The 144,179-nt window shown below is 37.9% G+C and overlaps 4 protein-coding genes, 1 long non-coding RNA gene and 1 pseudogene across 7 annotated transcripts in view; 4 read left to right on the forward strand and 2 right to left on the reverse strand.

Moving 5' to 3' along the window:
- The first annotated feature begins 16,976 nt into the window (after positions 1–16,976).
- LOC113057747 (teneurin-2-like) lies at positions 16,977–62,716 on the forward strand. Of its 2 annotated transcripts, XM_026225246.1 has the most exons (25): positions 16,977–17,106; positions 22,999–23,204; positions 23,471–23,666; positions 29,570–29,671; positions 32,232–32,426; positions 35,329–35,529; positions 35,646–35,831; positions 37,778–37,801; positions 43,565–43,711; positions 44,471–44,681; positions 45,033–45,152; positions 45,634–45,895; positions 46,270–46,537; positions 48,862–49,005; positions 49,533–49,782; positions 51,166–51,186; positions 51,318–51,547; positions 53,447–53,601; positions 53,866–54,755; positions 55,747–55,922; positions 56,913–57,148; positions 57,305–57,601; positions 58,339–59,956; positions 60,466–60,596; positions 60,739–62,716. In XM_026225246.1, exons 1-25 carry the CDS (start codon positions 16,986–16,988, stop codon positions 61,474–61,476), a joined length of 7,125 nt encoding a protein of 2,374 aa, XP_026081031.1. In that variant the 5' UTR covers positions 16,977–16,985; the 3' UTR covers positions 61,477–62,716. The 2 variants fall into 2 exon arrangements, with proteins under 2 accessions (XP_026081031.1, XP_026081033.1); XM_026225248.1 differs by lacking the exon at positions 37,778–37,801.
- Positions 62,717–63,708: 992 nt separating this feature from the next.
- LOC113058141 (thiosulfate:glutathione sulfurtransferase-like) lies at positions 63,709–65,368 on the forward strand. Its single transcript, XM_026225823.1, has 4 exons — positions 63,709–63,842; positions 64,642–64,764; positions 64,934–65,096; positions 65,177–65,368. Exons 1-4 carry the CDS (start codon positions 63,830–63,832, stop codon positions 65,229–65,231), a joined length of 354 nt encoding a protein of 117 aa, XP_026081608.1. The 5' UTR covers positions 63,709–63,829; the 3' UTR covers positions 65,232–65,368.
- Positions 65,369–71,292: 5,924 nt separating this feature from the next.
- Positions 71,293–73,403, forward strand: LOC113058023 (UPF0602 protein C4orf47 homolog; annotated as a pseudogene).
- On the reverse strand, positions 73,213–85,197 carry LOC113057794 (PDZ and LIM domain protein 3-like). Its single transcript, XM_026225311.1, has 7 exons — positions 84,638–85,197; positions 78,884–79,035; positions 78,406–78,490; positions 77,223–77,410; positions 75,385–75,512; positions 75,062–75,173; positions 73,213–74,911 (listed from the first exon to the last, which is right to left on the reverse strand). Exons 1-7 carry the CDS (start codon positions 84,728–84,730, stop codon positions 74,722–74,724), a joined length of 948 nt encoding a protein of 315 aa, XP_026081096.1. The 5' UTR covers positions 84,731–85,197; the 3' UTR covers positions 73,213–74,721.
- Positions 85,198–91,015: 5,818 nt separating this feature from the next.
- On the reverse strand, positions 91,016–138,438 carry LOC113057795 (sorbin and SH3 domain-containing protein 2-like). The gene is made up of 29 exons (XM_026225312.1): positions 137,864–138,438; positions 135,288–135,416; positions 125,694–125,747; positions 123,894–123,989; positions 123,010–123,036; positions 122,670–122,797; positions 120,039–120,365; positions 119,043–119,184; positions 117,744–117,892; positions 115,190–115,256; positions 114,562–114,627; positions 113,789–113,990; positions 113,575–113,689; positions 112,683–112,766; positions 112,119–112,175; positions 110,115–110,164; positions 109,348–109,523; positions 107,477–109,006; positions 100,100–100,185; positions 99,902–99,948; positions 99,650–99,764; positions 98,781–98,909; positions 98,242–98,433; positions 95,524–96,363; positions 93,983–94,183; positions 93,047–93,160; positions 91,981–92,030; positions 91,708–91,814; positions 91,016–91,470 (listed from the first exon to the last, which is right to left on the reverse strand). Exons 2-29 carry the CDS (start codon positions 135,292–135,294, stop codon positions 91,409–91,411), a joined length of 5,220 nt encoding a protein of 1,739 aa, XP_026081097.1. The 5' UTR covers positions 135,295–135,416; positions 137,864–138,438; the 3' UTR covers positions 91,016–91,408.
- Positions 137,246–144,179, forward strand: part of LOC113057796 (uncharacterized) — a 12,111-nt gene continuing 5,177 nt past the window's right edge. For both annotated transcript variants that reach the window (XR_003277885.1, XR_003277884.1), the window contains exons 1-2: positions 137,246–137,630; positions 143,957–144,000. This is a non-coding gene — a long non-coding RNA (uncharacterized LOC113057796). The remainder of the gene's footprint in view (positions 137,631–143,956; positions 144,001–144,179) is intronic.

Genomic DNA, 144,179 nt, shown 5'->3' on the forward strand with positions numbered 1-144,179 from the left:
TCGTCATTTAGAAGATAACTCTTCATCGAAGAGGAATTTTAACGGCTTTTGTGTTTTCAATGTTATACACTCGGGGGTGCTATTACACATCTTATGAATGAGTACAAAACCTCCCAAATAAAAACAAACATGAAAAGGATGGAGAAACAAGCGATCTCTCATGTAAACATGCATATTTAAATGAATGTGATCATCAGGAATAGACAGCATATAAGTGAAAACTGCATAATGTTACAGAGTAAAATGATGATCCAGGAAGAGGTATATGTCAAGCTTTTGAGCTATTGATGGAAGCGATTTACTGAATTTATACTTTGATGATCATACTGAATATTATCTAGATGTAGCTTTTGATAAAAATGCGATTTTCTCAACTTTTTGCTCAAAACTATGATTTTTTTTAAATGAAACCTACCTATATTCAAGTGTTGATAAAAAAAAAGAAAAGAATGCTAAAATAGATTTTTTTGTTTTGTTTAAAAGAAGAGGCTCTGATCTTTATGATCTGATCTGGAGGCCATCAAATCATCAAAATCGCTGGCGGTGGCTGGCAACTTTTTTCAAAAATGCTGACAGGGAAAGATTTAATATAAAATTATTAAATGTATTATGAATTATTAAATTATACAAATATGGATATATATATATATGGATATGTATATATATATGTGTGTGTGTGTGTGTGTGTGTGTGTGTGTGTGTGTATATGTATATATATATATATATATATATATATATATATATATATATATATATATGTGTGTGTGTGTGTGTGTATATGTATATTTGTATATGTATGTATGTTTATATATATATATATATATATATATATATATATATATATATATATATATATATATATATATATATATAATAAATTACATGATCATACAAATGTATTAATTACATCATATTATATCATATTTTTATTGCGGTGTTATTAGTATTTATTTATTTATTAATTCATTAGAAATTTTTTATATACATTATTATTAATATTTATGTATCGAATTATTATAACTTTTCATATAAATAAATAAATTACTTTTTTAAATTACAAATGTATTCAGTGCAAAATGTATAAAAATGATTAATTAGTTTTAAGTTGTATTTATTTTATAAAAATATATTTTTATATTTTTAAGATTTCACATTATTAAATGTAAATATTAAATCATCATACATTTCAATAACAGATGTCTCCAAAAGGGTCTGGCTGCAGACTTGCACTTGCACTCTCAGACTTGCACTCTCAGACACTTGCACTTCCGCTAGTGGCGTCACTTGCAGTCTTTATTTATTTATTTTTTATTTTTATTTTTTTTACTTTTTGTTTGAATTTCCCAACATTTTATAACAGTAGCCAGGTGGCGAAGACAAGAAAAAAAAATAAACAAAATTACAATGTCACTTGCAATCGCTACTTGCACTCTCTGCTACCTTGCAATTGACACAAATCGTGCTTGTTGCCAATGGAGACAAGAAGCTGTGGTGGTAAATAAACGCAACGCGCAAAGTTTCACGTTAAGCATATTTCCATATAGAATAAACTGTCTACAACTTGTTTATATCACTGTCTTTGTCCATTAAGCTACATTGTGTGTTTTATTTATAATGATTTTCTATCGGAGGAAAACGTTTAACGTACAATTTAACGCACTGCGCTCTGTACTCGTCTACTTGCCTGTACGGAGCTGATCCTTTTAAAATCAATTAATGCATTTCATAATGCACGTTCATATTTCCTGGTCTGTATATACGTTGAGTCAACAACAAGACATATAGGCTATGCATGCTGAATTGTCTTTATCATCTTAGTCTGTTATTAGGCCACATTAAGCATTCGCATTGTAGTACATTAAATAATAACTATATATCGAATTTGGTCTTTTAATTGGACTTAACGTATCCTAATACATTATACCATATTAAGTGTTTGTTTTTTTCTACAGGAGGAAAACGCTTAAGGAAAGACTTTGTGTATAGTAGTAGGCATACTAATTTAGTTTTAATCGTTTAATCACCTCGACAGCGTCTTGTCTCCATTGGCAACATGCACGAACGTGTTGATTGCAAGTGACGTCACAGGTAGCGGAGAGTGCAAGTAGCGATTGCAAGTGACATTGCAATTTAGTTTATTTTTTCTTTTCTTTACCACCTGGCTACTGTTGTAAAATGTTGAAAGATTCAAACAAAAAGTTATCAATAAATAGAAAAAAATAAATAATAAAGACTGCAAGTGACGTCGCTAGCGGAAGCACAAGTGTCTGAGAGTGCAAGTCTGAGAATGCAAGTCTGAGAGTGCAAGTGCAAGTCTGCAGCCAGACCCTTCTCGATGTATTGGTAATTATTATATTTATTTATTTATTTTAATTATTGAAATTAGAAATTAATTTATTGGAAAAATATATCATTCATTACTAAGTAGGTTTTTGTTGATGAATATGTTGCTCTAGTAACATGTCCTATAAAAAAAAAATAGCATGCAGAGGGCTATATATTGCTAGATCTCTGTGCATTTTCTGAGCACATCAGTGTCCTTGAGCTGGGAAATTTGTGTGTGGGTGTGGGGTGTATGCGAGTTTCGTGTCACCTCTGTGTTGTGTGGATACAGAGGCGGCTCATACATCAGTGAAGACAGGCCGTGTGGTGAGTGTCATGGAAGTAGACAGAAGACAAATTTGCTCTCGCTCTCTCTGTACCCATCTCTCTGTATTTTTAGCAGCATCATCACTTCCCTACATTGCCCACCAATGACTCAAATGCTCATCGCCACTCTGGGCCGCTGACCTTCATGCTAGCCGACGCGTGCACCTCCATCCATAAAGCAGCGCTGTCTGGAGCGTTATTGAGTAATCACAGCCGCTTACTCTAACCGCACGCTGCAGTGTTGGGGCGGTCTGTGAAGTCAGGCAGCCTCCATAAACATCACTCCACTACCACTGAAAAGACATCGATTGCAGTTTTAACTTCATTCTTCCTGATGTGGCTTCGGGGTCTTAAAGAAAACATAACACAGCATTAATTTCCATAATGTGATGCATTTTGTAGTGGAACAGAATGTTCAATAGGGCATGATGTAGGGCAGGTCTTTGTTGTATACATCACGATTCTTTATTGGATTGTGATTGTCTAGCTATTATATTATTGTTTGTTATTTGCTCTAGCCACTTTTTATCAGCAGAAACAAAAAGTCATTTCAGATGCAAGGATATTACATTTTGATGCAGTGTTTTATAGAATAATGTAAACTCATGTAAAATGCACAATAACATCATGGATATTTTTTTAAGTAATGCAACTATTTTTTTAAGCTGTTTATGAAGCAGTCGTTCACCCTAATACACCCCTCATGTCACTTAAAAACTATAATAATAAATAAATATATAAATTCTTCAGTAGAACAAAAAAATTTACATTTTGAAGAATGTGCAGGTTGATCTTTTTGATTCATTTACAGCAAATGGGTTCTGGATCTTTCAAGCTTCAAAAAAAGTGTGAAAGCATCAGAAAACCATAAAAGATATTTTTAGCTTCTAATTTTTTTTTTATTAATTAATTTGATTTTCTAAACTTTTCTTATACAAACCAAGGATGCATTTAATTTGATCAAATAAGAGGTTGAAATAGTAATATTGTGAAATATTATAACAATTTAAAATGTTTCTGTTTTATTGTATTTTAAAATGAAATTTTATTCCTGTGATGGCAAAGCTGAATTTTCAGTCTTCATGGTCACATTTTTTTTTCATACATACATATATATATATATATGAAAAATCTTACTGACCCCAAACTAATGAATTAAAAAGTCATTATTCACTTTTCATTAGGAGCACTTTTATGATAATACCTGCATACAGGTCACAGAAGAGACCTGCTGTGTGTGTGAGCAGGAGTGTGTTAGACAAGCAGCTTTCCTCCACATTGTCACTGTGGCTCCTGGGTGACCTCAGCATGTCATCTCACGGCAGTCATGAGGGACACAAAGACAGTGAGCGAAACAGGACACTGGACTTTGACACTGCACCAACATATGCTACATAGGGACCGTGAAGCATATGGCGTGTACGGTGTATTCCTGGTTTGGGAGCAGCAGGAGATGTAGACTGGAAGCTGGTGACTCTCAACAGACTGTTGTAGGTCAAGAGAAGTCATATCAAGGGCAAAGGGACGCAAGTTTGCTTCGGTTCGGCCGGCTGGTTGGGCGGGAGAGAGAGAGAATAGAGATCCTGTGTTGGCACACATTAGAGCAGGATCTCTCTAAAGAGGAGGAGAGAGTGCGTGTGAAGGACGGCTTTCAACTCCTATCTTCTTCGATGTTCATCTTTGTCCTTGTCGCTTTTGATTGATGTGTTTCATTTCTGGCACAGTGGTCAGCCGATCGCATGCACACGAACTCCCACTCCAGTGCTAATGTTAGCAGCAGTCTTTGGTCTGTCAGCAGACGTCCACCGCTGCTCTGGTTGACCCATACTGTCCATCTGCAGCTGGCCTTCCCTTCTTTTCATGTCTGTCTCTCCCTGTCAAACAAAGGTCCTTCTCTGAACCTCTAACCTCTATCACTGACTGTTTGGTGGCATCCAGCAGATCAAGGGCTGTCACTAAAAAGACAAACCGGACAGTCGTCAGCGTTGACCCCACAATGAATGAGCCTCTTGAAGGTATTAGATTGATTTCGGCTCACAAACTGTTTAGAATCACCCATGAGATTTCGCTGATATCTCTAATCAATGATGCCTCATGTGGCGAGTCTGTGAGTCAGACATGAGGATGTGTGCCGATTTAAACTGGAGCGAATGAGTCAGGCAAGCTCGCATATGGAAAACAAGGCTAAATATTTCATAACTTCGAAGACAATGATGCAGTACTAGCATACAAATAAACAATCGCAGATACCATGAGTTTGCTGGTCTCCCAGGAAAAGAAAGGGAAATGTGGGAAAAGGAGGATTTAAAATATAAACCGTATGAAAATATATCAAGAAAAGGTTCTGATATAATCTCACCTGGGACGTGCGAGAGGGTTGGATCCCTGAGTGCTGGAGACAGACTTGAGATATGTCAGAATGTCTTATACTGACAGCAGAGAGAGAGAGAGACAGAGATGGAGGGAAGGAGGCGGCCATAATGAAGACGGAGATATAGGGCGAGTGTGTCTATCTCGGTGTACCACTGATCTAGCTCGTGATTTCAGCTCCCTCTCATTTCCTGTTGCTAATGTGAATGGATGAGCCTGGCACAACACACACATGAACACACTCCATACCACAGACTCATCTCTTTGCGTCTTGATAAGGGGGTCTGCAGAGGACCTGCCATTCCTGCACTTTATTCAGCTCTGCAATGACAGACTCTTTCTCATATAAACTCCACATTGTTCTGTATATCTTTATACCTATATGTGTACTCTATATTTTCATTAATACTAAGGAAATGAGTAATTCTAATGAAAACAGTCAAGAATGTTCAGTTTCCTTTTTTTGGAATTATATTTGCGTTTTTGTTTTTTTTTTTTTGTTTTTTTTTTTATACTTACTGTATTTTTAAAATAATTTAATACTGAATAAAAATGCTGTTACATATAAATAATTAAAATTAATACTATATTATTACTAATTCTTCTTCTTATTATTATTATTATTACAAAAATGCACTATATTTCTCAAATTACTCATTATTTAAAATTAAAATTATAATAATAATATTATATTATAATATTATTTTATTATTGTTTACACACCATGACTTATATTTGTATTATATTATAATATTTGCTTACTGTAATTTTTACTATAATACAGTGCCAAAAATACTGTTACAATAATCCAACAGACATCTGCAATCAGAATAATTGCATATTTTGGAAATAGTGGGAATTAAATAATAATAATAATTATTATTATTATTATTATTATTATTATTATTATTATTATAATAATGTTACAAATTACAAATCTGGACACATTAAGGTAATGAGGAGCTGGGGGGAAATAATTGTCATGAAAATTATATCACAATGCAAAACAAATATCAATAGACCTGAAAATAGTTTATTTTACATTATACTTTATACTAATACTTCATTTGTATAGCTTTATTTTCTTTAGCTTTTGGGGTGACTAGTCTTTTATGAGAGTTACCCAACATATTTTCACACAGTGTATTTTACTGTGTGTATGCATGATAGAGACGAGTGATGAAGTAGGTTTGGAGTGCAGGCAATGAGCTTTAGGTTGCATCATTTTGTTGGGTTGGGCCCCTGGAGAAAGTGTGTGTGTGTGTGTGTGTGTGTGTGTGTGTGTGTGTGTGTGTGTGTGTGTGTGTGTGTGTGAGTATAGTGCTCCTCTGATGGATTAGGATGCTACTGATGGCTACTTCACTCATTAACTGTGTATTTGAACTTGCCCCTCCCCCAAGAGACAGAAGCCATGACTCTAATGAAACACACATATATATTCGCAGAGCCCATGGGAATCTCCTGGTGCTTTGTAGTTCAACTTCAAAGCCCTTTGACCAGGCTTCTCATTTACTGTGGCTGTACCCTGCAGCCTCACCCTTTTCCATGTCCCACTCCATAAACATGCCATTTCACATAAACACACACACATTTATACACCTTTCTGATGCAGTCCAAGTCATTTACTCACCCTCATGTTATTTTCAAACATGTATGGGTTACTTCTGTGAAACACAATAGAAGATCTTTTGAAGAACTAAGTAACCACATTTTTACTTTCATTTAAAAAAAAGAAATTGCCCATAAAGTGGAAGTCAAAGGGAACTGAAATTGTTCATTTTGGGGTCAACTATCTCTTTAAGTTATTTTCTTAAATGAAGCCTTCAACAAGAAATGGCAAACATGTTATTTTTAACAGGTTTGATTCATGACCAGAATTTTATGATTTTTTTTTTTTACAGCAGGTTTTGTAAACCAATTACAAATGCCGTCCAGGATAGTCTCATCTTACAATTAGCGTCCTAATTGAGGTCATTCTTGTTAAATTAGTGGTAAATTAGAACAGTTAATACGCATTTATTATGGAAGCCAAGGGAGGACCGCAGAAATAAGGTAAGGGAAAATTACCTTTTAAGTAATATGAGGTCTCTTGTGCACTAATTATGGCTGTGTAACTGTGTGATATGTTGAGTGGAGGTGTGTGTGGATGGAGGGATAGGATGTCCTGGTTTCTTCCGTGTGTTGTAGTCTGTTAGAGAAGTGACCTGAGAGTGTGTTCCTCAGCTTAATGACACACACACAATGCCTCCAGTGTTTTTCTGAGATTGTGAGATTCTCTGTCGAAAATTGCTAAGTGAGCTAAGAGGCATTTTCCCACATTCATTGTTTGCTGATTGGACACATTTGAGCAAGGGAAGATTCCACAAAACACACAACTCTGAATTCTCAAGTGCCTGTCAGAGGAACCGTGTGGAAGAATTGCACAAGGCATGAAAGGTAAATAATAGAATTTAGCTGCATGGAACTTGTATATGTGGACGCTAGATGATGTCAGTGTCTGTGCGTGTATGTTGAAAGTAGGAAGTGAGAGGGGAAAAAGACAAGCAGGAGAAGGGATGTAGACATGCTGCTTCTTTATGAAAATGTATTTGCTTGCCTACAGATAAATTCATGCAAGGGATCTGTAGGGAAATAAGTGCATGTATTCATTATGATGAACAGATATGAAGACATCTCATGTTTACTTCATATTTAACATGCAGTAGTATTTATAAAAGTGTGGCTGAGTAATTGTGTTTATTTTGGTTTCCAGCAGACCCGCACAGACTCTGTGAGAGCAGAACCTGGCAGAAACTTCAGCAGATTTCCTTGTATGTTCAGTGTTTTTTGCTAATTTGATTATACTTTCTGCCATCACACGTTAGCTCCATTTAACCCAGATTTTTCCATAAAAATTAAAATGGTTGCAGATTGTGATTGTTCACTCAAAAATTACAAAAATTATTTTGGACCCCACTGACCTATTAACTAAAACATCTTTGGTGAAATAAGTGTTACAAGTTTGACATAACATGAGGGTGAGTATAGATGATGTTTATATCATGAAGTTCCCACTAGGAGCCACAAAAGTATGTATAATGTATAAAATGTATAAAAACATGAAGAAATGTCTTTTTGACTGCACTGCACCTGCTGTGAACCAAAGATTGCTGAAAATTCGAACACACGTATATGTGTTTGTGTGTGTGTTGTGTATCTGCTGTCCATTTTGTGTTATTTATAGCCCTGTCTCGGGGTGAGTTTGGACCTGGATCTGTTCTAGCAGAGAGAAACCTGCCACCTGCTTATGACTATATGTGTGTCTGTGTGGTCACAGAGGTCTAATCGGTGATGACAGGTGCGGCTGAATCATAGAGGGACGTCCTGCCAGCCCTACTTTGATATGCACATACCTTACATCCGCTCCTTCTCCTTTTCACTGCGTCTCCCGCTCATGCACACAAATAACCAGAGGAACTGCCAAGAGCTTCCTCCAGATCTCTCTCACACGTAACTGTACCTTAAGGACAACCTTAAACCTTCAGCTAAGGGCCCGTCTTCACTTGTCTTGTTCTTTCTCTCTTCTTCTCAGTTGTTCTCATGCACACGTATAGCATCCCTTTCTCTCTCTTTCTTTCCATTGCTCCCTTGGTGCATTATCTTGCTCACTTTTCTTTGCTCTATCCATCCCTCCTTTCTCACTGTCCAAGGTAACCTTGTAGCAGGGCTGCTGGCATGTCAAGCCGAACAGCATTTTGAATTCAGGAATATTCCTATTGTCAACATATGCCACTGTATAATTATGGTACAGACAAAACTATACTCAGGCATGCTTACGGTTATTCACGTTTTCTGGCAAATTCACAAATTTTGTATTTCAATTTTACACACCCATAAGCACACTTGTGCTAGACATTTATAAATGGAATTACAGTCATATATATATATTTCTATATCTGTCTGTCTTTCTATCTATGCTCTGTCATCGGTAAATTAAGAGAAAGCCCAACCCCAAACTAATGTCTTTGGCTGAGCTGTTGCTGTGTGGTTGAAAGCACGAACGGAAATATTCTGATACGTTTACAATAGTGATTACAATATTTGACATAAAAATTACTTATGTTTACAAATTACTTAAATTACATATGGTTGTCTCTGCCTGTTAATCTGGGATAGGATTAAAAAAAGCAATGCTTTAAATGTATTCTCAAGTAAGTGACATTCATATGTGCAGGTGAATTATACATCAACCAATCCTCATTATTCATTAATTTATACATTTTTAATAAAACACATTCCCTTACAAAGCTGAGACCTTCAGTGAATATTCATCAGGAGACTGAGAATAAAGCTGTTATCTATAGCCTGATCTGCACACATGCAAGAACAGAAGACAGCTTAATGTTGTGCACAATTTTCATGATGGCTGAAAGTATATCATGTCTTGTGCTAAAACAACCGTTCATATTGGGTGCCAACATCGAGCAAGCCATCAGCTTTGGTTTTGATTTTCTTCTCACCCTCTTTAGATTAGTCTCATTCCCTTGCTGTTGCATTGAACACCTATATTGTATTCAGGTTTTAACTCAACAATGCCACCTACTGGTGGAGAATACATTATGGTTCCTCTGCACACATATGTGTGCAGGGCAGAAATCCAGAGTGTCTGAGCTGCAGTTAATCTGTCTGAGTCATGTCTCTTGATGCTTTCATTTATTGTAGTTCGCTGATTCATTTGTTAATCATTTAATCGATTACAAAATTAGCATTAGGCACTATCGGCTTGTGCAATCAGAACACAGAGACAGATGGAGAGATAAGGAGATAAATAATCAAGCACAGGAGGTTGAGGAAGATGAAAAGATTGGAGACAAGTTAGAGGTGAAAGAGCAGATTGAAAAGCATGGAGAGAGGACTGGAGAAGGAGAAAAGGGGAGAAAAGCTATCTCAGTGTTTCCTCCAGACCATCTGAAACAAATAAAAGAGCTGACAGAGACAGCAGAGACACACTTAGAGTGTCAGCGCTTTCCTTTAACTGAGAAAGAGACCGAGTGAGAAAGGGAGAGATACAGAGAGAGAGAAAGAGAGGGGGACCATGTCTGGGCACAGGCGGAAGGGGAGATGGAATTTGACAGAAGAGAAAATTGATTTTCTGAGATGAGATTTAGGTGTGATAGGCAAGCAGAGGGGAGGTGAGGAGAAGGGAGGAGTCTCTAACACACACAGACAGTAGTGTCCTGTAAATCTCCACCTGCTGGATCAAAACCAAAAGATACAAAGATAAAGAGACAGGCCGAGAGAACGTTTACAATGACAGCAATTTGCAGCAACCAGATCAAATTTATTTTCAAATAGAGTTTCCAGTGACCAAAACAGTTGGCAATGTGATGTGCAAATGAGCAATGAAGAGTGCTGCTACCAATGGGAGTGCAGAGATGAATACTGAAATTAAGTTGGAACAACTGCTAGAAGCCAACAGCACAGCAACTTGTTAAGTTCCAGAAATTAAATTGCTGTTTGTGTGAACACAGCTTTAAAGAGCAAAATGGGAATAGATATTGTGAGGTGTAGAGTAAGACGGGCAAAGGGGAGAGGTTTGTGAGGTCCTGTCGTGATAGGATGAGGGTGAGAGGTGGAGACAGTTAGAGACGGTGAGACACTTGGAGAGAAAGAGATTTGGAGAGCTAGATTTAGGAAGAGAGCCAGACAGGCAATTAGTGAAATAAATTGATATTCAAATTGAAAATACAGTAGAGAATTAAGATAAGGATAGAGTGAGACAGTTGGAGATGGACTGAGATACTGAGGTGGAAAGTAAGACAGCAAAAGTGATAGTAAAGTAGATACTGAAACAAGTAGAGAGAGAGTGAGGCAGCCAAAACAGACTGAAATACTGAGGTAGAGAGTGAGACAGGTAGTGAAATTGTGAGGTAGAGATTGAGACAGGCAGATACTTAGGTAGAGAATGAGATGGGCAGAAAGATTGTGAAGCAATACGTAAAACAGGCACATAGAGTGAGACAGGCATAAATATTGTGAGGTAGAGAGAGAGACAGGCAAATAGATTGTGAGACAGGCAGAGAGTGTGAGACGGGCAGAGAGATTGTGAGGTAGAGAGTGAGGCAGAAGGAATATTGCAAAGTAGAATGTGAGACAGGCAGAGAGAGTGAGGTAGAGAGTAAGACCGGCAGAGAGAAATTGTGAGTTGAAGAGTGAGAGACAGGGAGATTATGAGGTAGGGAGTGAGACAGGCAGAGAGATTGTGAGGTAGAGAATGAGACAGGCAGAGATATTGTGAGGTAAAGAGTGAGACATGCAGAAATATTGCAAATTAGAGAGTGAGAGAGGCAGAGAGAGTGAGGTAGAGAGTGAGACAGGCAGAGAGATTGTGAGGTAAAGAGTGAGACACGCAGAAATATTGCAAATTAGAGAGTGAGAAAAGCTGAGAGAGTGAGGTAGAGAATGAGACCGGCAGAGATATTGTGAGGTAAAGAGTGAGACATGCAGAAATATTGCAAATTAGAGAGTGAGAAAGGCAGAGAGAGTGAGGTAGAGAGTGAGACAGGCAGAGAGATTGTGAGGTTAATAATGAGAGGTAGAGAGCTGAGATGGGCAGATAGATTGTGAGGTAGAGAGCAGTGGTGGACGAAGTACACAAATCAAGTACTTGAGTAAAAGTACAGATACGAATAATAAAATATTACTCCAGTAAAAGTAAAAGTACTCCTTTTTCAATTGTACTCAAGTGAAAGTACAAAAGTAATCAATTTTGTATGTACTTAAGTAAAAAAGTACTGAAAGATAGATGTTTGCAATTTTATATAGGCTAATTTAATTTTATATTAGCACTTTTTTTTTTTATATAATCCTACTGCTCAAAATACCTGGGATTTTTTTACAAAATAACCACTATATGGAGTCAAGATATATTTTTGTTGTTGATATGGACTGCGCTTATGAGAGTAATGTTCACTGTGAAGCTTACACTGTGATGTACCTGAGAGAAAACAGAGATGATAATCTGATCTTCACCCGTAAGAAAAAAGTATTTTAAAGTTTGTGGTTTTACAGAACACCACAGTTATATATGACAAGATAATAAGGCCTGAAGTTAGGAAGAACATCTTAAGGAAAATATAATTATAATTATTATAATTATTCTTAATGATTTTTTTCCTTCTCAAACCTTGTCTGCGGTGTAAGAACACCCCTGGCCAAACGGGGTGCATCTCTTCCCCTCTTTAATAATTACTGTAGTTACCATGTTCTGAACATCACATCCTTTCTTTTCTCCCCAGATGTAATCTATATATCTATATCTATCTATCTATCTATATATATATATATATATATATATATATATATATAGGTGGTTGAATAAAAATATTTGGACATTATTTATAAAAATTACCTCAAGTTAGCACCAGCAAGCCTGCTAGACATTTAGCATCAGCTACAATATTTACTTATTTTCAGTACCGTTCTGAATAAACATTCATGTCTGTCTAACGTTACTCGTCTAAAAAAAAAAAGCCTCAAGTTCAAATATTCATTTATCACCAATTAACTGTTTGACAAACACTTCCTGCTTCGAGATCTGAATTAAAAAAAAAAATATCAAACATGCTCCGAAGTCCCAATCTGAATCAACCGAGTCGCCAACAGGCTCCGAAGTGCCGATCTGAATCAACGGAGTCGCGAACATGCTCCGAAGTGCCGATCGGTATCAACCGAGTCGCGAACATGCTCCGAAGTGCCGATCTGAATCACCCGAGTCGCGAACAGGCTCCGAAGTCCTGATCTGAATCAACCGAGTCGCGAACATGCTCCAAAGTGCCGATCTGAATCAACCGAGTCGGGAACATGCTCCGAAGTGCCGATCTGAATCAACCGAGTCGCGAACAGGCTCCGAAGTCCTGATCTGAATCAACCTAGTCGCGAACATGCTCCGAAGTGCCGATCTGAATCAACCGAGTCGCGAACATGCTCCGAAGTCCCGATCTGAATCAACCGAGTCGCGAAAATGCTCCGAAGTGCCGATCTGAATCAACAGAGTCGCGAACATTCTCCGAAGTGCCGATCTGAATCAACAGAGTCGCGAACAGGCTCCGAATTGCCGATCTGAAAACTTCGACCAAAGAATGTAAAAAATAATTATATTTCTCTAATAACTTTAACTCTACAACTCTATGAAAGACTCAGATCACGTATCTAAAAATAAATCGCTATAGTAAAAGAGAGAGGAGTGAAGTTTCCTACCGCTCTGCTGTGTTTGGTCCTCAAGCGCGTCTGATCGCTCCGCAGCGCGTCTCCGCCCCTCACACGCGCGTTTACAGCGCTAAATTAATCATCTTTGCTAATTATTATACATTTACTTCATTGTCAGCTTCAGGTACTTCATTTATTATTGTTCAATGAACTGTTTGAAACAAAAAAAGGTTGTATTTCAGTAATAATTCTAAATTATCAAAATAAAAAATATATAATAAATAATAAAAAATATGATTTTCAGTTACAATAATTAATCCTAAATTCCGACATTAATAACTTACTTTTAGCAACATCAGACGCACGCGCTCACAATATCTCACGGTTCTTACTTCTGTAGACTCACACTAAACGGTTCATTTGAATCAGTGAGTGGTCGACTCCAGAACAGCTGCAATCGGATCATTCTAATTCGTAAACGAATCGTTTGGTGCGATTCGTGATCCGATTTAAAGGTTTATTTTGAAAAGACTCAGTTCGTTCATGATGAATCAGACACCGCTTCTGCGTGTCGGAGCACGTGATATATTATAGGGAGTAACGATATGTTTTATGAAATGTAGTGAAGTTAAAAGTACGATCTTATGCTTTGGAATGTAGTGAAGTAAAAGTAAAAGTTACTCAAAATAAAACTACTTCAGTAAAGTACAGATACTTGAAAAATGTACTTAAGTACAGTAACGAAGTAAAGCTACTCCGTTACTGTCCACCACTGGTAGAGAGTGAGACAGGCAGAGAGTGTGAGTCAGGCAGATAGATTTTGAGGTAGAGAGTGAGACAGGCAGAGAGTGTGAGTCAGGCAGATAGATTTTGAGGTAGAGAGTGAGACAGGCAGAAAGATTGCATAGGGTGAAACAGGCAGAGAGAGTGGGGTAGAGAGTGAGCCAGGTAGGGGATTGTGAGGTAGAGAGTGAGACAGACAGAGCAATTGTGAGGTTTAGAGTAACACAGGCAGAGAGAGAGAGAGAGTGAGGTAGAGAGTGAGACAGGTAGAAAGATTGTGAGGTAAAGAATGAGACAGGCAGAGAGATAAAGAGTGAGCCAGGCAGAGAGATTCTGAGGTAGAGAATGAGACAGGAAGAGTAAGATAGGCAGAGAGGTTTGGTAAGATCTGCCATTATAGGAAGAACATGAGAGGTTGTGATAGTTGCGGAGAGGGTGAGACAGCCAGAGAAAGATTGAGATTGTGAGCATGGAGGGACATTTAGTGAGTGTGTGATGTATTCAGAGATATTCTAAGAAAGTGAAGAACTGAATTGAGATACCAAACAGAGAGTAAGAAAGCATTAAAAGAATAAGAAAATTAGACTTGAAGAGACAGTGATATGGCCAAAGAGAGGTTTGTGAAGGTCTATGATAGGATGAAGGTGAGAGACTGTGATACTTAGAGGGTGAGGAAAGGAGAGAGATTGAGACAGTTGAATAGATAGTGAGACAAACAGAAAGAATGGTATATAGTAAGAGAGATAGAAAGGCTGAGTGAGTGAGACAGAAAGAATTAGAGATAAAAGGTGAGACCGGTAGAAAGATGGAGGCATGCAGAGAGAATAAGACAGACAGAAAGAATATGAGACTGGGGGAGATAGTAAGGGAGAGTGTCAGAAAGGGTGAGAAAGAAGGTTAGAGTGAGAAAGAGAGAGAATGAGACAGTGAGAGAGAAAGAGTTAGACAGGCAGACCAATTAAGACAGACAAAAGAATGAGACAGAGAGAGGGAAACAGAAAGAGTTAAGACAAGCATCAGAAAGAGACCGATTATATCCAATTGAGTGGAATAATGTTTTAGCAAGTTAGTATAAGAAGAATGAAGCAGTAAAGGAATGCACAATGTAAGTCATACATGAGAGTAACATTGCCCCTCCATATGAACCTCCTCCTGTGGTTGCTGTCTCTGATGACTCACAATCTTAGCCCATCTTTAACGCCACTGTGAAGAACAGATGACGCAGACACACAGGGGCAAGAGATAAAGCACAAGATCCTGCAATCAGCCTGAGACTGCGCGTTACAAAGAGCTTCCGCTCCCGCGTTTCCTGCGGCACCTCTGGAGTTCAGCAGACTAAGCGCTCCTCTCTCTTCTGTTTGCGAAAAAAGTTGGCATAACTAGAAAGGACGCGGATCGGGAAGAGATTCAGCTGACAAACTGCACACAGGCCTTGGAGCGAACAGACCAAAATAAGCTCCACAGGCACGAAAAAGAAACGACAGCCGCTCAATGCAAACAGGAAAGACAGAGAGAGATCTGCTTTCTTTCAGCCGTCAATCAGATTGTCGCTGAATCATGCCAGCTCAACATGAAAGCTCTGAATGCTGTCTGGATTCTGCTGCTTTTCTGCCTGCGCAACTTTTTTAACCTGTTGAGGTGCGAGTAATTCCTACAGACGTGGGTCTCACCGTTTGCTTCTCTTTCTGTCTCAGTCTTTAGAAGTGCATCAACATCATTTCCTCAGGGCTCCAGTGATTAAATGACTGGAATAAAACACACACACACACACACAGTTAAACTGATTTTGTTAAAGTACCAATTAGATCAGTCACCCAGTTCCTTTAATCTACTCACAGAAAATCATTTTGTGGCACTTTCTATGATGGCTGTATATATTACATTACAAACTCTATTATATTATCACAAATAAATATTATTTATGAAAAGTTATAACTATGTGTGGCTATGCCTGTAAAAAACTACAGTTAATTAACACATAAAACAGTGCAGCACATTTGTTGTAGGCCATTACACTATTTAAAAATGTGACCTGAAATAGGTAAATATTAAAATGCATTATAATTGACAATTATTATAATACTGCAATTATTTACAATAACATGAAATGGATTAGTATGTCCATTATAATGTATTGTAATTATTATATGTATTATATTGCAGAAGGCAGTAAACAATAGAAATGGAATCCTTTTTGTGGGTTAAATAAAGATTATGGGAGTATGTTTTACAAGAAAAAAAAAAAAAGATTTTATCTTCAAAATTTCACATTCAGGGCAATCTGCTATTTGATGTTTCTTTGTAAACACAAACAGTTGTAAAATAAAATAAAATATGTAGTATGTTGCTAAAAGCAATATTACATTATTTCATATTTGAAATATTTAGTAACTAAACATGCAAGCAGCAGGTCATATGTTGGATTTTCAAATGATGACTTCAAAATTGGTGTACAAAGTAAATGGAGCTTGAATAATGTTGTGAAGGTATGCTGTAGTCAGGGAACATTATTATTATAATTTTTTTTTTTTTACATTTCTGATATAGGGAGGATTGCATGAGAATTTCAGAGACACTGAGACTAGTTTTATACATGCACACTTGCTGCTGTGACATATATTAGACTGACGATCAAGTGTAAGCGTCCCATGAGTGACAGATGGCATCTCAGCCAGTCAACATCAATCAGTCATGCAATCAATAAAAATGACTATAGTCTGTCTGTGCTTTTTTTTTCAAGCACAAAATAAATTACTTTATCTTCTCTGTCTCTCCCTGACTGCACCAGGTTTAACAGATCAATATTATACATTTTAGTTGTAGCATTTGGTTTCATTTTAAATCATTTGTGCTCTTACCATGAAACAACAGTACAGAGTCGTCTTGGCACAGTCCTCAAGCTTTTCTTTTTCTGGCTACCTTTCTCATCTCGTATACCTGCACTGTTTACACTCTTTCTTTCTGTCTCTTTCTATTGCTTTCTTTCCCTCTCAGCCATGAATCTGTTGGGGCTGAACTGGCAGCTGAAACCTGTGGTTGGTCCCATGCTGAACAACGGCTTGGGAGCCGGGCTGCCCAGCAACAGTGATGTAGCAACAGCGCCCTCTGGAGGCAGAGGTGAGCAGCACAGCCTCACAGCACGCTGCAGTCCCGCACGCTCTTTTCCCCATAAGAAGAATGTCAGGATTGTAACAGAATAACACAAAGGGGGATAAAACCCTATAAACTACATTTAGAAAAATGAAAAAAAAAAAAAAACATCCAATATATAATATGTATATCAGTTTGTTTGCAGATCGTACTCTATATTTTGAATATTGTTTAGTAATTTGCTTCTCTGTCGCATCCCATCATGACCGCTCATTTATGCCTGCACACACTTCTCTGCCTTCTTCCACGATCGACAAGGGATATTATTCCCTACGCTTCATTTTATATAGCCGTGTGACAAGTCATGAGAAACCAAGTATCCATATGATTAGGTCGAGCAGCAAGGCATTGTGGGACAGTGGTGCTGGGGAGGTGATTATTTTTCAAACTGTGTTACGCAAAAGGGCTTTTCACACTGCTCTCCCTAACTCTGGGTTATCATCATTTTAAAACCCTCTTTTAACCGTGGGTAAAGGAATGTTTCACACATGTTACTTGGATTGTTGTTGTGTTCAAATTTTGCTACTAGATGCTTTGTATCCATGTTTCATTGTATTGCATGCTTTGGACAGTCACAGAAACACTGAACATTGTATAAACAGTAGTTTCACTGATTGAGAAGAAAAAAGGTCAGATGATGGAAAATGCATCAATTTTAAGTGAAAAAGGGACCATTTTATTCTCATTTATATTCCAAATACGAAAAACGTAATAATACAAGGCAATATATAGGCTAATATGAGAATGTGCCTTTATGTACAGTAAATAGGTTGCATGCTGCGTTCATCTATGGAAATAAGAATGTTATCCTGGGGTTTATGAATGTACAGTTTGAAACTTCAGCTTATTATTACCCAAGATTAATTTTTAACCCCAGGTTTATAAGCAGTGTGAAACGCAAAGCATGGATCCCTTTTATCTGGGGGTTTAGAATGACTTAGAGTTAACAATTTCTTGTGTGAAAAGCCCTAGACAGTAGTACCTCTATACATATTTATTTCTGTGGATGTGGACATAAAAATCTTGCATTTGTAATCAAATGATGTTTACAAGTGTGTGATACTGTATTCTGCACAGTGTGCTACAGTACCTTCTATACTGCAAATTTTGCCATAAGTATTTGAACATCCAGGTATTACATGCATAAAAATTGGAGTAGTAAGATATGATAGTAATCCTACATGATCAGCACATCTTCATAATCTACTGATAATCAGGAATCAAACTTTTGAATAAAACTGATAAAGATTGTAAACAAACACTCATGAACCTCCTTACACAACCCTTTGGCTGTTCATCCATCTCTTTTCCCCACTTCTCACTGGCTGTCTCTGACTTGATCTCACACACTCGCAGATTCAAAGGAAGTGTCCTAAAAACACCACATCACCTCTGTATGAAGGACAACACAGTTTTTTTTCTACTTGTTGTTCTTCTTCAGAAAATGAAGAGGCTAGTCATCTTTGAACACATATTGTGTTACAAAACTTAGTGGCAGAGGTGGCAAGTAGTATAATTAATACAATTCATTTTGAGCAAATTTTAAATGTATTGCAAGGAGCTCAGTGAAGCACTAAATCCAAGATGGTGAACAAGGAAAGAGAGAGAAAAAAAAGATCATTGTAACATTTGCTTGTTTTTGGTATTATGTTCATTATAAAACAGCTGTGTTATCTTAGTAACTTGCTAACATCACGCTCTATTAAAATCAATTGCAAGTCAAGTCTCCCATGCAAAGCTCAGTTTATTTAGCAGAGTTGCTGTCTATAGTTTCCTCCGAATTAGTGAGGGTAGAAGGTTAGGATTCTGTCTTGGAAGGCATAACCTAGGTTATTCATTTCTATTTAAAAATAACTGTAGAGGAAATACATTTTCACATTGTCTCATTTTTCTTCTCCTCTTTCCTCAGAGCTTTGTAAACATATCTAACTCTGTGACTGAATATAGAGTATGTTGTATAATAGTTTGCTGTGTTTTTGTGTGAGTGTGTGGGTAACGGTGAGATTTGAAACAGCTCTTCATCTCAAGTGTTTCAATCTCAACCCCTCAGCACGTCGGTGTCAATTCCATCCATACAAATATGACTTTTCTCTCGCTCTCTCCCTGTCGCTCTCTCTTTCTCTCACATGCAGACATATTATATTCTACATAACAGTGAGATTTCATTAATCATACATAGACAATTCTACAGTACAGCTATGAGGCAGATGTTGCGGGTTGCTTTGTTTAAAGATAGCGGCACATATAATATCTTGTGTTGTTCCATATCTGGTTGTTTTGTTGCTTTTTCTTCTCTGTCTCTCTCATCCTCTGCTGCGTCTTTGTGTTTAGCTGTTATCCTACCTTATTGTCTGGCGTATTGTGTTGAGATGCTCTTATCTGGGCTTCTGGGGGATGATTTGATGCTCTGGACTGATCTGTGAAATGATTTGTGTGTGCTTTTGCCTGCTGGCTACATTAGCTTATGATTGGCCTCTCTGCACTCGGCTGGATTCTGTTATGGTACTTGATGCTCTGCTTACACACTCAGATTCAGATGTCTTTTATCTCCACGATAGCTCTGGTCCAAAACCTACAGTTTATTTTATATTTATACAGTGTATATTCGGTTTACAGTACATTTCTTAATATAAATACAGTAATTATCGCTTTGTCTTCTGTTTATGATTTTCACTACTGTTCAAATGTTTGGGGTCTGTAAGACATTAATTGATTGATTGATTGATCTGTGTTTATTTGATCAAAAATACATAAAAAAACAGTGATTTCATGGGGCCCAGAAGCCATAGCAGTGCCCCTGGTTGCATAATGTTTGTATAAACCACTTATCTTTTTCTTCTTTTGAAAATTTCAAAAGAATCCAATTTGTTTAAACAGATATTTCCTTTTTTTTTTTTTTTCATTATAAATGTCTTTACTGTTAATCAATATTCCTAAATAAAATAATTATTGAATTAACATTAACTGTTGAGGTATATATAAGCACATTATATATTGAATTGTTTGCATGTTATGTAATTCAAAGAACTTAATTTTGCTACTAAAACGTCAAATTTAGCAAAAAACATAAATGTTTGATAATAAATAGATATAATTAAATACTAGAAATATAAATGAATAGTTAATATAACTAAAGTAATTAATATAGCTAAATGAATGACGAACTGATAAATGCTGAATAAATTCTATTTACTTTTTTTATTTACAAATTTGGGGCATATTTATATTGATTTGTATTTTATGTTCTGTATGACTCTGCCTACATGGAGTGTTCCAAATAAAATACTTAAGACATTCTGTCCTGGTGTTAATGTTGCCTTAGTAATATATAGTGTAACCTTAGAAGGTAACTGTCTGTAATCAGCAAGGTGGTTCACTATGTTTTGGTACAGAGCTATTGTGTTTTGTTGTGAAATAAGGCTGGACTTTTGCTTCAGCCACAGCCACAGCCACAGACTGATCGTTCCTTCCCTAAGGAAATTCTCTTCCGGGCTCCCCGCTCTCTATTTTCCTTTCTTTAGTTCTATCTCTCCTCCGTCCATGCTGTTCTCTATTAATGAGGGGGGCTATTTCATCTCCTGTTGCGGCTGCTCCATCCTGATTGTGTTTTCATTGTTCTTTATTTCCTCACCATTTTTCACAGGTTTTCTCTGTCAGGGCTGCGGTCTCCAGTGTAGATCTGACCTGATTACAGGGGAGCTGTTTTCGTGTGTGTGTGAGAACATCACAACCATAGGGACAGAGGGAATCTGTTGCACGCAACCTTCATTTACACTCGGCCATCGCCGCTAGCTATGAGCAAGAGATAGAGAGAATAAAAGAAAGTGCGAGAGAAAGACAGAGAGGGAGAGAACAACCATGGATTTTCCATTAAATGAAAAGTGGATAACAGCTTGTGTGATTATGTTGGTAAACAGGATGGTGGTGTTGACATGCCGTATGAGCCAAAGCCTGAGGTGCAGAATACATGGACCCTCACTATAGAAGAGATCTCTCTCTCAGCCTGAGAGTCCATGAACACCAGAGACAGGAACAGAGAGGGGGAGAGGAAGTGAAGCAGATGATCAATAAAAAATAAACAGGTTCCAGTTTCACTTTTAGAAATAGGTTCCTCACAGCACCCTAAAGAAACACAGAACCTATAAGGACCCACTTATGTTGTACTGTAGAATATTTTTATAAACCCTTAAAAACTACAACGAAAACTATTATTTTGAACTTTCTGTTCATCAAATAATCCGGAAAAACAATATGTGGGTAAAAGACTAAAAAGTGTTTAAGCATAAAAAAACGTGTAATACTGCTTTAAACTGTTGTAGTCCCCCCCCCCCCCCCCAAAACAAATGCAAAAAAATTTCTGTTTTATTTAATTGCAATTTTGTTTTTGTTTTTCTGAGCAAAAAATAAATATCATACATTTTCCCCTGATTTACAGAAGACACCCAGTAAAATGACATTCTGTATAACAAGCTTGTCAGGCATATTTACAACAAAAATCAATTTATGGCATATTAAAAGACTAATTACTTTCACCCCAAATACTAATGAGTTGTAATTTGAAATTTTTAACATTTGCCACTATCCTAGGTTTTGCCCATTTGTCAGTAAGAATGTTTTACCCATTTAAAACACAATACAATTTGGTATGCTCCATTATTCTTTTAGATATTTTAATATGTACACGTCAGAATAAGCATGTTGTTTGAATTTTTGCATAAATATTGTGTTACACTGAATGACAATGTAACATTATTTTATCCAAATTTTGACATTTTATTCTCCAAAAACTTATTTGAAACCTTAAAAAAGTAGACATTTTACATACATTTAATGTGCTTTCTATGGACACAAAATCAGTTTTGTACATTTCATATATATATATATATATATATCAAGGTTTTCATAAAAATATTGATCAGTATAACTGCGAGAAATGTTTTTGAGCAGCAAATCAGCACCAGCTTATTAAAATTATTTCTATATTATCACTGAAGCCAGGAGTATGATTCAGCTTTGTATCACAGGAATAAATTACCTTTTTAAATGTATTAAAGAAAATAGTTTTAAAATAAAAATATTTCTATAATATTTTTGATCAAATAAAGTAGTATTAAGAGACTTCTTTCAAAAACATACAAAAATAAAAATAAATCTTATTGACCCTTTTGAAGTTTTATAGTGAATGGCTCATTTATGTAATCCAATACATTCCATATGAAAAATAAAGAAAGAAGGCAAAGAAAAAGAATACACACACACATATATATAAACTGTATATATAAATTCACATTCTACATTTCTTTCATTGAATGTATTATTTCACTCTGAAATACATCACATTGTGAAAGTAAAATGCTTTATGAATGCTGTTTCATGTCGACATTTAGATTGTTGGTCTGAAAACCAAATCTCAGTCAGAATCACTGATCACACTTTAAGACTTATTTCATGTGAAAATTCCAATAAAGCTCAGCTTCGTAGAAGCAGCCATTAACAGTTTATAGATTATTCCTCAGTTCTTCTGCTAGTTACATTTGAAAAACCAGGCTCAGATATTCAACAAAGAAGCCCCTCGTCCCTGTCTCTCTCTGGCTGTCTGCTGTTTATCCTGATACACTCTCGGCTTTCTTTGCGCTGGGTGGGTACAGTGAGGTTATGGGTAAAAAGACTTCAGGAAGTAGCATTTGTGTTTTTCAGCTTCCATCAGATAAGTGTCTCCCAGAGAGAAAACACATTTGTGCTGTTTCCTTTTGTTTTCTGTTTTCAAGGCAGCTACCTCTGAATCTATAAACGAGGGGCAGTTGCAACACAGCCGAGGTGAGAGATTGATTTTTTTTTATGCCTTCCTCTCTGTCTCAGGGCCATGGGCAGCTCGCAACAGCAGCATAGATACGGGCAGCCTGGAGGTGGGCAGGCGCGTGACCCAGGAGGTGCCGCCCGGGGTGTTCTGGAGATCCCTGATGCACCTTAGCCAGCCTCAGTTCCTCAAGTTCAACATCTCCCTGGGCAAGGATGCACTCTTTGGGGTTTACATTCGCAAAGGGCTGCCGCCGTCCCATGCACAGGTGCGCACACCCATTCTATTTACAGAGAGGCCACTCTGTGAAGTCCTTTTAGGGATAAAAATCCCTCTTTCATCCCAACAACAGATCAATCAGTCATCGCAAATACATTTTAGAAGTCACCGGGTGTTAGATAAAATCATTTCTATAGCTCAACTTCAAACTGTCTCACTGTGTGATATGTATGGATGCTGTCAAACCACTAGAGATCACGAAAAATAAAAACATCCCCTCTCGTTTCCCTTGTTTCTGCATTTCTCCCTCTGCAGTATGACTATATGGAGCGTTTGGATGGAAAGGAGAAATGGAGCGTAGTGGAGTCGCCCCGTGAGAGACGCAGTATTCAGACGGTGGTTCTGAACGAGGCCGTGTTTGTACAGTATCTGGACCCCGGCACATGGCACCTGGCTTTCTACAATGATGGCAAGGAGATGGAATCGGTCTCATTTAGCACCGCTGTTCTGGGTCAGTTACTCTAACACTGCTTAAACTCTCCATTACACATTATCTTCAAACACACACTATATCACTCAGCTGTGAAACATGAGAAGATACAATAAATTTGCTGTGATAAGCAAACAACAAAATCTACTTGTTTTACAACAAAATCTAAAGCAAAAAAATCTTAAGCCTTACAACTGATCAACAATAATAATAACTAGAATTAAAAGTTAGTGAACTAACTTTGATGTTGGCTTGGCCATCTTGGCCATGGAGCAAAAGAGCCACAGTACTTGTGTGCCCAACATTGAGTTGCCCCGCTGCAAAATTAATACACATAATAATGCCATAAAAAAAATACACCTGCAACAGTCTTTTTCCATGCTCCCTTGCTGTTTTATTTTTTTTATAAAAAGCCTGGGCTATGATAACAGCTATGACAGGGTTGTCTAGCTGGATGTGAAATAAGTCATGCCTATTTTTCTCGTGTATGTATTTCACAGTCCTGCCACCGTCGCGTTGTGGGCAACGACACACAAGATTACTGAAACAATGCATTTTAAATCAAGGAGATCATAAGGGGTCCAAGCACAATGGTTTGTATAGATGATGCAGTTACACACTGTTTAAAATTGTTTAATTTGTACTGTATGTTCATTCTATTTATTTATTTGTGCTATTTACATAATGTTTACTTTTTTTAAGTTTGTTTTTGTTAATGTAAAATAGCACTGCATAGTCTTCACTGTAAGATAAAATACACAATCAAACCAAAATGTATTCAGACACCTTCAACATTTCTCACATAATCACAGTTTATTTGCTGTAGTTTAGAAAGTGGTAATAATATATGACAATAACTCAGAACAAATTCATCTTGATAATTTCGGATAACTTTGATAAAAAGATATGTAATGGAATCAACCAAAACTTCAGACTGTCAGTATGACAATATTTACACAACTATCAATACTTTGTTGAACAGTTACCAAGCAAGAAATGCTTCATTTGGTTCAGTCTGTGGTGTGAAAAGGTTGCATTAACAAGTAAAGAAAGAAACACTTAAGCAAAACATGGGCAGGTCCTTAATTATTATTTTTTTAAATAAATTTCACTGGTAGCCTACTGTATGAAGAATTAGTGGGTATCATATTTCACAGATCACTATTTTGCCATACTCACTTACATAAATGAACTAGTGGCCTGCACCCACTAGTAAAACAATTCTATCTGATTTTTGGATTGACTTTGGATAAATTCTTGTACTACAAGGTAATTCAGTCAAGAGCAGTGAGTGATTTACTTTCATTTTCATACATTAAAGACTCTGACAGCAGAGCTAGTAAATTAGGCGCGGTCCCTTTAAGAGACAAACGCATCCATTATGATGATACACATCCGATTTTTTTTTTGCAAATCTTTACTTTCACTTAAGACATAACCACATATTTATTCGAACACACTTTCCAACACGGGTATTTCGACATATTTTGTATGTATTTGTTGTCGATACAAAAGCAAGAAGACTTTGAGACGCGTCTCTGCTTGCTCCCTGAACACCAGAACACCGCGCTGCTGAATTGAGCTCTTTTGCTTTTCGCTCTTTTTTCTGTTTATTTAAACTGCGATTTGAATTTGTTCGTTCAGGTCCAGGAGGAAGTGAACGTCCTGAACGGCAGCTCTGTTCAGTGTTGCTGTCCCTGTCCGCGATACGCGCGGCTCTCTCTCGTGCACACGCGCCATCAGCTGCTCAGTTGTTTCCCGCAGCGCGGGGCTGAAGCGCGAGCTCACTGTGACGTTCCGCCTGATGATTCAGTTAGAAACCAGCTAAGACCAGCGTGACAGTGGCCAAAACTACTTTAAAACCATTTAATATATTATTCAAATTGTTTTGTGCCGTTTCGCTGCAGTGTTTTAATGTGAAAGGCTGTAAATTCTCTGTGGACTTCAAGTGTTCAGAGAAATACATTGCCAGCTCGCGAGCAGTTGGCTGCCGCGAATATATAATGTTATTACTTTAAACAGTTCAGAAACATCTGAATTTAGCTCTTGGTGTGTTCTAACGTGTGGATTGCGTGTAATCGCGTTTTTAAAAGGTCTTAAATAAGAATGAATTCGCTAGTTCTCGGCTCCGTGTAGACAGCCTGGGCTGAGCAGCAGTATTTTTAACCAGTTTAAAAGTGAAACGAAACCCGACTCCGCCCCTAAATGTCATTGCAACTGTAGGGGCGCAATTTTTTTTTTTTTTTTACATTTAAAAATTAATTAAAAAAAAACTTTAAGTCTGATCACTCTGAAAAGATATAGCACACACCACCCCTCTATCCCGCAGGTGTCTGCCGAGTTTGGGGCTTGTGGCTTTAAAGCCCTAGGAGGAGTAGCGTTCAGAATTTTTTTCTCAGAAGAATAATAATAATAAAAATAAAAACTAGAATTAAAAGTTAGTGAACTAACTTTGATGTTGGCTTGGCCATCTTGGCCATGGAGCAAAAGAGCCAAAGTACTTGTGTGCCCAACATTGAGTTGCCCCGCTGCAAAATTAATACAAATAATAATGCCATAAAAAAATACACCTGCAACAGTCTTTTTCCATGCTCCCTTGCTGTTTTCTTTTTTTAATAAAAAGCCTGGGCTATGATAACAGCTATGACAGGGTTGTCTAGCTGGATGTGAAATAAGTCATGCCTATTTTTCTCGTGTATGTATTTCACAGTCCTGCCACCGTCACGTTGTGGGCAACGACACACAAGATAACTGAAACAATGCATTTTAAATCAAGGAGATCATAAGGGGTCCAAGCACAATGGTTTGTATAGATGATGCAGTTACACACTGTTTAAAATTGTTTAATTTGTACTGTATGTTCATTCTATTTATTTATTTGTGCTATTTACATAATGTTTACATTTTTTTAAGTTTGTTTATGTTAATTTAAAATAGCACTGCATAGTCTTCACTGTAAGATAAAATACACAATCAAACCAAAATGTATTCAGACACCTTCAACATTTCTCACATAATCACAGTTTATTTGCTGTAGTTTAGAAACTGGTAATAATATATGACAATAACTCAGAACAAATTCATATTGATAATTTCGGATAACTTTGATAAAAAGATATGTGATGGAATCAACCAAAACTTCAGACAGCTGTCAGTATGACAATATTTACACAACTATCAATACTTTGTTGAACAGTTACCAAGCAAGAAATGCTTAATTTGGTTCAGTCTGTGGTGTGAAAAGGTTGCATTAACAATTAAAGAAAGAAACACTTAAGCAAAACATGGGCAGGTCCTTAATTATTATTTTTTTAATCAATTTCACTGGTAGCCTACAGTATTAAGAATTTGTGGGTATAATATTTCACAGATCACTATTTTGCCATACTCACTTACATAAATGAACTAGTGGCCTGCACCCACTAGTAAAACAATTCTATCTGATTTTTGGATTGACTTTGGATAAATTCTTGTACTACAAGGTAAATCAGTCAAGAGCAGTGAGTGATTTACTTTCATTTTCATACATTAAAGACTCTGACAGCAGAGCTAGTAAATTAGGCGCGGTCCCTTTAAGAGACAAACGCATCCATTATGATGATACACATCCGATTTTTTTTTTGCAACTCTTTACTTTCACTTAAGACATAACCACATACTTATTCGAACACACTTTCCAACACGGGTATTTCGACATATTTTGTATGTATTTGTTGTCGGTACAAAAGCAAGAAGACTTTGAGACGCGTCTCTGCTTGCCCTGAACAACACCGCGCTGCTGAATTGAGCTCTTTAGCTTTTCGCTCTTTTTTCTGTTTATTTAAACTGCGATTTGAATTTGTTCGTTCAGGTCCAGGAGGAAGTGAACGTCCTGAACGAGAGCTCGGTTCAGTGTTGACGCGCGGCTCTCTCTCGTGCACACGCGCCATCAGCTGCTCAGTCCAGTTTCCCGCAGTGCGGGGCTGAAGCGCGAGTTTACTGTGACGTTCCGCCTGATGATTCAGTTAGAAACCAGCTAAGACCAGCGTGACAGTGGCCAAAACTACTTTAAAACCATTTAATATATTATTCAAATTGTTTTGTGCCGTTTCGCTGCAGTGTTTTAATGTGAAAGGCTGTAAATGTGTACTTCAAGTGTTCAGAGGAATACGTCGCGAGCTCGCTGCAGTGTTTTAATGTGAAAGGCTGTAAATGTGTACTTCAAGTGTTCAGAGGAATACGTCGCGAGCTCGCTGTGATGTTCAGCCTGATGATTCAGTTAGAAACCAGCTAAGACCAGCGTGACAGTGGCCAAAACTACTTTAAAACCATTTAATATATTATTCTAATTGTTTTGTGCCGTTTCGCTGCAGTGTTTTAATGTGAAAGGCTGTAAATTCTCTGTGGACTTCAAGTGTTCAGAGAAATACATTGCCAGCTCGCGAGCAGTTGGCTACCGCGAATATATCATGTTATTACTTTAAACAGTTCAGAAACATCTCAATTTAGCTCTTGGTGTGTTCTAACGTGTGGATTGCGTGCAATAGCGTTTTTAAAATGTCTTAAATAGGAATGAATTCGCTTGTTGTCGTCTCCGTGTAGACAGCCTGAGCTGAGCAGCAGTGATTCTTCTCTCGTCTGACTGCTCCCCTCCCCTAAATCTCATTGCAACTGTAGGGGCGCAATTTTTCTCAGACAATGTAAGTCTATGGGTAATGAATTTTGACATTTAAAAATTAATAAAAAAAAAACTTTAAGTCTGATCAGTCTGAAAAGATATAGCACACACCACCGCTCTATCCCGCAGGTGTCTGCCGAGTTTGGGGCTTGTGGCTTTAAAGCCCTAGGAGGAGTAGCGTTCAGAATTTCTGTCAGAAAAATAATAATAAGAAAAAGAAGAAGAAGAAGAAGTTTAAATAGCATAACAGTATGTTGGCTTGTTGCCAAGCCAACATAATAAGTTTAAATAGCATAACAGTATGTTGGCTTGTTGCCAAGCCAACATAATAATACAAATTTCATCAGCACCAAAACAGCATATCAGAATGATTTCTGAAGGATCATGTGACACTGAAGACTGGGGTAATGATGCTTAAAAAATAAGCTTTGCCATCACAAGAATAAATTATATTAAAATATATTAAAATAGGACACAGTAACTTTGCATTGTAATATTAAAATTTACAGTTTTACTGTAATTTTAATCAAATAAATGCTGCATTGGGAATAATAAGAGACTAATCCAAACTTTTGAAGGGTTGTTTAAAAAAATTAAGCATAAATAAAATATGAAAATATATACATATAAAAAATAAGAGCATAAAATGCAACATCCCTGCATTGTGACATTGAATGGCACATACGTTTACGAACAACAAATGTGTATTTCAAACTTGTATTTCATAAATGAATTCTAATAAAAGACCAGATAATTTTGAAACATTAATATTTTGGACAATTGGATTCATAGGTTTCAGTCTCTATAGAATTACAGGTAAATGCTTCCTTGACATCTAGTAAAAAGGAAATAATTAATAATGTCATTCTATTAATGTTATACCATTTCATATAAATAATTATCCACTTGAAATGAAATAAGGCTCTGTTCTATGAATATTCACATGCATGAATTCTACGAATAAGTGGTGTCTCACCAATTAACCTTGCACTAATCTACTGTGATATGGCCTACTTTCATTGCAGTGATATTACTCATGGCTAATGAAATGGTGTGTGATGCTGTTTGAATAGCTTGTATCAATAATGACCAGAGTCTGCCACTAAAAAATAGAGTGAAAGAGGGACAGAAAACTCAACTGAAAGAGAGAGAGGGAGGGAGGGAGGAAGCAGTAGAGGAAAAGACAAGATGAGAGCTGGATGTGGTGGTTACAGCTGTCATTACCATCAAAGTGGCCTTTTTTAGAAAGGTTTCATTCTTTTTACAGACTCTGTGCAAGAGTGTCCCCGCAACTGTCATGGTAACGGAGAGTGTGTGTCAGGAGTGTGTCACTGTTTCCCCGGGTTCCATGGCATGGACTGCTCGAAAGGTAAGAGACACTCCAATTACACCCCGAACTCTGTCGTACAGCAAGCAAAAAATAGCACCAGAGAGAGAGAAGTAAGAACAATTTTTACTTCCCTGTCACTCATACTAGAGATATGGAGAATGATCCATTGAATTGGTATTTAAAAGTATAGTTCACCCAAAAATGATCGTTTTGTCATCTTTTATCCACCTAATGTCGTTCCAATCCTGTGTTACATTCTTCTTTAGAAAAACAGCAATGGAGCACTCATATGAAGTCATTTTGGAACTTGACAGTTCAGACCTTGAAACAAATGCCTGAGATCAACTGCAACAACTCACCATTATTCCAAAAAAGAAAGTCATTCAAATTTACAATAACATGAGGATGAGTAAAAATGACATCATTTTAATTTTGGGGTAAATAGTGCTTGGGAACAGTGGATTAGCATTAGCATTAGAGACATATTGAGCTATAGTGCTTATGCTGGAGATTAAGGGCCCTATTTTAATGACCTAAACGCAAAGTAAAAAAGCGCACGGCGCAGGTGCACTCAGGGCGTGTCCAAATCCACTTTTGCTATTTTAAGGATGGAAAAACGATTGAAGCGCCCGGGCGCATGGTCTAAATGGGTTGTCCCTATTTTCTTAATGAGAAATCTACATATATAGGATATATATATCCTATATATGTATATGTATATGTATGTATATCTATATATGCATATGTATATATGTATAAATGTATATTTATATTTATATTTATATATGTATATGTATATATGTATATGTATATATGTGTGTGTATATATATATATATATATATATATATATATTTAATTAGCCTACAAAAAATGTATATGCATTGCAATCCTTTAATTTTTTATATTTGGCATATTTGTGTGCTGTTGTGCGTCCCTATGTTTAATAAGCACCGTGTATGCGCGTTGCAGACCCACCCATACGAACACGCTCTTTAAATAACAAAGACATTGCGCTCAGGTTTGAGTTGGTCTATAGTGCAGTCTATTTTCAGCTCCTTAAAATAGCAATGCGCCTGAACACACCTCTTTTTTAGACCAGCACGCCTATGGGTGCGCAAAAGCATTTACTAATTATACGAAGTGATGCTGGACGCGAAAATGCGAATGGTGCCGGACTGAAACTAGCAAACACATTTGCGCTGCGCCTTGCGTCGGATTGTGCCGGGTGTATTATAGGGCCCTAAGATTATCTGTCCTTTTCTCCAATTCTCTGTACTTCGTGTGTCGATAAAATGCACCAAAAATGTAAGTAATGCAAAATAAAACATGCATACTAATGTCCAGACACACATTAAAAAAAAAAAAAAAAAACATGCAAAAACGCATGCAAGGGGGAACAGCACATTTTATTTTTTATTTTTTGCCAAAATGGCACCAGCTATGGGATATAAAGAGCTGAACACATCAAAGATGTGTGTTAATCTCAGCGGTTCCAATGGCTCTAGACACTCTACTGCCTTGGGTTTAGCCCAAGAGTCCCGACACCCTCTAGATGTGTGTGTGTGTGTGTGTGTTTCTGACCTAACTATACGTTTTGGGACCAGTTTAATTAAATAATTCCCATCAGAAGAAAAAATGGTTGATAATAGATGAAATAACATATTAATTCAACTCTGAAACTGCCAAAAGTTTAAGAGGTAAGAGATGGTCTGCAGTGGTTATAATTAGATGTCAGTGGGAAGTCCCCATTTAGATAGCTGGGTAAGTGTGTGTGTGTGTGAAATATATATATTTGTTTTCACATTTTGACTGAAAAAACATTTACTTTGTTTGCATACTTTTCTATAGAGAAGGTGCTTTACTGTAGTTCTATGACTCATCAAGAAACTAAGATCTATGTGTTAGTGGAGGTCTCTCTCTTTCCGAGGCATAAGGATGATGAATGGGGGTTCCTACAGCCCAATATCTCCCATTGTTCACCTGGGAAGGTCATGATTAATAGTTTTGTTACTGCAATGTTAAATTACATTTTCTTTCATTACAGTTTTCTCCAACCTATCACAGCTGTCCACTCCCTCCACTACTGCTGACCCTCTGTGTGTGTGTGTGTGTGTGTGTTTGTGTGTGTGTATTAATACCTTTACACGATTCAGGCTTAGATGCAGACACAGTCTGTTCTTATCAGGTGCAAACAAAACTTTATTTGTGATTATCCCTAATATTATTTTTGTATCATGGTAGGTATTATTATGTTTTTAGAACAGGCACCATGATATTATAATATTTTTAAGACATGTATCATGATGTTACCTTGGTAATATTATGTATTTGGACATGCACCATGGAATTAGTATGTTATTAGGATATGAACAATGGTATCGACATTTTTTGGACATGTACAATATCATGATATTATGATTTAACCATATAGGTCTTGAAATGAATTATGATGTTATCATGTTTTAGGACATGCAATATGGTATCACGGTTTTGGAACATTTACAAGTAGTTTTGTGGTATTTTTTGGAGTAAATCTTGAAATACCATTATAATCCCATAATACAGTAAATGACTATGGTCTTTCTGTGTCTTCCCAAGCGGCATGCCCAGTCCTATGCAGTGGAAACGGTCAGTATGACAAGGGTTCGTGTATCTGCTATAGTGGATGGAAGGGTCTGGAATGCGACGTTCCCATCAGCCAGTGCATCGACCCCCAGTGTGGCGGTCATGGCACGTGCACAGAGGGCATATGTGTTTGTTCTCTGGGCTACAAAGGAGAGAATTGCGCTGAGGGTGAGCTTATATCCATGAGTGTGTGCGTGATAATGTAGCTTTGTATAGATGTTGTTTCTTTCTCAGTGGCTTAATAATACACTATAAAAGCTGTATTCTGTCCATGTGGCTACTTGAAAAGGAAAACACACATTTTCACATTTCCCCAGATTCACTGGTAGGTCTTAATGGGCTCCCATGAAACAAAACAAAAGAATACCTTGCAAAGATGAGTAAATGCTAGAAAATATATTGATCTGGTTGGTGAGAACAATCATTTCAGTCTTGATTCTTTGCGTGTGTGTGTTTGTGTGTTCTTTTAAGTTCAGTGGCTTTTGGGTAAGACAGTGAGTGACAATAAGAAAGAGGAAAATTAGTCTAAAAATGGAAAGCAAAGAGAAAGAAAATGGGTAAGACAAAAGAAAAAAAGCTGAGGTATTGTATAAGAGGACAAAGGGAGAGGCTGGGATGAAAAAAAGCTAACAAACAAAGAAATAGGTTGATGGAGAACAGAGTTTCAGGACGTCTTTGCTGTTATTACAGAGAGACAGTGATGGAAGCTAAACAAACACAACAACAGAAGCCTCGCATATTAATGCTCTCTAATTCTCCTTCTCTAAATCCCTAATTCATTATCATCAGTCTGGCATCAGTCCCAAATTAAAGTGTTTAGAGGGGGATTGAAGATTTTTAAATGAATTATTCACCTAAAAATGAAAATTATGTCATTGTTTACAAATACACACATATTTTGTGTGTCCATGTAACACAAAAGGAAATATTTATTTATTTTCAATAATATGAAAGCATGCAACCCACAAGTGGTTGTCAGGCACCATGAATAATGACAAAATTAACAATTTTTTTAGATGTGTATGGTATGTCAGTCAGATTTTGTATTTTAAGGTGCAAATGTATATAAATAACAGGACACTTATATTTCCAAAGAGGAAATTCAACATATTAATGTCTAAATAAAAATCTAAAAATGCCAAAAGGTCACGGTTAGGTTTAGATTATAAAAATATCTTCACTCGATAAGAAATAAGCAACAAATGTATGTGTATTAAAAGAGAGATAGTGTATTTTAGTGGAGAATGAGGTACTTGGGGTGTTGAAGATCACAAGGTCAGCACTTTTGCTCCTTTCGGGTGTTTTTTTTTTTTTCAGCCATTCTAAGATTTCTCAAATTAGATATTCATCACAGCAGAGACATTTAAACAATTTACCTGAAGTGCCGGTGACACGGAAATCGATATCCATGATGTGCAGTTTCTGCAGCATAAACATTTTGCATGATTGGTTTTGTGTGCGTGAGGGGAAAGGAGCAGTACTTCTGTCAGTCGAGGCGGGCTGAGACAGGGGTGTCACGCAGGGCACCTCAGGGCCGGGTAATTTGCCAAATGGCTTTCTCACACTTTTCATGGCCAGATCTCTTCTTTCGCTCAGCAGTCAATATAAATTTTTTGAAGCACCCCAAATGGAACATGTGAGAGACAGGGTCAAAGTCAAAAGACAGAGGAAGGGAGAGTACGAAAGACAGATGGAGATGCTGAGAAAGAGAGGGTTTGAGAAGTGAGTGTGAAAGGTTCTAGACAGGAAACTGCCATTCTCACACTTAAGGTGTGGGATATTGATTTTTCGTGCTTAGATGAAAGACGTAGTATGTGCTTGTGCATGCTTTCTTCAAAATCCCAGAAAACCCCGTTATGCATGATTCTACATTCCTTTGAATGTTCTCAATATCGAAAGAAATACAATAAGGACAATAGTAATTTGAAAACTGGTCTAACAATTAAATAAATATGCAAATATATGGGAGAACAGGACATTGAATATAAGGTAAAAGTGACATGACACATGGCCAAGTATGTTTACCCATAATCGAAATTAGTGCTCTGCATTTTACCCATCCTAAGCGCGCACACACACACACACACACACAGATCAGTGAGCAGCCATCTATGCTGTGGCGCACAGGGAACAGTTGGGAGCGCTGTACATTCACTCCCACCACCTACAATTCGTGCCGGTATGAGACTCGAACCCGCAACCTTTTGATTAAGAGTCCAACTCTGTAACCATTAGGCCATGACTTCCCCAACCAATCAACTTAAGTTGTAGTTTGTGGCTTTTACTTCACATTTAATAGCTTTTAGGCTAGTATAGTAGTATAACCCTTAAATTCTAAATAACATTTTTAGCACACAAATTAATTTAAAATGTACAGTGTTTCCTTCTCCTATGAGCAATCTTGCGCTCGCTAATTTTGTCCAATCAAATGCTGCATAGCAGTCCCTCCTGCTGATACCACTTTTGACTAGAAATAGCAAGTATAAAATGCATGATCATGGTTTTGACATTAAATAAAGTCATGTGCTGTGTCCGAGATCAAATACTTCCGTACTATAAAGCATGGGGAAACAGTATGCCAAAAGAGTAGTATGTCCAAATTCATACTATTAAAAAAAAAAAGTAATCGAAAAGTACCCGAATGATCTACTATGCCCTGGATCATGGATTGCGCAGTTGATGGACACTTAACTATCCCAAGAGGCCACGGGAGAGGATTTATGAATGACAGTGCACTGATGCTTGTAGGTCACGTGACAGAAACAACATGGCGGATGTAGTACGTCTGAATTTCATTCACGCTACTATATTAATAGTATATAGAACATTCTTTTTAATGGTCTCAAAGTAAGTTCAAATTCAAATGTAATACCTCTCAGACTACTCAGACAGTATTCAATTTCGGATGCAGCGTTGACCTTTAAAAATGGGCAAGCCCTTCAACATGTCCCACCAAAACTTTTCAATAGATATTATGTCAACACAGGAAAGAAAACAGCAGCAGTATCATTGGGCTTTTACATTTCTGACTGATGAAGCCTCAGTCATGACTTTCACCTTTTGTACACAGTTGACTGTATGGATCCAACCTGCTCAAATAATGGCATCTGTGTGAACGGGGATTGCCACTGTAAACCAGGCTGGGGTGGACCAAGCTGTGAGCTGGCCAGAGCACAATGCCCAGATCAGTGCCATGGTCATGGTGCTTTTATTCCAGACACAGGCATCTGTAGCTGTGACCCCAATTGGATGGGCCCTGATTGTTCTGTCGGTCAGTCTGCATGTTTGATTGGATCTCAGTAATACAAATGTTTCATTGAATTATTCCTGATTTCTAATGTATGATATGTAAATAGTGATTGTAGTACCCTATTCTTTTCTCAACAGAGGTTTGCTCAGTCGATTGCGGGACACATGGTGTATGCATGGGTGGCTCGTGCCGATGCGAGGAAGGCTGGACAGGCGCGGCATGTGACCAGCGTGTGTGTAACCCACTATGCGTGAAGCACGGCACCTGTAAAGATGGGAAGTGCGAGTGTGAACAGGGCTGGAACGGAGAACACTGCACCATCGGTAGGCATTCGCCCACCCTTGACCCAGGCACAGACCATTTCCAGTGCATCTGCTCTGCCTCTATTGCTTTCATGAACATTATATAGAGTCCTTCCTTTTTTCTGTGCTTCAAGCTTAACATGAGAGGGACCTGTTTTTGGATCATCCTTGTTGGTCCTGGGGCAACAATATTATTAACCAGTCAGATATTAGGGAAAGGTGTTAGAGATGAGTTTAGGGTCTAGAGCAGTGTTATTATTATTGCTCTCTTTGGGCCTAAATTATGGTTTGGGCCAGGAGTGTCCAAACTCAGTCCTGGAGGACCACTGACCTGCAGAGTTCAGCTCCAACCTACCTCATCAATGCTGCCTTGAAGTTTCTACTATGCCTTGTAAGACCTTGATTAGCTGGTACAGTGACTGAGTGCCATTGTCCTGTAGTTAAACTTTACAGGACAGTGGCCCTCCAGGAGCAGGATTGGACACCCTTGGTTTAGGCAATGGCTTCTTAAGGACCAGCAAAGATTGATCCAAGAACATGACCTACATGCATGCAGCTCATGGATTTAGTGGAACAACAGAAGTTTATACTGGTGGTTCTAATGATTTTTCTCTTGACTGGTCCATAAGGATGGGATATACAGTACAATACTCTAAAACCACTAATATTAAGGCCTTGTCTCAAATACTGCCCAAAATGCTGTCCACAATTTGACAATATATATGCAGAGGGATTGTAATCTACTGTAGAGTCCACAAAAGTATATTTACAGACATTTAATGAGGCTCAGAGGTGGGATGAAACTACAATGGGATGATATTAAATTATTTAAATAACTGAAATCATATTTTCACTGAATCATTCATTCAATTGATTTGTTCGAACGGCTGATTAATTCAGGAGTGAAGAAAGTGATTGTCTTTATGAATGGGTAATTAATTCATTGATTCACTAGATTTGTTTATAAAATGCACGTTCATGAATAAATGAAAAACATATGACTTTGTTTTAAAATATTTTTGTTGACGAAATAGAGCAAAATCAAGCGTTGTAGTCAGTTCATGTAAGTTTCTCAATATTAACTTATTGTTTATTAAACTGTTGCATTAAATCAATATCATATTTGGAAACTCCCTTAATAATCATTAAAAGCTGCCACTCACCTTAGTTCATTGTGATCTCACAAAGTTCCTTTATAGTCAACAAAGCTCTCTACACTGATTTACATTTACATTGTTATAATGACAAGATTCGTGAGCTTGCATAACTCAGCACTGAACAAAATGCCTTAGTTTTGAGAGGTGAGTGTTTCAAGGAATCAACAAATATGTATGTGATACATTATTCAATGCTGTAAAATCATGTTGCGAGTAGAAAGCTTTGAAGCCCCCCTGAGGTCAAACACAAATATGCTGATTGGGGCAGTTGCACTGGTGCTCCTATATACTTTTTCATAGTCGCACGCAGTAGTAGACTGTTCCTCTGTCTGGTGTTGGACTGTTGAGTTTGAACATGCCTCACACAGTGGAGGCAGATGTGTGGGCTGCTGGGTAATGAACAGTCCTTGTGGAGTAGCAGTGACTGATAAAAGGTAAAAGCGTCTTCACCTTGATAAGTCACACCCCTTTTTTTCTTGACTTCATTCTCTCAAAAATAGACTCTTATCATCTGTGGATATGTGTGTGCATATTTGTCTGTCACTCCAAAGATGACATGAGCGACAAAGACTGAAAGTGCTTTGCCTTTAATCCTTCTCCCCATTGTACGCCACAACAGGAAGTCTGCCAGCTTATTGTCATCAAATTCTTTCTGTAGGCTAAAAAAGCCTTGTAAATGGCTTCCATTTTCAGTTTCCATTTTGATTTCTCAAAATTCTTCTGTTTTTAACTGATTCAATTGCAACACATGTATTCATTTGTCTTCTTATGACACATTTTTGTTCCCTCTGAATGTCCTCTCTGATGCAGACTTTTGGGATGGGAGTATTGAAGGTATTGTACCTCGTCGTACTGTGACTAGTGCTACAGTAGCTGCTAGTCTGGTCGTGAGCAACCCACCTCTGATAGCTTGGCTCCGTAACGACTGTGTGCTTCTGTTTGTAGAGTAGCCGTGGTGGAGTAGAATGTTGTGTAGGTTTATAGTGCTAGTCTGTGTTCTTCAGCATCTGTGTTATTATTCTTGTTGCCAGATGATAATAATATAGCTGTAATCATCTGTTTTGCACCTTGTTGCTTTTTAAATGTCCGTCTCCAACAGCATTAACTGAGCTACAAAAGTCTCCATTGAAAATTCAATTCTTCAGAATGTGGGGTATATTAAAATTAAATTAAATGTATGCATTTAGTAGACACTTTTATTCAAAGTGATCAATTTTTACCTATCATGTGTTCCCCAGAAATTGAACCCCCATTACACTAGTGGTGTTACACTCAATTTCTGGAGGGCCAGAGCCCTGCAGAGTTTAGATTCAACCCTAATTAAACACACCTTATCCAACTACTCAAGTCTTTTAGGATTATTTGAATACAAACCCCTTGTCCAAATACCCACACTTGCTGTCTTCGCACTTGACCACTTGACTGCTTGTATGATGTATTTCCTGTATTTGGTCCAAGTATTCAAGTGAGCATGAATACCACAAGTGTGTGTAGAACTTTTCATTACCTGATGGGACACACTGTAGTGTAAAAATGCAAATATTTACAGAGCTTTATTTTTATTTTCAATACTTTAATTTAAAATGTCTTAATGTCTGTTCAGAAGTCTTTATAACAGATGATTAAGTAATAAAATGCAGTTGCAAATGTTGTACAAAATAACTATCACTATACCACTACTCATTTGCACCAATAAAATCTCTTTGTTTTACTACCAAATTCCATTTAATATCTAACTATTTCTAATTTTTAACATACATTGGGAAAGTTTCCGTGACCTCTCGCAAGATCTCTGAAAAAAGTCTCAAGATGTATTTCTACAACATGATGCATGATGGGATACACTAAGCCTTGAATACCGCTTTGGATTGTGTTGATTTAGTGTGAGTGAAGGGCACTTCACTTTGGTGTTTTTAAAACCTGGTACACTCTTGTGCACTTACTTCCTGTTGTGTGCACACTCTCTTAAGTGGCCAAGACCCCAAGTGTGGGTATATGGACAACGGGCTGGTACATTGTGTGTTGGAACAAAACTTTGCAGGGCTCCAGTCCTCCAGGAATTGAGTTTGATTGTCCATGTTAGTAGTTAGTTAGCAGACATCGTAAATGTATACCAAGACTTATCCCCATTATCCCCATTGAGTCAAAGCGCAATTCATGGCATATAATAATAATAATACATTTCAATGCCAATGCATCCCCTTCCAATCGACCAACTCTGAGCAGGGCTCAAACTGGGAGCAGTCAGCATTGGGAGGCAGCCATTCAAACAAGGATGCTGAAAACTGAAAGCTCTAGTGTCGGTTACTAGTGCCTCTTGAGTGCAAGGGGAGTGAGATTTTGCTGCACAACTCCCCCTAGCCAGCCAAAATAATCGTGGTACAACTCAGTGTGTCTAATGCACTTAGGATTTTATGAATTCTACTTGGCAAAGGCTTGGCTCATGAATGTTAACTTGGTGATTTGATGGTTATCTTGCAGTGCCAGCAAGACACAAAGATTAATGAGTCAAGTGATTGCAATGTTGTCACAACCAGCCAGTCTTATAAGTCTATGAGGTCTGCCAGTCAAGAGCAACAGTCTGAAAAGAATCTTGCAGAGCCAGTTAGATCTTATTACATGTTTCTAACTAGCTATAATCCTCCTGGGTATTAAGCTTTGGTACCACAACAGCAGCACACTTTTGCAATGCACTGGCTATGCAAATGAGTTTGCATACTTGAATGTTTGTTTATGAGTCCTCCAGTAGCCTAAAAAAGGTAGGATTTAATTCTGCATTTTTGAAGCATAAAATGGCACCGTTAACATGTTAAAGGACCAGTCTCTCTGGAGCAACATGAGGTTAATAGCCTAGCTCGAGAACAATAGTGATGGCTTCTTAAAGCAGTTGGAACTGACAAACTTTGAGTTTATAGACTTGGGCTGGAACCATTACGGTACACCACCCCCTACAACTTTTAAAGGAACAGAGCTGGGTCAACTACATGACTCTAAGCATAATGGGAATGCTTGCATTTAAGTAGACTGCAGTTTCAACTAGAAGCAGAGCAGCACTTATCAGGACACACTAGCTCCTAGCAGTCTGTTTGAGTCTGCCTTTGTTTGCACAGAACAGCGACGCATCCTACACTTCTTCAATTCTGCTTCAGACAAAAGTGCTAACTTACAGAAGGTACTGCAGAGTGGAGAAAAAGATTGAGTAGATTTTGCTCTACCTGAGGGATGTAGATCACCTTTCCGAGTAAAGGGATCGGGAGGGAGTGGATCCTAAGATAAGTGTGAAATTTCATGAGCTATTGGTGCAGAGTTGGTCAGGAGCAGTGAGCAACATTTTTGCTCTGCATATTTCAGCACACACGGTGCAGGACCACAGGAGGCATGGTAATGACTTTGTCTCAGTGCCTGCCTGAGTTCCAACTCATGGGATGAATACTAATGGAGAGGCAGAAGTGTGTGTGCTTTTCTGAGAAGGGGAGTGCTGTGTGTTTGCAGGGAGAGCAGGATAACAAGGAGTCTAATGCAGGGCCCACAGTGATCACCTTAATGTACATGCATCATTGGACAGGAGCAAGTCTGGCAGAAGAGCTAGAGACAATAGTATATATAGTTTATATTCATATCTCTAATGGCGGAAATGATTGTAGATGAATGACCACTTGAGACATTGGGTTTATATGCGGGGGTAAGTGGAAGTGAGTTGCACAAACACACGATTGGCTCATGGGTGGAAACCACGCCCACACGCATGCAAGACAAATGCATTCCAGTTTTACCTGCACATCTGAATATTATTTTAAGGAATGGTAGTTGTTAACGTTGCAGTGCACATTTCTGCACCATTTTTTAAAGCAAAAATGAATTGCAGAAAAAATGTTTGACTGTTAAGATGAAAGTTTCCAAACAGATTTTGCAAACACTTAAGGCCTCTGTGAGAACTTGTTCAGCGTGCACAGGACATTACCTCATCTCCGCTAAAGTCCAGAAACCATTAGAGTGAAAATTTTCAACTTTCACTATTCTCATGATGAAGTTTAGGATATGTGACTTTGTGGTACTACATGGAACACTGTAGGCAAGGAAAATCCGGACAAAGGGTATTTTATGCAGTAGGTGCTTACTCCCTGTGGGACTTTATTTGTCTCTTCCTAAGGCGAATTTGGAGGATTTATGAATCTAACCTTTTATTTTATAACCTTTAAAGGCAAGAGGACTGCAGGCCAGTGGATGGGAAAGTTAGGTGGAGGACTAGATTTCTCTTCCAAACGTTCTTTCTCTGTAATATCCCTTCCATCCTTTAAAAGATTTATTTTTCCTTCCTTCCTTCCTTCCTTCCTTCCTTCCTTCCTTCCTTCCTTCCTTCCTTCCTTCCTTCCTTCCTTCCTTCCTTCCTTCCTTCCTTCCTTCATTCCTTCCTTCCTTTCTTTCTTTGCCTGCAATTCATGGCCTGCTGTTCCTTTCTTTTGCAGTTTTTTCCCTTTCCACCAATCCATCTGTCTCTTTCTATCCATCTTTCCATCCATCAACCACTGAATGTTGCTATGCAGCATGCTTTTTTTCCTCATCTCACCTTTGGGTATCTCTCTCATACCGTGTGCGCTGACCCACAACTCAAGGCAATCTCAGCTCCTTTTTAAGTACATTACAATTGAGTCAACCTGCATTACTTTAGCCAGGTGGCTTAATAGTTTGTGAAATCCCACTTTATTCTAGTTAGTGTTCTGAGAATCGACTGGCTTTTGGCATGAAAGAGGGGCCCTGCACAATGCTGCCCAATGAAGAAGATCAATGGTCACCATAGTTTTTGCTGTCCTGGTGTTTCATAAGTATTTGGCTGCTTAAAATGGCAACTCCATTAAAAAGGCAATCATTGCTAAGTGACTTTCCTCTCAGCTCAATATTGCGTGACAATCGATGCATAGCAGCCTGTTAATGTGGCATCCCAAGGACCCCAGACATTGAAAATTACATTAATTAAAGCAACATTTGATTTGAGTCACAATGGATGAACGCGTTCCAGTGCATGTTGGGTTTTCCCATTCCTCTGGTCAAGGCCATTTAATTTCACTCATCACAAATCGTCTGAAGTGTCACCTGCACTGGGTCAGCTGCCAATAATGCTATATAGCCTTGTGATTAAGGGAACTGACTCCATCCAAAAGGCTGTGTATCCAGGGTAACCATAAGCAGAGGCTGTGACACAGTAACAGAAGTGTTAAGTGTTAGAGATTGAACTCTGGGGTACTTGCACTGTTTTCTGATGACACAGTCTGGTTTTCGTTTTACAGCGAGGTAAGAGACGATGCCCATGGCAGTGCTGAGAATTTTAGAACGCATGTTTTATTTACAAAAAACTCCTGATGACTTGGAAACATCATGTCCCGTCTCTAGGGTGCTTAATTATGGACTGGTGTGACTAAAGGAGAATAGTGCGTAGCCTTTTCATTTCTATTTGCGTTTGTTCATCTCAGTCTCTGTATCTCCCAGAGAGAGCTTCCTTAAAACACTCACATCAATCCACACTCTTCTCAAAACTGTTGTGACAAGACTGTTTTCCGCCTTTTGTCTTTTAGGAAGTCTGTTTATCCCCTAACCGCATACATTAAACACCCACACACACGCCACACTTCACTCCAAAACCTTGATATATTAATCAAATCACTTTTTTTCTATGTCTAGAAAATGTCTTTAGATTAAATATGATTCTACGCCTTTATATTCTCCCACACTATGTTCTTATTCAAAAGTCTTTGGATCTCACACACACAGGCTTGTATCTCTTACTAAAAAGGCATTCTAATCTGATTTGTAGATTCGGTCAGTCCTAACCACATTCTTACATGAGAGCATTGCTCTCTATCCAGAAAAATCAAATCAGCTACTGTAAATGAACAGTCAGAGAGAGTGTATGTGCTCTGTAAAAATATCCCCTCCTGAATGGATGAGTTCTGATAAATTCATTTGCTACCGACAGCGGCTATCAGACTACCGAAGATAATTTAATTGCTCTCAGAGTTTGAACTGATTTGAGGTGTGAATAGTAATGCTTTTCATATACTTCATCCCCTCAGACAGGCATTGAGCGCATTGGAGGCAGATATGTTTGTGTGTGAGCACTGATGCATGTCTGCCTGTAGTGTCACAGCCATAAATGAAAATCTAGATACGTATTAACATAAAGGATTGTTCTAATTTGCATTTTGTGTTCATTTGTGGCAGTCCATTTTGATTGTCTGGATAATGTCTGCAGTTTTTGTTAATATGCTTCGTGTGCTGTCTCACAGCTGTTTGTATAATATTGCATTAAACAGGTGCAAACAATGGTCCTTTTTTAAATGGTTCTCATCTTCTAATTTTTTTTTCAGTATAAATTCAAAAGTTGGGCTAATAAGCAACTGAACAAAAAGTTGTTTGTCAAAATCAATGTCTGAAAATGTACAAAAAACGTTTACCCGAATAACCCAGACATTAATAACTCTGGAAACAATTTCTAGCTTGTTTTCAGACTTTTGGTCACAATCATTGATAGTGCTCTGATGACTGGCGTGATGGATTTCAGCCTCTCTAAATCCATCTTCCTTCTCTTTCTGGCTCTTGCAGATGGCTGTCCGAACCGATGTAATGGAAATGGACAGTGTCTGCAGGGTCAAAACAGCTGGCACTGTGAGTGCAAGACTGGATGGAGAGGCACCGGCTGCAATGTCGCTATGGAGACTTCATGTGCAGACAACAAAGATAATGAAGGAGGTGAGAGATCTTTTGATGACTCTGTGAGAACTTGACAAAGATTGTACATGATTGGAACGGCCACAAGTGCACACAGCAGTTGTGTATAATTTTCCTGTTTTATTTTACATAATAACAGAATTATGTAAACAAAAAAAAAGCCATTTGTTCTTACAAACAAACCATTATTTGAGCAAGAAATGTATATGTATGTCAGAGAAAGTTTGATACCATCAAAAATAACACTTTTCAAGAATGACTTTTTTTTGCACACTGAAGCTTTATTGTATTTCATGTTCTAATGGGAGCTTTGTGGTTCTGGAGATTAATATGCAATTCTAACCAAATGTGACAACTTTTTGTTTGGATCTATACCCCAATTCTTGAATGTGTAAATTTCATAGGAATTATCTAAGCTTTTCTCAGAAAATAACTAGAGCTACAGTAGACGGTTTTATCTGAAATGATGGATTAGAAAAAGCAAGTTTGATGTTCTGTAGTAAGTGATTTAATTCAAAGCCTAAAGGTGAGTGAAAGAAGAGCACTTTTCGATTCTCTTTGGTAAATGAAATTCAAATCCAACAACTTTGTGTTCAAAATGTTCAAGAACACTTTGATGAAATGTTCTCTTGTTCAACAGATGAAGAACGTTACTTTTTTTTTTTTTTGATTTTTGACAGAGAAGCAGATGAAGAGAGAAATCTTTTGCAGCCTTAGGCAGCTCTGATTGATTGTGCACCATCATAATATGGCATTACTCATCACACCACTGTTTCCTAGATGGTCTGACTGACTGTATGGATCCAGACTGCTGTATCCAAAGTCCCTGCCAGAACAGTCCGCTTTGTAGAGGCTCCAGGGATCCCTTACAGGTCATCCAGCAGGGCCAGCACCCTGAGCAGAAAGTCCGTTCCTTCTACGACCGTGTTAAGATGCTAGTGGGCCGGGACAGCACGCATATAATCCCTGCAGACAATCCATTCAACGCAAGGTAACTTGCTTTACTGTGCACAACTTCCTACCTGCTGGGCTGGTAAATTTCATGTCACTTCCACTGAAGTGCACACAACTGATGCTATATCTGTTGAGAGAAAATTGAGTGCTGGGATAGTTATTGTCAGTTCTGTGTTATTTGGTAAGACTGTACTGTATTGATTGTTGTCAGTGGTGCCACAACATCTTCCTGTCTCTTTCTACTGTATTTCTGGGAAAGACTGACAGATGTGTTGACTAACGGGAACTTTATTGGATTTTTTTGACAGCAGTTGTTGGATTGATGGTATTGCTTTGGATTTATTGACTATCGAGCAGCTGATGTCTTCTTGTTTGTTCTGTTCTCCAGTCTGGCATCACTGATCAGAGGTCAGGTGGTGACAACAGATGGAACCCCACTGGTGGGAGTAAATGTGTCGTTTGTCAAGTACCCGCAGTATGGCTACACCCTCACACGACAGGACGGAACGTAAGTTTTAAAATGTGAAAACACGCAAAAAATGTTTTTAAATGCTTGGGATTTCATGGAAGCCAATTCTTCAATTCTGAGTGTTGGCCAACCCTGGTACATACACATCCAAGCCGATCATTCAAGGAACAAACAACCCTTTCCCCTCTAAAACACTTTGATTATTTCTGCCGCCGAGACTTACTTGTTTACATAAGCTTCTAGTGATTTAGAGAGCAACATGCTAACTGAGCAAATCTTTATTAGATTCATTTAGAGCCGAGTAAACTCAGTCTTTCCATTTAAATGACTGCAATCTATAAAAACAATGAATTATCCCTACTAGCAAAATGGCATTTTTAATGGTAAAAGCATTCAGAATGTAATGGTGCTATCAATAACCGAGAATAACACAAGTACATGTTTGTTTTTGAGTTTGTTGTTTTTTTGTTTTTTTGCTCTCTGTTTGCCTTTCTCACTTCCTTTCTCTCTGTGTCGTTAGATTTGACCTCATTGCCAATGGTGGAGCCTCTCTCACCCTCCGATTCGAACGGGCTCCGTTTCTGAGTCAAGAGCGCACAGTGTGGCTCCCGTGGAACATTTTCTACGCCATGGACACTCTGATGTTGAAGACAGAGGAGAACACCATCCCGAGCTGTGACCTCAGCGGCTTTGTGAGGCCTGATCCTGTGATGGTGGCCTCCCCCCTTTCCTCTTTCTTCAGTTCCAGGCCAGGAGAGAGGTCCATCATTCCAGAGACACAGGTTTGATGAGATTCTCACTTCCTTGAAACCTACATCACTGTAATTAGCAGATTAATGGGTTTTGTAATGATGGGATTCTTCAATTAGACTTCACCCGTCATTTTTGCCAAATGCCAAATATTGCTCTCTTTTCACTTTATCCTTCACCCCTCTCTCTGGTCATTAAATAAGTTGACAGGTTGTTAACCTGACGAAGCTCTCAGGTCATCCCTCTTTAACAATTTTCACTCTAATCAGCCTTTTTTTTTTTTTTTTGCATTTTTTCTTCCTCTCAGTCTTTCTTCCACCCTCTGACCTTGCTAATCATTTCCTTTTCTTGTTTGAAAATACCCTTTTCCTGTGACGTGAAAGTCATTCCTCCATCTGTTTTTCAGGTTTTGCATGAGCAGCTAGAGATTCCTGGCACCAATCTGAAACTCTGTCACCTGAGTTCCCGGACCTCAGGTTACCGCTCCTTGCTCAAAATCACCATGACCCAAGCCGTGGTGCCTCTCAGCCTTGTCAAAGTCCATCTGATGGTTGCCGTGGAGGGCCATCTCTTCCAGAAGTGGTTCCACGCTTCACCCAACCTTGCATACACCTTTATCTGGGACAAGACGGATGCATACGGTCAGCGTGTCTACGGCCTCTCTGATGCAGTGGGTAAGCACACGTTTGATTAGGACTGGATGCATGGCTAAGTTATTGGCACACATGCTCCAATGGTATTATCCCATTACATTTACCGTTCTTAGAGAAGTATTATAAAGTATAAGTATGTTTATGTAACACCTTTTATTTTTTAATCCATTGTCAAATGATTTCAAATTTCTTACATATGAATTAAAATAAAACAAAAAGTGTATCGGCTATCGCCCCCCTGCTTTCCAAGATATCAGTTCCAAAATGGCAGTTTTGTAATGAAATGTAACCAAACAAATATTTTGAAGCTCTTAAATGTGACACATCATTGTAGCCTCCTCAGTTCAAACTGCATATGAACAGATTTTTTTCCTATTTATTACTAGCTATAACACAAAGTTAAGATGAATGATCAGAAGTTTTGTTGAAAGAAACAGTTACTGAAATATTAAGTCTAATTTAATCTCCAATTAGTGTTTCAAACATACTGTAGAAAGACATCAATAAAACAGCTTGTAAGAAATCTCACGTAAGGTTACATTATTCCCTTAGGAAACCCATTGAGTTTGTGCAGTTTAAATGTTATATACATCTCAGTTTCTGAGTGTTGATTATTAAATATATTGAGTAATTGTTCATTAAACTTTTTCTAGTTTTGGTTTTTTGGTCCGTCATTACTGTAAATACAAAGTTTGGCGCAATGGAAATGGCATGACTTTCAGTTAAATGTAAGTTATGGCAAATGCATTAAATACATCTCTCAAGTGCTCTGTCAGCACTTGACATGGTACCCAGCCCACATTAACATCTCCTCTTATGAGCCTCTTTTGAAACGGTTAATGTAAAGTGCTCTCATGCCTTGAACAGCTTGGGTTGTGTGCTTCCACCATTTTTCAAATTTGTCTTCTCATACAAACAAGCTTTTCACTGCCTTAAGTGACGTTACTGACAGATGTTCTCCACATCACAAAACACAAATCCAACTAATCCATAAAAAAAAAAAAAAAAAATTCACCCTCCGGATTGGCTTGGGACACTGTGAAATTCACCTTTTGGCACTTGACGGGTGTTCATTTGGGTGTAATGACCGTTCAGCATCCAGGACACACACAAGTTTAGCAGGAATGAGTAATCAGTCACTCTGCTGACTGAACATAGTGAGAGTTAATACATCAGACAAGATTTGTGCTCATGCGTGTAAACGTATGACCCAAAGATCATTCAGCCGGACCGTCCCTGTCAGAGAAACACACAGGTTCAGAGAGCAGCTGCAGTGAGCCGAGGGAAATGCAGAGAACAGCACTCAGTCTAGTGTGACCTCCTTCCCACATAGCAAATGTCTTCTGGCGCAGATCCGAGCCACACATGACTTTTCCCTTGGCCCAAGTACTGTAAAGAATGAAGGCCCGGAAGTGGCCCAGAACTGGATTAAAGACTCTGGCCACACATGGGCCATAACCGGCCCGAATCTCAGCCAGTTAATCAGCCTTAGCTGGCCCTTAAGTAAATCAGAATCCCCAAATCGGAACCACACCTGAGCCTTATATAGCCCAGACCCAAAACACCCACTAATCTCTCTTTGTCTTTCCGCTGCTTTCTCAGCCTGTCTACCTTCCAGCTCTCTACATCTTTATCATTTATCAATTGAGATACTCACAGTCCCGCTTGCGTCAACACAGCAATAAATTCTCACCTGTCTCATCAGTATATCTCCATACATATTTATGCTAATGGATTCATGGAGTAGTGCTCCAATTTTCAAGAACAATAAGGACTTTTTTTTTTGTGGAAACACGAATCTTATGATGACCCTGTGGCAGCAGCACAGACCACAGATTCTGTTGGAGAAGTGAAAGCTGAAGTCATATCCAGCCATGGGGTGTCTGAACAAATCACGTTCACACTTTACCGAGGTGCTTTGTGGTTGTGAAAGCACCCACGCTGCGGTGATTTGTGAAGGCTTGCCCAAAACCTGATATGTCCTACTTCTGCCCAGCAGTCCACAAAGCTGGAAAGAGAAATGTTGTGATGATTGTTTGTGTGCTGAATTTTTATTGTTGCTCTAAATGTTCTTGCTTTTAATTTAGCATGTGGTTTTCAAATAAATATTTATATTCTTCCTCACTGTTTCCCAGCTAGACTCCCCATCCAATCTGCTTACATTGTATGTAAATTAATCATCTCTAATATTGGCCTGTCATGTAGTTAATTAAATGCTGTTTTGATACATTTTGTGTACCCCTCCCCCCCCCCTCTCCCTCTCTCTCCCTCTCTCTCTCTCTCTCTTTCTCTCTCTCTCTCTCTCTCTCTCTCTCTCTCTCTCTCTCTCTCTCTCTCTCTCTAAGTCTCTGTGGGGTATGAATATGAATCATGTCCTAGTCTAGTGCTGTGGGAGAAGAGGACGGCTATGCTTCAAGGCTATGAGCTAGAACCTTCCAATCTGGGTGGCTGGTCTCTTGACAAACACCATATTCTCAACCTGCGCAGCGGTATGTTCTCATATATGGGCAAAATGCACCACTTGTACTGGTATTCACTATGTTATGGTGTCCAAATGTCACCACAAGTATAGTAATACCTGTAACCTTTGACCTTTGGGGAACATTTTTTTAGTTCCCCATGAGGAAAGAAGATTATAAATGGCATAGAATGTGTTTTGAAAATCTAAAAATGCAGAAAGTTTCCCGTGAGGGGTAGGTTCACGTGAAGGGTTAGGGTAACGGGATAGAAAATACAGTTTGTACAATATAAAAACCATCCTGCCTATGGAATGTCCCCAAAATGAAAGGATTACCAGTGTGTGTGTGTGTGTGCGTGTGTGTGTTTTATATCTGATGTGATGCCTCGCTGCTTTCATTGGAAGAGCCTGTCATTTTGATCAATAATTTAATGTAATGCTCTGAAAATGTGGTTGTAATGGCTCAGGTAAACAGATTTTAATAAAAATGGTATTTTGAATACGGCACTTTCTTTTTCCATTTAAATGGTTATTGTTTCTTTATTCATCTGACACCAGGCATCCTTCATAAGGGCAGCGGTGAGAACGTCTTTGTGTCCCAGCAGCCACCCATCATCACGAGCATCATGGGTAATGGGCGTCGACGAAGCATCTCTTGCCCGAGCTGTAATGGCCTGGCTGATGGAAATAAGCTGTTGGCACCTGTAGCCCTGGCAGCAGGCATTGATGGCAGCCTCTACGTCGGAGACTTGAACTTCGTACGCAGAGTTTATCCCAACCTCAATACCACACGCATTCTGGAACTCAGGTACTGAGCAAAGGAGACTTTTGTTTTAAGGCCCATTCACACCAAGGATGATAACGTTTATGGTTCACACTTTTTAAGATCCAATTCTAACTATTAATTATGACTTTTGTCTCAATCTCCTAATTTGCTGCTTATGCGTAAGGAAGTAAGGTAGTTGTTAACTTTAGGTTTGAGGGATCTTAAATATGGTCATGCAGAAAAAGGCATTAATATGTGCTTCATAAGTACTAATAAACAGTCAATATGCTAATAATATGCATGCTAATAAGCAACTATAGTTAATAGTGAGAAATGGCCCTTAAAATAAAGGGTTACCGTATAATACTAATTAGCTATCATTTAAAACAGTTTTAAAAATCATTCTAAATTTAAAGTCCATGCCACATCTATAATTATAACAGCTAAAGCGAACAAAATAATAGGAATCACTTTCAAGTGGCAGACGACAAAACTGCAGCACATGCTTATGCTTATAATAATCAGAATGTTATTGTGCATCGGTGTAGATGCTAATATAGTTTTCATTATAGTTAGGGTCCTTAGTGTGAATAGCCTTTTGCTCATAATTTAAAGTGCCCCTATTATGGTTTTGGGAGTCCCCAACAACTGTTTGACATGCATGCAAGGTCAAAAACACTTTCATTGCCTTAAAATATGCATATTTTTACATTATTTGCTCAATAACTTTTTAAACGATTAGTTTAATGATTAATTTTTCCAAACTCTGCGTGATTGGTCCGCATCGGTCTCATTTTAATTTCCTTTTGCCGTAATGCCTGATAAAGCAGCGTTTGTGAGAGCAGTTCTGCTAAGTGTATAGCGTTACCGGGGGACCGCTATTTTACCGCTCCAAAAGCAGCACCTAGTGGTAAATAATTAATTTGCATCTTCATTCAAGGCAAGGCAAGGCAAGTTTATTTATATAGCACATTTCATACACAATGGTAATTCAAAGTGCTTTACATAAAAGAAAGTAAAATAATCGTTAAGAAAAATAATAACTAAAATAAAACAAGCAATTTTAAAACTTTAAAAAATTCAGACCAATGCGAAAAGAAAAACAAGTGGTCGGGCAATATGCAAATGTTTCATGTTGACGTCAACATAAAATGGCGTTTTAAAAATTACTCATTTCAATTATTCAGAGTCGACTCATTAAAAAAACTTTATACATGGTACACTTTCAGATTTAAAACTTTGCAGGATGTTTTCATCCACTTAAGAGTTGTTACACACTGAAACCTTTCACTTACATGAAAGGTAATTTCCAAAACGTTTTAGTTTTTTTTTTTTAGCAGTTTAGTCTTAAATAAAACATACAATATATATTTTGTCATATTACATTGGAATCATAATTGTGATTCTTATTTTCTTCATTTACAGAAATAAGGATTTTCGACACAGGTGGGCCTTTAAATTTATTCCTTTTTAACTTAAAAGATTATTCACTGAACATAAATATAGTGATAGAGCAACACATTATGCCTAATTGCGTTATTGCATCACTGACTTAGTAATGACCTAATTTTTCATAGTAACAACCCGACTCATAAGTACTTCTTGGCTGTGGACCCAGTCTCTGGGGCTCTGTTCATCTCTGACACAAATTCTCGGCGAATCTACAAGGTGCGATCGCTCACAGGGGGAAGACTGCTGGCCGACAATGCCGAAGTGGTGGCGGGCACGGGAGAACAGTGCCTGCCCTTCGACGAGAGGTGTGGGGACGGGGGCAAAGCTGTAGAAGCCACTCTCATGAGCCCCAAAGGTGAGGTTGAAGCATTGAAGGGAACCAAAACAGAAGCTAGAACTTATTGCTTATTGCATGGGTTATCCCCTTCACATCAGATGAAATCACACTAATGTCTCTGTCTGAGGTGAAGAAATGTTTCTGCAGGCTGTCTATACATCTGCTTCCTTTGTAGCAGTGACAGCTAACATGGATAAAGAGAGCCTTATCCAGCTGCTTCCACAATCACAGAGAACATTCAACCTTAAGCTATTAATTAATTTCTGAATGTGCTATGGGGAGTTTGAGTCTCCAGCTTCGATTATTTGAGTCTCTTGGTATTCTATCTCTCTGTGTCTGTTTCTCAAAGATAATGTTACTTAATGCGGTGGCTCTTTTATTCGCATGTTACAGTTCAGAGCTGTAAGCGAGCATATTTCTGTATTAAACAGCGTTAGTGTTTAGGTAGATCACACAGAAAGAGAAATCATAATGAGTTCTAATGAATATTTCAGATGAATGTTTAAGATGTTCTCAGTGGTGACAGATCTTTTCTTGCAGATTTGAATGCAACTTTTTTGTTTAAAATGGGTGGACTAAATGAATATTTATCATCAAACGCTATCCATATTAATTTTATATGGTAGCTATACACTCTATTACTGTATGTCAGTTGTCTCATTTGTATCTAGTTTTTCCTCATAAAGTGGAGTAACATCTGAAACAAAGTTGATACTTTGAGGAAAAGTATCTCAGAACTTATTAAATCTCCTGAACTGTTAAAGAGCAGCAACTGAGCAACATTTTCCAAGCTTGTTATATATAAACTGAAATTATTTTTATTGGGTCTATTCTATTTCATGATTGATAAAGCAGTTGGTGAAGTGGTGGCCTAGCGGTTAAAGAGTTTGACTCCTAACCTTAGGGTTATGGGTTTGAATCTCTGGCTGGCAATACCACGATAGACTTAGACTAAGGTGCCCTTGAGCAAGACAATGAACCCCCAACTGCTCCCCGGGCACCGCAGCACAAATGGCTGCCCACTGGTGTGTGTGTGTGTGTGTGTGTGTGTGTTCGTTCACTTTGGATGGATTAAATGCATAGCACAAATTCTGAGTATGGGTCACCATACTTGGCTGAGTGTCACTTCACTTCAAAAATATCAAAAAATTATTTTATGAATTTTGAATTTCGCATATACATAATGGGTAACAAATTCAAAGATCAACAGTCAAATTGAATTCGGTTCAAACTGGAATTGAAGCACAACGTATTCAATCGAAAACAAATATAGCAGCGAGGAAGTAAAAGCTAAAGCTACAATGATAAGTTATAGCAGGTTTGAAAAGTGAATTCCAGGTTTGGTGTATGGAAAAAAATAGCCAGTCTGGCACCAAACTGTCAAGGATATCACATTGTCACATTTTCTGTATGTGACGGTGAATTTGAGCTTCTGGAGGGAGAGAGTAGAGAGGTGACAGACTACACAGGCCTCATTACTGATTCCCAAATGACTTCACAGTGAAAAGGCTCAGTCAAGTGTACTCAGTCTCTCCCTTCATGCTCTTTGTCTCCCCATCATTTTGTTCAAACCCCTCTGCATCGTACACCTACACAGGTCCATTCTATGAGCATCTTCTTGTCAGCACTTTGAGATATTCTCATCTGCTCTGCCTCTGGTGTCTGATAAGAGGAATTGATGGGTTGACACAGGAGTGAAGCCTGATGGACGTGTATTATTTGCTAGCTTATATAGGGCAGGGGCTCAGGAGGGAAATTGAGCAGCACCTGAAGATAAACTTAGAACAGGTTGAAACCAGATCAAAGATCCACTTGATCATTAGGAAAAGCAGAAGTAAAATAAACAAGGGTTTGTGAGTCGGTGTCACCCCTGAACTTCCTGCTTGACACTTTACCTGTTTGTTTTTCTCTTTTCAGGTATTGCTGTAGATAAAAACGGGCTTATGTACTTTGTGGATGCCACCATGATTAGGAAGGTGGATCAAAACGGCATCATCTCTACTCTCCTGGGCGGCAATGATCTCACTGCTGTGCGCCCACTGAGCTGCGATTCCAGCATGGATGTCAGTCAGGTCAGCACGCCTACAACCCATGTTATAAATTATTCACAGGCAGAAACAGGAACTTGGATGATTCATTTGATCATAAAATCTACTCCTTTAAATCCTAAATCTTCAAAACAGACCCTCTGAACTGAAAGTGCAGATGTGCAATTATTAATCATGTCTAGCAGGCATGCAAAACTTAATCAGAAACCCAGAAAATTATATAAGAAAATTGCATGGTTAATCTAAAAAGATTAACTTAAAAACGTTCAATATTTTTTTTTTATGCAGGTACGCTTGGAGTGGCCCACCGACTTGGCAGTAAACCCCATGGATAACTCTCTGTATGTGCTAGAGAACAACGTTATCCTACGCATCACTGAAAACCACCAAGTGAGTATCATCGCAGGGCGTCCCATGCACTGCCAGGTGCCTGGCATTGACTATTCCCTTAGTAAATTAGCCATCCACTCGGCCCTGGAGAGCGCCACGGCTATCGCCATCTCTCATACTGGTGTGCTCTACATCGCCGAGACGGATGAGAAGAAGATCAACCGTGTTCGGCAAGTTCGCACCAATGGAGAGATGTCACTTCTGGCTGGCGCTGCGTCAGAGTGCGACTGCAAGAACGACGTCAACTGTAACTGCTTTGCAGGAGACGACGGATATGCTACAGACGCCAACCTCAACTCCCCAATGTCTCTGGCCGTCTCACCGGATGGCACGCTCTACATTGCAGACCTCAATAACATTCGGATCCGTGCTGTGCGCACTAACCGACCAGGGCCTTCAGCACTGGGCCAATATGAGGTCGCGTCCCCTCAGGAACAAGAGCTGTATGTGTTTAACGAGGAGGGTCTCCACCTTCAGACCATCAGTCTTGTAACGGGTCTGCCCCTCTACAATTTCAGCTACGGCCCTGATGGAGAGCTGGCCACAGTGGTGGATAACTGCAATAATACGGTGAAAGTGTGGAGGGACGGGGAAGGGCAGGGTGGTGCAGGACTGCTCAGGCTCATCCTGCAGCCCGAGAATCAGGTGGTTACGCTAGGACTGGATCCTGCAGGAAGCCTGCGCTCCATCTCTGCTCTTAACCAGGAGATTGTTCTGCTGGGATACAATGGAAACACTGGCCTGTTGGCCACCAAGGCTGATGAGACTGGCTGGACAACCTTTTATGAGTAAGTTGCCGTGTATCTGTTTATGATGTGTTGCCTGTACATTTAATTTTGTATATGCATGAAACACTTAAAGGAATTTTTATATAGCATTGTCTCCACATTCCAATCAGCCCAAAGAGAAAAGCAAATATGTTTTTTGTTTGTTTGATTGATTGTAGGTTTTAGATGTATTAAACTGATCATTATGACAGTAATAATATCTATAATGTTACATATCATATATGATAGAACATAATGTTCTATTCATTACAGTATCCTGAAAAAAAGTATATATAAAAAATATATATATATATATATATATATATATATATATATATATATATATATATATATATATATATATATATATATATATATATAATTATTATTTTTAGAAAATATTTGTATATTTTATATTTAACCTTTACTGAGCTTAAAGGACTTCTTCAGAAACAGTAAAAAAAAAATGTACCAACCACAAACTTGTGTCATGGAACAATGTGGTTGAAGGCTAGAGATATCCAGTAGGAATATCTATTTGCCTTTGAAAAAAGGGCTGGATAAATTCCTCCCTTTCCTGCAGATTTCTCTTGCAACCCTGCAACACACCTGCCTGTAATTTCCAAGGGAACCTGAAGATCTTGATTAACTTTTTCTGGTGTGTTTGATTAGAGTTGGAACACTGCAGGAAAGTAAATCTCCAGGAACAGGACAGAGCAAACTTGCTCCTGAGAAAGCAGAATTCCCCAAACTCCTCAGACATCAGCCAGACTGTGACAGATCTGTGGCAGGATCCAGTTCTGCTCCCTAATGTAATGTTACACACAGAGAGAGAGAGCGAGAGATAGGCAAGGATAGCACTGAACCTCTATGAAGTGATTGTGTAGAGGATACACGGTTTTTTATTTTTTAAGATGGTCAAAGATTGGGCACAATTATGATTGTTTCCAGTGTTTTGTTTTACAAACATGAACTTTAAAATGGCTTTTGCTAACATTTAGTCTATTTTCAGGTATGACAGTGAAGGGAGACTAACCAACGTGACGTACCCCACGGGGATGGTTACAAGTCTGCATAGGGAGATCGAAAAATCCATCAACATCGACATTGAGAGCTCCAACAGAGATGATGACATCACTGTTATCACTAATCTTTCGTCAGTAGAAGCCTCTTACACTGTTGTGCAAGGTACGTCTGCTCAGTAGTCATTTTTGAATTGCTATTTTGGGTTTCAGAAATCCTTTTGTAAATGATACTTTGCTCCATTTGGTTGGTTTCATATTTCATTAAATTTTTAGCTTAATCGTTTTATATATTAGTGCACAAACTTACAAGATAAAGATACCCCCGACATCCATGTGGGAGGCTGGAAGCCAAATCCGGTGCAGAAACAGCATTTCTTTTCTCTCCCATGCCTGGCGCTCCAGTTGTGTTTTGCTGTGATGCATATGATTCGAGACAAATTCATTACCTTATCCCAAGGAAATATTCGCTGTCTTCCATCTGCCCTCGACCACAAACCCCACTGTCCCAAAGCTTATTTCATCTGTTAAGATGAAAGGAATGAAAGACAGAGGGAGAGAGCAAGAATGTTTTACTTCCTTCCCATGGCAGAAAAAAAAACCCCTCAAACTTCAATACAACCAGACATAATACAGGATGAGGGAGGAACCTTTTTGAAAGGATTACAGAGGATTGAATCCATGGAGAACCTTCCTCAGATCATGCATTTAAATCTAATCTTGACACACTAATGGGGTGAATAATAAATTGACTAAACACCTCTAAAAGGTTTCCATATGAATTATAAACTATATTATCTCAAATTATTTTGTACCGTACCTTTGCTCGTAAATTAGTTTCATGGTTTGTAATTTATTTATAGTGGATGTTCTGAAGCATAATAAATGTTTGCGGCACTCTGAAACAAGGAGATTTGAGGCTCCACATCATTTGTTATAAACAAAGCACTGCTCTGTTATCTTTCATGATCTTAAGACAGTCAGACAGTTCTTGAGCTGATGAATGCCCCGCAGCCCTTTCATGAGTTCAAAATAAATCAAGCCTTTTTTGTAGATGTCATTTTGTTCTGTTGTCATGTTGAAAATTTGTTGTGTAATATTTTGTTGTGTTCTTAATTTAATGGTAATTTTTATGTAACTCTATTGCCCCCTGCAGATCAAGTACGGAACAGCTACCAATTGTGTAATAATGGCACTTTGAGGGTAATGTACGCCAATGGGATGGGCATCAGTTACCACACCGAGCCCCATATCCTGGCAGGATCAGTGAGTCCCACCATCGGCCGTAGGAACATCACCCTTCCCACTGATAACGGTCTGAACTCCATCGAGTGGAGGCTGCGCAAAGAACTGTCAAAGGGCAAGGTCACTGTGTTCGGCAGGAAGCTTCGGGTGGGCACTCGAGATTTTAAAATCAATACTGTAATACATTAGTTTTACAGTACATACCAGTGCAAATGCAATCAAATAATCCTACTTGATTATCTAATAGGTAACTAAATAATTTCACCAAACTGAGAGGTTTTCATATCAAATTTTTGTTTGCAGGCACATGGGCGCAACCTCCTGTCGATAGATTTTGATAGGAACACACGGACTGAGAAGATCTATGACGACCACAGGAAGTTCACTCTGAGGATCACGTATGATGCCCAGGGCAGGCCTGCGATATGGCAGCCGAGCAGCAGCCTTGCAGTGGTGAATGTGTCTTACTCCAGTACAGGACAGCTAGTGGGGCTGCACCGAGGGAGTATGAGTGAGAGAACGGAGTTTGACCCACAGGGGCGAATTCTCTCACGCTCTTTTGTGGATGGAAAGGTCTGGAGCTACAGTTACCTGGACAAGGTGAGATTATTAAGTGAAATTAGGTTAAAGGTTATTAGGATTATTGTTTTTTTTTTAAACAATATTTTTCATTTGATTTGCTTAAAATATAATATAATACTACAAATAAAATGTGTAGTCAGATAAAATACCATGAATAAGAATTGAGATATATATATATATATATATATATATATATATATATATATACACACATACTTTTTAATTGCCAATTTTTCCTCATTTTTTAAGCATATAATTTAAAACAATTGTGCGTGATTTAACATTAAAAACAGGGGGGAAACAATATTAATAATTAAAAATCAACAACAAAAAAATCTAAAGTCATGTTTGATTATAGTCCAGGTTGTTATTGTTAACTAAAAGTAAAACCATTAAAAATATATATTTTTTGAATTTAGAAATTTAAGTATTTCTTTAAATAAATAAAAAATGAAAATGAAAATAAAGCAAATTCAAAATATTACTAATTATAATTTATAAATAGTAATACAATAACACTAGTTATAATAGGTAAGTGTATATACAGTATACCGTAGACATATATAATATAGTCAAAAAGTACACCATATATTACAAAATTCCTCCAGTAATCAATTTGTAAATACAATTTTCCAAAATTTACCACAGAAATTCTGTTGAATGATTTCATTTCTAATTATGAGAGCCTTTTAAAGATGTTGTTGTTAATTAATATCAATGTGATAAAGACATTCTGATAATACTTCTCTCTACAGTCCATGGTGCTGCTCCTGCAGAGTCAGAGACAATACATCTTTGAATTCGATGCATCCAACCGCATCACGGCTGTCACCATGCCTAGCGTTGCCCGTCACACCATGTTCACTCACGTCTCCATCGGCTACATCCGCAACACCTACAACCCGCCCGAGAGCAACGCGTCCATCATTTATGACTTCAGCGAGGACGGGCGCCCCCAGGCCGCCTACTTCCTGGGTACCGGCCGTCGTGTCCTCTACAAATACGGCAAGCTGGCCAAGCTCTCCGAGATCTTGTATGACAGCACAGCCATCACCTTTGGCTACGATGAGACAGCCGGCGTGCTAAAAATGGTCAACTTGCAAAGCGGTGGCTTTTCGTGCACGATACGCTATCGTAAAATGGGTCCCCTAATCGACAAACAGATCTATCGCTTCTCAGAGGAAGGTATGGTGAACGCGCGCTTCGACTACACCTACCATGATAATAGTTTCAGAATCGCAAGCATGAAGCCAGTAATCAGCGAGACGCCACTTCCTGTGGATCTATACCGCTATGACGAGATCTCCGGAAAAGTGGAGCATTTTGGAAAGTTTGGAGTCATCTACTATGACATCAATCAGATAATCACCACTGCCGTCATGACCCTTAGCAAGCATTTCGATGCGCACGGCCGAATCAAAGAGGTTCAGTATGAGATCTTCCGCTCTCTCATGTACTGGATGACGGTGCAGTACGACAACATGGGCAGAGTAATCAAGCGAGAGCTAAAGATCGGCCCCTATGCCAACACCACTCAGTACCGCTATGAATACGATGGTGATGGACAGCTCAGTGGTGTTAAGGTGAACGATTGGTCCACTTGGCGCTACAGCTACGACTTAAACGGCAACCTACACCTGCTCAACCCGGGTAACAGCGCCCGACTCATGCCGCTCCGCTATGACCTACGAGACCGCATCACACGGCTCGGTGACGTGCAGTACCGTCTGGACGAGGACGGTTACCTGAGTCAGAGGGGCGGTGATGTGTTTGACTACAACTCTAAAGGCCAGCTGGTGCGCGCCTATAGCCGTGCAGCTGGAGGATGGAGCGTCCAGTACCGTTACGATGGACTCGGACGCAGGGTGTCTACTAAGAACAGTCTGGGTCAGCACCTCCAGTTCTTTTATGCTGACCTGAACAACCCGACTCGGGTCACGCATGTGTTCAACCACTCCAGCTCAGAAATCAGCTCTTTGTACTATGACCTGCAGGGCCATCTGTTTGCCATGGAGGTTAGCAGTGGGGAGGAGTACTACATCGCCTCTGACAACACTGGTACACCACTGGCTGTCTTCAGCAGCAACGGGCAGATGATCAAACAGGTGCAATACACCGCTTACGGGGAGGTGTACCACGACTCCAACCCTGAGTTCCAGCTTGTCATCGGCTTCCACGGTGGGCTTTACGACTCGCTTACCAAGCTGGTGCATTTCACACAGAGAGACTATGATGTTTTAGCGGCCAGATGGACGTCGCCAGATTACACCATGTGGCAGAAGATCGGAAAAGAACTGGCACCCTTCAACCTGTACATGTTCAAGAATAATAACCCTCTCAGTGATATGCTGGATGTCAAAAACTATGTCACAGGTGAGAGTTTATAATTGGGTGCCTTTGCCGATTAGCTAACTCATTAGTTATTTAAGTCTGTCAAATGTACGTTAATTAAATGTTAGTATTGGCTTATAAAATATTGTAATAGTTTTTATTTTTGCTAATGTTCAATAATATGTAAATTAAAAAAACTATATATTCAGAGACTATATAAGGTAGAGATGGTCCCCTCTATATAGTTTGTATTTGTTGTATTTTCAGCTTTGGTGAGCATAAGAGACTTACTTTCAGAAACATGAAAAAAATATCTCTCCCAACTGACCCCTTTTGAAATGATAATGTGTAAATGTAAATGTTTTTTTTTTTTTTTCCAAGCCAAATTTTGTCCATTCAATGGTTTTCTCTACCACAAAATGTCATAATTTGGTCAGTTTTCTCAACAATTTATTTTGTTTTTGATAAATACTTATCAATCAATTGCCCTTTTTATTGCAAACCCTAAAAGCTTAAGCTTAAACTCCTTTTCTATGTATTTTTCATTGCAGATGTGAAGAGTTGGCTGGTCATGTTTGGCTTCCAGCTTAGCAACATTATCCCAGGCTTTCCCAGACACATACACTATTTTGTGGATCCGCCATATGAGCTCTTCGCCAGTCAAGAAAGTGAAAATGGGCAGGTGCGTCCCCACAATAATACCACATTAAATCCTCAGGATACAATTACAACAACTTTAGTATTTCCAAAGGTAGCAAATCTGTGAATACTGGACTAGGTGATCTCGTGTGCATTTACCAAGACCTTTAATTTTCTTCTTGCAGCTGATAACTGGAGTTCAGCAGGAAGCCGAACGGCACAACCAAGCATTCATGGCTCTGGAGGGACGGCTTCTTGACAAAGAGCGCAAGAACAAACATGAGAAACCAGGCCACTGGTTTGGCACGAGTACCCCCATCATCGGACGAGGAGTGATGCTGGCAGTGAAAGAAGGCCGCGTGGTCACAGGGGTCTCCAGCATGGCCAGCGATGACAGCAGGAAGGTGGCTCTAGTGCTCGATAATGCCATCTACTTAGACGGGACGCACTACACTCAGGATGGCCATGACTGTCATTTCTTCGTGAAGATCGGCTCAGCTGACAGTGACCTCCTAGCTTTAGGACTCACCAATGGACGCAAGGCACTGGAAAGCGGGATCAACGTGACGGTAAGCGGTCGCTCGCGAAGAGGAGTCACCGTTGAGTTCCAGGTTCCAGCTCTTTCTCTAAGCGTGCGCTATGGTTTGGCGTCGGACGTCCTGGATGAGGAGAGAGCCCGGCTGTTGGAGTTGGCGCGGCAGCGGGCGCTATTGGGAGCCTGGCTGCGAGAGCAGCAGCGGGCACAGGATAATAAAGAGGGAAGCCGCTTGTGGACTGAAGGAGAGAGACAGCAGCTCCTTTCAACAGGGAAAGTGCAGGGGTACGATGGGTACTACATTTTACCTGTAGAACAGTACCCTGAACTAGCGGACAACAGTTTTAACATCCAGTTCTTGAGACAGAATGAGATGGGGAAGAGGTAACAGTCCAGACATCTGTTATCCTGTTTCTTTATATTTCGCTTTCTCTCCACTTATACCTTTACAGTTTTCAGTTCTTTTCTCGATCTTTTTCTCTCTCTTGCTCCGTCTTTCTCTTTTTTTCCTTGCTTTGTTTTCTATTATCTCCTGAACCCACGGAGAATAATTGAACTAATGGGGAAACTCACCGAACGCTGCAGGGACCTTTAAAAGAAGAACATTCAAAAACTTTGTTAATACTGCCTCTGGCAAAAAAAAGAACAATTTGAAAGACCTCGTCTTTGTTTTTCAACTATGGACCTCAAAAAGCACTGAGAAACTGAAAAACAAAACAGAGCTACTGTTGCTGAAATATGAAAAATCCCCTTTTTAAAAAAGAATAGATATTTTGACCCATATTTTTTGGGTTACCGAGAGGATGTTGGTGCCAGATGATCTGGAGAGGCCCAGTCTCGACGTCAGAACTGAGGAGTAACATCCGTCAAGAGAAATGTCAGTCTCAGGCCTCACATTCTTCACAGCTAAACTTTCAGTTGCCACCGCAGCAAGACCCCTCATCTACAGACTGTTTCTTCAGGAAAATTCCAGTGGAGTAAAAGTGATGAAAACAACCAAGTCTGACATAGTTCGTTTCATCACTGATAGAAAAGTACTTGCATTGTATCTGATAACAGTGAAGTTCTGCGTGTGCTTTAGATGCGATAGTTTTGTACGTCCCAGTCGCATTAGAGTAACGAGACCTTCACCAGGGCACTTCTATATAGCGATATCAGAAAAAAAACACTCACAGTCTCCAGATTAAAAGGTTACTAGTTTCAGAAACTATTTATTTTTACTTAGTTTGTTTCAATTTTTTATCATTCATAGTACTCTGACAATCATAAAGGAGTCACTGCTTTTAGCTACAAAGATAAACTTTGATGGTCGAGTTTATTTTCCTTTGTACGATACGTAGTAATTTTTCATTTTTGTATTAATTTAGATTTTTTTGCTTCAAAGCAAATTCTAGTCATATACAGAAATAATTTATGTAAAGTGTTTAAAATGGTTTATACTTTAAATAAAGTTTAAAACTGTGAAACTTGTTTTTCAGAATATATCCGTATGTACATTGTATAGATTTACCTTTATGCAGCACAGTAGAATATTGTTCATAATATCAACTTTTATATTTCTAACAGAAGGTGGCTTGTTATGTGCAAATCAACAGCTGGTATTGAAACACTATAATTTTTTGTGACACTCAGATATCACAGATATGGAATAATATTGATACCCCATCTGATTGTCTGGTTCAGTTTTTTTTTTTTTTGTTTTTTTTGTTTTTGTTGCTGTACTAGAACCCAAACCATAGAAATTTATTCTTTCCACTGTGAAGAGACTCATTATGGATGTCATGATGTACCAAATCAGTATTGAGGGATGATTCTTACTCAAGTGAGACTCTTCTGAGACCTTACCAATAAATAGTTTAATTCATGTGAGTTTGGCTAGTCTCATGTATTTGTAAATGTCTTCACACACAGGTTATAATATGTCATTTTTCCACGTCTCATGGGGTGGAGAGTGTACCATTTCCTTACCATGGTAAACTATAGTTTCTGACAAATATATAGATTTTACTGAAGTGAAACTTTGGTAATATTAACCAAAATGTTTCGTGATACTGCAGTTAAACTATGGCTTTTCGGACATGCACAATGGTAATAATACTATGTTTTACTTTAATAAGCATTTATTGAGCATATCCAGATGTAATATATGGAAGCGCCACAAAATAAAAAACGTAATTGTGATTTATTTATTTTTTAAATTCTATATAGTTTATATCACACAATTCAGATTAGGAATTCTGATTTTTTTTTTTCATTCTCTCTCACTGTCTTTCTTTATCAGTTTCGAGTTTACATATCGCAATTCTGACTTTTTCCTCAGAATTATAAGTTTGTATCTGGCAATTCGGTTGTTGTTTTTTGTTTTAGTTTACATTTTCCAATTATTATGGGTTTTTTTTCTGCCATGGGATAAAAATATAAGGAAATGTAATTGCAACATTTCATCGCACAAATCTGCCTTTTTTTATTATTATTTTTTTTTAATTCTGACTTTATATTTCACGATTATGAATATTATTATTTCCACTACTACTACTACTATTCGTTTGTGCAACAGGTGCACAGTTCGCAATGTAGCAGTCTTTTATTTTGAAACGACGGGTCTTTTATTGTGAAGTTGCCTCACGGAGGGGAGTTTTCAAGGCGGTGCCTTTTTGCATGGCCACGCCTACGCATGGCTTCTGAAAATTTGAATGACAAGGAAGTAAAGGTGTTGCCACCCGGTGAATCTTAACGTCAACATGGCAAGCCTCGGTAAGTGTATTTCCTTGTAAAAATATTAGGGATTTAAATAAAGCTACGTGTGAAACTGCAGTTCTGTTCAATGTTTCTGAGTAACTTACTGGAAACCTGTACGTGTTGTTTTCGAGCAGCTGCTGTTTTCGGTGTCTGTTGTAGTCAGGGTGACAGTGCCCATGTGCACCTGTGATAAACACTTCAATTATCTCTACATTTGATTACTTACAGTATAACGAGCTGAAGGTTTTGTGCACTTTGCTAATATCCTGCGGTGCCTGTTCTCTCAATTCCATTTATTCATCTCCTAATATGCAGGTTATATTTAGACTTGTGTCCTGGTCGTTATTTTCATTACTTTGTCGTTTTGAAGAGCTTGGAATCTTGACGTAAGGATGACTTGCAGAAAAGAAAGAAAAAAAAGACGGTTATGTGTATGGAAACAATACTTTCTTGGCGTTTTGTTATGATTTAATTATTATTCTCGTGTAAAAACATATTCTTGAACATCCATACATCAAAACAATTGAAATCGTAGTATTCACAAGGTAACTTAACCAAACAATTTACAAACACATAAATAATATCTCGCGTAAATGGTATCATTGCATCAGAGTATATTATATATAGTATATATAGTATATAGAGCATATAATATATATATATATATATATATATATATATATATATATATATATATATATATATATCTGTAATATTGTTGTAGTATTAGTTTTGGTGATTACTGCGTTCAATCAAGGTTGCTTATTGCGTGACAGGATAACTGCTTGATTGTACTCATTCCTCTCTGCTATAGATAAGGAGATTTCCTACAGCAATCTCAAAGATCTTTTGGCAAAGGGTTCAGGGCTTCTTGTGGATGTGCGCACTAAAGATGAAGTAGACAGAGGACATATTCCAGGCTCCATTCACATCCCAGGTAGGAGAGAAGATTGACAAAAATTATGCATTAGTTGCAAAAACTATCTGTCTGTCTATCTAGTTATTTGTTATTGTTTGATATTATCACTTTTTAGGTTACCTAAAAGTATTGTACATTAAGTGTATTGAACGTGTACTAAAAGCAATTTTCATTTATTTAATTTTAGTGGAAAATATAGAAAGTGACATGTCCCTGGACGCAGCTGAATTCCAGTCTAAATTCGGTGTAGTTAAGCCATCTCTGGACAGCTCTGAACTGGTTTTCCACTGTCAGATGGGAAAACGTGGCGCTCTTGCGACAGAGAAAGCCAGAAACCTAGGCTTCAAGAAGTAAGAAACTTGGAATAATGAATGCTTAAACTATCACAGTTTTACTGAAGCCGTAACAATAATTCCTTCTCTGTCCTCAGTGCCCGTAATTATGCAGGGGGCTACAAGGAATGGTCAGAAAAAGGTGGCAAGTGACAATCGAGTCAGAACTCCTGGAATACTCTGAAGATTCCAGCTTAAATCAGGGACCAATTTACTCTCATACAACTAATCATAATATTTGTACATGTATTTTAATAAAGTCTGATTATTAAACAAATAAATGTTGTCCTTGTCTTAGCCTTTTAACCTCCTGGGTCCTCCTCTGTAGAAGACATTATATTTTAGTGAATTTCTCTGGGACCATACGTGTCATAGTCGGGATGTCCTGTCCCGTTTTCAAAATGGTTGTCGTAAAAGAAAAAAAAAACGTCAGGAAAAAAATGTATGTGGTTTAAAATAAGAAAATGACCTTTTGTTATGAAACAGGAAATAATTTCCATATATGTCTTCTGTAGAGGACACCAGGAAAACATGTTTAACGGGCATTTTGGGGAAACACAACAACTCAATAGGGAAAGAAATGATAGATCAATATTCCTATGAAATATGAGATATTCTTATGAAAAAGTTGCATAGTTATTACACCAATTATAACGCTTTTTTTCATTATGGGTTGCCCCAAGAGCAGGGGTGGAGCCAGGGGGTGCCACTCAAAACTGCAGTTTTTGTCCCTTTTTTTTTTTGTTACCAAGAAATGCATTTATTAAGACGCGGAACACCGTATCTCTCTTTATGACCACATCAAACGGGAGAATTTTCAGACGCGCACTTTAGCTTCACCTCAGGCCAGCGACACACCGGATGCGTGGCGTAAGCGTCTCAGCTGCGTGGCGTGTGTCCGTTTCAGTGGCGGAGCCAGGACGTTTTCATACGGGTGGCCAGGGAGGGGCCAGCAACCAGTCTGGGGTGGCACAGAAATCTTCATTATTTCAATATAAAAATGTGTTAGACTATAATGTACTGGACTGTTTTCGTTCCAAAAACACAACTAAGTACAATTAATTTCTACTAAACTGTAATTGAGATATTTGTGAATTAGAACAAGTAATACTGAGTGAATATGACAATTTTTGCATTATTCCACACCTCCAGGTATTTTATAAAGGGGCTCACTATAGCTTTATTGCTCATTCAACTTTTCAAAACTCCCCAATGCTTGCTCTCCAATATTGCATACTAATGGATGAGACACGCAGAAAGATGTGAAAATGGCTGGAAGTCAACAGTAGACATAAATGCCAGGATATATATTTTTTTATTTTATGCATTTGAATTTTAATTTTCATATATGTTCTACTAGATTTGTAAACTTTGTAATTTAATGCACAAATAAATGTGAACACAGTACACTTATACTAGTATAAGTGCACTGTGTTCAAATTTATCTATGCATTAAATTACAAATAAAAATACATATAAGTTTGTGCCTTTGTGCCTATTCTCGAATTAGGCCTATAGAATATATTTTAGTACATGGATTTGAGCGACGTTCTTGCAAAGTTTGCAGCTTTAATCACCTTTTTGGAAATTTCATGACCACGATGTATGCTCATATTTCTTGTGCGGACTATTTATGATGAAGTGATACAGAGCGTGCACAACATATCTGCATACTGTTGAAGAGTATGCGCCGTGAGCAAAGTAAAACAGCTAATAGGACAGGAAAGTGTGTTTTACTGACATATTAGAGGTGTGCGATACCGCTAGATTTGCTAGATCGATTCGATACCAAGTAAATACAGGCCCAGTATCGTCGATACCGATACCAATACAGATACTTTTTAATAATTAAGGCGGATGAGTCTTCAACCTAAATCTAAATGAATTTTCATGACTTTTAATTTGTTTTTGTGATTTGCATTTTGGGTTATTAATCAGAACTACAAAAGCTTTTGTTCAGAAACAACTTTTGGTTACTTCTGTTTTATTTAAATAAACAAAGTTACACAATGATTACTTCACAAATATAAAAAAATGTAAAAACAAATTCTCTTCAAGTAGCATGTTAATAAAAAAATGTTTCTCCTCTTTAGCGCATTTCTTTTCAAGATTTTTTTCTTAAAGTCACAAAGTTTTACTTCACAATGCAAAACAAATTCTCCTTGTACAAAATTCCTGAAGACGACATCTTCCACTATGGAAAGAGGCTGCAGGTCCTTCAATCATTTCTGATAGGCGCCTTGTAATATCCACTGCTCTTGGAGAATCAGCTATTGATAAAATAATAAATAATAAAAATAATTAAGTCTGGTGCACATCTAGGTGTAGTTTAAATATAGAAACTAGTATCCATTTCACAGCTAACACAAAAAGGCCTGAAAATACAGCCATACAACGCTCCTCTTTCTCTCTGCCTCTGACTGACTGCTGTTAGAAATGCGCGGCTGAGCGGTGCGCGCGCCTGACTGCTGGTGGTAGCGCTAGTGGTGAGTCACGTGACGGTACAACACAGGAGAGGGGGCGGAGAGCAGTGTCGAGCATGAGCAGCACTCTTGAGAGTTTGCTCTGCTCTGTGACAGCAGCAGCATTTTGATAAACACGGCCAGGTCGCAAAATGAGAGAAACTGAAACCGGGGTGGCAAATGCCACCCTAAAAGAAAGCCTTGCCACCCAAGTTGGGAGCAACGAATTAAAGGTTATGGCCAATTTGAAAATTTATTAGCGCGAATCTTTCATGATTCGTGATCCCGCTCCGAACTCCCGAACTGATTCAAAAGATTTGCGATCCCCAAACTAACTCAAATGATCCGCGAACCCGCTACTCCCGAACTGATTCAAATGATTCGTGATCCCGCTCCGAACTCCCGAACTGATTCAAATGATGCGATCCCCAAACTGACTCAAATGATTCGCGAACCCGCTTTGAACTCCCGAACTGACTCAAATGATTCGCGAACCCTCTCCGAACTCCCGAACTGATTCAAATGATTTGCGATCCCCAAACTGACTCAAATGATTCGCGAAAACGCGCCGAAGTCCCGAACTGACTCAAACGATTCGCGATCCCGCTCCGAACTCCCAAACTGACTCAAATGATTCGCGGTCCCCATTGACTCAAATGATTCGCGATACCGCTACGAACTCCCGAACTGATTCAAATGATTCGCGATCCCCAAACTGACTCATATGATTCGCGATCCCGCTCCGAACTCCCGAACTGACTCAAATTATCTCTTATTGAGATATAATATAATTATCTCATTGCACCTGTCAAACATAGTATATTTTGCCGTCAATACTGTTGACAGTGTCCTTTATCAGTAGGCTTTATATTTATGCTCAACATGAAGTTAGATATTGTTGTCGTGAAGACAAGATCCTGGTCTGTCGGCGGCCTCCCTCTGCAGTAGCAGCGCGCCAGCGGTGGTAAATCACAATTTAAAACATGTTTTCGTAAAAAATACCACACGGTTAAACACAACCTCAGCTATAACTTATAACCGTGTGGTACACCTGCGTAAACTCTGCTGCTGTAACCTAGAAAGGAGTAGGATGAGAAATTGCTAATTAACTTTAGTAATGTGGCGTGGCGTGAGGTGTAAGGTGGCGTGAACACAGATTTTGGATAAAATATTTGCCCATCTAAAAACATATCTAAATTCATATAAAACACAATTTTTTATTATTATTGGTAAGTTAATCTATTTTATATAGTCTATTGTTAAATCTATAACATGTTGAAGAATTCATTTATTTAAATTAGTTAAGTTGTTTATTTGCTTCACATATAGGAACTATATTTTTATTATTAAATATCTCTCTTATCTCTTATAAAAATAATGCTTTGTCTGACTGACTGTACACCTTAACTGTAATAAACAAATCGGTAACACTTTAAAATAAGGTTCATTAGTTAACTACATTAACATTAACTAATAATGAACTTCACCTATTCAGCAGTTGTTCATGTTTGCTCATGTTAATTTCCACATTTAATAATACTTTATTAAAATCTTAGTAGTCAATGCACTGTGAACTAACATAAACAATCAGTGAACAGCTTCATCTCTATTAATTAACATTAACAAAGATTAATAAATACTGTAACAAATGTATTAGCCTACTTACTCATTGTTAGTTCATGTTAGTTAATACACTAATGTTTAATAAATGAACCTTATTGTAAAGTGTTACCAACAAATGATACCATAACATGATTCATTAACATTTTTAAAATTATTTCTTAACAAATAGGCAGTCGATGAAATCTAATGTAATCAATCAGAAAATTATTGAGGTGATAAAAACACGGTCATTACACTATCTGCCTCAGGAGATGATTGAGTTCTCCCGAGGCATGCTGTCACACATCTGACAAGCCACTGTGCGCAACAGAGGACACTCGCCGACAAATTGACCCGCCCTCCTCTGACTCTGATTGGCCGTGAACCTGAAACAAACCAATCAATCCAACGATGGCAGCGAGTCTTACCCAATCGGGCAGAATATGACGAGTCTTCAACAGAACGCCGGTGGGGTGTTTTGAATGAGATGCTTCATTGTCATTGAAGACAACTCCGAAAAACAGGACAAACCCCGTCCCGTATTGATTCAAAAAAGGACGCGCTATTTTGTTCTCAAATACGGGACGATTCCGTATTTTAAGGGACGGGTGGCAACCCTATTGCTGAATATTCATAATTGATGGATTAACATCTATGCCCGGGTAGTACATCAGCAATCCAGCGAAGAGAAAAGAAAACTAAAAGTAAAAAAAAAAAAGAAAAACAAACAAACAAACAGGCAAGTTGGCTTGACGTTGGACGAGTCTCAAATTTAGGGACCGTCTCTAAAATTACATGCGATAAATTGGCATACACTTTTCTAACGTCAGTAGCATTTGAGCAGAATGGTTTATTAAAACAACTGTAATTGTTCATGTACAGTAGGTGTCAGCTATAACGCACAATTGACTTAAAAAGTGACTTAAAATGCATTATATAAAAAATAATGAGGCAATAATGATTGGTTAATAATGATACTGTTAAAATACATTATGTAGGCAAATACAAAATAAACAATTTATGTACATGTTATTACAAATGCCATGTAATTGCTACTGACCAAACATTTAATTCAAATATTCACAAAATCTTTCATTTTTGGACACCTTTTTGCTATAGATGACACAGGCTTTATAATTTCTTCAACAAAAGACGTGCATATCACAACCCTTACAAAAATAAACAATGGTTTTATCATAGTAAAACTGCTTAGATTTCTTTTGCATGATTTCTGAATGCTTGAGACTATAAAATAAATTAGGGTCATAATAAAGTTATAGCCACAGGTAAATGTCGAGATATCAAAAATTCCTGCCCCCTTCTCGCCACCATATCAATATTTTTCTAGATCCGCCCCTGTTCCTAAACATTTTTTAATGTTGTAATTTATTACCGCAGTGTGTGGAGAGTTTACTTTTCACCGCGGTAACCAGAATTCCTTTTAGTTTGCCTCACAGGCTGTGATGTAGGCCTACAGGAGAAGAAAAAGCATTTATCTTAAACGTTTGGTTTAGGTATAATTTGTTAAATGTTTGATGTTGTACAGTAAGTGTCTACCGGTTTGACGTTGGAAGTTCGATATTCGCAAATTTAGAGATCGTCTCCAAAGTTACGACATTGGTTTACAACAGGCGATCGACTGTCCTGCAAAGTTGGGCTCCAAACTTAATCAAACACACCTGTCTTTAATTTTTAAGTGAGCTTGAAGACCTTAATTAGTTTCTTCAGGTGTGTTTGATTAGGATTGGAGCTAAACTTTGCAGGAGAGTCGATCGTCGGGAGCAGATTTGGGCACCCCTGGTTTACAAGGTTCTAACTTTAATAGCATTTGAAGAGAATAAAACCAACTGTAACGTGTTAATCCAGGTGTCAGCAATAGCCTAATGCACACCTTTTAGATTTTTTTATATTTATAGTAATAAACTCAAATAATCAGTAAAATTGCTATTTGCACTACTGTAAATGGGCTCATACACAAAATATGCCATAATTTAAAAATCAATAATATTTGAATATAATCATTAAAATCTTAAGAGCAACTATAAAGTCTTCATCTAGGTGCCAGCTATAATGCACACCTTTAGATTTTTGGTATTTGTTCAAATATACTGTCAAATCATATGAAACTATTGGTTTGGGGGCTATTTGACTAATAAAAAATGACTCTGACAGTCTAGCTTCACAACCTACACGAACAACACAACAGTGGAGTTATTTCAAATAACTGAGTGTTTACCACAAGGCGTTATATAATTGGAGGTTTGTATGGAGCTAAATTTATTAGTGCAAGAATATATAATGCACACTGGATTTAGAGTTTAAAGGAATTATAGCGTGATGGTCGTCATGAACTCTCTATATTACAGCTTTTTTCAACAAGTGCTGCAATGCCATATCATGAAGCGGATTGGCATCTTTAAAGAATTGGCATACATATCAATAGGGGACAAATATACGCTTTTTATAGCCTTTAAACATAGAACGTTTGCAGCCAACATAGGTTTAAATCTCTGCTAGAGACAATTAGCACTTGTGTGACTGGATAAACATGTACAGTACAATATACACACAGGATAATGTGACAACTAGCCCTGCCCCCTGCATAATATTGAAAATGAAAAGTTAATAATTTTGCTAAACTTTTAACGTCCATCTAACGCTCTTTATTTGTCACGGAAAGGCCCATTTAATGACTCCACATACAAGAACAAACAGATGCTATCAGGAGGAGTTAAATCAAAGAGTGCACTCCCGGCGGAATACTTCGACACACAGTTTAAGAGGATATTTGAGAGAGAGAGGCGCTCACAGACCCTGCCAAAATAGAAAGACATTATAGGATACAACGAGCCAAAAAGAACAAAGACTTTCTTTCCAGTAACAGAGAGATAAAAAAGTGACTGTAGACAATATTAATTTCTCCTTTAAAAAAAAAAAAAAAGAATTAAGTAAATGATGACACAATTTTCGTTTATAAGGTGTTTCAAAACTATTGACTAGTGTACTGGTGCAAGGAGAACAAAGTTGCTCCTGATCAAGGATATTTCATTAGGGAGAGGTACAGTACAGTAGGCATTGGTTGTCAAGGTCTATGAAAGTCTGAAGACGTGAAAAATACCCCAGAACCTAGAATTTTTTTTTTTTTTTTTTTTGAGAAAGAAACATGCTTTGTGCTTTTTAATGATGTTTGTTGAGCTGGAAACAAGATTTTGAAAACAAGGATTTCACCAGGTTGCAATAGTTCAAAGCATCAAATGCAAAAAAAAAAAAAACAAAAAAAAAAAAACACAAACCCAGAGGAATAATAACTTGAGTGAACCATTGAGGCAGCTAATCACAGAACTATTTAGATGTTTGCCATGAAGATTACAGTTTTTCCAATTGTTCCTGAAACTGTCCCTACAGTTGCTTAATAGTTTTCTCTGATTTTCAGATGTGAAGTGGGAAGCTATTATGGGACATTTGAAAGGCCCCATTCAAGCAATAAGTGCCCTACAGAATCCAAGGAAACCAAAAAAATCACCTGGAAAAAACTCTTACACAAGTCCACCCAAGAAGGGAAGTGGTTACAGGTAAGCAGATGTGCAAGTTTCTGTGGTTTTGCTGTCAGACGTATTGTCCTTGCGCAATAATAGCTATCCTGACATCACCCTCTCCAAGATGGTGTCCCATTCCTCAGACCCCTATGACAGAGCCAAGGAAATGCTAAAGGTATTTTTAGGTCTACATAAATGAGATTTTCAATCCGACTCCCAGGTCCTTGTTTTAATCAAGATAAGGCGTCCTCTGAGTACCTGACAGTATAATTCTATGCAAGCAGATTAATGTGTTCTCTTTTTCTAATGAGAGCGATAACTTGTTTACCATCGTGAGATCATGGCAAACAAATCTATGCTAAAATATGGAGCATTTCGTTTGAACCTTCATCCAGTTGAATGCTTTAACAGCAATCCTTACAAGTGCGCCATGTAAAAAGGTACATAAAGGAAACCATACACAGTTTAAAAATGTTCAAGAAGTGCATATGGAAAGAGTTGTATTAAGTTTCCATCTTGGAACAGTTTGTGCCATCTTTTTTGTGCAGACTGGAGGCATGAAAGCAGGAACATTTGGTTGCTACCCCACCTACTTTGCAGAACCCCATGGTACCAAAAAGACCAATTCAGCAATGACGAATAAGGAAGTCAAAATATTTCACCTCTCCCCTGGTCTAAAGAGCACACCTGTCAAGATCATCATCAGTCTCAACATCAAAAAGTAAGCTGGGCTCCAGGAACTAGCACCAAGACTCATATTACACTCCAAACAGTGCTTAATGTTTGCACAATAATCAGTAATATCAGTTGCTCAATATGTTCTACAGGCAAAGACACTGCAGGTTCACAGTAATGTGACTTTCTTTATTTTACAGGGCTGTGAGTTCCACAAACTATAATCGAATCCCCTCTGTGATGGCATATTGAGAACTTGTGATGTCTTCAGGTGAATAAATTAATGTTATATATTGGTTTTTTAGATCAAAGAGTTGCAATTTTTAATTGAATTTATATAATTCTCTTAATGGATAAAGATAAACTCTTTTAAGATATATTATACTTAATACTACACCAGAAAAAAAATGAAAAGAACACCTTTGTCTAAAACCAGTTTTTAGTTAAGCATTAAAAATACATATTGTGTTTAACCAGCAAGGTGTTGGCCAAGTTTTTACCGCATTTATGTCATTCTCTTTTTTGTTATGGTTAAAACCTTTTATACAACTGTATGTAAAAGTGGCCTTAAAGGGATAGTTGAGCATATGACAACAGAGTTTTCTATTTAGTTTGAACTATGACTTTAGGTTCATTTAGAAACATGAGAATTGAAGAAAAAAAAACAAAAAAACAATAATATTCATAGAAATAATATAAACAAAGAGAAAAAAAATTATTGTACTGGGAAACCGATTGCATCGATTGCAAAGTATTACCAAATACTTTGTACAATTCATAGATGATGGCATATTTAAATTCTATTAAAAACAAAATTCCCCTTCTTTCATATTTTGAGAATAACTGAAACCTAAAGGGATTAGTTTGTGTCTAAATTTAGGATTTTCTCTGTACAGAAGGCTAATATCTGAGAAATGAGTTGACGAACAACTTTGCAACAAGAACTAGATTAAGGCCTTAAGAAAGAGTTTTGAGATTATAAATCCCTTTTACACCTGGCATTAACGTCCGTTTTTTTGTGATCAGATCACAGGTTTTCAGTGCTCAGAGTGCTTTGTGGGTTTTAAAATGTTTTTAAATTGTATCAGTGAACCATACTGGGGTAGTCAGAAACACGCGACCACATTGCATTTAAATCAATCCATCCTGAACCACAGTGAAGCAATGCCTAATGCATGCTAAAAACCAGGTGTAAACAGTAATGTAGTAATGATTCGATCACTAAAAATGTGTTAATACCAGGTGTTTATGAATTTAAATTGGCATTGTATTTCCCTTTATAAACTAAAATGAAGAAATTAATAATGGAATATCAAGAAGCAATAAACGCAAACAATACAAGTTGTCTATTTTCGACTGTCCATCCCTCTAAGCAGTAGGATATACAGTAACTAGATCATGTCCCTTAGGTGGGTTCATTCGCATTCGAGCATGGGCTTCACAGTACATCTGTCCCTCCACGTAAAAGTAGCCCTTCTGCTTCAAATTCAAGCCACAGTCTGAGCACACGAAACAGGCTGGATGGCGGTACTTGTCCCGAGCTTTCACCACCGGTCCACTGTGAGCCAATTGTGAGAAAAACTTTCATTTAATGAAGTTGTTAAAATGCATGAAAACTATTCAGCGTAGAACATTCATTTCATAAAAACTGATACTATATTCTCAAAGAAGACACAATCTATGGTCTTATGCTGAATGCTGTACTCACACAATGCCATTGCCACATTTATCACAGAGAGGCAGCTTCTGCAGTGAGGATGTGCTGGCTTGGGTTTTTGTCACTGGGGCTTTTACACTTCTAGTCACCATGGGCCTTGTGCCTGTCAAAGGAATAAAGTGTCTCAGATCCACCTCGCCAATATGAAATGCTAAAGTTAAATAGAGCCTGCAAAACTATTACTCTTCCAATGCACTTGTAGTTCACCAGAAAATTAGCTGAATTTTAAACTGACATCTTTATCAGTGCAGCAAGCTGTAATTTCTGTCTCATGAAGTCAGAATTGCCCCAAATAACAGATAAGGGCAGCTCACCGTCACTCTCCACATAGTCTTGCAGGGCCTTGAAAGATCCAGACTGACGTGGTTGATGTGGCTGCTCTTGGTTCTCCTGGAGCATACGGTACACATGAGAGTCTTCAATAGACTTCAGGGATTTAGGGCTGAAACGGATAAAGGCAGAAGCCCAGAATGTTTGTCCGTTAAGAGAAAACATAATATTGTGTTATATAAAAGTTTGACAGTGCTCAAGAAGACACTTTATAAATATTATATGCTGGATAAAAGTAAACAAATATATATATATTTTTTTTTATTATTGGTAATGGACATGCTGTCCATTACCACAGTTTGAGTTGTTTGAACTGTCTAAATCATAATTTGACTTTAACTACTATTTTAAGTCAATAGTGTGTGCAGTTTTTTATTTTAACATTAATTTATTAACCCCCACCCCCCGCCACCCTTTTTTTTTTTTTTTTTTTACATTAAATGCTATTACATATGTGCCTTGCCCTATAGCCTTTTATGGTAGCTTTTTTATTGTATTTAATTCTGTTTCATAGCATATTGACCATAAACCTGTAAAATTTTCTATTACTTACATTTGATTAATTTGATTTCAGTGATTTTTCCAGTCCTGCATTCTTGAAAAGAAAGGTTCCAAAAGTTTTTTTTATTTTTTATTTTTATAATGATGCCGCTGAAATAACTATTTTGGGTTCGCAAAGAGCATTCATTGAATTGTTGAAAAGATCCTTTTTTTTTCTTAGTTTGAAGAACATTTTAAAAATCTAAAGAACCTTCAGTCTGATGGAAAGTTTCCATGAATGTCTGGATCTGGAACCACCGAAGCCATTGAAGACCTTTATTTTTAAAAGTGCACATTTGCAATAGTTTCCTATTTACCCCCAAAGTATTTTGAAGTTTTCCATCTGTAGGAGCCCTGTTTTTTTTAATCTGTCAGGTCTTTAATATAGCTGTGCTTACTGTATGGAAACAAAGCTCTGGATACCTGGGCCATGCCTGCCTGACTACAGATGACATCTTAGCCTGCTGCAGTGTATCTGAGATATTGTCTGCTGAGTATAATGCAATGGGGAAGTTATACTGTGTAGAAGGAGCTGCCTTGGACCCAGCCGATGGGGTGCCAGACATTTGAGCTACATTTTTGATCAGCGTCTGGGATGTGCTGTCACTGGAGTTGTGTAAGGTCAGTTTATAATAGCTAGGTGAACCGAACCAGGAAGCAATCAAATCAAAAGGGCCACAGAGGACACAGAAAATGATAAATAAGACAGAAAAGAATGGAAGGAGGAGTTAGAGATGTACATAGAGCTTCAGTATATACTTGGCTGTTGTTTTATAATCAGCAAATTTGTTTTAAGCTGTACGAATGCATGAATGTAAAAAAAAAATTGAATATAAAAAAAATGTATATAAAAAAAAGTACGAATTCTACTGTGATTAAGTGACCATATTTGACTTCATGTAAGGATGCTTTTGTCTAATGACCTCTCTTGGCTTGCAGATGTGAAGGGCTTTGATTTGACATTAAACTTGTGTTCGAAGTAATCAATGTCCTGTAAGACATAAGATATGAAGATATGAATAGATCAGAAGTATGAATAGGAGCAGAAGTCCTCCAAGATCCAACACTGCAGGTTCAAATGTGAATATGTGTTCTGCTATAATATACTAGTTCAAAAGTATAAGATAATAATTTTCTATCCAAATGCTTAGGCTGCTGGAACACTTGTGAGGACTTCTGGAGGATCAGTGTGTGTGTTAGTGGTGAGTGGGCAGCCGGTCGACAGCGAGCAGAGAGAAGTTTCATAGTCCATATGATTGGGGTGATCCATGTTGGCACTCACCCCTCAGGCTTTTCATGCACCAGTCCCCGGATCTGTCCTTTCAGGGCGTCCTGGATGTTATCTTGAGAGTAGAGTCCTATGGGAGTGTTGTAGGTGGAGCTCACCACCTGCGTTTTGTCATCCAGACTGGCAGCAGCCACAAAAGGCTGTGCTCTTCTGTTGTGACCTGTGCCAATAGGTATACACTCCTGCGTGTGTAGGACAGACATACACACTTCATACTCAAAGCTCCACACAAACACCACATTTGCATGCCAGCTTCTACAGATATGACTTTTTATTACCTGAAGATGCAACATAACTAACTCAAAACTAAACTATCTTATTGTTTTTCCAATGTTTCCATTGAGAAACATTCTTTACTTGACTTTTCTTCACTTTTCTTACTTTCTTTGTTGCAACACTTGCTCACCAATGGATCCTCTGCAGAGGATAATCCTAACGTAATCCACACGACTCCAGTCAATTCACTTTTTTAACTTCAACCCATTTCTTTCAAGCTAAGTCCTCTTTCCATAATATTGTTTACAGTGGGGAAAAACAAAAACTGAATCAGGAGAGAAATATGCGTCTCTCTTATTTTTATTACAAAAAGGCACTGGTATCAGGTGGATTCATTGTGAATTTTTTTTTTTATCAGCTGTTTTGAACTCTCATTCTGACGGCACCCATTTACTGCAGAAGATCCAGTATCTTAAGCAAATTTCTATAGTTAACTCTTCCTATAAACGTATTGTGTTGGACAAGGACAGATCAAACAAAACTTGGCAGCTTTGCACAATTTCTGAAGAGATACTCCACCCAAAAATGAAAATTCTCTTATCATTAACAAAAATTTTTTAGAAAAAGAATCCATCTCTGTGAGTCAGTATAATGCAAATGGATAGGCTAATGCTTTAAAAAGCTCTCAAAACAAACACAACAGTGGTACAATTTTTTGAGGGATTTTTAAAGTATCATCTCATCCATCTGCATAATATGGACTCTTATTGCTTTTACGCTTTTAAGTAAATGATGAGAGGATTTTGATTTTGGGGTGAAAGTATCCCTTTAACATGCCTCGTGCACTCTAGTGCTGTTTTTTTTTTTTTTTTTATAAATAATATACATTTTCTTGCTGCATATTATTAGCAGATAAAAAATAAAGAGCTGTGCATTTGTTGTTCTCTTCTATTACACTTACTTGCTTCTTTGCCTCCAAATTGATTTTGAATGGGTTCACTTTCCCTTCTTCTATAACCAGAGGTGACCACAATTTAGTTTCTGGCCTGCAACACATTTAATGCACACAGTAAGACACGAGGTAATCGCCTCCTGTGAAATCATAAAAAAGATCAAAGAGCACTAAGGGGGGTCATTACTGTGCACCAGGGCCATGACCACTTCTAGCTAGTAAAGTAACGTCAACAGACTGGCATGTACAAGCCAGATGGTTTATCGGGAGGGTATTAATCACAGAGGAAGGACACATTCATTGTTGTTGTAAATAAGGCTCTGGGGGTACTGATGGACACTTTCATAGCAGTGGGTAAAGGCAAATTCTTACAGTCCTCCCTCTGGCTGCAACTTTAAAAGGAGGTGAGAGAATGTGATATAAAGTTGTTGAAAGACTCTTAATCCTGTTTGTAACACTATCCTATAATGAGAAAAGCTCATGGTACCTCTCTATCTTGAGGAAAAGCTGATTGTTGGAGGCTTTGATCTTGTTCTGAGCCTCAGCGTGAGTCATACTGTCAGTGGACGCTCCCTGGATGGCCAGGATGATGTCTCCTGGACACAGGTTGACCCGAGATGCCTTACTGCCTGGTGTCACCTGAAAACAAGAACCAGACTTGATAAAGGCCATGCATATACAATGACTTGAATACACCTTTTATAATAAGCATGGTTTTCTATATACATAACTGAAATAAAGCTGAAATAAAATATAGATATAAAAAAGGAAAAATATAAACTTTGAAATAACTGAAACAAGTTTAAGGTGAAGTAGTAAAATTACTAAAATTAAACTAGTAAAGATTAATTAAAATGATATAGAAATGACAAAAGCAATTACAATTACTAAAACGCAGTAAAATAAAAACTGAAAATATGAATCTAATTCAAAAGATAAATAAATAATAAAATAACAAAATAATTTTCCTTAAAAAAATCTTGTACTTATGTATTTAAGGTGTAAGTATAATGTTTGTGTGTGTGTTTTCGTTCTCATTTCTTTTTTATTTTGATGGTTTTACTATGTGTTTTTAGAGTATTTAAGGTTTTCTCAAAAGTATAAAGATTTCAAAACCATAAGAAGCCACCATAAATACAAAGAAATTATTTCTTACACTTTAGTTTTAAATCTGTGAAAATGCTTACAGGCTGTTCACATAGAAGGCATTTTTTTAATTTTACTGTGTTGCTTTTCCATTGGTTTTCAATGTGAATATGCATTAGACAGATATCCGTCTTTTTCAGAATCTCACTCATGAGCGATGATTTCCAAAACCACAGCACTCATGTTAAAAGTTTTTAATTCCATTGCCCAGCATCTTGGGTTTTTTAAACAAAAATTAGCATTCTATGTGAATGTGAATTACATTCAGTGTAAATGAGAATGGTTTAGTATGCCGGCCAATCAAGCCAAAGGTGGCTAAAATAGGACTAATTGTGATCTAAGTTACTTTGGATAAAAGTTGTGAATAGTGAAGTGCTTAATATGCTTCAGCTTGTTTATAGATTTAGCAAAGATTTAAAAAAAAAAAAAAAAAAAAAAAAAAGATTCAGATTCTTTGGAGCCTTCTTTCAAAGTCACTACAAGTGTGCAGCAAGCTATGGAGCAGTTTAGACATAAACAGAAAGTGACAGGGGTAGAAACAATCTGTTGACCCTCTGTAGTTTAGAAGTGGACTAAAAATAGCACGTTGTGGATGTGTCAGTCATGGCCGGGTATCATCCTCCGGGGGAGCAGAGTCAGGTCTATTGGTGGTTGATGATCTGACTGCTCTGGCATTCAGCCTGCTGCCCGGTGTTTCTCTGGCCTCTCTTTCCATCATCCTCTTTTTCATTAATGAAGTCTGACATCATCCCTTATTCCTCTCATCTGCTGGGCTCATTTTCTTGGGTATTCTCTTCATCCCCCTAGTCATTTATCTCATCACCTCATCCTGTGTGCAGGCCTCGTTCTACCTGTGTTCTGACTTAGCTGCTCTATTACTGTATATCCCAACAGCTGACCTTCTTCTAGTTAAGTCCACCTCTCAATAGAGGAAGATTTATACCAGGTCAAGTCATGCCAGTTATCTAAGACCAGAGGGTTTTAGTGTTCTATCATCAGTGTTTAATGTCATTACGATTTGTGTGCCTGGACCACAAAACCGTGGATTTTTCTAAATTAAGATTTTGAATTAAGATCAGCTTTCCATTGGTGTATGATTTGTTAGGATAGAACAATATTTGGCTGAGATACAACTATTTGAATATCTGGAATCTGAGTGTGCAAAAAATATTGAGGAAAAAAGCCTTTAAGGCTAAATGAAGTTCTTAGCAATGTATATTACTAATCAAAAATTAAGTTTTGTGATGTTTTATTCCTAATGTATAATTTATTGACTTACGAAGCTAGCATCTCTGTTTCTGTCAGATAACAGACACACTTTAATATCTCATTTCCTAGTGCCTTTCTCACTTTGTGTACACACCAAAATCACATTTGTCCACCTGTATCTTCTAGAGCGAATACATCTCAAAATACATTTATATGACTTCATATAAGTGACACTGATGCCTGGCTGTATTTAATTCAGCAAATGAAAACTAGGCCTTATTTCCCCTGTAGACATCCATTATGGGGCGACTGTAGAAATCGAGGGTTACTGCAAAGAAATAAGCATCCAAATGTCTCAGAATGGACACAATAAAAATGAGACTGTTCCCTTGGCACTATTTAAGCAAATGAGGGATGTGTTTGGCTCACCAACAAAGCCGCTCTGTTTAGTAGATTGAAACAAAAGCAGCTATGAACTGATATGAAACCATTGAGTGATATGTATCCGATTGTCAGTATAAACAGAAACATGAATATAACAATTGGGGGTTTGTAAGCTATGCATAACCTGTGCAGAAAAAAATCCCCAAGTGACACGCAAACCCACAAGAGAAGCATGTAAGGGCACGCTGAACAATTAGACATTATCAGGCAGAATAAATCAAGGGATAGTTCCCCTAAAAGTTCACATTTATTTGTCCTGGTTTTTCTCCAGACCTGCATGATTTTCTTTCTTCTGTGAAAAAAACAAAAAACCCAAACAAAACAAAACATGATATTCTGAAGCATGTTTGAACTGTTATGTCCATACACTGAAAATCAACTGGGTCCAAAACATCATCAGATCTCATTGACTTATATTATGCGCTCTTAAAAAGAAAGCTTCTTTGTTGCCATCAATGGTTTCATAAAGAACTTTAACATACATGAAACATTTCAATGCACAAAACATTCTGGAAAAAGTTTTTTTATTTTTTTTTATTTTTTTATTTTTTTTAGAATACTAAAATAGTTCCTGACTCAAAAAATGAAAACAATTGGAACAGAAAAAAAGAAGTGTAAACTGAAAGGTTTTGTGGGGAACCAAAAATAGTTTTTCCATGACATCACTGCTTTGAACCTTTTGAACTTTTACAAAGTATCTTCTTCTTGTGTTCCATACAGGAAAGAAAATCATATGGGTTTGGAACAACATAAGGTAAGTAAATTTAAATTGATATATATTCTGCTAACATAAAGAAACCTGACATGAGGTTGAGTAAATAACAGAATTGTCATTCTTTGGGAGAAGTGGATAAAGCTCAAGGTTGACACTCAACCATAAACTACCCTCGTCATGCCCTTGAGCAAAGCACTAAACCCAAGAACTGTCTGAACTGAAATGAATGATTTGTTAAAGGTGTCTGCTCAGTGACTGGATTTAGATATATAACAGTCATTTACATTTTTAATTCAACAGTATAATTAAGATGGTCTGATTTTGCTTCTCATAAAAAGCCCCATCTGTGCTGGCATGCACGCATCGATGGAGACTAATGTTACTGAAATAAGAACATCAGGCCTCATAGTATGAGAAAAGAGCCACCTTGCTGGCATCAATTAGTGTATGATTACAGACAGCGGTTTTACAAAGAAACCACACACATTCTGCATTAGTCATCAGTATTTCTCTGCTTAAAGATGAAATATACAGAAAAGAATCACCCCTTTTAAAATAATCAAAGTTTGTTGCTTTGTAGCCTGAGTTTTTGTTTTATCCAGCTCTATTTACTCAATGCAACTTCAACTTTTCTCTACCCACTGTATGTAGCTTTCAGGTTCTGGCACAGGCATACACCAAACTATGAAATGCTAATTCTAATCCATTTCATTTATGTTTGAGTGGATAGTATTGTTTTAGTCTGAAATCACATCCAGTCTCATTTTACTTGGATTCTGCAAGGAAGTCATTAGCTAGGAATTTTAAATAAACCTGATTGGTTTAATTTAAGAATGACATCATTCTTTTCAGCTGAGACTTCAAGTCTACGTTGTACACCTGGAGGTTCCAATTTCCATACTGTGGCCAAAACCAGTGCTGCAGCAGAAAAATATACTTTCTAGACATGTTAATTGTTAGTAAATACCACAGTATTCTTGGAAGAATCTTGAGGTATCATTGTATATTAATAAGGCAATCATCAAAATACTATTATACCATCTGATACCAGTAAATCACTGTAATGTGGTAACACCTATTTTCTGTTAGGACAATTCATATTTTGTAAGACCTGCTCTTGCGCTTCTAATCAGTGAGTATGGGAAGTATCTTTTTATGACGACCTGTCCGTTCTCTGCTGTGTTTTTTCCACAATTTATGGAGAATGTCAGAACTGGCATTCCACTAATGATATATGTAGGTAACATACCGAATTAGTTAGAGGAGGCAGTTTTCAGTTTTAGTCAGGCGGCGCCTTAGGACCGTCTTAGCCTTCACCAAAATGCACAAACTTTGTAGTTGCTGAGCATAAATCTAACATGCCTCTTATTCAGTTCAAAATAACTTTATCTTTGAAATGGGGCACTTTCACCACCATCTATAAGTATTAGTCAGTTTTATTTATGAGAGGATATGAGGTTTGAGATGGTGCTGAAATGATTGCTTAAATTAAAGAGATTGTCAAGTTCATCTCACACATCACCAAGTGCTCAGTTAACCTTTGACCTCTTCTTTTACCACAAATGATCAGACTTCATCAGCTGTTTAAAATATTATTGGACTAAGAGCTTTGCAATTCATTCAGACAACAGGTGTCCTCTCCGAAGCCTGTGTGTGTGTGTGTGTGTGTGTGTGAGAGAGAGAGAGAGAGAGAGAGAGTGTCTGTCCCTGACTTTTTGTGAACTTGTTAGTAACTGGAAGAGAAAATGCCCAAAAGTTCACGACACGTAATATACACTTTTAGGTACAGCCATAATACATAACCACATTTATGACTCCGATGAGCTGTGAATAATCTGTGTTTTCAAATTCACAAACACCATGATGCAATGGGAGGTAGTATAATATGATCAGTTTGGCTAATTAATTACAGCGTTAGACGTCTGAATATTAATTCAATAATATTCAAATTATAAACACTATTCAAAAGTTTGGGGCTGGTAAGATTTTTTTTGAAGAGGTTTATTGAAAGAAGTCTCTTTTGCTCACTAAGGCTACATTTGAAAAATACAGTAAAAGCAGTAATATTGTGAAATATTTATCCAATTTGAAACCGTTTATTTTAAAATGCAATTTATTCTTGTGATGGTAAATCTGAATTCTCAGCATTATTACTCCAGTCTTCAGTGTCACATGATTCTTCAGAAATCATTATATGTTAATTTGACGCTCAAGAAATATTTATTTTTATAATCAATACTTAAAACAGTCGTTATGCCTACTGTTTCTATGGAAAACATGATACGGTATATTTATTTCACGATTATCAAAGTTCAAAAGAACAGCATTTATTTTTAATAAAACAATTGTAACGTCTTTTACTTTTAATAAATATAATGCATCCTTGGTGAATACAACATTAATTTCTTAAATTGCAATATTAGAGTAAATCACAATGGCATGAAGATAAAAACTAGGTAATTATAACTAGGCTCTATTGGGAAATGATTGCCTGACAACCACAGATGTTTCTAAAAATGAATGTCAGTTCGAACTTGTGGCTCTAAAAATATTTTTTCTCACAGTACTCCTCAGTTATGTCTAAAGTGAGGTCCTGGGAATGTTATTTTGTGATCCACCCCACTGGTTTCTCATGCCCACGGCAGTGTTAGCCAGCACATCAAAAGCATCTTTATCTCTGAGTGGAATGTGTGAAGCAGCAGACTTTAGCCAAAGGCATTCACTCACCCGAGTTATGGTCAGCGGCTGGTTAAAATCTTTGCCTCCTGAAAGCCGAAATCCCCAAGGGGCTGGCCCATCCAGCACCACGTTCTTTGGCATATCTGTCTTGTTTTCTTCAGCCTCCTCTTTCTCAAAAGTTGAACTTGCTTCCTCAGTTCAATCTCTTTTTTACTAGCCAGAGATCTCACTTCTACCCTGGATGAATGACTCACACAACCACGACTGGAAGCCAGTGCCTGTCTCTGAGTCTCTTTTAAGCATGCATGTGGGGTTAGGAGAGTGAATGAAAGAAAGATGATGCCTGAATGCCACACCCCTCTGAGGTCATAGGGGTTGACTGAGATCCTGAGGGGTCAAACTCTCTCCCCACCTCTTTCAGATCCAACCTTACGCCCTTTATGATTAATCCTCTTTTCTCATAAGTCTTAGCGGTTTGATAACTAAAATCATCCACCAGTGACTCCCTTTGCTCTGTCATCACCCTGTGCGCTGTCTAGACTTTTCTTTCCTAACCGCCGGCCAGACACCTGTGCCTGACTGAGAGGAGTAGACTCCTCCATCATGAAGTTGAGGCTGAGTGTTGAGTCAGAGCCCTTGCTTCTGATGAGCAGATTACAAACTGTTTACAGAGCACAATAACAGAACGTCATATTTTCATATCAACAAAGCATGTGTTGCTCTTTTAAACATCTCCTCTCGGGAATGTAAACAATTTCAATTACACAGCCACATAAGGGAACACTGAAAACTGCATGGATTGCATTTAATAATAATAATAATAATAAAAAATAATAATAATAATAATTAATTGACCTAGCCTAGTGTGTAGATGTCACATAGTTACATTATACATAAAGTGGCTCCAAAAAACAGTTGTGGACAGATAAAACATGCTTTAAAATGTATGAATGTCATTGCATTAAAGGATGAAACATCTGACCACCCTTTTCTCCGAAACTAACTTCACTTTTTTTTTTTTTTGCCATTACTGTTGAACCAGTTAAGTCAGGTGATTGTTTTGCACATACTATGCAAGTTAAATAATGACAAATGTCTTTGTAAAAAAAAAAAAAAAAAAAAGCATGTTGAATTGCATTAATTGAAAAAAATAATCCATTGTATTAACAGTGCTTGCATTTTTACACCTTGTATTTTCATGGCTTGCATTTTTAACAGTTGTTTATATAAGCTGTCGGTATTTCAATTCAAAACATTTCACACACATTTTCATAATTAAAAATTCAGTAATTCATATTCACCTTCCAGAGTTCACATTGTGCATACTGAGATTTGATTAGTTTGTTTGAAGCGCGTTAAATGGGTCATATCATGTAGCTAAAAAGAACATTATTTTGTGTATTTGGTGTAATGAAATGTGTTATGCAGTTTAAGGTTAAAAAACACATCTGAATATCTGGGTTGAACTGTTCTGGAACAGTGTTGGAAATACAATTTAACCACTGATTTCTAGTTGTGTCCTCTTTTGGAAAACCAATCAAAGTATTTTCAGAAGAGCATACACTGCCTGTGTTCAGCTCATATTTTCCAAAATGCCACTATGGTGACTTTTTGATATCGCGTCCAAAAAGTATTCTTGTTGCTTCATAACGTTACGGTTGAACCAGAACCACTGATGGCAGATGGACTATTCTGACGATGCTTTTCATACTTTTTTGGACCTTGACAGTGTATTTTACTTGGCAGTCTATGGGACAGTCACAAGCCTCCCCGTTTTCATCAAAATATCTTAAATTGTGTTCCAAAGACAAACAAAGCTTTTACAGGTTTGGAACAACATGGGGGTAAGTGATTATTGACAAAATTGTTATTTTGGAGTGGAGTATCCCTTTAAGTGTACAAATACTTTCGTGTGGTAACTAAATATAGCACTAATATAGTATATTAGCAGGCATTGTAGTAACCTTCTCAGAAATGAAATCAGAAATTGCAAGTACATCTCACTATTAATAACAAACAAATTAGAAAGAATTAAACCTAACATTTTGATTTAGAAATGTTGAAGTATTTTTATGCCTCCTTAAGGACTTTTTTTCTTTTTCTGTGAAACAAAAATTAAATGTGTCCAGAATAGTTATCATAGTTTTAGTTACAATTACATCAATTATAAAGCTATTATGAAAAATGTCTAGAGTTTTCATCTTATTTATAGGCCATAGTTACAACAAAAACAAATTATCTTGACTTTATCTAGTTGTTATTTTAGGAAAAACAAGGGGGGGGGGGTTTTCCCCCACTCTAACCTATAGTAAGAGGGTAGCAATGCTTTTGTCTGTTTATGAACTATATGTGTGACATACAAACACTGGAAAGACCTAGTAACGTGCATGTGATACTTGTTTCCAATGTAAAGTTTCAGTAACTACACAGAGAGGAGTGTATACTGTGTTCTTCATGGCACTGCAGCACTGTGCTCTTAGTTTGAAAGCCAAACATTCTAGCTTGAGAGCACTTGTATTGTAGGCTTCAACAGCTCCTTGTTTGGTGAGCCAGGGATGAGCTGTTTGTCATGGCCTGAGCTACATCAAACATAGGAAACCTTAAAGAGCCAGAAAGATGAAAATTCTAAGCTTCCTATCACTGTTTATAAGTCCTGTACAATATGTTTAAATCCATCCAAGGTTAAAAAACATTGTCATTTTGTCAAAATATCATTTTAAAATTACCTCAATCAAGAGATCCCCAAACGGTTCGCGCGAAGCTGTTCAAAAGATTCAGTTTCCTTAAACCCCACCTTTGATAGCATACTGTGTTCTGATTGGTCAACTAACATAGTCAGGTTTGATTGGTTGTTCCGCACACAACTTCATGGTAAACAATGCGTTAGCATCTTTTTTGGGGTGAATTATGTCTTATTCCTCTCATCGCGAAGCAAACAGTAAAATAAAAAACTTGAACAGTCTCGCTGCTTTTTCTTCTGTGTGTGCGTATTCAAGCCGCGCCTTCAGTTTGAATCTGAATAGCGCATTCAGCTCGGGGGCGTGGTCACATTAGATATAGTGAAGGGAGACGTGAAAAACGGACATCACGTTGTTTTCATATGGATAACTTTATCACAGAATGTCTGTTAGCAGCACTTGTTACATTTCATTTTAATGACATGTTTGTAAATGAAGATCAGCACAGATAAAGGCTGCAGACAGCACACATACTGATAAGACGCTCGGGTGAAAACAAACACATAACTTCATAATCATACTTCGTGTTGTGATTCGGAGATGCTTGTTGGTCTAAATAAAGTTGGTAATGAACCCTCTTTTATGGCCAAACACTTTGAAAATCCAGCCTTGTACTCACCGAGATTAGAAAAGCAGTCATCAGTGAAATGTTGTGAACCGAACAAAAGGGATTTGTTGTACTGCTCTGTTATTGTGGTAAAAATGAATTTTAGCCATTGGTTCTTCTGATCTTCATTCTTTGGCAGTGAAAATAAAACAAACTTGCCTTTACAATTAAAAACACACTGTCTCCTCGACATGATGCTATCACACCAAACAGAGCGTCTGTGGGGGGGGGGGGGGGTCAGAGTTCCGTTTCTCCCAAGACGGTAGGCGGAGATTATTATGCAAAGTGCTCCTAGTGACGTACATAGAGATGGGCAAGAGATTTGAAATCTATAACGACTCGTTTCAGCGATTCAGAGTTAACTCCTTACTTTAGAAGCCAATAACTTTATAAATCGTGTACTTTTTGGTTTAATTACTTTGCACATTGTTTACACTGATGGACAGCTACATCATACACTGTAATACAGGTCATTTTTGATTTCCCATCTGTGTGGCTCTTTAACACCAGGAAGTCTTTCTCTATCCTAAGCTGTCAAATCATGTAATCTCTAGTAATGAAAGGGCCCGGGTCATCCAAAAATTTTAATTCTGTAATTTACTCAACTCGTGTTGTTCCAAAAGTCAAGGGGCTTGGAACAACATCAGAGTGTGTACATGATGATTTTGGGCGAACTGTGCCTTTAACTTTGAGCAGATTGGCATGGATGTTAACCGGGGTTTGCGCTCTGTTCCCAGATATATTTATCAAGTGCATAAAAGAGCATGTGAGAATTTGCTCCTTTAAAAACAAATGTGGGGAAATCACGTTCTAGACAGAAACCCCTGCCTCTTGGATGGCTTTGGTTCTTTCTCTGGGACAGAAACTCAGGTCGGCTCTCCACTGTCCCTCTGTTTACTGTGTCGCCATGGCAGCAGGAGGGACAATGTGGCTGTTTATAGACTGGATGGTCTGCAGGGACTAGATTGCTAGCAGAAGGAAACATCCAGGATGGCACAATTATCCTATACCTCTATGGAGACTGTGAATCCCATTGAGAGCATAGTCTGACGAAAACATTAGAAATGACAGAATTCATTTATGCACTATTCCACAGAGAAAGAAAAGACAAAAAAAAGGATATAAAATCAATGATTGCTTTGATCATGTAGAGAGTCTAATCAGACACTTTTTGTTTATTAATCAATGGGTGGACATGTTGATTCAAGCAGCAGCAATGGTTTATGTCTTGTCGTTCCATTATATAATTCAGTGACGTTATTCTCTCTATCTTAACCAATTATATTAGAGCAATTGCCATTTTTTATCCAATCAGAACCCATCAACACTCTGGCACCAAACATAATGTTCAGTCAATGTTCAGTTATAATTGACTGAACATATCACAGTGCTCTGTACTTTATAAACATTTATTCCTGAATCGTGCATTATTAAATATAACAAATATCCACGTCATTACATCAATTGCATGTGGTAAAGTTATGCATCAGGAACAGCACAGTTTACTTTACTTCTGATCAGTGCTTAAGAACGGAAGACTGTCTGCCAACTCCTAACTAAACCACGATGAAGGTCTCTGGTAGTCTTGATGGTTCGCAGATCCAGATAAAGTCCAGTACCACCATATGCATCTCTTAAACCAGAGCAGCATGTTGTTAATAATTCTCATACTGGTACAATATTACATTTGCACTGATGAGCAGTTCTCTATGAAACAGCATGTGCTGGATGTTACTGCTACATTAAGCACATTGACAGACACAGAGACTGCATAATTCAATGAGGTATAATATTGCCTAAATTACATATATTATTGGTTCATGTTTCTACTGACTGACTCATTTACATTTCTTGCTTTACTGACTGGAATAAAACTGTTAGTCATAGTCTCACAGGAAAATTGAAACGCTGCATATTTTAAATTGAATATGAGTGTAATCATTGTGCTGAACAGATCAGGCATAGAACGTGAACAATTAACAATATATTAAGTATATCATAATGAAAAAACATTTGCTGAATGATCAAATGAACAAAAATAGATTTTTACATACATTTCCTCACTCAAATTGAACCAATCAGAAGGCGATATACAAAATACATGGCTGCCAATTGCAGATTAGTTATTAGGACATCATGTGCTACTCTTATTGGCCATAAATAGATTACAGTGTGTAAACCATAAGCGATGTGCAAGGACACCGAAATATTTCTTATAGGCAGTAGAGACATTAATCGGAATCCGTTTACTACAGTTAACATGGCCATTTTGCAAAAAATGCTTTTTGTTAGGGATATTGAAATCTCAAAAACGTTATCTCTTTAGATTGAAAAATATCAAAAATATTTTTCTCTCATCTGTAAAATCCTTCAAATGCTCAAAGGAATGTTTGGAGGAAGAACATAGAGCCCTAAAGAACCGGAGGTCATTCTTCTGAACCAGAGAGTTAATAACATACTAAAAAGATGCATGCTGGCAGGAATGTTCTTCTGTAATATCCACTGCCTGACACAAACATGACACCGCAATACTGTTGAGTCTATACAATCTAGATCAGATCAGACATCAGGTCCAGTGTACAAGGGGCACCATCAGTAGATCATTCCTCACCTACTGTATTTCATCCTTCCAATGAAAGAAAATGTGCCTCTTAAAGCTGCAGTCGGTAACTTTTGACGCTCTAGCGGTTAATAAACAGAACTGCTTTCGTCTTGCGGAAGAACACTGTAGCTGGATCTACTTCTCTCTGTTTATGTCTATGAAGAATCACAAAGGTACTGGGTTACTCCGCCGCGGTACCCCCGAAGCAATCTAAAATAGTCAGAATATAAACACTTATTATAGGTGCACCCTAGTGATTCAGGACAAGCTAAAAACACGGTTTGGAAAATGGATTAATGGTGTACTCGCTTATTATATACATTTTTCTACATTTTGAACACAAACAAAGTTACGGACCGCAGCTCTGATTGGTTGTTTTTTTACCGGGAGCGATGTATTTCTGCAAATGGCAATGGGACCACTGGGAGGAGCCAGAGGAGCTTGATTTTTTCACAGATTATCTGTCTCATATTCTACTGTCAGGACAAAATGACAGGTTTAACAAATATGTAAAAAATATATTTTTACAAAAGTTACCTACTGCAGCTTTAATAAAGTTCAAATAAGTAGGGCACTTGATTACTCATTATGTTGAAATTCTTCATCTTAACTAGAAGGCAAGGAAACTCTTTTTTGAGCTATGAGGAAAAATGTAGGCAACCGAATGTTTTAATTAATGTAATGGTTTCAGAATGTAATTATCAGCATATTTGAACCAAATGACATAAAGGCCTTTTCATCAGTTCCATTACTTTCCACAGGTTGATGACTGGAACATGTCATGTTAATTCCAGCAGGAAGCTGTAGTTGACATTGTCTATCTCTCTTCAGTAGATGTTGGACCATCAGAGATGTGTACTGGAAAAGTCCATTTATTGCTGCTTCACATAGTTCCCAGGAAAGGTTCCAAAAAACTTGGTTCTCCTGCACGTTCCTAAAAAATTTAATATGGAATGAGTCCAACTTTGTATGGTAAAAAATATCATATAGTATATATGTTAAAGTTTATATTTCAATATTTATCTCTCCAAACATCCATGGGCTTGTTTGAACCATGACAGTGTTGACAGTATTTTTGGGTTGGAGAATAGCACCAGCTAGTGGCAAATATATGAACATCCCTAAAACACTCATTGCGTAGTAACAGCAACCTGATGAAAATCTGTCTTACCCACAAACCATCCATCATCACATTTCTCCATGACGTCAACAACGTCGCCCTCCTTCAGTTCCAGCTCATCTTCATTTCGTGGCATGTAGTTAAACAGGGCTTGAAATCTGCGAGAGGAAAGGCTATTTAAGTGTGCTTTCTAAATTAGGTTATATTACAGAATTGGGTCTTGTAATACTGACCAGTTCCCACAATAGAATAATGTTAGCAGAAAACAGTGATCTACTTTAAATGCATGGATTGGTGAAACAGAAAAAGATTTGAAATACTTACGGTTCCCCTGTACCTTGAAGCGGATCATGAACATATGCTTGTCTTTGGGACTGAAAAGAGAGAAAACAGGAAAGGTCATTTAAATGTTTCCATCTCTCTTTCTGCTCTATATCCATCTGATAATGTGATTTCCACAGTGCTCATGGAGAACCATTGATGCAAAACCTGAGGCCAGACCTGGATCAAGCTGTGTATCTGAACTATGTACATGATCAAACCTGCCTAAAGGTGTTTACAAAAAAAAGAAATTGCACTTTTTTTCAAATACGTGTGAAGTCCAGGACCCCCGGGGCTCAAGTTACGGCTTTCTAAACCATCAAACAACATATTTTCTAAAACATGTCTGATTGGTGGATTTAGAAACAGTCGGGAAATGCCTTAAATCCTGAAAACGAGGACTGTAGTCCCCTTGTTTGGAAGGACATGTGGGGATAGGCTGCTTGCCTGGCCCTAAGGGGGTACACCTTGTTTAAGCTGTGTACACAGAAAAGATCATTGGGACAGTCCCACGAGTAATCCAAACACTCTATACATTGCTTAAACCAATACTGTATCAACAAGCCAATCTTCTCAGCAGCTTTCAGCCAAAAAACACAAAAACAGCAGAAATCCACTGATCCAGGAAGTCATGGACATGCAGGAAAACCATTTCCAGAGACACTCCCAGCATGCAGACCAAACAAAATGTTATCACTCTAAAACGATGTTAGGACTTAAATGTTATTTTCTCTACCACAAAATGCACTAATGCACACAGACAGTCAAGACCATAGTGTTAAGTCTCAGCATTCCTCCATACTTTACTGATGGAATGATATTGCGTACGGAAGCATCACGTGACCATACGCTGACACAAATATATGGCAGTATATTGTATCATTCCTAATATCATTATATCCAGCTGTAGCAGCAAAAATGGAAAGTATTGCACTCAAAACAGTGAATTCCCGGGTCAAATTCAGTGAATGACATTATGCCTTGTGCAGGGATACACTGAAAAGACAGAAAACTGAATTTCCCTAGAGTCAGCTATGCCATTTCCACACAAGGTGCACATACTCCCTACCCTATGAGATGGTGAAAAGTTTTGACCTCTAACAGGCGATCCGCAGGACCTCCTAGACATCACAGGGCTACGAGGAGGCTTACCAACAACCACAACGTCACGCCTTAACACAGACTGAAAGAACCAGAGCCGAGAGAAGATGATATGAATGTTATGTGCAGTCATAAATAAACACAATTTACCAAAATATACACTACCATTCAAGAGAGTTCGTTCAGTATGTTGTTATTCTTTAAATAAATAAATTATTTTATTTAGCAAAAGTGCATTAATTTGATCAAAAGTAAAAGTAAAGTGTCAAACATTGTAACAAACAATCTGAATCTTAAGTAAATGCTGTTCTTTTGAGCTTTCTATTCACCCCAAAAAATCTACGAACATAAAAAATGTATTAAAATGTAAATCAGCATAGCAGAGTGATTTCTGAAGGATCATGTGACACTTAAGACTGAAAATTCAGCTTGGCATCACAGAAAAAATAAGTTTTAAAAGAAAAAAAGGAGCTCCTTTAAATTGTAATAATATTTAAAAATATCACTGTTCTCTTTCTAAACAAATGGTAGAGTAATAATATATTTATACAAAAATGGGTTAACACGAGTGAGTGAATATTCTTTATACGACTTGGTTTGTGGGGTTGGATGATTTAAATATGTCTATGACTTACTAATAATTAATGATTCTAGCTCCCTGTATAACTGTTATAATTGACTGTACCATATGTCAGACATATGAACTAGATTGTTCTGTTTTTCATTTTTAAAGTGTGCACACTTTGGTGCAGCAAATCTCTCAAGGAAACGCATACTGCAGAGATGACTTTACGTTAGCTTTAATAGGGAATGTTAGTGTCTGTATTATGAAGTGGTAAGACTAGGGGGAAGGGTGGAGGATCATGAGCGCTAGTACAGTCACTAACAAGCACCTTGTCTTTACCTTGGCCTTTGGGGAGCGGAGGTCCTGTCGAGAGAACAGTTTTGCAGAGGGAGGGGGCGACTGTGAAACCCCGGGAAGAGGGGGGGTGGAGTGCGGGGAAGGGGGAGAGTATTTAGCCGATGAGGGCAGTGTGGACGGCAATGACATCTGTGAGGACAGGGGAGAGAGACGTGGAGAGGCATTCTGGGAAACTTCACCCTGCTGGTGTGGAGATAAAAACAGTTATGCATGCCAAATAAATACGTTCATCATCCTCTAGAGATGCTTCAGAATTTAAAGGTGAAGTGTGTCATTTTTTGTTTTGTTAACTTCAAGCAGAATTCCAAAAATGAGAGATGCATTGGAATTTTGGAAACTGAAAATATTCACAGTCAAAATGCAGCATCACCCTTCATTTGTTTCAGTCAAAATTATTATTATTATTTTATTCATTTTTTGTTAACTGAGGTGGACGATAGTGCTGGATTGGCAATATTGATTTCTCCTTTTTAATCAATCTCCATTTTGTTGAGCCAATATCTTTTTCGTCTATGCTGTTTTCTTTTTATTGATGACTAAAAGCTTCACAAAACATAATTTTGTAGTGAACTACTGTATGCATTACTTTTAATTCTGAGTGGAAAGACTTAAACCCAAAAGTTTATTCTGAGTGGAAAGACTTAAACCCTTTTGGGGAAGTCGTGGCCTAATGGTTAGAGGGTTGGACTCCCAATCGAAGGGTTGTGAGTTCTAGTCTTGGGCCGGACGGAATTGGGGGTGGGGGTGGGGGTAGTTCATGAACAGCTCTCTCTCCACCTTGAATACCACGACTTAGGTGCCCTTGAGCAAGGCATTGAACCCCCAACTGCTCCCCGGGCGCCGCAGCATAAATGGCTGCCCACTGCTCCGGGTGTGTGCTCACAGTGTGTGTGTGTGTGTGTTCACTGCTCTGTGTGTGTGCATTTCAGATGGGTTAAATGCAGAGCACAAATTCTGAGTATGGGTCACCATACTTGGTTGAATGTCACTTCACTTAAACAAAGAAACTTCAAAATGATGTCATAGAACATTACATTTCCATCAGGAAAGCCATGTCAATAGCTTGTTAGTAAGCCAGAAACAGCATTTTGGCTAAATATATGCACAATATTATTTATTCCTTTTACTTAATCTATTGTCTTTATTATTTAATGAATACATCTGTGATAAAAAAAAGAAAAGAAACAAGTTTTTTACAGCCACAACTGATACAAAAACATCCTTATATACAATTTGAGTGTTGACTGTTAAATTAAATTAACTGATAACTAAACTTTATTTTCAGTTTCATATTTTGACGTTTTTTTTTTTTGCCCATTAGCAAAAATAATGACCAATAAAAATAAAAACCTAAGTACTTTGCCCATTTTCTATAGCTTTCTCCAAAAAGACTGAATTTAACCTTTACATTATTTAGTAATGAACATTATTTAGAAATGAAAAAAAAAAATGACACACTTCTCCTGTAAGAAAATCTATTTTGGCTGTTCATTTGGGCAGTATGACGACACAGCGAGCACTACCTCGATATCTGACCCCTCACTATGGGCAGGTTGGACTGGAGTAAATGTTTTTGATGTCAACGGTTCATTTAAGAAGCTTCTGTCTTCATTCGGCTCCTCCTCTATAAACAGTCTGGGAAGCTTTTCTGTTATATCTGGTTCCTGGCGATAAAATCCCTCCTCTTTTTTGAACGTGCCATTTGATTGGCTGGCCTTGATAATTGACACTAACTCCTCACACAGATCATCTTCAGGGTCTTTAGGTGGAAGAAAGTCCAATGGGGATTTGTGTGCCTCTAAAACAACCAAGTCAATAGGATTTTGCAATTTAGCGGGGCCTGTCCCGTCTGGTTTGTGGAGGTCTTTGCTATCTGAGAACAACTGCAGTTCTTTCTCAGCTAAATCTGCTTTTTGGCTGGAGAGGATCTCTATGGCACTGCTAGACCTGGGGCTGGAGTCAAATATGGGTGAGGTGGGCGAAGGAGTGAAGGAGGCAGAGGTGAGGTAAGGGCTGGGATCAGGGGACATGTAGGACTTTGGGGAGGTGATGGGAATGAAGTGACCCTCTTTGAGCGCAGGAGTGAAGGTGCGGGGTGTGAGGGCCGGAGAGCAACCCAGCATGGAGGAGGCGGGAGAAGATGAGATGGCAGAATCCAATACTTCATAGTACGGCTGGAAATTGGAAGGGAAGGGAGGAGGTGTTGGGGCAGGGGTTCCTGAAGGAGACAGACCCAGAGTAAGGGCCAACCACTCGCTGGTGATGGCCTGAAGGTGTGCGGCTCTCTGTGGACTGGGAGAGGATGAGGAGAGTGGACGGACAGATGGGGATGGAGAGCTGAAGTGGGTACGTACAGATGATGACTTAAGAGAAAGAAGTAGAAAGGAAAGATGAGAGTAAGAAAAAAGTGATAGAGTTTATATACAAAGGAAATTAAGAGAACTGATGGAAAAGATAATTAAAGTGACAGGAAAATAGAGATGAAAAAGCATTCTGCATAGTTACAAGAAAATCCCACCTGGAAAACCATGGTACAAAAACAACACTTTTTATTCAGTAAATCTGACTGATTCCAGATGATTTTATCAGTTTATAGCTAAAGTGTGGGGTTTGGATTCTGTTATGCATAGATTCATTACTGTTTAGATATATAGAGAATCCACACATCATGTTTATTAGATTTCACATAATTTATGGCCATTATCTAAAGAAATTCATTTGTACAGAGCCACACAGCAGATACTCTGTCACTGTGAAAGCTTTATCCAGTCACATATTCAAATTATTGTAAAGGCTTTGCAGGTGAAGTATGTGGGAAAACATGCCTAAGACAAAAGTCATGAGCTACAAGGAAGAATATGCTGTCACACTTGCTGTCTGTATTGATCTGTGAGGTGGAAACAACAACAAGGCCACTAAGAGGTCATCTATAAACCAGCAATAAGAGTATCCTTTCCTCACAATACAATCTACCCGGGGGCTTTTCAAGGACTTTCATCTCCTGTGAAATGAAAAGATATTGGACAAACATGACCTAGTATGACAGTTTCTGATTGTGTGTATTGTGAATTTATATTGTTTCCAAAATGTTTTTATTCTTAAGCCATGTTTAAACATGTGTAAAACTTCGACTAATAATTGACAACCAAAAGGTGTCAAAATACGTTTTCATTTTAATAATACACTACTGTTCACGTTTGCGGTCTGTGCATATTTAATTGATCGACTTTCATATTGTCACAAAAGATTCATACTTCCTTTGAACTTTCTTCTCCGCAAAAATATTTATTTTCAACATAGGAAACATTTCTTTTTATCTTCAGAGCACCTTGGTGATCATAAACATTACCAACCTAAAAAATCGTACTAGCTCCAGTGCTTTAAATAAAGTTTGCTTGTACTATTGTTTTTTATTAATGACATTGGTTTGATATTTTGTTATTTAATGCAATAATATTCATATTTTTAAGTGTGGCTTAAGTGTCCAAATTCTTTATGGGGTCAATGTATGTACTGTAGTACAAAGTTAAAATGTGTTTGATACAATGTTTGCAATGTTAAGAAATGATAGCAGTCCAGTCCAGTCACAGTAGTTCACCTTCACAGAAACTTCCCTTTCAGTAACAGCAGGAGCCGAGCAGCACATGTATAGCGCAGCAGGTCATGTCCGTGTTTTAATTAGCTATACTGGATATTGTCAGGACATGTGATCAATCTGATATAATCCTGCTGGACTCATCTCGTGTAAGCGAAGGAATAAGCCTTTACTTCTTTGTTCTTTAGATGGAATTACAACTCAAGGGCATTAAATATGAAATGAGGCTTATTTTACACAACAAGCCAAAGGTAAGCTAAAGATGACAGAGGTGATCTATTTTGGTACTGGGACAGGTGCCATCTGAGAAAGGATTAATTTTATATTTGCCACCTTGTTGGCACTGATAGTGGCAATATGAGTAACATGATATAAATGAGAGGCTTATTGCCTCTAAAGCCACCGTTTGTCGCCATGGATCATGTATTTAAAGTATAAGTCAGTATTTTCCCAGATAAGATTATAAAGTCATTTAACTGGATCAGAGTATATTTTGTGTATGTACTGTATTTAACCTGAAATCCAGATATCCATAGTCACCATGATTTAAACCTCATGAGTAAAATGAGACTTTTTTTAGGTGTTTTTTTTTTTTTTTTTTTTTTTTTTTGGTGCATTTTAAGTGGTATTGAAGATGAAAACATACCTTACTGTTCAGCCTGTCATTGGAGTAGCTGGTGGGTATACTGGGCCCAGGAGGTTGACCGGTACTTTGTACTGAAGTCTTCTTAACGATGTCCACATACGACACAGGAAAAATCCCTTGTTTGTTTGTACCTGGGATTTTGCCCTCGAACCAGTTCTTATCCACCTGCCGCAATAGAACAACACGCTCGCCCTGGAAGACACAAACACAAGATATCAGGTGGTGTATTTGGTGCATCGAAATCAGAATTTCTGTGCATAATGACAACATCATAACCAATTAACAATGTATTCAACTATATGGAGAAGTCGTGGATGGTTGAGGCAAAAGTTCCATCTTTTATTTTTTGAGGATGTTTTTTGTCTTGTTGCTTTATTTCTTATCAAGAGGTCATTAGAACGTTAGCATTCAGTAAAAAGTGAGAATTATTTAGCAGAAAACATGTTCTTAAGTGGTTGGACACATTAAGAGATGGATTAATGAGCACATGCTGAAACTAAAAAATGTTTATGACAGCAGTACTCAGATAAAAAGTTTACTTTTCTTAACGAAAGTTCCACATTAGTATCAGCATTAAAGTTGTAGTGCGCAATTGCTTCTCCGATTTCTTTGCTTTGGGCTGGTGGTGGAGGTCTCACTGGCTGATGTCTCTCTGAAGGAGAGATTTTCTGTGAAGAGACAGAAGTTAAAAGAGGCAGTATATTAGCTATATCTCCAATGAGCCAAACCAGACTATCTTTTAAAGGGATAGTTCACCTCAAAATTATAATTCTGTCATTAATTATTCATTGCGTTACAAACCCATAAGACCTTCATTCATCTTCGTAACACAAATGAATATATTTTTGATGAAATCTGAGAGCTATCTGACCCTGCATAGACAGCAATGCAACCACGACATTCAAAGCCCAGAAACATAGTAAGGACATCATTAAAATAGCCCATGTGACATCAGAGGTTCAACATTAATTTTATGAAGCTATGAGAATACTTTTTGTACACAAAGAAAACACTTTAGAATAGGGAGCACTTACTCACTATTAATTATGACTTTTCCCCCATTTGTCACCCTCTGCTTGCAAACAAGGGTTAGGTTTAGGGTTAGCACATCCAGGTTCTACATCAGAACTCGGGCTCCTGTGTCAGCAGCACCACACGCACATGTTCTACTCTGGAACCATTGAATCACATGGAGTAATTAACAATGCCTTTCCTACCTTTCTAGGCCATGAACGTGTAGTTCCTTTGCTGTCTATGCAGGGTCAGAAAGCTCATGGATTTCATCAAAAATATCTTAATTCGTGTTCCGAAGATGAACGAAGGTCTCACGGGTTTGGAACGACATGAAGGTGAGTAGTAAATTACAGAATTTAAATTTTTGTGTTAATTATCTCTTTAAAGTACACACCTCCACATATGAAATGGGGAAGATGCCCATGTGTCCACGGTGTTCTCCTTCATACCAGTTATTATCTATCTGCCGAGTGATGTATACCATTTCTCCTTTCTTAAACGCCAGCTCTCTGGAAGGAAATAAGTATCAAGTTAACTCTATTCCACATGGGGAAATTATGTACAAGGAAGACATAAATAATACATGAAGATTTGCTGACTGATTGTAGCACATCAAATGCAGCAAGGGTTTGTAAGTTGTTCTTACTTTGCTGTCTGTGCTTTGAAGTCATATATTGCTCTGGCTGGCAGTTTCTGTCAAGTGAACGAATCGGAGAAATCAAACTTAATTACATGCTGTCATGAGGTGGGTTTATTTGCAGTTTGATCAAAGCTCAGATAAAATATTTATGATTTGACTAAATTTTTTGCAGGAACATGTTACAAAGTAATGCATATTCCCTACCTCTCTGACATAAGAAGTTTGTTTCCTGCTCTGTAGTGTGTGGCGGCCCACGTCAGGGTATGAGTATTCTCTGGATGTGTCCTGATCTAGAAAGAACAGAGAGGTAAAAGGATTCAAAGACAAGCCTCACAAAGAACCAAAACTATGACAGTACATGCGTGGGAACAAGCAATAGCAAAGGAAACAATGATTTGGGGCTTGATGAGAGAAAATGCAGACAAAATAAAAAGAAAACAAGAAAACACAAATACCAAATGTATTTTATTGACCAATAAAAAGTAAATAATGTAAATATATATTTAAAAAAATGAATAATTAAGTAAGATTCCATGAATCATCTCATAAGTTGCTACACCCATCCTCTACACTCATATCCCCACCAGTGGTGGACAGTAACGGAGTAGCTTTACTTCGTTACTGTACTTAAGTACATTTTTCAAGTATCTGTACTTTACTGAAGTAGTTTTATTTTGAGTAACTTTTACTTTTACTTCACTACATTCCAAAGCATAAGATCGTACTTTTAACTTCACTACATTTCATAAAACATATCGTTACTCCCTATAATATATCACTTGCTCCGACACGCAGAAGCGGCGTCTGATTCATCATGAACGAACTGGGTCTTTTCAAAATAAACCTTTAAATCGGATCGCGAATCGCACCAAACGATTCGTTTACGAATTAGAATGATCCGATTGCAGCTGTTCTGGAGTCGACCACTCACTGATTCAAATGAACCGTTTAGTGTGAGTCTACAGAAGTAAGAACCGTGAGATATTGTGAGCGCGTGCGTCCGATGTTGCTAAAAGTAAGTTATTAATGTCGGAATTTAGGATTAATTATTGTAACTGAAAATCATATTTTTTATTATTTATTTTATATATTTTTTTATTTTGATAATTTAGAATTATTACTGAAATACAACCTTTTTTTGTTTCAAACAGTTCATTGAACAATAATAAATGAAGTACCTGAAGCTGACAATGAAGTAAATGTATAATAATTAGCAAAGATGATTAATTTAGCGCTGTAAACGCGCGTGTGAGGGGCGGAGACGCGCTGCGGAGCGTCAGACGCGCTTGAGGACCAAACACAGCAGAGCGGTAGGAAACTTCACTCCTCTCTCTTTTACTATAGCGATTTATTTTTAGATACGTGATCTGAGTCTTTCATAGAGTTGTAGAGTTAGAGTTATTAGAGAAATAGAATTATGTTTTACATTCTTTGGTCGAAGTTTTCAGATCGGCAATTCGGAGCCTGTTCGCGACTCTGTTGATTCAGATCGGGACTTCACAGCCTGTTCGCGACTCGGTTGATTCAGATCGGGACTTCTGGACTTCGGAGCATTTTCGCGACTCGGTTGATCGGGACTTCGGAGCATGTTCGCGACTCGGTTGATTCAGATCGGCACTTCGGAGCATGTTCGCGACTCGGTTGATTCAGATCAGGACTTCGGAGCCTGTTCGCGACTCGGTTGATTCAGATCGGCACTTCGGAGCATGTTCCCGACTCGGTTGATACCGATCGGCACTTCGGAGCCTGTTCGCGACTCGGTTGATTCAGATCAGGACTTCGGAGCCTGTTCGCGACTCGGGTGATTCAGATCGGCACTTCGGAGCATGTTCGCGACTCGGTTGATACCGATCGGCACTTCGGAGCACGTTCGCGACTCCGTTGATTCAGATCGGCACTTCGGAGCCTGTTGGCGACTCGGTTGATTCAGATTGGGACTTCGGAGCATGTTCGCGACTCGGTTGATTCAGATCGGCACTTCGGAGCCTGTTGGCGACTCGGTTGATTCAGATTGGGACTTCGGAGCATGCTCGCGACTCGGTTGATTCAGATCGGCACTTCGGAGCCTGTTGGCGACTCGGTTGATTCAGATTGGGACTTCGGAGCATGCTCGCGACTCGGTTGATTCAGATCGGCACTTCGGAGCCTGTTGGCGACTCGGTTGATTCAGATTGGGACTTCGGAGCATGCTCGCGACTCGGTTGATTCAGATCGGCACTTCGGAGCCTGTTGGCGACTCGGTTGATTCAGATTGGGACTTCGGAGCATGTTTGATATTTTTTTTTTTTATTCAGATCTCGAAGCAGGAAGTGTTTGTCAAACAGTTAATTGGTGATAAATGAATATTTGAACTTGAGGCTTTTTTTTTAGACGAGTAACGTTAGACAGACATGAATGTTTATTCAGAACGGTACTGAAAATAAGTAAATATTGTAGCTGATGCTAAATGTCTAGCAGGCTTGCTGGCGCTAACTTGAGGTAATCTTTATAAATAATGTCCAAATATTTTTATTCCAGGGCCGTGCACAGGGGGGTGGCCCGGTGGCCAGAGCCACTGCCCCTCTGCCCTCATCGACTGAGGTGCCCCTTATCCCCACCGCTGCGCTCAAAGCATTCCGTTGATTCTGCGAATCCGCTCCAGGTTTTCCCGCTCGCTCCGCAGTCGGCACTCCGCAGCATCACTCAGGCCGGTGACACACTGGATGCGTGGCGCAAGCGTCTCAGCCGCGTGGCGTGTCGGTTTTTAATTCGGCTCCCATGTTAACAGGTTAGAGCTTACAGACCGCCTGCGTGAGACGCGCGGCAAACGCTTGCTCGATAGAAATAGAACCGACGCCTATTTTTACCGCGACACGCGCGCGTGTTGGAAGCTTTTCCCGGCTAAATATAATAGGAAAATGTGTTTAAATGTCATTTTGTACACAAATACATATGAATTCCTGATATTTTGATATTTGAAAGTCTATAGGTTGACAGAAATTCAGATATAAATGTAATTAAAAAAAATAATAATAATAATTATCGATTTTCAAATATTGCACCTGTCAAACATAATCTATTTCGCCGTCAATACTTTTGACGGTGTCCTTTATCAGTAGGCGTAGGTGTGTAGAAAAAAGTATATATTGTTGTAATGAAGACATGAGCCTGGTCTGTCAACGGTCTCCCTCTACAGCAGCAGCGCGCCAGCGATAGCCAGAGACAGAAAAAGTTCAGAATGAGAAAGAAAGGCAATACAATGAGACAGAGAGGGAAGAGAACAGGAAGAAATGGAGAGTGAGGCAGCCACAGCCATGTATACAAGGGAGAAAAAGCCAGAAGACTTTGAGTTTTTGCTTCAGTTACAAAATCCATCAGATCCTGCTCATGTAAAGAAATACAATGTAACATACAATGTGGCCTCAAATTCAGTAGGACCCTGCTGTTCCCAAAAAATGATCAAGGACGTTCGTTTCAGGGACAGTGGTATGAAGAACACCCCTGGTTAGAGTATTCTCCTGAGAATGATGCTATGTACTGTTTCACCTCTACACTCATATCCCCACCAGTGGTGGACAGTAACGGAGTAGCTTTACTTCGTTACTGTACTTAAGTACATTTTTCAAGTATCTGTACTTTACTGAAGTAGTTTTATTTTGAGTAACTTTTACTTTTACTTCACTACATTCCAAAGCATAAGATCGTACTTTTAACTTCACTACATTTCATAAAACATATCGTTACTCCCTATAATATATCACTTGCTCCGACACGCAGAAGCGGTGTCTGATTCATCATGAACGAACTGAGTCTTTTTCAAAATAAACCTTTAAATCGGATCGCGAATCGCACCAAACGATTCGTTTACGAATTAGAATGATCCGATTGCAGCTGTTCTGGAGTCGACCACTCACTGATTCAAATGAACCGTTTAGTGTGAGTCTACAGAAGTAAGAACCGTGAGATATTGTGAGCGCGTGCGTCCGATGTTGCTAAAAGTAAGTTATTAATGTCGGAATTTAGGATTAATTATTGTAACTGAAAATCACATTTTTTATTATTTATTTTATATATTTTTTTATTTTGATAATTTAGAATTATTACTGAAATACAACCTTTTTTTGTTTCAAACAGTTCATTGAACAATAATAAATGAAGTACCTGAAGCTGACAATGAAGTAAATGTATAATAATTAGCAAAGATGATTAATTTAGCGCTGTAAACGCGCGTGTGAGGGGCGGAGACGCGCTGCGGAGCGTCAGACGCGCTTGAGGACCAAACACAGCAGAGCGGTAGGAAACTTCACTCCTCTCTCTTTTACTATAGCGATTTATTTTTAGATACGTGATCTGAGTCTTTCATAGAGTTGTAGAGTTAGAGTTATTAGAGAAATAGAATTATGTTTTACATTCTTTGGTCGAAGTTTTCAGATCGGCAATTCGGAGCCTGTTCGCGACTCTGTTGATTCAGATCGGGACTTCACAGCCTGTTCGCGACTCGGTTGATTCAGATCGGGACTTCTGGACTTCGGAGCATTTTCGCGACTCGGTTGATCGGGACTTCGGAGCATGTTTAAATGTCATTTTGTACACAAATACATATGAATTCCTGATATTTTGATATTTGAAAGTCTATAGGTTGACAGAAATTCAGATATAAATGTAATTAAAAAAAATAATAATAATAATTATCGATTTTCAAATATTGCACCTGTCAAACATAATCTATTTCGCCGTCAATACTTTTGACGGTGTCCTTTATCAGTAGGCGTAGGTGTGTAGAAAAAAGTATATATTGTTGTAATGAAGACATGAGCCTGGTCTGTCAACGGTCTCCCTCTACAGCAGCAGCGCGCCAGCGATAGCCAGAGACAGAAAAAGTTCAGAATGAGAAAGAAAGGCAATACAATGAGACAGAGAGGGAAGAGAACAGGAAGAAATGGAGAGTGAGGCAGCCACAGCCATGTATACAAGGGAGAAAAAGCCAGAAGACTTTGAGTTTTTGCTTCAGTTACAAAATCCATCAGATCCTGCTCATGTAAAGAAATACAATGTAACATACAATGTGGCCTCAAATTCAGTAGGACCCTGCTGTTCCCAAAAAATGATCAAGGACGTTCGTTTCAGGGACAGTGGTATGAAGAACACCCCTGGTTAGAGTATTCTCCTGAGAATGATGCTATGTACTGTTTCACCTGTAGGCTTTTCATGAATGATGAAAAATGTATTTGAGCGTGTACTGTCTTCTTTTTTAATTGTACATTTTGTAATAACTGGATAATTTGTGTTAACAAGCAACCACCCCCTTAGTGCCCCTTTTTTTGGTTTAGGCCACTGCCCCTCAAAATGTCTGTGCACGGCCCTGTTTTATTCAACCACCTATATATATATATATATATATATATATATATATATATATATATATATATATATAGATAGATAGATAGATAGATAGATAGATAGATAGATAGATAGATAGATAGATAGATATATATAGATTACATCTGGGGAGAAAAGAAAGGATGTGATGTTCAGAACATGGTAACTACAGTAATTATCAAAGAGGGGAAGAGATGCACCCCGTTTGGCCAGGGGTGTTCTTACACCGCAGACAAGGTTTGAGAAGGAAAAAAATCATTAAGAAAATATAATTATATTTTCCTTAAGATGTTCTTCCTAACTTCAGGCCTTATTATCTTGTCATATATAATTGTGGTCAAGGGCGTAACTTTGGGTCTACCATTGGGGGGGTTAAACACGCGGCATATGAATAATTTTCTTGTGTAAAAGGTAACATGCTAATTTACATTACAGATTATTTAAAATATGATACTATCTTTCTTGCTGGCAAATGAAATTAATAAAGAAAACGAACAAAAGTATTCATTCTGAATATTTCATATTATTTTAATCTGAATGATGTTATGATATTGAGGGGGTTATATTAGTTGGATCTGATTTTTGGGGGGGTCATGACCCCCGTAACCCCCCTGCAAATTACGCGCATGACTGTGGTGTTCTGTAAAACCACAAACTTTAAAATACTTTTTTCTTACGGGTGAAGATCAGATGGTCATCTCTGTTTTCTCTCAGGTACATCACAGTGTAAGCTTCACAGTGAACATTACTCTCATAAGCGTAGTCCATATCAACAACAAAAATATATCTTGACTCCATATAGTGGTTATTTTGGAAAAAAATCCCAGGTATTTTGAGCAGTAGGATTATAAAAAATAAAAAAAGTGCTAATATAAAATTAAATTAGCCTATATAAAATTGCAAACATCTATCTTTCAGTACTTTTTTACTTAAGTACATACAAAATTGATTACTTTTGTACTTTCACTTGAGTAAAATTGAAAAAGGAGTACTTTTACTTTTACTGGAGTAATATTTTATTATTCGTATCTGTACTTTTACTCAAGTACTTGATTTGTGTACTTCGTCCACCACTGATCCCCACTATAGAACATGTGTATTTATAATAGATCCGCAAATGGTTAGCTGGCACCTGTGCCAACTGTGGGCAAGCCCCCTTGCTCCGAACAATTTTTCATTTATATACACTGTGCACTATGCAAAAGTATACAGTGTCGCATTTCTTTATGATTAAAAAATAAAGAAAGAAATCATAAAACAATCATCTTTTCCAAAAAACAAATGACTAAAATTTTAGGTACTGAGGCTGATCTCATAATCTATGTCAGGTTTGACACAGTAAACACTTGAGATTTATAAGAGAGTATGTTTCTTCCCAAGCCAATAAAATCTCAAATCTGTTTTTAGATCGCATGCTTCTGCTGCTCAAGTCATCTGTCCAGTGCTATTTATATAGAGTGAAACTTCACAAGGTTATATTTCTTTTGTGGCAAGCCCCCACACTACCTAGTGTTCTGATTCCAAGAGAATGTGTGAACTTTAAAAAATATATACCTTCAAGCGTCTGTCTGTCAAATACAGCAATGTTTTGTAAATGGAGTAGGGAAATAACTTTAAATAAATGTTTGATCAAAGAGAAAGTAAACAAAAATACAATGTGACAAAATGAGGAAATGAAAGACATAGGGACAAAATCAGATAAGGCAGAAGATGTTGGTATGAGTCATGCTCTCTGATGTTCCTTGTGACTGGGTGTCCAGTAATGCTCCTGGAGGGCCACTGCCCGGCAAAGTTTAGCTCCAATTAAACACCCTTGAACCAGCTAATAAATATCTTCAGGCTTACTCGAAACTTGCAAGCAACTTGGAGCTAAACTCTAAAGCAGTGGTTCTCATCTCCAGTCCTGGGGACCTGCACATTTTCTATGTCTTCCATATCTTATGCACCTGATTCAGATCACCAGCTCGTTAAGAGGGAGCTCCATGAACTGAGTGTCAGATGAGAGAGAGATACAAAATGTACAGAGCAGTAGATCCCCGGGACCGAAGTTGAGAACTACTGGGCTAGAGGATGTTGGCCTTCCAGGAGTGGGTTTGAACACCCTTGCTCTAACCAAGCACATTCACAAACACAGATGGAAAATAGCAATGGTGGAGGAGCAGAGCTCAAACACGGGGGCCAGAGGGGGATGTGGGAAACCAGAGATGGATGAGTAGAGTCCACCTTGATAGCAGTTTTCAAAGTTGTGTTTCCTCTGGTTGTTGTTGCTGTCTATATGGTTGTGAGAGGCACTATGGGACAGGTGTGAGTACTCAGATTGGTGAGTGTCCTGGCTGGACATGCCGTCAGGCTGCGGGTGGTAAGAGCGAGGCTGAATTGTAGGGCTGCTTCTCCCCAGCACGTGCAGGGATGAATTCCTCTCAGGAATGTCAGGAAGCAACTCCACCAGCAATCTATGAAGAATGTTGTTGTCTGGAAAGTTACCCCTGTGCTTCTCAGTGCAGACGTGGTCGTAGATGTCTTTCAGGGCTGAATCTAGAGCTTCATACATACAGCTCTTGGAGTTTGGCACTCGGGAACAACTCAAAGGTGACAGGTTCTTCTGGCGGAAAGGCACTGGGCTGACCAGGAAGGCGAGCTTGCTGAGACCAAACTCTGATTCTTCTACGCGCAAATGTTGCATCCGGTCCTGCTTGGCCCTCTCGTGCTTGATCATAGTGGTGAAGCGTGTGTAGGAAGCTGGACAGCGGCTCTTGCAAGAGCTCACAAGCTGCCTGTGATAATTATGGTGGTGCCCCAGTCCGCAGAAGCTCTCGGAGGAGGCAAATGAACACACGTCAAACTCCCTCTCGCTACAGAAGGATGAGCCCTCCATCTGGATGAAGTCACTAAGATCAGATACTACAGCATCATGCTCACTGTCTGAGTAGTCGTGTTGCATGGTAGAGTTTTGTAATTGGTCACTGGTGACTTGAATGTGGATTGGCACATTGGTTTTTATCTTGGGGTATTGAGGGCGTCCTTCAGGAGGATTTCTGGCTAGTGGTTCTTCATCCAGTAATGACTCAATAGAAAGGCTACGCTTGGGGGCGCTGGCCCTTCTCCAAGAACCCCTGATCAGGCACTCATCCCCAAGATTTGGCATGGATTTAGACTTCTGGATCAGACTCTCAAATTCTGAAATCCTGTTGTGCACCATTTCCCTAGGCACCTCTTCCTTACAGCTCTTGTTGCCAGTACGTCTGTCCTTCCGCTGTTCGCTCTCATACTTATGAATCCTGGCTTTGACCGAGCATATCACTGTAGAGTTCATCAGCTCTTGACGGTTGATGTGATGCATCTTTTTGTAGAGTTTGAGGAAGCCTGGTGCATCGTGGGCCGAGCGGTGCCTTGTCCTCTCCCTATGATCCTCAGACTCTTGGGCGTCACTGCACTGTGATGCCTCTAGTTCGCCGTTGTGCAACAAGGAGCCGGTGCTTTCCAAATGGGTCCGCACTTTCCTTCCCCTCCCGTCAGAGAGAAGGTCATCACAGCTCCGGGATTTGAGCTTAGATGTGGTCTCCTCTGAGATCATCCAGTCTTCTGGGTGCTCTTGTGTTGTTCTCCAGCCTTCAGGGAGGCTGGAGAAGCCTTCTGAGACAGCCATGAAACTGTTCTCATTTTGCCCTTTCTTTTGATATGTGGATTCTGAGGTAGCACGGTTTGGATTTTGACCATTTAAATGTGCTGTTTGCATATTGCTCACATCCCCACCTTAGATATCCACCACAAGCAGCATGGTAAAAAAGAGACATGAGAAGACATTAAAAGGTAACTGACGCACAGGAGTGAAAAGTAAGGATGTTTATACTACAACCCGGAGGAAAACTGGAGAGAAATCAGACATCTTGATCAACAAGCAATTGATATGCTACACTACACTGAGACAAGATTGTAAGCACTAAATAATGCATTGAATTTTATTAATGCAAAGGGAAAGTCGTTTAAAATTCTGCTTGCGCTGCGAGGAGCAAAATGAACATGTCTGCGAACCTTCTTGTGTTGCTTATTCTTTCTGTAACGTGCACAATTGTGGCTGCTTGTCTGACATCTACCTTTAGTCCTGATGTCGGCGGGGGAGCTGGGGCTGGTGAGGGGATTCCTCTGGGTGCTGCTGCTCCTGGGTAACTCTTGTGGTCTGACAGACGTTTGTGATGTGCCCACACTGCTCTGAGCCCTGGGCTGAGCGGCTGCAGGTTCAGATTTCCGTCTCTTGTTATCACTGGCAGAGCTGCAGAATCAATGTGACTGAGGATTTATATTAACCAATAAAAAATGTAAATTGTTATAAACAACGAAAAAAAGGGACTCCTAGGTTAAGAATGAAAGGTAATCTAATCTCCATCTGAAAATAATGCCATGGTTTCTCACCTATAGTGACTTCAAAATATATTAGAAAAAAAAAATCAAACCAAGTGAGATTTAAGTTTGTTAGATTTGAAAGTATTTGACTTTATTTTTATATAATACATACAATTTTCTTATTAATTATATTATAAAATACTTTAGTGATTGATACAAGCAAGCAAATATTATAAAACACAACAAAAAGTAGTCCGACACTTTCTGAATGTTAAACTTAAAAAAAAAAAAAAAGTTCTGTAAGGTCATGACCTGCACCATGCATCCAATAAGAATGACCTTGGGATCAGCTGGTTAAAAGTCATTGCAAAAAAAAAAAAAAATTTGAGGAAAAGGTCAGTTTTCATTTGTCACTTTGTTTGATATTTTCTAAACATATTTTTTTTTTTAAATGTATGCAATAAAGTGTAGAGATTTGAGCAGCTTTCAAATAATTTCAATGCATTTACAGTGAACCTACCATGATGTTCTTTCAAGGCTCCTGTCTGTGGATGACTGAAAAAGGGAGGTCTGCAACAGATGAAGGAGAAAAGGTAGGGTGAATTCCTCGCTTAATATCCACACTAAATTTACAGTATAGGTTTCTTTGACACCCAGCACTCTCCTTCACAAATCCAACAGTGGTTAAAAGAGTCAAAAAAACTCCAATGTCTGGACACAGTGACATGGGCCAGCTGTCTCTTGAAAAGCCCAGCCATTCCCAGGACAGCTAGATGCATTAGATCACTTACGAGGGTTTCTATGTCGAACAAAGCAGGGAATTCCTTGTACGCATTGCTGGAGTAGATAATCATCTTCCTGTTTGCTGAAGCTCTGAGCAGTGTTATCGGGAACAGCTCTCCAGACCCGCAGCAGATGCCCCTTGTGTTTTTTTAACCCTCTTTAAAAGTAGCCCAAGCATGCAGTTCCAGAACTGTCTCCTCAGTGTGGCACATTTACATTTAGTCAACATAAATACAGCTCTGAGTGACAGATACCACAGTAGCAGGCTCAAAATTGGGTTGGAAAGCCTCTGTTACAAGTTTGAGCAATTTTACAGCATTCCTCAAATCACAACTGTTACTACACTGGCCTCTATGTTACGTTCTCTTCTTAAAGTGGTCAGTAGCAATTCATAGGGAGGAACCGATTAAAAAATCAGCAGCATTTTTAAGACAAATTCAGTAAACAGCTGTGCCACTTTCATGTGGTAGATACATCTTTATCAGTAGCAAATTTGTGCAAAATGCACCGAAATAGTGCTATATCATGGCATTCTTTCAATCACGCCTCCTTTCTATGTAAACATTATAGATATAGATAAACCATAATTACAAAACAATGCATTCAATGTTACATGATTTGCATAATTCTGAATAGGGGGCTAAAACAACTTAATGTGTGCAAGAAAGCGACACCATTAATTTATTCTTAATTAATTATCCCCTTTGACAGCGAGCAAACTATATTTACAATGACAGAAAAAAGCCTGTGAGTGAAAGAGGAGCTGTAATATGAGGCTGTAGATGGCATGTCCATAGATCCTTCACCTCCTACAAACACATGGACAGAATCGGCAGATGACAGCCAGGAGGAAGTGCTCATATCTCACGATAAATATATGATGTAATAATAGACAGAACTGTAATTATGATAAGAGAAGCAAATGAAGATGTAGATGCATTAAACAGATTCTTAAGACATTGAATAAAACATGTCCCACACTATCACCTGCAATTGCTTTTGTAAGGAGCAGCACTTATATTTTTAATAATAATCAACTCAAATTTACCATGCCATCCTTATATGCAGGTAACTATTTAATCAAAATTCAAAATTCTGAAAAGATATTAGATGTGTCCCAATGCACTATTCTTTGCCATTTTCAAATAGAGTGAGTAGTGTGTTTGCACTGAAAATTCAAAAAAGATAAAATGGTGCTTCAAATACCCAGCTGATGCACTTATTTAACATAAGAAAACTTATGTTGCATACTTCATGGATACTTAACTGTCACACATTTCCTTACATAGCGGACTCTAATGCTAAATTACAAAATATCCTTATAAAATGTATACACTAGACAGTTGTGTACATATTAGGTAGTGTAAGGTATAATAAATTACTCGGGACACAACTACCATCACTTAAAAATATATATGCATGTATGTACAGTATGTGTGTGTATGTATTTATATAAATCAATACAAAATATTAATCAACACCTCTGAACATGATTTACAGACTTTTTCTCTTTGCATAAACCTTTTACTTTTTTATTTTACTTTAGTCCAATATGTGGCATATCTGAAAAATAAATTAGTGCATTGCTTTAGTTAAAAAAATTGAGGTTAAGTGGTCTTAATGAGGAAGGTTTGAGAAGGTAGGCACTAGCTTATTTCAGTTCATTTCTCTCTTTCGTTCCCCAAGTTGGTCAGTAAAGCAGTTAATCACTCAGTTAATCACTCCTTCAGTCATTCTTTACCTCCGATCGGAATCGAGGTGAGCTCTCTGGATTGTAATCGAGATGTTTTTTTGGAGGCTTCACATAGAGATGGGATAGAGGCAGGGAACAGCAGTGAAACAGTAACATAACAAGAGAGAAAGTAAAGTCACATGACTACAAGAGCGACAAAGTGACAACCACAAACTATAAAGTTGCAAATATGCATCAAAAACACTACACACCGCAGTACAGCTCCTTTTTATAGAAACACAACCAGTAGCACGCCACGTCAAAGACTACTAAACTACACACACCTTGCATAAAGAGTGAAAAGTCAAAAATCTAGTAAAGTCATGCAATATGCTCAACTGAATCCACAACAGATTTTATCATCAGCAAACAGTCTGCAACAGTCTTCTCATTTATCACACTCCAGTTATTTATCCCACTCCACTGTATGTTACAGTGTCCAGAACTGTGTGTTCAGTCATTTCAGACATGTCCACCACAGGCTGACAGCATGTGAAGCATGTATCTGACCTTTCCACCCCCACACCGATCACAAGCGGCATGCTAGCAGCACCAAACCAAAGCCACACTTACCGGCCGCCCAAACTCCAGTTCAGCAAAGAACTTATACCACGGCTCATTTTCTAAATCTATGTCCTCTGGCCTTAAGTTACTTCTCTGGTGTTGAGAATGAAAGCAGGTGGGAGAAGAAGATGAAAATAAGGGATGAAATGAGATAATCATGTGAATGTGACAGATACAGATGTAAAACGAGGAATGCCTTCATTGGACAAGAAACAAGTTCAGCAGAGCACAAAACTATTATTGCTATGTTGAAAATATCAACAGGTCAAAGGCTGGTTTTTATTTTCCTCTCCTATCCAGCAGAGGGCAGTGGCACATAATAAATGCTCACTGCACTGGCAGGAGCAAATTGGTTCCTCTAACCTTGTTAGTGACCTTGACCACATTAAGCTCTATTGGACCCATAATTTATCTGCTCTGTTGAGTGAGTCTGAACAGGTTTGCTGAAGCACTTCAGCTCAATCAGGGCAAATGCTTGCGGAGGTTCTGTGAACATATATACAAAGGCCATCATGTAATTTCAACTATTTCCATGAATATTATCAGTGCAACTCAGTTTAATCAATCAGCATTCTGTGTTTGATGCCTGCAGCGCTGCTGACACTGGGACTCGCCGATTGATAGTATTTCATTAGTGGCATCTGGTTTACGATCTGTCTATAGCCATAAAGTCATGGGGCACTAATTCCAAGATCAATACATTTGTGCCTTCAAATACTAAACTCAAATTGTAAAATAAATTCAATACACTTTGTGTAACCAATTTTAAACAAATCATAAATAAAGTTACCTTTAAAACTATTCACAGAAAGTATGTAGCTCATTTCATTGCATTAAGTGTCATTTTCAAAGTTCACACAAAAATGATAACGTATTAAACATTAAGTCACTGATTACTTACTGCTCTCTCTTGCTCTAAAATAGATGACTTTCCCGGCTCATAGTCAAAGATACTTCTCGGCTCTGCTCTGTATTTCCGTGTGTCCACCTTTCTGTCAGGAGGCCCCCACTTATTCCTGCAACAAGAACAAAAAATTATGTAGCAGCTGAAAAAATTCCTTAAAATTTGTCTGAGAAATGTTGTCACTGAATAAGCATGGATGGGTGGTTCTCACATGTCAGGTGTGCTCCTGCCTCTCTGTGGTGCCTCCCTGTGCTGTGTGGATGCTGATGTGGGCAGAGGAGAAGGGAGAGAAGAGGAGGCAGGCATCCTGAAACCGTACCCGCCGTTATCAGAGACACTCTTGGTGATGGGCCGGTAGGAGCTGGTTTTAGGTGCAGGATGGGGCTCAACAGCATTAGGTGCAGCATGCTTATCTGAAAGAAATAATAACAAATATATAATACTAAATATAATATTTTGATAAATAAACAAATAAAAACCATCACCCTATTTTTATGGATTTTTTTTAGTGTAAAGCACTTGACACTGAAGACTGGAGTAATGGCTGCTGAAAATTCTGCTTTGCAATAACAGGAATAAATAGCATTGTAAAATAGTTTCAATTTGAAAAATGTTATTTTAAATTGTGATAACACCTCATAATATTGTACAACATTTTTTAAAAGCTGCATCATTTTTTTTAAACAATAAAAATAAAAATACATAAATGATGCATAAAATGAATAATGCATAATTATTATTACTATGGTAAGTGCATGTCACATGTAACATGTATCAAGGATACAAAAAAAAAGTGCCCCCCCCCCAAAAAAAAATAAATAAATAAATATATATATATATATATATATATATATATATATATATATATATATATATATATATATATATATTATGCACATTGCTACTGGTTTATATTAGTTTTATTGTTTCTTATTTGGTATCAAAATTATTTGGTAATAAAGTAATACCGAATCAAAGAGAGACCTTGTTTGGAAATAGTTGCACCAGTAACAGGATCTGTGGCAGTATGAGTCCCAGACCATTCTTTCTCTGTGAAAACAAATAAGACTAACATGGATTAAATAAATCTTAAACTGCATTTTAAACATAATAACAAAAACAAACTCATTTGTAAGCAGGATGTGGGAGTGAGACAATTAAAAAGACATAAGAGGACACAAAATGAAGGGTTTGATCCTGTGACCTCTGAAATCTCTCAGGCAAACCCCCTGACAGTCCATTTCCAGTAATGAACACACTTGTAATCCACAACCTGCTTCTTTTTAGGTGGCCCTAGGATGCCCTTCTCTCCAAAAAAAAACCCGTCCAAGACAGGTCCATAATCAAACTGAAAATACATGGCTTTATCTCGTCTGACATGATTAAAATCACAATAGCAAAGAGATTCTGTATATCCGTTGCATTTATAAAACCAAACAGTAAATATCTGTAATTACAGCATAAAATAATAAACAAAACCCAACAGACATTGTAATCCTGTTTAGTTGCATACATGCTCTAAATAAAAATCCTTCCAATAACCACATAATATGTTAACAGGGAATGCAAAGCATGATTTTTTTAAGTTTTAATGGTAAAAATCCAGTCCTACCTGGTTTAGGCACCACATGAATCTGTTGGAACATGGTCTTGTACCAATCTTTTGGCCTGTCAACAGTCTAATAAAACAACACACAAAGCAAGCATTTTTTAGATTTCAGGCAGTCCAAGCACTTAAAGCTTAAGATTCCAATGTTCAGATGCAAAGCTGAGCAAACAAATAGCAACCCGAAAGTGCTCCATGACCTTGAGTCCAAAACTCTGGATAAGGCTCCTGTAAAAATGCTGATGCAATTGGCCTCTCCACGTTAAGCTGAGAGAGACACATCACTGTCTGTCTGCTGGCCCATCAATGATGCTGAGCGCAGCTGCCCCTGTTTCCCTGGGGCTAAATTAAACTCTGTGTGGGAAAATGCAATTTAGCGCACAAATCAAAACAGCCAGTCCCATGTGACCAGAGACCAACTGAAGATTAATTCTGGAATGAACAATTATAGTTATGCACTTCCGACAATGTCTCCAGAGCCAATAAAGAGTCAGAGAGGCCAGCTTTCTCAAAATGAATGCTAAGCTTTTAGGCAAACAAGTGTATATAATTGTTTATTCTGTTGATTCATTCTAAACAGTTTACAGTATGATACTCTCCAGTAACATATAGGTGTCTCTTCATCTTTTGCCACTTTTATTTACCAGAGTTTTGTTAAACACACACACACACACAAAAAAAACTAGACTAAAAGTATTTTTTGTTATAAGAGTAGCACATTATCTTGTTGCCTTCCTGGCATGCATTCATCGTTCAAATGCATTGTTATAGATGTGTTTCAGTGTTCCTGTGTCCCAAGTGGTAGAGCATTGTGTTAGCAGCGTAAGGTTGTGGGTTCGATTCCCAGGGAACACATGTTAGGTAAAAAATGTTAGCCTGAATGCACTCTAAGTTGCTTTGGAAAAAAGCGTCTGATAAATGTAAATGTAGATCATAGAATTTTATTGTATCCATATCCCAGATCCAGACTTTGAAATGAAACTATGAAAATATTTATAAATTATTACATGATTAAAACAATGATCATCTAAAAAGTTAATTAATCATAAACCATTTTAATATTTTTTGTTAAAATTATTTATATAAATCTAGAAATATCATTTGTGGGCATCATATTTTTTTTGTTGTTGTTGTTGTTGTGCATCATTTGCAATTTCAGGTGTTATTGTGTAAGTGTAAGTGTAACAATATAATGTATTTCTTATTTGTGTATTTAAAATACATGCCTAAATACTAGCTAAACTTGCAAAATATTTTACAGCAAAAATGTAATTTTCATTACAAAATGCTTTAAAACACAGTGCATTATAATTGGTAAGAGAATACATTGTGGTAGAAAGGTTCTTAGGGCCCTATTTTAACGATCTGAAACGCAAGTGTCAAAGCGCGAAGCGCAAGTAACTTTGTGGGCGGGTCTCGGCGCTGTTGCTATTTTCCCGGCGGGATAAATGGCTCTTGCGCCCGGCGCAAATCTAAAGTGGGTTGGTCTGAAGCAGCTTCATTATTCATAGGTGTGGTTTGGGCGTAACGTGAAATAAACCAATCAGAACGTCATCCAACATTCCCTTTAAAAGCAGGTGCGCAAGTTCCATTATGGATTGCTATTATTGTGGCGTATTTACCAGGCGCACGCCAGGAGCGGTTCACAGCCGAGGAGACTGATGTTCTTGTAAGAGCAGTGAAAGACAGAGAAGTTGTGTTGTATGGGGATGGGAGAAACCCACCCAAAATTGCGTCGGTTAAACAGGCGTGGGAGGAAATAGCCACAATTGTTTCATCGATTTTTTTTTCCTGGTTCTTGACGGACAAACCAATTTGTCAGATGTCCTTATACATATATGACCTCAAACAGGTCTGATCCTTAATTACTACAATTAGCCTGAATAATTTTTAAGCTAGATTTATGCCTATTTTTTCACATCTTCGTGGCACACCACAATGATTTCCGTCATCTCATGTGTTAATATTTTTTTTAAGTGTAACAATTTATGATTCGCAAAAATAACTGTTGCATCTGTGTAGATTACATGAACAAAGTGTATGCGCGTTGTGCACGCTATACATTATGGTCAAGCATGCGCCCTTAAAATAGCAGAATGAACAACGCGCAACGCGCCACTGACTTTAGACTAGGTTTTTTCTGGTCAGTGGCGCAATTGTTTAATGGAACATCAAAATAGCACCAGGGATTGTTTGCGCCGGAACACGCCTCCTTTTTTGCGCTGAACCGCCCAGGGAGCGCAAGTTCATTCACTAGTTTAGCGACGTGCTTCTGTGGAGGGAAAAGCGCGCTTTGCGCGGGTGCAAAATAGTAATGACACATGCGTCGGTGTACAAAGTCAATTGCGCTGGGTGCAAGATAGGGCCCTTAATGTTATAAAAATGTACAAACAAAATGCACGCAGTTGCAAAATATATATAATTTGCTCAATAATTTTCTTCTCTGAATTGAGTGCATGACAGAAATGTAAACAAAAATACCAAAGGATTATATGAATCTAAGCTGCACAGTATGAATATGGAAACAAAAGATTAACATCCTGGAACAGCATTCACTCACCGTCCGTATGGCACCGGGAATCCCAGACTCATCCACAGGACTGAATGCAGTAAAGAGCGGAGCTTTCCCTGTCGTTTCTTTCCTGTCAGTCTGTGGCGCTCGTGCGGGAGGATCCACGTTGGTGCAGATCGGAGTGCTAGACTCAGAGGCTGATGGGAGGAAGACAGGGTCAGGTTAGGGTGCGTGTGTTTTAAGTAATTCCCATGAAACTAACCAACATTCCCATGTCAGTAACTGAGAAAAACAGCCAGGTCAGGGATGCAGTGCAGAATGTAATTCCAAATCAGGAGAAATAATCCATAAATATGTTGATTCCAGTATTCTGGCATGGAATAATAAACACAGAAAGCAGCTCCCCACATACAGTCTGGCATTCAGATGGAAGCCTTTTGGGGAAAAACAGCAAAATGGGCTTTGTTTCACAGACAAATGCTAGCCTCATGCACACAGACGCTCTAATCCCAATGTCTCAGCTCCTCCCTCACCCCAACCGCTCCAGGGCTCAGATTTGAGCTTAATCCCTGGCATTCACCATTTGGGATTAGAGAGATGGCGGACGCACACTCAGAGCAGACCCGTCGAGATACGCTTAGTGTCACATGGGCGGAAAACACTGCTGTTGTCAGTTCATGATTTCTTACTTATTAGTACTTCATTAGAGTCTGGCACATCACACCAGTGACTTTTCAGAGACCAGAGAGAACATCTGCACAGCTGGTCTGTAATGCTTATGGCACACATTAGGCTGTACGGATATTTCCAGGACATTAAAAACGCTATTCTGGAATAAGTATTTTTATAGCTCTGCTACCTCATATCATGTCTTTGAATATTTAATAGAGCCATGTTCACAGCTTATGCTACTTATTACGGCTGGGTATCAGTACAGATTTCCTGATTCGACCCAATTCGGATTCACAAACTCGGAATTAGATGTTGATGTGCTTTATTTCAGTTGTGCTTTATTTCACTGCTGTGTGTGTGTGCACTTGGATGGGTTAAATGCAGAGTACCAACTCTGAGTATGGCTTCCCATACTTGGCAAATGTCACGACTTTCCCTTTCACTAATGTCCATTTTGCTAACAAATAAAATACATTACCCTTCTGCTAATGCTGTAAATCACACATGTGAGAGTTTCCGACTGATTAAAACGAATAGGGGTGCAACGGATCGTAGATGATCCGTGATCTTAATTATTAATTCAGTTTCCTTGTTCTTACCAATGATGAAATCAATAATGACGGTGAACGTCACTGACACAAGAGCATGTGGAAGTGTTAGATTATCAGTACTCACCAGTGCGTCTAGACTGCTGCATGGCTGTAATACCAGGGCTCAGAGAAGGAGGAGGGGGGTATGTTGAAGGAGAGAAGGGTCTTTGGAAGTGACTATGAGGACTTGCTGGCACACTCAGACCCCCGTTCACAGTCATCTGGCCCTGTATATCACAACAGAAAAACCCTGTTAACATTTTTAGCTATAATAAACTACATTGAGATCGGACTGTTTTGTCACAGATTACATCTTTTAGCCTTAATGAAAGTTTACAGAAGTTAAAGAATGGAATAAAAACAATGAAAACAAATCCCCAAAAGATCTGTGCATCGACTAGTAAAATAAACATTACTAATACAGTGCCCACCTACTGGAGAAAAAGAAGAGACAGAAGATGCAAAAAAAAAAAAAAAAAAAAAAATTAAATTAAATAAAAAAAATAGTCCTAAAAACATTACAAGTGGACTTATACAATATATATATGCAACAGTTTGGGGTCTGTACATTTTTTCAAATGCTTCTGAAAGAAATCTCTTTTGCTCACTAACGCTGCATTTATTTAATCAAATATACATTATGGTCAAATCATAGCTATTACAAAATATTATTAGAATTTCAAAAATCATTTGTCTAATATATTGTATTTTTCTTTTAAATGTAATTTATTCTTGTGATGGCAAAGATCAATTTTCAGCAGCCATTACTCCAGTATTTTCTTAGCTGAAACCATTTCATTTTATTTTATTTACTTTGATAATTAAAAGAGAAGCATTTATTTAAAATAGAAATCTTTTGAATTGACTGTAAATTTAGATTCATTTCCTTGCGTGGCTGCCGAATGAAATTATTGATTAAAAAAAAAACAATTTCATGACCACATTTTTTTTTAAACAACAAATGTTGAATATGGCCCCTTTAGAAATAGAGGTACAATAGGAATCCTTATGAAAACTGTCAAAGAAAAAAGCAGTAAGTTACAGACGGGACAGAGTGTCGAACTGCCGGTGAATAAGTTACATGAGCGGTGCCAGCTGGAGGGGAGTGTAACCCCATGTTAACTATGACTGCACTCATCGGGCTGAGGGTTGGAGAAGGGGTACGAGAGCCAGCCTCTGGGCCTAGTCCACACACCCTCAACTCCTCCAGCACCGCTGTGGACGCTTCGCTCTGAGTGCAGGAAGAGCAGCGGCTCTGCCCCAGCGGAGGCTCCGGGCCGGGAGAAGGGGTCTCGGGGTGAAGGTCAGCTCTGATGAAACCGATGGAGAGTCTGAGCCGGTTAGGTGGTGACTGTGAGGACAGTGCTTTTCCGGGATAGGTTTGTTTGAGGAGGGCAGGCACCTCAGGCTGAATGACATAGAGGAGAGTGGCACATGAGATTCAGCAGCTGGCACGGCGTGAGTGAGAGAAGTAGTGATGAGATGCTGCTGACGACAGGTATTACAGAAATGAGATCAAAATGATACTCCAGTGTTGCAATTGAGCATAATAATAATTAAAAAGGAAAGATCTAATTTTACAATGACATGAACCTAAATATTGATCAACAAAATGGAGAACGGGATTAGTTATGTTTGCTAAGGTACAGCATGGTGTAGGACAGGTTATTAAGCTTATGCATATATGGTTAGGAAATCCGTGACATATACCACTGGAGGGGATGTAGGTGGCAGTGGAGGGCAGGGGAATGAGCGGCTATCCGAAAGGTCCATCCTTTTAGGAGGGGTAGGGGGTCTCAAAGACAGTGTCTGGGTGCGCCGTCCTGATATCTGAGGCCTAGGGTTAATGCGGATGGAGACGGAAGCTACATGTCTCTCCAGCTCCCAGGATGGAGGGTGTGAGTAGCTCTGCTCTGCTTGTGAAGAGCATGAGGTTTGGTCCTCTGTGGACAGCAGTCTGTTGGAGTGGGCACTATGCTCTTGTGCCTGATTGAGGAGAGTGGGCATTGGGATATTAGAGCATGGCTCAGATACTGTTGATCTCATTGAATAACAGGGTGTGGACATGGTTGCCTTGAGGAATAAACTCTCTGAGATTAAGAGTTTAGTGTTAAAGTTAGGACAGGCACAACTGGAACGTTTCTCAATGAAGAACACAAACACTACAAATGAAAGTACAAGTGAGAAAGTAGATTAAATAATATTAGAATTCAGAAATTATCCGCAACTGGAAAGGAAACAGAAATATTTTTCTTGATATGGTTTATTTATTTCATTATATTCATTAAGTAAATTCAATAATTTATAAATAAATATATTTGACTAATTTATATAAATATTTTTTTGTTTGTTTTTTTTGTGTGTTTTGTTCCTATAATTTATTATTAAACTTGTATTTACTTTCTTTTTTAAATGTTCATTTTGTATTTTTATTTTTCACATTAACTTGGGTAACAGCAGGGCTCCAGACTCACTGGTCACTCTTTTGCAAATGATTTGGTCGCAATATTTTTATTTATGTTTTTTTTTTTTTTTTTTCGCTACAACATAGGATTCATTGATTCATGCTGATTAACTTTTATCATAGTTTATAGTTTATAGAAAGTGGTTAACATTCAACCCGCTCTTTTTCATCAATAGTATTTATTTGTGATTTGAATTTTGTGAACAGGAGTTCCTCTTTTGTTATGTTATAATATAAATTTTTCAGAAAAATTCTGTCATATTGCGCACAAACTGACAGTCACCACTCACAAGCTACTACTAAAATTGTAGAAACGTAATTTTCTGTAAAGTTGCTTTGTAAAAATCGCTATATAAATAATCTTGAAATGAACTGATAAATAAGCCAGGCTTTGGGTACTTTCACTTTCACAATCACAATCACGATCAGTCACATTTAAAAATAAAAATAAAAAGTTGTCCGTTTCCCCTTTTAAGACTAAAACAGAAGATGGATTCATTGTTATTCTTAACTAAAAAGCACAACAACAATAAAACAGTAAGATACAATGACGAACTAGCTTATAAAATGTTTATTAACAAAGACAAATAAGATGAGGCATGGCATACACCACATGCAGTGTTATATACTGACTTATAAATTACAAAAACGTTTAGCAAACACTGAGGAATCAAATAAAAAAATAACATAAAATAAAAGAGAGCCTCATAGCGTAATGAGAGGTAAACAGTAAAGATAACAACTTAAAAAAAAAAAAAGAAAAGAAAAGTAAAACTAAACTTGCTGCTGGTGATAGTGCTTGCATGTTTTTCCCCGACAAGAATACCAACATGTTCACCTTCTCTGGTTTAAGAAGCACTTTTACTTTACTTTAGCTAGGAAGCCATCAATCGTTTCCTTAATATTCAAGTAATTTTTTGATACGGCGAGTATAAACCAGGCTCTATACTCTTGAGTGCTGCACAGTTTACATGAGTAGCGTGGATTTGTTAAACAAAAACAGAGACTGACTGAGTGTACCATTAACGAAATTGTCTGTGCATTAATTGAATACATAATTTTATTAAAATTTTGCAGTCGGTTTGGTCGCAGTCTGGAGCCCTGATAGGGTTTAATGCTTGAACTTAATACATACATACATATATAAATTATATATATAAAACTCAGACATTTCCTGAGGAAGGAAAACCTCCAGCAACAGTTAGGATGAGAAAAACCGATGAGTGAAGTAAACCCAGCAAAACGTACTGGTGTGGGAGACTTTTTATCCTGAAAGATGGGCCTGACACTTTTGTAGCCTTTAGCTTCCAGAGAAGAAAAGCACACGTCACCATTTCTCAGGACATCACTGACGCTGCTGCCGGGCCTCCACAAATCTGACAGGAGACAAACAAAACACTTCAGTGTTTCATATCCAAAATATTTGACCACGGATTGCTACTGTTGATTATTGAGAATGAAGAATTTTGAGCAAACTCACAAGAACAGATATATTTTTCCTAATCATGTTTTTATTTGTAAAAATGTTAAATAAATAATTAATAATAATATAAAATAAATAATAATAATAATAATAAAGGCTGCTTACCTGAATCTTTAGATTGGGATTCAGAGTCTGCATGGGTTAAAATACGAAAAGAAAAAGGAGGTAGAAGATATTCACTCATTAGTGATTCATGTTTTTAGTGGACTATGTGTGCATAAATAACATCCTTAATTTATTCAAACCACTGCTTCAGCTTTTAAAACAACCAATGAATGCAAGACAGAAAAATATATGACAGATTGACAATATATAAGACAGATTTATATATAAAGGAGGTTCCCCTTAATATTTTACAATGGCAAAAAAAAAGAACTATTCCTTTGATTTGTTTTGTGTATAATTTGATGTAATGACCCTTGCTCATTAAGGGTTATTTCTAAATGAACAGCGGACTGTCCTAAATGAGTTTGAGTTATTTCGCTCCTGCAGCTCCTCGACCGCTCGCAGACTAATTAAACAATGGAGAATATGTGTGGCTGGGGTTATAGTCCATGACACTGCTCAAACTAATAGGGTCACCCCAGAGTAAACTGTGCCGAGAGAGACGTGGAGGGGGGGGGGCTGCTGAAGTATACAACTGTTGCCATGGAAGTGCACTACTATGGCAACAATCTGGCAGCTATGAGCTGCTCTTTCCCTTTAAACAAAGGAAAGGAGAGCCAAAGCTCTCAAACATTCCTTAAGGAGCTGTGAGCACAAGAATGAGACGTGAGCAAGAGTACAGGAGAGATGAGAAAAAGACAGTGAGGGCGGGAGGCTGTAGGACATAAGATGCATAAGACAGAACACAGATGTGGAATGAGTGCTCTCCACATCGTCACATTAAACACCAGCAGCAATGTCTTAAGTTCCACTGCTCATGTACAATGCTTATAATAAACAGGCAAACATGAATATGAATATGAGTGTGATCTGGTTCTGAATACCTGTGAGTGTGTATAGGTTTGGTGAGCTCTGGATTCTCTTCATGGGGGTTAGAGTGAGTGAAAGCGTGGCACTTTTGCGGACATGTCCTCCACTGTCTGTGAAAAGTGCAGCAGCACATGCAACACAAATGCACATGCATCAGTACTGCTGCACAGCAAGATAACTCAGCAAGCAGAGCAATGTGAAATGTTCTTAGCAACACAACAATATACATTACAAAATTATTTCACATGCCAGGATGGATTTTTTGTGTGATGCACATGCTTGGTGTACTGTATCTGGGCATGCTGAATGGGTGGATGTATCGTGGACTGACTAAACATTTCTTTTCAGTGTGTCTGTGCAGGGTTCCCACACCTTCTGACCAATACATGTCTATGATTTTTCCATGAATGCCTTTCCATTTCAATTTTCCTGTAAATAGTTATTACTGGAGACTGCGCTCAAAAATGGCAGTTTCTAACAGATGAAATGAAACTTAGAATAAACACAAATGTATAGTGTATTGACTGTATAGAAATGAACTTTTTACAAAGTTTTTTACATGATTTGGAAATCACTTTTAAAATTCACTTATATTTTTTCCCTGGTAACTGTTTTCTGGGGTCAGTAAGATTATTTATTTTATTATTGTTATAAAAAAATATTTTTATTAAGTAAGGATACATTAAATATAGTTTACATTGTTACAAAAATGTAATTTCTAATTAAAATCATGTTCTTTATACACTTCTAATTATCAAAAAGAGACTTTTGAATAGTAGTGAATATTGCAGAGTATCAAAATAATAGAACAGTATATCTATTCAGAATAGAAATAAATTACCATCACATCTAAAGCAGAAATCTTATTTTGTATTAGCTGTAAGCGTCCTTGCATCCAAGCTTGCCACAAAGAAAGCAGAACCTAAAAGTGAGAACACCATGAGACTACTTCATGGATTGACGGGGTGGGGTGTTAGCACGGTCTGATGGGTTTCCTTTTCTTTGACAGCTATACCTCTGGATGTCAAAAAGGCAGTTTGGATGCCAGAATCTTTGTCAGACTCTGAAAAGACAGTTCTCAGAGAAGGTCAGCCAAGAACTAAGAACACCCCCTGCACAGCTTTTCTCAGAATCCCTGAGATGAATACAAAATCACATGCTCTGCCCTGCAAAAACAAGTCCTGTTGAGCCTGCGTGAAGTGAGAGACACATTTTCAACCAATTTTAGGTCATTTGTTTACTTTGGTATTTTGTATGTGTTGTTGTGCTGGTGCTGTTGGGAATTTCTTCTCATTTTTCTTTAGATTTTTGAGAGCACAAAAGCAAGACAAAATTACTGATAATGCACATATATATAAATACTTTTAGGAAGAATGCATTAAGTTGATCGAAAGTGATATTGAGGACTATAATGTTAGAAAAGATTTCCATTTAAATTGAATACTGTTCTTGCTATTCATCAAAGCATTCTGAAAAATAATGTATTATGGGTTTTCACAAAAATAATAAGCTGCCCAATCGGTTTAAACAATTCATAAAAAAGAGAACTGTTTCTTTAGCAGTAAATCAGCATATTAGAATGATTTCTGAATGATCATGTGACACTGAAGTCTGAAGTAATGCTGAAAATTCAGCATTGCTCATAGAAATAATCTACTTTTTCAACTATATTTCAATAAAAAACTGTTATTTTAAATTGCAATAATATTTACCAATATAACTGTTTTACTGTTAAATAAATGCAGCCTTGGTCAGGTAAAGGGACTTCTTTTAAAAACATCATTCCAGCTAAAGACAAACTGATTTGAACTTACCTGTGTTCATGCTGAAGATCTCTCCTTCTAGTGGTGTCTTGATGTCACACAGTCCTGAAAGACATATCAGTAAGAATCAGCAACCCTTACTCCTTGGCAAGTAAAAAATTGATTTATCCATGTGTAGAATATGTATGAGTGCAGGTAGCGTGGTACAGGAGTCCCATCTCTCCCCGTCACGCCAGCATGCTAGCAAGTGTCTAATGTGATTGGTTAACATCCCTCTTGGGATATGAGGCCCAAGAGTGAAAGGTGATACAAGCCTGGCGTTTCAGCTCAGAAACACGCAGCACGGTATCAAAATACACACCATACATCCGCACGCATTCTCAGATCATGACCACTTTTGGTGTGTCAGAGCTTAACATCTCTTTGAGTTTGTTGCCAGCAATAAACAGCAGCCACACACTCATAGGGGGGCTATTGTAATAAATTAAACCACTGTTTAGTTTGACCTAGATTACTCATTTTTTTGTGATGGATTAACAGCCCATGTGACTCTACTCTGAAAATATCTGACTTGTTTTAGCACAACTGAATATCTCAGGCATGGTCTATGATAGGAACACTGTCATTTAATCTCATTATTATATTACTTAACTCATTTGCAGAGGCAAAGTGCTGCATAAATGTCAGATAGGAGACACCGTGAGCATGTGCTTATGTGGGAGATGCATGTCTCGCTTTCAGAGAGCCATGGCAGGCACGTGTGCACTTGTGACACGGAGACCACCCATCGCTCAACCCACAAAGTGTGCTTCACCTGAGACCATCATTTGATAGTGGTATGTGCTGTGCTGTGCGTTCATAGGTCATGACAAGAGAGAGGCTATCAAATTTGCTATTGTAAACTTCTGTATTATGTTACATTTTAAAAGTAAATGTATCATTTAATCCCCTTCATGCCATTACAAACCTTTCTTTCTTTCATAGAACTCATAAGGTTAGGCATTCATGCTGCTCTTTTCCCATGTAATGAATGTCAAGGGTGACCAAAAATGATAGAAAAGCACCATGAAAGCATCATAAAAGAATACCATCAGACTTATGCTCATTGTCTCTTGACTGTTGTTAGGGAGATGAAGATTATAACAATGAATCATTTTAATGGTAATTCACATAAAGCAGAGGCTCTAAAACACAGGGTAATAGCAACATTACCGGACAGAAAACACAGAACACAATTTAAGTAAGCTGGCAAATGAAGATAATTAACTAGACACACCTGAACCAACTGACATAATGAACGAGAGGCAGAAGCTAGGTCACACAGAACACATGGGGAAAGAAAACACAACAAACAATCCAAGAGTGTTGGCATTAGTTTCACCGCTGGAGCAGATGTAGATATGTAATAATGAACATAGCAGTCTTCATTTACTCCCGACATCTGAGCTGCTGAAGATGCAGTGGATTATGTTTGTTTCTGAAGGGAATGCACCCTAATCTACCTAAATGCGTCTATCATTCGTGATCCAGCTTCACCTACAGAAAAAGTGAGTATAAAGTGAGTTTTTTTTTTTTTTTTTTTATAAATATTTCCTAATAATGTGCTAATTAGCAAGTTTCACACGGCTAAAGTAAACAGTCTCTCTGTTAAGCGGCTTGAAAGAGAGGGGCGGGGTCAGCAGAGCTCATTAACATTTAAAGGAAAATGTTACCAAACTGTTTTCTCTGAAAAGAGCTGTTTTTGACAGGTAAATTATTATTTTTTTTTTTTAAGATTTTAACAAAACTATAGTACAGACCTTTCATTAAGACCTAAAGAATCATATCAACTTGTGGAAAATGGGCATCCGATGACCCCTTTAATTTATCTTATTTCAGTTTATTTAATAATTTCGGCAGTTTAACTTAAACATATTATTTCCGCTAGTAGCAAAGGCAACATTTCAAATTTTTTAGGATTTTTTTTAAGGTTTTCATCAATTATTATTATTTTTTTCTATTGCAGCTTTATCGCATTGCTTATTTTAATAGTTTTCATTGAACATTAAAATAACAACACTGACAACCACTGCATTTTCTACAAAAAAAATGCCACTTTTATAGAGATGTATTGTCATTTTTTAAGCTTAAAAGCCCCTTATCACCAGTAAATTAATTTCAAGGTTAATAAATAGTCACCTTTAGCCTTTAATAAAACTTTAAGCCAAGCACGATTGCCCCATGTTGTGTTCCATTAAAAACAGACCCAAAATTCATCCTGAAAATAAACACCACAGCCAATAAATCTGGTTAAAAACACAGCGGACACTTTTGCCTATGACACCACTGGACTTTGGTAAATCAAAGGTTGTCAGCAGTAAATGAGAAAAAGATTATGATATTGGATTTCAAGGGTGCAGACTTGTGGCGACAGAGCAGCTGGAGGAGAAGGGAGCTGGACACTGGCCTAAGAAATGGACACAGCTCCACATTTATATTCATGAGCAGGGCTCACACTAGTCATTTATTTATCTGTCAGGACATTAGGAATCATTCTGTCTGGGAAATGCCAGGGACAGCCTAGCCAATAGGTCACATTCATTTCCTATGACATCTATATTTCAATGCAGTCATCAAATAAATAGCTCCACCATGGAAACACTCCAAGAGGACAAGCAGTAAACACAAAGGCTCCAAAACACCAGTTTATGCAAAAATAATTAATGTAAAATGCTAGTAGGCTGAGCATGCATATCTGCAGTATGTGAGTTCAACATTTTGCAGCATTTACATTTATAACAACATATTTCTGAAGACAGCAAACGCGGGACTTGATTGTATTGATTAGTATTTGATTGGATTATGATTGCTAAGCTATGATATTACTGATTCATGCTTATGTTTCGAGTAAAGCTCTTATGACTTGGAACTGAAAATGAGATATTTGAATGAATAATTTCAAGAGTTGAAATTGGGTCAGTTTTGATTCCATGCTGTTTTTAAACACAAGCTAAGTTAAAATACACACTTGTACTGTTTGTACATGCATGGTGCTATGGTGATCATGTTGTTCTGTTTTGACGGCTTATTTATAGTCAGATTTGTCAGACTTCTGTGTAAGGATTGGACTAAGTCAGAGATGAAGCCATGTCATTCATCGCCATGAGTAGTGCTCAAGTGCCAAGACAGAGAAAAAAAAAAAAACAGCTGCTGCCGATTAAACCAGTAGACAAGAGCTAAGACAGAAGTGAAGGCTTTAATGGATTCAGTCTTAACATTTATTAGTCTGTTTATCAGTTACGAATTATTCAAAAGCCGGAAGGGTACACGTTTTTAGAGGCTATAATTTGCTGTCTTCAAAGCAGCTTTATGCTCTCTTTTTATGCAGAGATTATTTAAATTTGCCGATATATTTATTAAAATAAATGCAAGCCACATAGTCAGGCTTATGCTGCAAGCATATAGTTTAGATGGTTTAAAGACTTTGTAAAATATGTTAAAAAAGATAAAATCAGTATTTGTAATTATTTTAGTGTTGTTAGTTTAATTTTAAATTTAAGAGCATAATCAGAAAACACCATGAAAATAAAGCAAAAAGATTACGCTAAATGGAATATTCTTCCACAGAACACAGAACTTTTTGTTCTGGATGCTTTTATATGCATAATGTGATAACAGTAATTGCATTCCCTTTGAAAGCTATGGATTTTGCTGATGCGTATCCTGTTGGAGATTCTATTATGGATGTCTTGAAATAGATGTCCTCAGAAGAACAATTTAATGGTTATATTACAGCTCCTGTGTTCAGTGGCGGAGCTAGAGTTTTATACATGGGGTGGCTAAGGCTAAGTCAGGAGGTCCATGACAGAATTCAGTGTATACTGTAACTCCAACCTGGTATTAAAAAAAAGGGAATTATATAAATTTATACTTTTATTTAACAAAGATTATTTAAATTGATCAAAAGTGATGTTATTTATAATGTTACAAAAGATTTCTATTTCAGATAAATGCTGCTCTTATGAACATTCTTTTCATCAAAGAAATGATTCTACCCAGCTGTTTTCAACATGATAATAAAAATCACTTTTTTTGAGCAGCAAATCTGAATATGAGCATGATATCTGAAGGATCATGTGATTGGAGTAATGATGCTAAAAATTCAGTTTTGAAATCGCAGGAATAAATAACATTTTAAAATTCTATTCAAACAGAAAGCAGTTATTTTAAATAGTAAAAATAGTTCACAATATTACTGCTTTTACTGTATTTTGGATCAAATAAATGCAAGCTTAGTTCGTAAAAACTGGTAATGTACACTTTATTTTTTCTAAATTATTCTAAACTAAACAGGGAACTGCTAACTATTGTTTTGTATTCAAGTTTATTTTAGACCATTTTTATAATAACGTTAGTTCTATAAATTTTTATTAATTATAACAAAAAAGCAATTATGAGTAAATATATAAATGTAGTTTCTAAAGCCTCAGTTAACTGCTTAAATTGCTCCCATGTGCTTTAGGAGTATAATTTCATTGATATATCAAGCTCCTAATACAAAATGGCTAGTACTCGAATTGAGTATATAAGAGTGACCAGAAGAGGTAAGCATAAACGCTAAAGCTTTTGAAACAACAACTATATATAATAAAATATATAATAAAAGTTTGGGTTTTTTTTCAATAAGTATATATGCTCAACAAGGCTGCTGCATTTAATTGATCAAAAATACAGTAAAAACAGTAATACTGTAACCTATTATTACAATTTAAAATAAAAGGTTTTATTTTATTTTTATTTTATTTTAAATACAAAGGTGCATTTTCAGCATCATTACACCAGTCTTCAGTGTCACATGATCCTTCAGAAATCATTCTAATATACTGCTTTGCTACGCAAAAAATGTTTTTTTTTTAAGTTGATACACTTTTTACATGCTGATGAGTCTAAAGTCCCTTTTGACCAATTTAATGTGTACCTACTGAATAAAAGTATTAATGTGTTCTTGCTGATATTACTGGCCACAAACGTTTGAAAACTATTATATAGTAGTGCAATATATAAATGATCACGAAGAAAGAAGACATGGTTTCAGTAACACATTTAGTGTTGAAGCAGTCATGTCAGGGAGATGCTGTGTGTAGACGTAAACAAAAGTACTTTATTTGGCCTTCTGAAATTAGATTAGTAGATCTTTAAGATTACTTACAACAGAACAGCAATGCATTTTATGGACGACCATTTCGTGAGCATAGGACAGGAGGTAATTCTGACTTTGCTATAACAATCTGGCGCTTCTGAATCAGCTACTGGAAGTTTTGTTATTTTTGTTATTCAGTATTTTCTACTGAATGATCAAATGCTGAGTTTTGTGTGTGTGTGTGTGTGTGTGTGTCTGTGTGTGAGAGAGAGAGAGAGAGAGAGAGATGGTCACACAGTGGAGTCAGCTGTATTAACTCTTCGTGGCTTGTGTTCCGCAAACACATAGTAGTTTTATCACTGTCTGTCACGCGACTCTGTTCCTCTTTCGGGCTTGAACTGATGGTAAAACTGAAGACATTATTAACTGTCTTAACATTTATTTTGATTTATTATATTTCCAACGAGTGCTTGCGGTGTTCTGCCAATCACAATGCACTGGATCAGTTGGAAAATCAGAGCAACCTGCACTGGTTGGAAGGAGAGACACTGTAGAAAACGGTGTGTTTGAGAGAGGTGGGGCATAGAGGACCTACAATAATGTACAGTATTTGAAAAATTATGTGTTTATTTTAACATTAAAGCATGTCAACATTTTCTGTTACACCAAATACTCAAAATAATGATCTTTAAAAAGCATCATATGACCCCTTTAAGCTTAATACTTTATAAATATTAAATCGTAATAAAAGAATACAGCTCATTTTATGTCCAGCAATATAGAATATAAAGGAGACTGTAAACAGATGTGACACTAAGGAATAGTCCCCTTTACAGTGAGTAAAATTGCTTTTCTGAATATTGCCTAGTGTTTTGTGCCAACAGCTTTATATTAGTTAATCTGCATTACAATTTTTTTAGCCCTGTGTGATATATACCACACAGAAATGAAATATAATTTTCAATTAAACAGAATGTACCTATTCCTTATTAATGGTCCCGAAGACCACCAACAATGTGCTAAAGATATCATACAGGCACATTGTTACTACCATGTAAACAACAAAACATGCCGAGATATAGTACCGGTACGTTCATTTGGACAGCTGTTTTAATAGAGGTTTTAATCCTTTGCCTTCACTGCCGCTTTTCAGAGCACCCTTCACAATGAATGCTTCCTAATTCTTCCTAGTTCGGAGTATCTTGAATCATTTGAACCAGTTTGGGAGTTCGGAGCGAGATTGCGAATCATTTGAGTCAGTTCGGGATTTCGGAGCAGCTTTGCGGATCATTTGAATCAGTTCGAGAAATCGGAGCAGGTTCGCGATTCATTTGAGTCAGTTCGGGAGTTCGTAGCGGGTTCGCGAATCATTTGAGTCAGTTTGAGGATCGCAAATTATTTGAATCAGTTCGGGAGGTCGGAGCTGCTTCGCGGATCATTTGAATCAGTTCGGGAGTTCAAAGCGGGTTCGCGAATCATTTGAGTCAGTTCGGGAGTTCAAAGCGGGTTCGCGAATCATTTGAGTCAATTTGTGGATCGCGAATCATTTGAATCTGTTCGGGAGTTCGGAGTGGGATCGCAAATCATTTGAGCCAGTTCGGGAGTTCAAAGCGGATTCGCAAATCACTTGAGTCAGTTTGGGGAACGCAAATCATTTGAATCAGTTCGGGAGTTCGTAGCGGGTTCGCAAATCAAGAAAAGCTGAGTCCAAGAAAAGCAGCCAGCACTCAACATACCTTCTCCTAGACACAATCTGAAGAATATCTAAATGGACTGACATTTTTTTACATAACCAGATGGACACATTCCTCTGACAGAAGCACTCCCTTGGGCTGGAGAACCATCTGCTAATTAAGTGTTTAACCTCTGGAGGGCACTCAAAGTGACAGACTGCTAAATCTAGTCCTCTGACATGATATTGCCATGTGCACGCAAGCCAATCAGGTGACATCCTGTGTAACTGCTCCAATACATAATTCAGAACAATCTGATTTAAACAGCCACCTGATATCAAAGTGAAGCTCAATAGGCCTCGTGTCTTTTGCATTCAACTAGAAAATCCTCAGTATTATTTCAAAACTCTTCAAACGAGCCTAAACACTTTAGCAAACAATTAATTGGCTCACAAACATTTCTGAGCACATCTTAAGGGATTATATTATTATAGATTCAAGCTATTTAACAGCTGATTTCTTCAACAAGTCTTTATTGTGTTACTGTACAGAGTACGAGGGTTGAGCAATGTCTTAATGGGATTTGCTGACAAATGAAATGCTAATGAAACACTGTTGTGAATGTTGGGATGATTTCAGTGCACTTCTAATTTATCATATAGTTCATTAGCTTTGATTCTTTGTGACTTGCTGGTATGAGAGTCTGTTAAGACGGATATTTTAATAGCATCTCTGATTCAAGGGAAAGTTCACATAAAAAATAAAGTCTGTCATCATTTGCTCACCTTCACATCTTTACGAAACTGTATGACTTTTTCTTTTATGTAGAACTAAGGCTACGTTCACACTACAGGGCTTAATGCTCAATTCCGATTTTTTGAAAAAATTCGATTTTCCAATTAAATGCATCCTTTTGTGATCTCCTGTGTGAACGTGAAATGACCCAGAAGTGACACGCATGCGCAGAAGAGTACTCATCAGTGAACGACGTCTCTCGTTGTTTGCGGAAGTAGCTAAAGTAAAACATGGATGTCAACAACAGTGTAGTCAACAGCGGAGCTCTTTTTGCAATATTAAAGTTATTTTCCCAACGGAGCTAGCACAATTACAATCTTCTTGTTTTAAGAAAAAAATTAAAAAGAAGGAGGAGAGCAAAGTTTTTGGCCATGGCGTTTTGTGGAGCAGTGTTAGCAACGTCGGTACAGAGAAACGTGTGGGTGCGGAGTCGCAGCCAGGAGTGGTGGGATACTGATGTGAGTGGCTCTTCTCGTTCCCGCCTACTTCAACGCAGAATTATGACGTTTGTAGCTTATCAATGACATACGGGTCGGATACATGTGGCTTGGCCATTCAGACGGAGGTCGCATTTCAGAAGATCGGATCTGTGTCATTCAGACTGTCATGAAAAGATCAGATACATGTCGCATAGGGGCAAAAAAATCGGAATTGGGCCGTTTCAGCCTGCAGTGTGAACGTAGCCTAAAAGAAGGTATTTTGTTACATTTCTCAGTGTTTTTTTTTTCACTAATAAAAGGCAATGGGTTCTAATGTAGTTTAGTTTTCAACGTGTAAACCTAATGAAGTTTAGTCCTCAACGTTCTTCAAAATATTTTATTTTGTAATCCACAGAAGAAATAGATCCAGGTTTGGAACGACTTGTGGGTGAGTACATGATGACAGAATTTTCAGTAACAAAAATGTTGTTCAAACTGACGGATACAATTTATTTACCATGAATCAGTTTAAATGAACTGATTCAAAATGTCATTTATTAAATTCATACAAAGAATTTTTTCTCCTATGTACATTTTTGTAAAGAATAGTGAGTAAAACCAGCCTTGATATTTTAAACTTTAGTTTTCTTAAACATTATGGACTTTAACTGGCTACAGTGGCTATTTGGTGGATTTCTTTAAGGCATAAACACAGAATTTTGTTAAACGCTTAAAGTGAAAAATTATTAAATATAATAGAATCCCTTTAAAAATGTGTCCAGTCCTACAGTGTGCCAGTAAGTTTAATAGGGGATCAGGTTCAGGAAACAGGGACTCCTTTATTATACAAAGTTAAAAATACCACTGTAACGAAAGAGCTCTCCCCCAAAACAAAGACAGGAGCAGGCCCAGAGTCTGCCAGGTGGCCTTCTGTAAGACCTCTTCATGACAGCTTTTCATGCTCCTGTGCTGATATTGCACCCAGCGTGTGTTATTCTGTATGTTACATTTGACCTCACAAAGCTGCTTCAAATCTGTCTCAAGCATGCCCTATAGCATAAAACACAGGAGTACCATGCATGTGCATTTTTATTAAACTAAAATGAGAAAAAGAACATAAGGTCACATTGAAAGGATTGTGGTGTAGTGATTGACAGTTAATCAATGGATGCCTGAAATGCAATTTACTGTAGATTATATTAATAAATGTTTTCAGAGAGATGACAGATTGTAACAAAGGCTCTTTTTAAGCTTGTCTTATTTCAAACAGTGTGTGCGATACATCTGTCTGGGTTGAAACAGTAAAGTCTGGCTTTTCTGTTTTGGGCCAGTAAAAGCATTAAGCACATGCTCTGAAAGAACTAACTGACAGAGGCATGCATATATTTTACAATTATTTGAAATACCAAAAACATAATATTTAGCTGTGACACACACATTGTGCACTCAACTCTGTTACCGCTTGATTTTTTTATTCATATAAATAAATAAATAAATAAAAAGACTTAGAATTGTGACACTTTTTTTATATTTTTGACATTTATAGGAAAAGACTAATTCTCTATTCCACACCTTACTAAAAAATAAATTAGATAAAATATATACACAATTCCAGACTAAATGAAAGGCAAATCCTCACCCGGCATTAGGACTGAAAGCAGGCGGCGGGTCCGAGCTAACAGGCAGCAGGCTCCACGTCCACACGTCTCCCTTTAGCCCAGAGGATCCACTGCGTTTCAGGGTTAAAGTCCCAGACTGCAGCTGGTTTCTGGAGGCAAAAGTTGTAAGAAAGTGAGAGGCAAAACCCTCTCAGAGCAAGTGCTGTAGTTTGGGCTATTTTCAGATGGAGACATGCATGTCTGCAGGCTGGAAAGTTACTCCATGCCTCTGGGGAAAGTGACAAGGCATACTGTGCTCAAGAAGATCTCTATGAGTGGTCAGACATCTCGGCTATGCCATGGCATACCTCATACTAATATGCTAATATGCACAATTTAGTACTGTCAGGTAACATTTATAAAGTAAATTAAGAGATTCTAAGAAACATCTTTATTCACTTTCGCTAGTTTTCTATAGTTGCTACTCTATGAAGACAAAATAACTTGCCACTCAATATAATGTGCAACAAATGAACCCTCAAGATGACACCAGAACCAAAATAATTTCAGTTTTTTTTTTTCTTACTGTACTGTTCTCAAACATTATAGCCCACAGCAAGACAAATTTCACACTTGATTCCCCCTGCAAAAACTTTTCATGCTGAAACTGACTTTATTTCTAACAGTAAGAGAGTAAGAGCTGCACAGAAGGTCTGATACCTTGTGATCTGTCCCCCCTGTCATGAGAGATGCCGTGACCCTGGAGCTCAGAGAATGTGCAGAGACTGAAGGTGTCAGCACAAACCTGAGCCAAAGAAAACCATCCAGTAAAGCTAGCATCTCTCATGTGCTCGTGTCTGAAATTATTTCAGTCTCACATCAAGCAGAGTCTTTAAAGTGTAGCTGAAAGGAAAGCATCAGGTCATGATCCAGGACCAGGACATAGCAAACAGTTTCACAAAAGTTACAAATATCACATTATGACCTACATTTAAAATTTTACTGGTGAGACACATTGTATATGATACTGGCATCTATCGCTCAATATAAGTTCAGTCAAAACCAGTAAGATGTCTACCTAAAAGAAACACGTTCTGGATTTTTCCAACAAATCACGCATGTTTTTTTTTTTTTTTAATTTTTTGTTGTTGTTTGTTTGTTTGTTTGTTTGTTTTAAGAAAATTTCAAGGATCTGAGATCTGTAGAAGAAAAAAACAAACCCCAAAATATAAATAAAATATGAACACAGAAGCTTCAGAATCCATCGCTAGATATCAACAAATGGTAATTAATAACCTTATTATCCTGGAAATGTTTGATTTAATGTTCTTAACATCCTTAAGTAAAAATGTTTTTACCATAAATGTTTCTTAGTAAAGTATATTCCTCTGTACACTTTAACCATATTTCAGCAGACAACATAAGTAATTATTTGAATTTCATTATTTATTTGCATATAAAAAAGTAATTAAAGTCCTTCTTAAAAATACTTTTTTTCTGGCTGACTAATTAAATAACAATTTAAACTCTAATACATTTAAATTAATTGCAAATAACATGCAGTGAAGTGTTCAAACAAACAAACAAACAAACAAAAAACACACAAAAAAAACCCCATCACATTCAGTTTGCATTTAAGTCTTTATTATTATTTTTTTCTTAAGTACTTTTTTCAAATGCTTTTTTTAATGCTTATGGTTATGTACTTCTTTTTTGCAAGGATAACTCATGGCAATCATGTTAAAATATTTCAATAGTTAAGTGTTAATGTCTTTGTCATGACCTTTGACACTCACAGTAGCAGTAGACAAACTCGGCCCTGACCCAACTTTTCATAGCCATAAATAATAATAAAATATGTGTATTAAGAAAAAAATTATAAAAAAAAGACAATGAAATCAGTGGAACTTTTATTGCGATATTACGACAAAAAAACTGTAATTCTATGGGGAAAAAAATGGCACAATGATGACATATGCTCTTTTACTAACGAAGAGTATTATTATGTAGCCCACCTAGTCTCTGACGTAGCTAATGCACATCTCTAATGACCTCATTGACCTTGCTGGCTCAAGCACATCAGAGCCGGTGACACATTAATCACAGCTGCACGGCAATCATTGACCGAGGGATCATTAAAAGCTCCAGCCCTGGCTCCTTCAATCATTAAATACCTCATTTCCATCAGGTACCTCGCAATAGACAGCAGATGTGCAAAGCACTTTGTGCTGACGTCCCTCTACCATACTTCCTTACAGTCTCCTGGATCTCATATCTGCTCTCACATAATAGGTTACTGTACATCACGAGCTCATAGTTGTGAGAGAATCCAACAGCATGTCTAACCTAACCGAATGCAACAGGCTTTTTAAATCTGCACATTGGTAAATACATTTTTTTTTACTTAATATTGTGTAATGTTTAATCCAAATAATTAAATCAAATTAACAGATTAAATTAAATCCGAAATATTTTAATAACACACAATGTTACATAATAAGTGCCATATAGTAGGCTATATAGCCTACTGTTTAATGCAGAGCGAACTGTTTTATGCAATAACGCAAAATGCAATTTTTTTTAAGCAAACGTTTAATGCAAGCCTTAGGCTACCTACCTTCCAAATGTTGCGCAATCCAGTAGACCGAGCAAACGCGTTAAAACGGTTTAAATTCCCTCATTAATTATTATTCCGTTAAGTGAAAGCACACGTGTGTTTGCATCAAAAACATCCATTCTCGCGCAGCTTCTCAGCAACGACAGCGCGAGCGGCAGTCGGTTATTATTATCCTCTCCTCGAGCGCTGTGGCTGCCCGGACACAACATTCAGAATTCAGACGCGCTTTCTTGACTCGAGAGACTGAAGACGAGGATCAGTGATGAGACACGCCGACCGACCCCTTCTCAGTGCACTTGTTTTGGGTCGACAGAACTGAAGGGCTCTCATTGGTTTGGAGAAGATCCTGGTAGTCATAGTAACAGCCAACCGAGAGCATGCTTTACCATGGGATGGTAAAGAATAGCGCAGAACCGCTCCCTTGTAGTGGATCTTTACTGAGGAATGTTTTCCTGGAGGTATCCACTCTGTGATGATGTTTAGAGGAAGCTCACGGTGGATCACTCATTACAGTGACAATGCCTCTGTTGAGGACTGTGTTGACTATTGTAAAAGAATATGATCATTATTTCTAAAGCAAAGCGAACGAAACCATCACTTAAATCTTCCACTTTTAGTGCACGTGGATTTGTCTGGGACATGTTGCTGTTGTGAGTGATTTGCCAAATCACTGCTCATGGGAAGATGTGCAATATGAAAAAAGTAACAGAAGCGCTGATTGATGGTAACATATTCATGTACTGTAAAAACTTACTGACACTTGACATTTTAGTTTTAGTTTGCTTTTAAGTGAAATCATGTAAATTTATTTAACCATTTTATTTTACCACTTTGACCCAGAAATAAAATATGATCATTTTCTCTCTATTTGTTTCCGGAGAAAATGAAAGATGATATTTTGGAGAATGATTTTGTGAATGTAATGAACATCAAAGGAATCCAAAACAGCAATGGATCCATTGGCTTTGTATGGGGTGGAAAAAAAGAAAGAAAGAAAGAAAGAAAGAAGCTATTGGCAGTGCTGGGTACACTCAGACATTTGCTCACACATCTAAATTTAACCTTTAACTACCACTATGCTTTAGACTTTGTCATCTTCAAAAGACCAGACAGGGTCAGATAGAAAACCTGAGAGGAAGAAAATCAGTAATGCTTCATTTCAGATAGCACAATGTTGACTATACAAATGGATACGTGTTATTAGCTCCAGCATTTAATAACAGAGCTGTATATGATTCATCTCACTGATATCGTTCAATGTACCACTTGCTAACCAATCCATCCTGAAGTTTTCCTTTCTCTCTCAAAGCACAGTGCGTACCATTTCACAGTCATTTCCAGTGGTGGACAGTAACGGAGTAGCTTTACTTCGTTACTGTACTTAAGTACATTTTTCAAGTATCTGTACTTTACTGAAGTAGTTTTATTTTGAGTAACTTTTACTTTTACTTCACTACATTCCAAAGCATAAGATCGTACTTTTAACTTCACTACATTTCATAAAACATATCGTTACTCCCTAAAATATATCACGTGCTCCGACACGCAGAAGCGGCGTCTGATTCATCATGAACGAACTGAGTCTTTTCAAAATAAACCTTTAAATCGGATCGCGAATCGCACCAAACGATTCGTTTACGAATTAGAATGATCCGATTGCAGCTGTTATGGAGTCGACCACTCACTGATTCAAATTAACCGTTTAGTGTGAGTCTACAGAAGTAAGAACAGGGAGATCTTGTGAGCGCGTGCGTCTGATGTTGCTAAAAGTAAGTTATTAATGTCGGAATTTAGGATTAATTATTGTAACTGAAAATCATATTTTTATTATTTATTTTATATTTTTTATTTTGATAATTTAGAATTATTACTGAAATACAACCTTTTTTTGTTTCAAACAGTTCATTGAACAATAATAAATGAAGTACCTGAAGCTGACAATGAAGTAAATGTATAATAATTAGCAAAGATGATTAATTTAGCGCTGTAAACGCGCGTGTGAGGGGCGGAGACGCGCTGCGGAGCGTCAGACGCGCTTGAGGACCAAACACAGCAGAGCGGTAGGAAACTTCACTCCTCTCTCTTTTACTATAGCGATTTATTTTTAGATACGTGATCTGAGTCTTTCATAGAGTTGTAGAGTTAGAGTTATTAGAGAAATAGAATTATTTTTTACATTCTTTGGTCGAAGTTTTCAGATCGGCAATTCGGAGCCTGTTCGCGACTCTGTTGATTCAGATCGGCACTTCGGAGCATGTTCGCGACTCGGTTGATTCAAATCGGGACTTCACAGCCTGTTCGCGACTCGGTTGATTCAGATCGGGACTTCTGGACTTCGGAGCATTTTCGCGACTCGGTTGATTCAGATCGGCACTTCGGAGCATGTTCCCGACTCGGTTGATTCAGATCGGCACTTCGGAGCATGTTCGCGACTCGGTTGATTCAGATCAGGACTTCGGAGCCTGTTCGCGACTCGGTTGATTCAGATCGGCACTTCGGAGCATGTTCCCGACTCGGTTGATTCAGATCGGCACTTTGGAGCATGTTCGCGACTCGGTTGATACCGATCGGCACTTCGGAGCTTGTTCGCGACTCGGTTGATTCAGATCAGGACTTCGGAGCCTGTTCGCGACTCGGGTGATTCAGATCGGCACTTCGAAGCATGTTCGCGACTCGGTTGATACCGATCGGCACTTCGGAGCATGTTCGCGACTCCGTTGATTCAGATCGGCACTTCGGAGCCTGTTCGCGACTCGGTTGATTCAGATTGGGACTTCGGAGCATGTTCGCGACTCGGTTGATTCAGATCGGCACTTCGGAGCCTGTTGGCGACTCGGTTGATTCAGATTGGGACTTCGGAGCATGTTTGATATATTTTTTTAATTCAGATCTCGAAGCAGGAAGTGTTTGTCAAACAGTTAATTGGTGATAAATGAATATTTGAACTTGAGGCCTTTTTTTTAGACGAGTAACGTTAGACAGACATGAATGTTTATTCAGAAGGGTACTGAATATAAGTAAATGTTGTAGCTGATGCTAAATGTCTAGCAGGCTTGCTGGTGCTAACTTGAGGTAATTTTTATAAATAATGTCCAAATATTTTTATTCAACCACCTATATATAGATAGATAGATAGATAGATAGATAGATATAGATAGATATAGATATATAGATATATAGATTACATCTGGGGAGAAAAGAAAGGATGTGATGTTCAGAACATGGTTACTACAGTAATTATCAAAGAGGGGAAGAGATGCACCCCGTTTGGCCAGGGGTGTTCTTACACCGCAGACAAGGTTTGAGAAGGAAAAAAATCATTAAGAAAATATAATTATATTTTCCTTAAGAAGTTCTTCCTAACTTCAGGCCTTATTATCTTGTCATATATAACTGTGGTGTTCTGTAAAACCACAAACTTTAAAATACTTTTTTCTTACGGGTGAAGATCAGATTATCATCTCTGTTTTCTCTCAGGTACATCACAGTGTAAGCTTCACAGTGAACATTACTCTCATAAGCGTAGTCCATATCAACAACAAAAATATATCTTGACTCCATATAGTGGTTATTTTGGAAAAAAATCCCAGGTATTTTGAGCAGTAGGATTATAAAAAATAAAAAAAGTGCTAATATAAAATTAAATTAGCCTATATAAAATTGCAAACATCTACCTTTCAGTACTTTTTTACTTAAGTACATACAAAATTGATTACTTTTGTACTTTCACTTGAGTAAAATTGAAAAAGGAGTACTTTTACTTTTACTGGAGTAATATTTTATTATTCGTATCTGTACTTTTACTCAAGTACTTGATTTGTGTACTTCGTCCACCACTGGTCATTTCAAAGCTTAATGATTTCATTCAGCTCTTTAAGGATTGCTTACATTCCACTTATGTTAATCTTTTTCACATGGAAATGTTTAATTTCTTTTTAGGGTTTATAAGCAGTTAGTGGAGAAATACAGGGCACATAAAAAGTACATATTATATTATGCACTGAACATAATATGTGAGCATTGTAAGGGTCTATATACAATACAAAATAGTAACAATATTTCCAAAATATGTAGCCGCATGGCTTTACGATGCGCACAGAACTTATGACAGAATAATCCTTTTTAATGTGATCCACTAATAGCTATTAGACAGAAGAACTGAGAGCGGTGAATAATGCACATCCCATCTATTTCCTCTACCCCATTAGGCCAGAAACATACGACTGGGATTTTGAGGGAACTGATATTGCCCCCTACTGGACGTTTATATGTATGACAAAAAAAAAACTGTAGTCGCTCCACAACAAAATTGTTGTTTTATCTCTCTATTATCACTCTGCAGTCTCTTTGCACATAATAAAATTTATTTTTATTCAAATTAATATTTCATATTGCTAATTTATTTGGTGAATAACCAAATAATGTTTACTTATTTATTACAGTCAGCAGGTAATTTTTGCAAAATAAACCCTTTCAGTATGATACAAGACCCCTCAGCTTTCCTTAAGAGTTCTGATCACCCTTTAGTGGTTTATTTAGCGTAATAGCCTGCTGACTGTTCGTTTTTATCATACCTTGAGATTTCACTCTCACTGAAGGACTAAGTTGACCCTGGGGAAATTCTGTTTTTATCACTTAATTATTTAGCCCTGAGCTGAATCCAATAACCTCACGCCTATAAAAATGCTATTATGTACCTGCATTGTACATCTTGTCAGTGGATGATTAAAAAAAATCCATTTAACGACAGCAGTGCCATCCGACTGACATAAATTACTCAGTACAGTAGCCTGTAGGTGTGGAATAACAAGACTTTGTGGCAGTGAAACAGAGAATCTTCCCAGAGAATGCTTTAGGAATTTCTAATTGATCTTGTAATTCTTTTGTGAATCTTCCTTGTGAGGAGAACCCTCACAAACCTGACCCCAATACTAAAGTAAAAACATCCTTTACAAGCGACCGACACCGCCTTATCAGTTGACATGTTTGGCAGAGCTCCTTCCATTGTTCTTAAAACGATATAGTGAATAAAGTGTCCCTCCTCAGGGTGTAAGAAATTACCCCCCCTTCTACAGAGCTCTGTGATTGCTGTGTGAGCTCGAAAGGATAGTTTTACCTGCGGACAGAGCATCCTCTGTCACCTTACAGAGGCATCCATGTAGCTCTCCCTTTGTTGCTCTGCTCACACACCCACTCGGGCTGTAAATAGAATCTGGCCCTACACAATGACTCAAGAGAGGTGAAGGACCAGTCTGGAGCCACAGGCTTGGAAAAGCAGGTCATACCTGCCTACACACCTATACACAAATACAGACAAACCCCACCAAGAGTTCACAGGAAACTTAACCCAGTGAAATCTACTGTAACCGAACACCGGGTTTCACTGACACGTTGCTGCTGCACATACCACTGAACTGTTGCTTTCTTTAAAGTGCATTTTCACATTAAAAAGAAAATATTTTAGGTGTATTCCTGTCAGCAATTGCTGAATTACAGAATGCAAAACATGAGCTTCTCACACATAATGGAGTCAGTGTGAAGTGTCGGTAATGCTGTAAGTGAGTGTTAACAACAAAAGACTTACTCAAGGAGAAGAAAGGGATAAAGGGAATTAACTGATTAAAAAAGAATCTGGACCGTAGGTTTGTTTCCAAAAGATCAGTCCTATTATATGTCAGACGAAAAAGTAAGAGGATAAACTACATAATAATTTAAGCATCTTCTACCTATCCATGGCATGGTTGATATGAATGTGTGCACTATCATGGTCAGAGACTACTAGTTAAAATGCTTATGTTTTGCTTTTTACACTCCCAATTCAGTGTATTTTTTTTATTAACTAAAAAGTGCATTTTCTTTGTTTTTTTCCTGAACAGTTTGTTGTGTAGTACAACCTCAAAATCATGAAATCTGAAAATGGTACATTATAAAAGAGCACCTTGAGCTTCAGTGGAAGCGAAAACCTCTGTATGTGCAAAGATTCACATGATCAGTGTCGCATTAGGGAACCAGAATGTTACACATTTCTTATTCGTTTTACATCATACCTTTCTTTGAAATTAAAATATTTGTAAACTTTCTGTTTATTTCCAGGTAAATTTCTCGATGTCTGTGACTTTTGGACCCCACGTCTTGAGGTAGGTGTTATATAAGGGGTTAATCAACACTGAGGGTCTGATTAACCATGTGAATGATTCAAAATGCACAACAACATGATTACAATTTTTGAATAAAATTGAAATGGAAACAGGAGAAAAAAATACAAAACAGCAAAATTACAAAAAAAAGATTTAATTATAACTTAATCTAAAATAAT

This window comes from Carassius auratus, chromosome 39, assembly GCF_003368295.1.
Source record: "Carassius auratus strain Wakin chromosome 39, ASM336829v1, whole genome shotgun sequence".
In the NCBI taxonomy this organism is placed as follows: Eukaryota; Metazoa; Chordata; class Actinopteri; order Cypriniformes; family Cyprinidae; genus Carassius; species Carassius auratus.

Bases quoted from the DNA above. Each gene is read 5' to 3' on its own strand.
- LOC113057747 (XM_026225246.1), top strand. From the start codon at position 16,986: ATGAATCTGTTGGGGCTGAACTGGCAGCTGAAACCTGTGGTTGGTCCC. The intron at 29,672-32,231 runs GTAAGAGACACT...TGTCTTCCCAAG, and splicing joins TGGCATGGACTGCTCGAAAG to CGGCATGCCCAGTCCTATGC. The intron at 35,530-35,645 runs GTCAGTCTGCAT...TTTTCTCAACAG, and splicing joins GGGCCCTGATTGTTCTGTCG to AGGTTTGCTCAGTCGATTGC.
- LOC113058141 (XM_026225823.1), top strand. The intron at 64,765-64,933 runs GTAGGAGAGAAG...ATTTAATTTTAG, and splicing joins AGGCTCCATTCACATCCCAG to TGGAAAATATAGAAAGTGAC. The intron at 65,097-65,176 runs GTAAGAAACTTG...CTCTGTCCTCAG, and splicing joins AGAAACCTAGGCTTCAAGAA to TGCCCGTAATTATGCAGGGG.
- LOC113057794 (XM_026225311.1), bottom strand. From the start codon at position 84,730: ATGCCAAAGAACGTGGTGCTGGATGGGCCAGCCCCTTGGGGATTTCGG. The intron at 78,491-78,883 runs GTACCATGAGCT...AATGTGTTGCAG, and splicing joins CTTTTCCTCAAGATAGAGAG to GCCAGAAACTAAATTGTGGT. The intron at 75,174-75,384 runs GTGAGCTGCCCT...TTCCTTTGACAG, and splicing joins AGACTATGTGGAGAGTGACG to GCACAAGGCCCATGGTGACT.
- LOC113057795 (XM_026225312.1), bottom strand. The intron at 110,165-112,118 runs GTAAAGAATGAC...CATCTGTTGCAG, and splicing joins CACCTCGATTCCGATCGGAG to ACCTCCCTTTTTCAGTCATC. The intron at 99,765-99,901 runs GTAAGAACAACT...ATTTCCTTCCAG, and splicing joins TTCAAAGCACAGACAGCAAA to AGAGCTGGCGTTTAAGAAAG.